This window comes from Bactrocera oleae, chromosome 3 (assembly GCF_042242935.1).
Source record: "Bactrocera oleae isolate idBacOlea1 chromosome 3, idBacOlea1, whole genome shotgun sequence".
Classification (NCBI taxonomy): Eukaryota; Metazoa; Arthropoda; class Insecta; order Diptera; family Tephritidae; genus Bactrocera; species Bactrocera oleae.
The window spans coordinates 74,484,495-74,628,673 of NC_091537.1; the positions used below are offsets into that span (position 1 = coordinate 74,484,495).

The following is a 144,179-nucleotide window of genomic DNA, read 5'->3' on the forward strand; positions in this document are numbered from 1 at the left end:
CTATCATGGTGTACGCCCTTCCTAATATGCCTAGCCAAAATTATTTAACCGGTAAACGATTGTACAGCATTAAGCTTTCTACGACTTTGAATATTAAAGCATCTACGTATTCTCTTCCGCCATAGTATTGAATCTAGTGTCAAGCCTAAGCACTATAAGTCATTTACTTTTTAAGTTGCCAGAGCTCGAAGCTTATTGCTAGTTTTAAAGCCTGCACCAGACCCAAAATAATAGACTCATATTTTCCGTTACCCATTAACAGATTGAAGCGCACATACGAGTATACACAACCAGACTCCATAGTTGAATTTTCCTAAAACATATCATGGTTTCATTTTCGTGTGGAATACTGCCTATATACGTCTGTTTATTGTTGCCTCTACAATTCTAGTCACCAGTTATTAATAAAAATAATAATATAGGCTGAGGAAAGTTATCTTGCTTGTTAGTGAATGAAGACTTCGGAATATTCGACAATAGTATTAGTTAAGTAATAACTCACTTTGTGTATTGAATCCTCGGATCTGAAACCTCCCAGGCCCAAAATTCGCCAAACTTCTGAAATACCCAGAGTTTGGAAGAAGAAGAGATCTACCGCATATGAAAACATTTCCTGCGCATTTTCTAGTGGACAGCTACACTACATATGGTGAGCATTAATGCTGCATCAACTAGGAGTTCCAAGCCATTTGAACCACTTAATGGACGCACTCTAGTCGCCAGATGTCGCAAAAGTGTGAAAAACCGTACATATGCATTCAAAATCGATAATGGGGAATTCTAGAGGATAGCCACGCTTCTGGTGGTGCTAAGCGGGTTATTAATAGTGCTAATGGAAGTACACAGCATTCGTCAGGTGATCCAAAGCGTTTTAATGCCCTATCTAGCATATCCCGTTAGCTGGGTAAAAGACATTTTGTCAGCCATGTTGGCATTTTTTATTGCATTTTTCGATTGCCACGCTCTTAATGGTGCTAAGCGGGTGATTGATGTTACTAATTAAAATGCATCTGCCCGCTTACATCAATCAAATAGTTTTCGTAAAATAAAAAGTAGGACACTCTGTTCGTACGCTAATGGCCGCCAAAGCGTGACACGTGTTGAACAGAAGTGCATTTTAGTAGATTGCCAAGCTCTTGGTGGTGCTTGCTGCTCCGAATACACCACATTACTTCCGAAGAAATGAAGTTGTGAATTACTTGCACCACTTATGGCAAGTAGTGTTTTTGGCTGCAAGCTAGTTACGTGAACGCATGTCGGAAACCAAATTTTTGATTTGTAACTAACATTACAATTAAAGGCTGAACTTGAAATTTTGAGCGTGACTTGAGTAACAAAATGTGCGATCACATCACCACTTTTCCGAAATTTGTAATATTCTCTATTGTAATATGTGCCTTAGTGATGATCAGTTATTCAAAAGATGCGGATATTGCATCAATAGTCGTGTTGTTACTTTTCTAGTCTTGATGTTGGGTTAAAGCAGTAGCAACTCATCTACACACTCTCTATCAAAGCTCTTGCAGCCTTCAAGTTGCCTGTTATAACATATATTTTTCACTCACACTCACAGCTATGTTTCGGTATCATATGCGGTATTCTTATACCGTCTGTCTAACTAAAATTAAAGCGAAACGACATATACTAAAAAATTATCAATAAATATTCAAATGAAGCCACAGCGCATATAATATCACTAGAAAGTGGAGAAATATAATATAAAATTATATACAACAACAAAGATATTCGAATCTTGACTTCATACAACTCAAAAGCCAATCAACAAGCCATTTTGGCATTTTCGCTTGCATAATTTTACAATATATATTTTCGTTAACCTTTTACGATTACTGTAACTTTATTATAGAAATATTCATATTTTAAGTGGCGTTTTCGACGAATACCGTTTTGTGATTTAACAATTTCTAAGCATTGAAATCAAATTTCTCGCTACAACTAGCTACATATGTATGTCATGTAGTCATTCGAGCGTTTATTTACACACCTTACTTTGAATTTTTGTCATCCGCAAGCAATTCAATTTCGTTTGTAGATGTGTATGTGTGTATATTTTAATGCCTCACTTCGAATTTTGACATTTGTTGAATTTGTGTCATGCGATAAAAATATATGTATGTATGCATACATATAATATAATATGTTGGTGTATAAGTAGAAAACGTTAATGGCTATAAAAAAAACTTGAAACTTAACCAATGTGTCCATAAAAATAAAATAAAACATTGAAACAACAAAAAGTCATAAAATTATCATGGCACATCACAAAAATTAATGTTTTGTTAATTGAGTGTCGTCGTGAGACTTTGGTATGTCAAATGCATAAAATAAACAAATAAATTTTGCATTTAACGATTTTCACGGCACAACGGCGTCGCAGTGAGGCTGAGCGGTGGTATACACGTAAATTCATATAAATAAATATTACGAATGCGCTAAGCGTATTTTGAATTTAATTAAGTGTTTATGGATAATATTTCAGTGTAGTCAAATCAGTGTTATTGATTTTAAAATAGCACTAAGCTTTTAATATTCCATGTTTATTTAATAGGGCAGCATTAATACATATGTATGTACATACATAATTAGCTAAATTCGCATTAGGTGCTGTGATTTTGAAAAAACTTATTGTGAACAGATTGGCAATCCTAATTCTACCTGAAAAAGTCTTCTTAATAAATAACTAAAATGTTGTCAGGGAGTTTAAAGAAATAATACCAAAGTTGATTAATACAAATTTGAATTATTAATTTTCAGTTTTAAAAATTAAACTTTGAAGTAATTTTTTGATAGGTGTCAACTCAGGTAAAAGTTTTTTATTTAATTTTTGCCACAAAACTTGTAATATTCTGCACGTTTTTTTTCGACATAATAATTTTTGGCCAAAGTTTACATATTATAAAGGACAACTCTTTCCTGAAACATGTCTACTTGAATGACGCTTTTAATACGCTCATCGCGTCGATAAGCTTTCGCCAGTCGTTTTTGGATCGTTCTTTTCTTCATCGGTACATGAAGCTGGAGTGTTTTCTTCCAGACGGGCAACATAGCCAAGCCAGCGCAGCTGCTGTACTTTTTTGCGCCGCACTATACCCATATCGTCGAATAGCTCAGACAGCTCCTCACTCCAACGAACTCGGTACTCCCCATCGCCCTTTTCACTTTAACACTCCTAAAGAATACTTGTCCCTGTTCGTCAATATCCATGCTTCCGCACCATACATACAGGTTGGTTGAAAAGTTTCTCACCAAGAAATAACACTACTAAGTCACCAATTTTCTTTACTCAAGTCCGTACATCTGTCGTGAGAACATATGCGAAGTTACAAGTCATTCTGTCAATTAAATATTTGTTTACAAGCCATTTGAAGTGGACGGGTCAGGGTACTTTTTTTAACATGGAAAAAATTTAATACTGCGCAGTGATTAGTTTCTCTGCTTTGAAAGGTTTAAAAACAAAGGACATTTAAGAACAATTGTTAGAAGTGTATAAGGAGTCCTCACCTTCAAAACGCACCGTTGAATTATTGGCTGGTGAATTTAAAAGTGGTTGTATTAGGCTTGAAGACGATCCACGCGAAGGACTACCAAAAACCGCCACCATACCAGAAATCATTGAGCAAGTTCATAATATTGTTAGTGAAGAAACAAGTTTGACTAAGCGTGAAATTGCTAATGCCATAAACATCTCAGACGAACGGGTACTTTATACTTTACATGGAGAATTACACATGAAAAAACTTTTTTGGAAAGTTAGTTCAACAAAAACTGGATCGAAAACAAATTTCTCAGCATAATTAGGGGTGTTTTAAGCAGAATAAAACCCATTTCTTGCGACGTTTTATAACTATGGAAGATACTTAGATCTAGTACCATGATCCTGAATTGAAACAAGAACGTTTAGTTTTTTGGGATGAAAAAGAATTTTCATATTTGATTATCTGCAGAAATGTAAAGCAATCAATACTGAATATTATTGCAGCCTTTTGGATTAGCTGGATGAAAAAGTTCGTGATAAAAGACCTGGTTTGCAGCACAAAACAATCATTTTTCATCAAGACAATGCGACTACTACCTTTTCAGAAACCTGAAACAAACGTAAACGGGTAGTTTGTAGAGCTACCGGAAAGTCATTATAGCGATGGCATACAATTATTGGAGGATCATTGGAATAAGTGTATTGAAGTTAGGGAGCTTATATTGAATAAAAAAATATATTTCATGCCAAAAACAGTATTTTTTCATTATGAGCGCAGAAACATTTCAACCAACCTGTACATAGGTCTTGAAATTATATACTTTTATAATCGTTGAGATCTATTTTTAGTAAGTGATAACAACATACGTTTTTTAATAGTTTCGATGCCTCAAAATTTTATTCCTGGAAAGAAAATATATGGTTTTTCACAGCTATATTGAGATGAGAGTGGAGAGAGCCATGGTCTGAAATTATTCTTCAAAATATGATTGCTGAAATTTTGGAATTTTCTACCGACAGACAATCGTTATAGTGAGTGACATTATGCGTGACTTAGTCATCGCTTATAGCCGTTTACTAATCTATTTCGTTTATTTCGATTTTCCAATTCTATAAATGTCATCACCGGCGATACACTGGTCTACTACTTTTTGATGACATATTTGTATGTACAATAGTTACAATTCGTTTCTGATTTCAAAAAGATATCGGTTTCTGCCATTACTCTTCACTGTGGCTAAGCTTTTTTCCAGGAGGCATTCTCTTTAGGTTTTGGAACATGAAAAAGTAGATTATTTGACTTTGCCGACAGATTGCTGCAGATTTTCTACGCGTGCAGCGTATTCGGATAACTCCAGGCAGTACAGAAATCAAAAAACGGCTTACGAATGTTTGTTTCTACTAGCGCAGAGACCTGTCAACACTCAGCATCCACCTTTTGCTATCAGCAGCATTTTTTAAAGTTTACGAAATTCACTTTTATTCAGGTATTTCAAAGTACCAAAGCTGGCGTCTTTCGAAGGGTGTAACACTTCGCTGACTTGTAACTTCAAGGCGTTTAATATAACACTTACTGACAACTACACAACCTTTTCGAATTATGAAAAGCATTACTTAAGTATAATAATTTATATTTTCATGGCTCAATCATATTTTATCGCTCTCGCAATAAAGCGTCCTTTCATATCCTGTCGACATAAATTTTGCCGAAAGTCAAAACGAAGAAAACTACAAAGTGAAATGTCTGCGAAACTAAAACGCATGTGCCTTAAGTCCATAAATTTCATTTCACGTTTACACCCTACCCTTTTGCATGCTCGTATCCTATATGTCGCTAGCGAAACTTAACTTACGCAAACACATCGCTCATTGTCGCTCTCTGGCTGCCGCTCTGCCTTAAAAATGGCGCATTCTTTTAATCATGTTCGCGTCAATTTTTCATATGCTGCTTCAACTTTACAAGCCACTTACACATACATATATATAGTTTATACGAGTCCTCTCACATACACATACACGCACACACAAGCTCAGCCTTGAAAACAGCTGTTTTATGTTTACCATCAACTGTATCAGTATGCGCTCGCAATGCATTTGGCATTACGTCGCATTTCCGTTCGGCATATTGTCGCTCGTGGCTTATACCACCACACAGCGAAATTGTGTTGTATACACGAAGGCTAACGAGCTGAGCAACAGGAGTGTATGTGAGAGAGCAAACGGGAAAGCCTATGCATACTCATGCAGTTATGGCTGACGTAGCGGAAGGCGTTGTGGCGTGTAAATAATTATGGCCGACAAAGTGAGTGCGTAGCGAAGCAAAATACATGCTCATACATATATATATATAAATACTCGCAGTGAGCAAGTTTAAAGTTATGCAGAGAATTCGAACGAATCTGAAACACATAAGGCGTGCGCCTTTTTGGCATTCATAGGTAAAAGCTTGGGAAGTGTAGCACTATAATTTCATAGTGTCAAAGTTTACGTCAAGTCTACACGCGTATACCGTAAGGTCATCTTTATAACTTGTTGGGAGAGAGAGCGCCTATGTGTAAGGGATATGAATTACGTTCGCAATTTAAAGAGTTGCCATATGTTTTTACATACTCATATAACTACATTATTGACCGCTGTACAGAAGTAAAAGCAACTTATATTAGAGGTGATCATTCAGACTTAACGCGTTTTATTTGGGAAAGTAAAGTAATTCTATTAATGTATGTATATATACCAGACATTCGTAGATTCGACGAATGTTAACTACGTCTAAAACAAGGGTAACATTCTGATATTGGAAAACACCATAGTCTGAATATATGTACATAGTTGGAGTAAAATGTAAACAAATCGAGAGAGATCGAGCATCGAGCGATATTTTGAGAAGGTAGAATCAGGTTCGGGCAAGACGATGAAATTACGCGTAAAAATATTTTCATAAAAAGAAAAGTGTACGGAAAAAATTAGAATCATATAAGTAGGATAGATCCAAAAATACCATTCCTTCTAGATAAAAAATACAGTTTACAAAAAGAATTTGATACCATATAAGATCTTTTTTAAAATTCCATTTCATTCCAACTAAGTTCAGCAAGTTCTTAGTTAAGTGACTAAAATGCTAACATTATTAGACCAACAGGATTTTATTTTTAGGAAAGTGGAAATTGAGTAATATGGAGAAGGTCATCACGGGAACTTACCTCTGAGGCAAGATATTTAAAAATTAATAAAGCGGAATCGCCTGAACTTATCATTTTTGAATGGTGCTTACTTAATTGGATCTCAGTTGGGATCAGATTCTACCATCTACCTTCCTTTCCAACTAAGCAAAATCAGCAAATGAAGTCGTACATTGTCCACCAGGCTTCAAAGTGTTAAGCAACGCCATTATCCACTAGGGGAAAATGCTCTATAGTGGAGTGAAGAATGAAATTTAGGCATATTCTTGTATTTTCGAACTCAATGAACCCAAAAATACTGCTGTTTAGCTCCACTGATGCGCTTAAATTTGAGTCAATTAAGAATATTTCTCCATAAGAGTAAGACAGTCCTCTGACAAACTAAATTAAGGGTCTGTCTGAAAGGCTTAGAATAAGAAATGTAGCCTGAAACAAGTGAGGAAGAGCTAAGTTCGTGTGTAGCCGAACATTTCATAATCTTACAACTTGCCAGGATTAAACTCAAGGAAATACCTTCAGTGGCTTAAGGTTTGTTAGAACAACAAAATTCATTATACGGTAGTTTGGGTAATTTTTGGACCAATTTCAAATATTTTCGGCATTAAACTATAGTTTATCCAATATTATACGTTCAGTCAATTTTGCTAAGGTAACTTACTTATTTGCCGATATATGCGATTTACTGTTAGCCGGTAGTTCGAAAATATTTTTAATAGGTTTATGGGGGCTAAAGGAATTATTGATCCGACACAACCCATTTTTGACACACAAACATATTATTGTGTTAAAAGGATTCTCTTCGATTTTATTGCACAGACAGACGGGCAGACAGACATTCGAACTTTAACTCGTCTCGTCATTCTGATCATTTATATATTTATACTTATATATATACATATATATCTCGATTACTTTTAGGTGATACGAACAACCGTTAGGTAATCAAACCTATTATACTTCGAAGAAAATACTATTTCGACCACTCTGCTACACTTTTCCATGCAGTCTGATAATTACACTTAATGCTACTACTATTCCGGCACAAATCTGATACATTTTTGGTACTCATAAATATTGGCGCTCACTGGTCTCCCACAGCGGCGCGACTTTTCTCAGTGCTGAGTGTGACACAAGGCAAATAAATCGCGCAATGCAATAACTTGTTTTCAAACTAATAGCAAGAGATAAATAAATACAGTACAATACAAGTGTGACGGCTTTTATTTACTTTATACAAAGAGAGCTTACTGCTGCGCATGTACGGCCATATGGGAGCGCCGCTGAGCTTTTAGGAAACCAACAAAGCTAAAACACTAAACACAATGAGTTGTGTTGAGTGGCAAAGAGTGCGCACGAAAGCGGCTGACGGCAATTAGTGATGATGAGCGCTTCCTGCTAGGTGAGAGCGTAGGTGAGCTGTTAAAGAGTTGTCGGCGCACTTGTTGAAAGCGACAACAAAAATAGCAACAATATGAAATATATGAATGCAGTTGGCGGCATAAAGTGGTCAAAGGCAAATGGCAACACTAATTTAGTAGCAGAGTTTTTGTTGTTCGCTTTTGTAGCTGTTATTTGCTTGTTATTGTATCATAAATGTTTTTTCTCAATTATTTTTTGTCGTTTGTTATACAAAACTCAACCACGCTGCCGAAGATGTTTTTGTCGTAGTCGTCGTCGTAGCCGTAGTCATCGTAATCGTTGCTGTTGGTGTATGCCATGCGACGATGACTATGGGAGAATCCGCTGCTGTCGCCGCAGCCGCTCGACACACTATCGCATGGGTAGTATACAATGCCGCCGCTGCCACCACTACCACTACTACTACTACCAACACAGCATTGTGGCGAATGTTTATAGATTTTCAGTCGAATTTTGTTATTTCACGTACAAAGTGGCGCGCGCGGGCCGCCGCTCTAGCAAATCATATCAAATCGTGACGTTATATAGAATAAATTGTGTCGAAAATTGTAACAACAACAACAAGAATAAAAGCAACAAAACATATTAACGCATATAATTCACTTGGTGAAAGGTGTACAATGCATGGTTGGGTGCAAGTGGCAAAAGTGGTAGGTAATGTGATTAGTTGCAGCACATATTAAAAGCGTTTGGAGTGGCGTTAGCGGCATATTTATGAAAAATGTGATTTTTTTTTTTATCAGTGAACTGGAATGCATTTGTTATAGCATTTAATCATAGTTTAATGGCTGATTTTCTTGGTATCAAACTTGTTTGTTGCATAAAATTATCTAACGGTTGAATGCCTGCAAAAAAGTCGTTGCAGGCGTAAGCGCTTTATAAATAAGCAACGGAAGTGATATATTAATTTAAAAGCATTGAATATTTATTGAAATTATGGCTTGTTAACTGCCGGATGTTGCCACCTAAGTAATAATTGTGTAAAGGAAAAAGCAGACGCAGAAAAAACTGACAGCACACAAAGTCATTTAAATACGGTGTAAATTGTTGCAAAGCAATTATTGGCGGCAATAAAATGTGCTAACTGACTGTGCATAGAAATGGTACATTATAAAGTGATTGCAATAAAAATGACAATTTAATATAAATGTGAAAAACACACGAGAGGAAGTATTAATGGCAGCAAAAGCAAGAAAAAAACATCAGTTTTCAAAATAGAGTACGATTTTATAACGTGGTAACACATATAAAAACGCTATTACTTGAAAACCGCAAAAATCCAACATTTCTACAGTTTCCATTACCTTGACAATTATAATAAAACCAGCCGTGGCAATGATAAACTTTCGAAAATTTAATTTCAAATTCGATTTTACGCGCTTAATCGCATACAGAGTTGTTAATGCCATGCTAAAATGCACCAATTACCAGATCATTACACGGCCGTAATCATATTTCACACATATATTGTGCAATAAATTGTGTTGATAGCGCTTATAACGAAGTACATGTGCGATAGTCTGTGTTTGGCTTAATTTAATACAAATTTAATTACGGTAAATTTACTGTTTCACAGAATGCCATAATACCGTGGTGGCAGCGAAAATGCGCTTTAATTGAAAAAATAACCAATTATTGACGCAAACTCTTTTTTTTTGTAAAAATCGCCAGTGAGGCGCATGAAATCGCGCGACAGCCTGTGTGAGTGTGAGTTTGTGCAACGCGCGACTGGTATTCAAAAACTACACCCACATACACAAGTGGCATTCAAAGCGCTTGCAGCACATACACTTATACTATATAAATATCCTCTATAAATATATACATATATATATATATATAAGTGCAGTAAACATTTATTGCTGACGAAGTCGGCCACAAAGACTTCCCACAAAAATACACTGTTACACACACACATATGCATACACACATGTCATATTATCGCATGTTTTCTTGCCACAAAACGTTTTGTCGTATCCGCTCTGCGGTTAACGGTTTGATTTGGTAATTTTTAGAATTTGCGCGCGCCCACTTCCTATAATAGCATACAGACACACATATGTAGATACACATATATATATATATGTATATATATAATATATATATATATATATATATATGTGTGTGTATATGTGTACTCGTATATGCGCCATCCACTTCAGCCATGGCTTTATGCTCAAATATTTTCGCGTGTGTTTGTGGGCGTTATTGTGCATATATGTATATGTGAGTGTGTGTATGTGTGCGCGACGACCCGCATCTCTTACCACATCCGCTATACGTGTTCATAATAAATTAAATGCCACATTTCATAATAAAATTAAAAACGCAAAATAAAAACAAAATGCCTAGCTAAGCACACACAGCCATACATACATACACACATACAAACATTCCTACATATATACACATATATATACATATGCATGCTATATTAAATGCGAGAGACTCATAAAAAGCATTATGAGTGTAACAAACAGAAATTATAATAAAAATAGTGTGGAAAATATTAAAATAATAAACAGCAGGCACTCAAGCCAGTGGCAGCAAATTATGATTTATGAGTTTGTAGCCAAAGCGCGGGCGCTCACACCAAACTACACATGTAAATCCGTGTGTGTGTCCATTAATATAAGTTTATAGTGTAGGGTAGCGTACGAGTAACGGTAATGCCCACGATTTATTTATACGACTAAGAGGACGTTCATATAGACGCTGCCAAAGCAAGCGTGTCCAAGCTATTAAGCAACAGCGCATTAGTTGGCTGGCTTAGGTGATATGCAAGATTAAAAATATTATGCAGACAGACTAAGAACTAGAAGGGACAGCAGAGGGTTAAAGTAGACAACTATACTGTTTCGGGTAAATTTGTAAAACACATGCTCCACACTTGTTTAGAAGTAAAGTAATTCATAGAATTTTAACTCTTTTACTGTACGCTTTAAGTAGTAAAGTAGTGAATCAACCAAATATATATGCATAGGCGTTTATCTATAACATAAACACTTAGGAGGTGAAAAAAATTGCGCTGGTGGTTCTCTCTTGAAAGTAATCGACCCATTTTTCGTCTTTAATGGTAGCAGCGCTATGATTATGCGCAGGCAGTAACTAATTGTCAAGAATTTTATGTAACCTCCAATTTAAATGCTTTGTAGAATATGTAACATGCCCGCAGAAATATTCTAAATAAGTAAGACCACAAACCATCGAGTAGAAATTTTGAATTGAGAGAGCGTATAAGCTCTCATTATATTACAGTGCTCTATGTGGTATGCTCTCACTAAATCCAGTTCAGAAAAATCTATGTTAGCGTAAGAGATTGGAGTATCACTTATTAACTCGCGCTGACTACTTGTATATCCACCTAATATATCATATCACATATTTTATCATATAAAGACTTTGTCTACCAAATTGTTGAAAATAACACCTTTAAGAGCGCAGATGCTATAGATATCTAACCACTTCCTAACTAACTTCTATTATATATAATATTATACATAACAAAACTAACGTCGCCGAGTGCAGAACATATAATTTATTTTCAAGCATGGTAATCGACTCTCTTCACTCCCAAAATAAATTGCTGTGGTAAATAAACTTGATTTTATAACAGAAGACTCTTACTGGTTGCCTCCCTAGCTAATAAGGCGCACTCCGTTCGAACAATGGACATCCAAGCCTGAATTTTTAATCAGCTGAAACTCACACACAGTGTTTTTAATAAATTAATATAGAACTCATGATATTCGGAGCGAATTTTTATAATACCAAAATAGTATATTCTGCACTGACTGTAGTTTATAAATAATACTCGACAAATTAAAACATTATACTTATGCATAGAGGCCTAAAAACAAGAAGTGCTGTAGAAACATTTTTTTGACTTTGTAGTGTAACGAGTGTCCTTCACAGTGCGATTTCAGTTATTATGTAGTATAGTATTCTGTTCTATTTTATTTCGATTTCGTTCAAATGAAGATTACAGATCAAGCCATTTCAGATTGAAATATTTATTTTAATTTTCAATTAAATATATTGACAATTCTTGCTTTTCTGTGAATTACAGATCCAAAGCTTCTGATAAGAAGCAATCTCACTGTATATTTTTAACTTAGAATCCGTTCACACGAAGACTCTTTTGTCGCTAATTATCGGTAAATTCTATTTTGGACAACGTGAGTCGGATTTTCTGCATTTCCTTGCATATTACATTCTCAAATTCTTATACGCTTCAAGTGCGCGGTGCACAAAAATATTTTTGATTAGCAGAATTTAATCCATTTCATTTCATATTCACTTTTTCTTAAATATTTTGATATTAATATTTCCGAAAATAATGAAAATATTCATTTGAAACTGAGCGCTATTGCAACCATGAAAAGTATTTCAAAATAAAAGGAAATGTCGTATTGCGTACTGTTGTGAAGAAGAAGCCAAAGCGTGCCAACCGAGCGTCGTTTCCTCGCCTATAAAAAACCGGTCTGGACGACAAAAGAGTTCACGTGTGAAGACAGATTTGACTTGACATAACTGTTGCTAAAACTTTTATAAGGAGAGGAAAGTTTATTCTAGATGAAATCTTGTAAAACTTAGTAATGAAATTTGGATAACTGTTTCAGCGACATAACTTTACCGTACTATTAATAATAAAAAATTGTTAATTACGGTAAATAAAAATGCAAGAATGGGTTAATATATTCGGAATTTTAAATAAAATTGTACGAATATATCTTTTATAACTTCATACCAAAAACCTATGTACAATTATTAATGTATACTGAAAACTTCTACCGCGAAAACCTAACCTAGATAATTTATAGGCTTCTCAGCGCTACCAACGGCACCCTGCGTATGAACACACTAACTACAACTACATATCGTGATTTAAATTCATTTAATATGCATAAACAACTGCATAACTGAAATTGCAACAAAAGTTTATACAACAAATTATAATTTATTGCTCAATTAGTGCAAATAATTGTCAGTCAGCCAATGCCGTCTGCTGCGTCGCGTCGTCACAGGGGCGATGAAATATAGCCAAACGTTGCAGCAATATATAAATGCAAACTGCAAATGCAACAATAGCAACAACAAACAACTCGAACACACTGATCGTGACGAAATTATTGTGCAACTTGTGTAAAATAAATGAAAGCTCATATAAATTAATAACGCGCACAACAAGCACCGCCACCCACTCCTCTCGCAGAAATGTGCTTGCAGTCATAAAGCCACACACAAACGTACATACATATATAATATACATATCTATATTAAAACCTATAAAATTTATTGTTATTTTTATGTTGCAGCAAAAAAGTGATGTTCTATGATAGCGGTAAAAAATTCGTAATTTGTATGCCATACTCAGTAAAACAAAACAAATGTAAATAATATTATATTAAATAAACACGCAATAAACTGCATTTGTAAATATAAAACGAAAAAAATTACGGTGCAGTCGTGCGTGAGAAAAACAACACAAACAATTAATTGTAAGAGCAACAGCAAAAAGGTGAAATAAACACATTGCAATTGCTAATTAAAACACATTTATCAAGTGTAGCAGAAGTAAAAATACCGTTATTGCAAATTTGCTGCAAACAGCGTGGCAGCTGGCAACAAAGCGCGTTGCATTTATCACACGCATGCGCATGCGCCATCAACACTCTAATAACAAGCGTGCAACAACTGTTGTCTTGTCGTTGAACGCTTACATTTCGAAAGCAAAGAGCAACAGCAGCAACAGTGGTGGCAGTAAAAATAGCATAGCAGCAGGCAACAACGCACGCACACACTCGTCTTTATCGTACGCGTGCGCATACTGCGGCTCTCGTGCTCATTTGCGCTGCTCATCGTGCTCTCCCGTCAGTATTGTGCATTTTTGCAGTTGTTTGTTATTCGCATAGAGTTGCCACTTATTTTTACGACACCGCTACAGTTTGAAATTCGTAGGTTCAAAATATTAAACGTTTCGTAAAGCGTCTACAACCAAAGCCTCAAAGTGGATTTAACAAATTACAATAAATTGCTGCAATCCAGCAATCAATATTTGCGGCCAGATTATCTGGCCGCACCGAATGCGGTAAGTACATGCGTGGCATATTAACTATAAAGTGCCGAACACATAGACGACGGCTAGCGATAGACAGCATTTGTCAAAAATTAATATACACACGTTCTTATGGCCACATTTATTTAGACAGCAGCACGACTTCACGGCAGCAGGCTTGCAGTTGTCGCTGTCGCTTAATTAAAACCCGTTCTAATTATGCCGGCGACCATGGGCAGCCCTAACAAATCTAATGTTATTTTACCAATAGAATTATAAAATAGCGCCGATATATTATTTGTAATTACAATTAAAAATTTAAAAAAATAATAGAACTTTTTACTTATTTTTTTGGACAAAAAATTTCACTTTGAACAAATTATTCAAATTCTATTGAAGTGAAAGATTTTAGTACGGCAACAATGAAATTGTGTATAACAGCTATTTGATATGTCGCTGCTATCTTCAAAATGTTCAAGAAGCTGGCTTCAAGACGACATTTGTCAACCACAAAATTTCGCTGCGTGCATTCGCGTCGTGCCGTCGTCTTTGTGTTCAGAGCATAATTTGGACGTCAAAGATCATTAGTTACATAGCACATGTTATATTTGTATGTATATTGAAAATTTTCTATTTTTTTTAAATTTTTTCATTCAAATATATCAATTACAGTATGTCAAAGAAGCATATTTTCGGCTTTAATTTATTTGTTAGGTTGAAAGAGCTCAATATACGAAGACAAATTAAAGCACTGAGTTGGCAATATCTAATTTAACAAGTAAGCAAGATAAGATCGGATACAACCGAACATTTTAAGTAACGCAATTTGCAAAGATCAAAGACAGGAAACGCTTACAGCTGTTGCAAAACTTTTTATTGAGAAATGTTCCGTAAAATTATATTTTTAGAGTTTTATTAGGATAACTCGCATATTGACAAATATACTCGTCTAAGGTATAAAGTTAACCCAATGTTTGAAAATTCTTAGATATGGGGGATAGGGAAAGTATTCTCCCGATTTTACCCCTTTTTGACGCAAGGGCATGATGTTATTATAAAATCATTATTTCCGAATTTCAATACAAGATCTCAGTGAGTGACCGATATTTTCGCTAAACAGTTATCTATACGATCTGTGGTACCTGGAATATCTGGGGGCTTGAAAAGTTACTGTCCGACTTCGACAAATTTTAGACAGGAGATGGAATACCTAGCTATATGCAGTCAAATAAAATAATCAGATGGATTTTAAAAATGTTGCGTATGAGTAGTAGGCGTGGCTGTGGAGATAATGTAATCCTCCAAATTTGGATTTCACCCAAAGGTGGGCGGCATTCTCTTCTCTTCATTCCCAGACTTATGGAGCTTCAAATATACATAGGAAATCCGGCATGCCTTCAAAAATTAAAAACGCTTCTTCGTAATTTCATAAGCTTCATAACGAAGCAACGCGCTGAAACGAAAGTATAAATATTGTATAATCAATGATATCGTATACGTCTTTTTGACGTCACTGGCAGCATTTTCAATTGTGGCATCTTTTTAAGTACTTTTTGAGCATGATTTAAACTGTTCCCATTTATAATATTGCTATGTGACTATCCATGTCGCTTAGAATATGGCATAAAGTCTTATGCTAAAAAGAGACATTCTGATCTTACGTGATCTACCGACTTGACTATATATGTCTCTTTTTATATGGGGCTATTTTATACTATACACCAACATCGACGATCTCAACACAAATATTCTTGCACAAAATTTCGCGCTTTTTTTTCCAAAGTTATTCAAAGTTGACATATCAACATATAAAATGGCGTCTCCTGTACGTTTATAAAACCCTAATCAATTTTCTTATATGAAATACTCATGCCTTAAGTCATATACAACTATATTTACAAACATTATTTGCTGTAATATGAAAACACGTCAATTAATAATTCAATCACAATTTGATTGATTGCGGGGTCAGTTTTAATCATTTGAATGACGCTTGATATTTACGTGACTCAAATCGTAATTAATTTATAAATATAATTCATTTCATTAGATAAGACTAGCGACGTCGATCATAAACATATTATACATTTTTACTAAGCTTGAACAAAATAAGAATTTTTACAACTTTTAGCAGGCGTTTGGTTAGAAAGTGCAGTGAGAATCACTTAAGATGAAATATTTTTGAATCCGGAAAACCTACTTTTATCAAGTGTTGCCTTGAAAATAAGCATTTGGTAGCTTATAAAGATCAATAAATATTCTTATACCGCATTTGCGCAGAAATTATTGTATTTACGGTTTTGTATAAATTTTTACTCAGTTTTGTATTTGAATTATCTTTGTCATTGGTCATAAAAATAGATATTTTGTTAAAATATATAACGCCTTGACACTCTACAGCAAAACTTGCAATATACTGTATGACTTTGACATTTCTGTATATTATAATTACAGATGTTAGAAACACATTGTAAACAAGAAATTGTGACTGTCTTCACAGTTGTCAGTGATTAGCAGCCAGTAGCCATGCATAATATAAATTTTGGTATACGCTTGCCTAGCTGCTACTATACTGCCGCTAATTTGGGTAAATAATTTTTTAGTGATTTCTTTTTAGTAAAAGTTTATCGCGTCATACATTTGAAAATATCAAACAACAACAAAAAATGGTGACTGTTTTCTCAGTTATCTGTGATTAGTAGCCGGTAGCCATGTATAATACGAATTTTTGTAAGCGGTTACTGTCGCTGTTTTGCGAAAATAACTTATTATTATAAATTTTTTATTTAACTAAACGTATTTGCTGTCATAAATTAAGAGATATTAATTACATAATAATTTATATAAAATAGTTTAAGAGGACAATACTTCAGAATCTGATAACCATAATATACAAATATGTTTATGTAAAATAATTTAATACTTTGAGAGTTTTATATAATATTTAGAGTTTTTCTCTTCTTCTCATTTGAATGTGTATATTTACAGAAATATTTCAGGTAAGTTCATAGTCTCAAAAGTCAAACTCAAAGGCAATAAATATTAATTTCGTTGAATAGTCTATAAAATAAGCTGAAAGCATTTCTATTAACAATTATTAGACGCTGGCGCCGTTATGCCGCTCTTTTTGTCCATTCAAATGCACCCAAACAAAAGTTAGACAATGCAATAAAGCTGCAGTAAAATCAACTTGAAAGCAATAATAAATGAACAACGTAAAATCGGACAATGAATGCATGCATGCACATACATACAGACAAAATAGCCATATAAACACTTCAAAATGAACAAAATATTGAAAGCTATTAAAAACCCTTTCAAAGCAGCTAAACATAATAAAAATGGGTAGCACATTGTGACTGTCAAACGAACAATCAAACTCATTTACAGACACAGCAACAATAGCAATAACTGTGTTTTAACTGTAGCTGAATGAAAAAAACTCAAACAATTTAACGATATTTTCACCATACAATATATCACAAATGAAAGACTTTTTTCAAACAAATGCACAAATATGTAGATAAATTGTGGTTTGTTTGCACACACGCGCTTATGTGTGTGTACGAGTTTGTCTGAGTATGTAAGAGTATGTCTGTGTGCAACTAATTGTTATGCGCTTGGACTTAGTTGACAATCAATCTCAATCACATCAATTACAAGCGATTTCATAGCAAGTTATATTGCTACAAACGTATGACAATAATAAAAATAGCGTTGTACAAACACTATTACATATGCACACATATGTACAAACATGCACAAATATACATAAGTACATGATCAACTTTGAAAGCCACTTGTACATATGTACATAACTAAAGCTCGCGACTCTTATCCGCCTACCTCTTCATTGCAGAACCGCCGCGCTATTGCTTTACATCGTGCCGTGACCTGGCCCCTCCCTTTTATCACCCTGCCTTTTTTACAGCTTTTAATTCAATTGCACGCAAAACGTTGTTCTTCAACTTGAGCTTCTTATGTTTCATAGCAATATAATTACAAACTTATTTTGCTTTTCAAAATTGTTGGCATTTATTTAATTTGCAGCGCATGCGCTTATTGTTTTGACATCTGTTGAATTAAAAGTTTTTGAAGGCTTTCAGTGAATATTTTCGTGATCATTTGTACATGTCTTACTACAGCCGCCCGCGAAAAAAACTGATTGAACCACCGTTGCCACAATTATATTTGATTTTATTTGGTCAGTTTGAATGGCAGCTATATGTTCCAGCAATCCAATATGAATAATTTCTTCGGAGATTACAAACGAACAGTAACTTCTACTAAGTTTCGTAAAGATATCTTGTCAAATAATAAAGATTTTCATACAAGAACTTGATTTTGATCGTTTAGTTTGAATGGCAGCTATATGCTTTAGTGCTTCGATCTGAAATTTTTTTTCGAAGATTATACCGTTGTTTTGGATAATTAAACATACCAAGTTTCCTGAACATATATTGTCAAATAAAAAACTTTTACACAACATAGAAGAACTTGACTTTGATCGATCAATTTGTATGGCAGCTATATCTTATACCGATATCTGCGGTTTCGACAAATAAGCAGCACATTGAAAAGAAAAATTTGAGAGCAAAATTTTGGATCGATATTTCAAAGACAGAGAGACTAGTTCGCGGATCGGAAATGGCCGAATCGACTTAAGCCTTCGCGCTCATGATTTATATACTTCAAATGGTTTCCAACATTTCCTTTTGGATGTTACAAACTTCGTGGGAAACTTAATATACCCTGCTCAATGTATAATAAGAATTATTAATTTTTTTTTATTATATGGTTCAGTGTTCTTCCTCTATGTATATCAGAGTGATCTTATGTATAACACTTCTGTAATCTATGAAGCTTTCAGCACTTATTCAGCATAAAAATATTATAGCTGAGTATAGCGCTGAATGCCTGAAAATCTTGATGAAAATGGTCTATTCCAAAAATAATAGAAAGAAATATGACGACAATTTCTTAGTGTTAAATATTTTGGTGTGCATTTGACATACAAACAATTGCTTCGTGACATCATGAACAAAAGGAGAACAATAAGCATTTGACATTCGGGTGGCATACCATCGAATCGAATAGAGTCTATGATGAAATACAAATCAAAGCCAGCATATTTATTTGCACTTTTAAGTTTATATCCCTTTCCCTAGGTTAAATATCTACTTTGGAGAATATACCATAATTGGTTTTGATCAGAAGAAATACACCATTGACAGATCGACAATGTAAACGAAATCCGCTGAAGCAACTGAATAATATCCTTGTGGCCCAGAACTATATTAAAGACTTTAATTAGTCTTCATCCCAAATGTGCATAGTTTTAAGACTATGATAGAGATAGGTATTGGAATATATATTGGTATCACTTATATACACGACTTTGAAAGAAAAACGGTAAACGTATTTATGCAAGTTTTCATTTACGTTTTCAAGTACCATACTTGTATATCAAAATACGGATTTTAGCAGCAAAAATATAAGTTAAACGTCTACCTAGGTAAATTGTTATATAATGCTTAGCATATATAAGCACTTTTCTTGGAAGAACGTCTGCATTAAAATTCATTATGCATATGACAACCTGGTATAAGCCTATGGAACCCCCACCAATCACAAATAAGCCTCCAAACCGATTCATCATTTTTAATACTCTCAATCTGGCCATGTATAACTGTGCATAGGTGTATACATATTCATATACTATACTCATATGATTTATCAAATGCATAGCGCGACGCTTAAATACCTTTGAGCTGTCACATTATTGTTGTGACACACCTCAAAGGCACCGAGATGGCGTTATGAACGAGCTGACAACGGGTGTATTGACATAAATCAGTAAATGAAATGTACGTGGATTATGGTTGATAAATTTTATCTAAGTACATATGACAATGGAATAACATATTGAAGCGTAAGCTATGGAAAAGGAGTGACAGCAGCGCAATAAATACATATAATAAATAAATATGAGCCTGCAGTTATTTTAGTTGTAGATGGAGTTGGTTTACTATATAAAATGTATACTACATGTACAATAAAATATATTTACATATGAACATCTGTGCATTTATGCATACAAGTTGACAAGAGCGCATGTCAGCTGTGGCGCTGCCAATAGCTGAATAAAGTTCGAAGTTACAAAACAGTTAAAAACCATAAAAATAGAAAAATCAACTGGGGAAAACCCCAAATATTTAGATAAACTGAGTTACGAATACATGGAAAGCGCTTGCATGTAAGCAGAAGTCAGATTGAGTGGTTGCGGCGAAGTAGTGCGGCGCAAGATGAAAAGGCGCATATCAGTCTGACAGCTGTCAAAGTCAGTAAATTACTTGCCGTATGCGTATACTTGCGACTACCAATAGCAGTATTCATTACCGTGTATATCGAGTAGCGGCGTGGTACACATACATACCTATATATATATGCAATGTAACGTTTGTGCTGTCATGTCACAGTCGCTGATGTTAAAGTGTTTTGCTGTTTCTGCTGTTGTTTCTTTTTTCGTCAACATCATCGTCAGCATTTAGTGAACATCTATAGCAACAACAACAAACGCCATAACGATAAACACTAAACAACAGCAATAATGTAACAACAGTGCCAAGCATCATCGTCATCATCATCATTGTCGTTGTCGTTGTTGTCATTGTCATCGTCTTTCATGTCACTGTTTGCTGTCAACAGGCAACGCTTATGTTGCTGTTGCTGTCACCATTTGTTGCTATTGCTATTTATAATGTTTTCTCTATTCATTGGCATGGTGTGTGCTTTTATTGTTGTTGTTGTGTTGCTAGTCAACTAAAATTTAGCGACGACGACTTTACGTGACACCACCACCACTACTATTACAACAACATAGTCGCAGGCATCGTCAAGTCTACAATAACGACTCGCACTACAGTCAATGATGTATTGACAGCAGTCACTTCTGTTATAAAGCACCGACACGAGCACATATCCTTACACACATATGCACGAACATACACGCATTTAAAAGTTTAAAAAGCTGTCGCATATTGTAGATATGCGCGTGTCTTGTTGCTGTGCCATTATCAGCAACATTACGACGTGTACGACAAAATGCAACTTTCCAAATAAGTTTTTTCTTGCAAGAAATGCGTACATACATATTTGTTGTTGTTTGTTTGTCTGTGCGAACATAGGCACTCCGATGTGCTTGTAAGTGTCAAAAATGACATTTCACTGTAAATGGCTGCGAGTACTCGTGTTTCTGGCGCATTTTTTAAGCCTCCTTATATGCATATAGGTGTCTTTAGTGTAGATATTTACAAAAACTCTAATTCGTCCACTAATTACTAATTTGCAACTCCATTTATTGCAGATTGCAATAGAATGTGACATATGGAAAATGTACATAAACAGGGGTTTACTGGAGGTGAACTTCGTTTCCATACTTTCGCGCTTAAATTTGGGTCTATTTTTAACGACGAACTGCAAAAAAAATTACATATGATATTTGAAGAAAAATCTTTCATTTCATTAATTATTTTATTTATTAACTTAAATTTATAAACAAAACTACTTTTTTTCAAAACTCTTCGTTTGACCCGCCTTCCAAGTTACATTCCCTTTGTGACGTAGTCGACTTCTTGGCAATAAACTTAAGCTTCAGAACGTGAAAACCCAAAAATTGTTTTAACATAATGTTTAATTTTTAATTGATGTTTATAACCGCAGTTATGTCGGTACACAAACTTTTTGGAATATTTGCAAATCTGACAAATTAGCAGGGTTTTAAATAAGTGCATTTTTGACTATGACCACCAAGCTAAAAAAAACTGTAAAAAATCAAAATTGTTTTCCAAGAAAGCTCGTGTTTAAGCAAAGCGATATGTTCTATAGTTTTGTCAGAAACTTGTCAAAAACTCACTACTTTTGGGAAAACGCGTCAAAAGCCGATTGAGTCACGTGAACATAGAGTGCGATCTGCTATTAAAATGGTTATGATACCACGCTTGACTAAGTGACGTGAATAGTGAGTTCAAGGCTCAATATCTCATAAACCAATGTGCTTTCGAGCAAATTTTTCATTAGGCATGTTTCGGAAAAATCGATTTTTTTTTTAACGCGAAAGTATACGACTTCCTTAAGTTGGAAGGATGTCAAAAAATAAATCATAAATATTTTTAATCAGACTATGGTACTTAAAATTAGTTTTAAAAATGTATGTATGTACAATACAGTGTCTATAAAATAGTTAACTTAAGAAATATTGGACTTTTTCAGCCACTAAAGCTCATGGAGCAGCATATTCCCTAATATAGTGAGGTACTTTAGTTCAAAATTTTTAAAGGTCAAAGAAAATTTCTTTGTCTAAAATAAATAAAAATAAAAATGGTATCTTAAATTATATAAAATTTGTTAGCTTAATTCGTACGGTTAAGCTTTACATCAACAAGAGGACACCAATAACACATAATACATAAATATGTTTTGTACAATAGTTAGACTTAACCTTCAAAAGACGAAATATTCTCATGATAGCGGACGTTCTAGAAATATATAAACGCACTTGTTTGATATATTATTTATAACTATTTGGATGCAGAAAAGTTCTGTACCAAATGGATATCGGGAGAGCCTAATATCCAATCCACCGATTTTATCTGTCACAAATCAATAAAAATTACAACAACAATTGTTTGAGTTGAGGTGTAATTTGCTTACGTATCGCTTGCGTTCAGCCTCATCATTTCACAGGCAACATTAATAAAAACTTAGTTGATATACAAAGAGACCGATCACTAGCAACAAATAATCTAAGCAATCGGAAATCACGCATCAGAGTCCGCGCAAACCCCACATATGTATGTTGTAACGAAACGAAATGTGTAAATTAGGCATTATATGTTATGTGTAGATTCAAAGTAGACGAAACCAAAAAAACCACGCTGAACAACAAAGAAGGCGAAAAGGTGTTCATGACACATTCATTGTGTGGTATTAATTAATAGTTGGTGATAGATATTCAATGTTTTCGTGAGACCTCTCACAGCTGTCAGCTTACCTACATATATTTCTTATCGTTTTGTGTGCTTTCTTATGATATAATAATTACTATCGCAGAGAATGGTGCACTTTCGAAAGCTATTATTTATGATTATTTTTACGTATGTACTTGAGTGACGTAGCATCGATTTTGGAAAGAGCTGGAATAGCGGATGATAATATATGTTATTGTGTTATTATAAAAGTATATTGTGACATAAAAGACGATAGATGTTTTTATAACGTTTATGTATTTTTAATGAGTTTATTTACTCTATGATTTACTATGATCATGACATAAAATCACGAATAAAAAGAATTAGCAGGATTTAACTTTTTAGTCGTGCTGTTTGGACTATTCATTGGCGAAAGAAAGTAAGTCAAAGTTTGCTGAAAGTTGAGACCCTGAAAGATTGACTAACGGGCTTAATTCAATCTCTGAACACAGCCCTCCCGCTCTGTCATTGTTATTGCTTTGTACTTCTCAGAGGTGACATTATTATTGCACTACAATTTAACAAAGTAAGTTGAACTTTTTGTCCATCATTGGCATAGCGTTTAATGATGTCATCAATGAAGTTATGTTAAGTCAGAAAAAAATTAGGAGCATGCAGGATCGCCAAAATCATGTGCATGTGAACGGAGGGAAAACACGTAAGGTTTCTACTCACATGGTATCGAAAAGTCTGCGGGACGATGGTTGACCTAGTCACAGATCACAACTTAGTGGCATCACATGTGATCCGTATGGGCATGATGATATGGTACAAGAGCGCTTTATAGGTGCCAGTGTCAAAATTGTACGATGGACATGGCACCCCCACCTTAAAATGATATCACATATCTCAGGACTTACTCGACCGATTTCAAACAATCTCGGTAGGTAATATTATCCTGACATTCCTACATTACAGTGCGAAATCAGACAAAAACAGGTCAACTTGTCAGGTATAATGCAGCTCGAAAAAAATTTTCCTCAACTTTGATCTTTGATCTAAACGATCAAGAGTATGAAATGTTCGGTTACAGCCATTTCTTATTTTTTTCCTTTGAAAATAAAAAGTATTTATATAAATAAATTTCGAATTCCATTTCTTTTAATTTTTCACTCATTTACATGATTTTTGAGCAAGTTTATTTAGAAGGGTTTAACCTAAAACCTTCAATTTATTATTTTACAACAAATAGGCGTAGCTAATCCATTAAAAAGTTGGTGTTTCCTTTTTATTGCCTCGCAGTTCAAAATTGCATGCAATTCAAAAAAAATTTGCTCTGATATTAAACTGACAGTTTTAATTATATTAATGATTCCTGCAGTCAGCTGACATTTGCACTTTGCATGCTCACATGAGTCCGTATTGTTGTAGCTTTTACTGTCATGGCGTGCGTAATTGTTGTGTGTTTGTCTTTTATTGACTCGCTGGCCCAGCTATTTAAGCTGTCTGTCAATTAGCATTATTTTCGTTCTTCATTACTTACTGCTTTTTCAACGCTTTCAAATGAATTTTTAAAAATTGAAATTAATTTCTGCGTCGCGCTTATTCTTTTTGTACCATTCTATAACAATTTATTTGTGTTATGTCTTTTACATGTTTTTTCTTTGACGACTTAAAAATTATAATAAATACGAATACTTTGTGGCCAGCTGGTACTCGTCCGTCCAATTTTTCATACGCTTTTTGACAGCAAATTATCAACAAGCTGTAATTTAACGGCGCGTTGATGATGATTTCTGCCGACCATTGCTTTTGTTGTAGGCACTCGGCTGTCATGTACTATACATTAGCAGTTTAATAATACCGTTGTTGTTGTTGTTTTATATAGCGTAACTTGTGTTATATGGTACCAGGTCCGTTCGCTCGTTCGTACGCTCACTCGTCTTTATCTGCTTTGCCCGCGATTTTCGGTGTGCGCGTTTTAGCATTGCAATGCGCAAACAAATGATGACACTGACAGCTGTCAAGTCTAGTTTATTTGATTTTTATTAAAATTAATTATTCACAGACATCATAAATCATTTAAAACACGCCAGCTCACCATGTAGGTAGGATATTTTTTTTAACTTTTAGTATTTATTATTAATACGTTTTTTATTTGCGTTTTGTTTCACCGAGTAGCGACAAAAAGTTTTGCATATTAAAAAATTAAGGTTAATTGCATATTTTTTTCGCTTTGATATGATTTAGCATTCATTTTATTTCGCCGTTTCTCATGACGGCAGCAATGTGTTGAGGCCACTTTTTATGATATTCGTACAATGACTTTGAGTGAAAGATTTGTAATAGCTGTAGTGACAACTTAATGCCATTCATATTTAAATCATGATTAATTTATATATTTATATTTGAAATATACTAATATTTTATTTTTCTTAATAGAAACAGCTGTCTAAGCTTATGGAGGCACGAAAATTACAATTTAAGTCTCTTAAGAATCTTTTGAATGTTGATAGAACATTATGAGTAAAGCTGCTGACTGCGCTTTGTTATTTAAATATTTTTAGCACGATCATAATCTTATAATAATATACTAATAATAATCGATACAAATAAATTCATCACATATGGGGAACAGTAAATTTATCTTGAATATAATAAATATATTGTGTAATCTTTTCGTAAAAAGTATATTAAGTGTATCAAAACTATTAACCAATCCTAATAGCTACCATTGTTAATCTCAAGAACTTAATTATTTAATCAATTATGACATCAGTATAATGTGTTCAAAATAATGATCACCGCTGGCTTCAAAACATTTAGTTAAAATTATTTGATATGATTTATAGGGCTAACGAACGTTAGACAAACTCTGGAATTTTTTTTTTGTTAACGGTGTGGAATATTTCTGGGCCTTTCGAAAGTTGATTAGCGCATCTCAGGCCGTGAAAACTAGTTCACCAGCTTTTGGTTTTGTTCATAATTATTTGAGAGTAGATTATCAGAGTCAGTGTGCACTTTCCTTCCTGTCGAAAATATTAGAGAAAATCTTCGATGGGCATATCAGGAACGCAGCGCCTCCTGGAAGCTTGTCCAAAGCGCAATATGCATATACTAAAGGCTGCTTCGTAGAGACTGCACTCCATACACTAGTATTCAAAATCGAAAAAGTTGTGGAATATAAGGAATACGCTCTGGGAGTATCTCTGGATATTTCTGGAGCATTTAATACATTTGTCCCACATTGACAAGGCTACGCGTTAAGCATTTGGGGGACCATGGTATGAGACACTGGAAGATGTATCGATAGTGGGGCCACAGTGTCTATTAAAATTCGCGTCAAGCGCAGGCATCCTAAAGAATGACTACTCCTCATGATCCTCATAACTGAAGTTAATCTGGAATCGCAAAGAACCAAAACTGATCTTTTCGTCACACAGTAGCCTACCAGACTCACCTAACCTAACCTATCAGTTTTTAACAAATAAAATATTTGCCTAAACAATTTTAATTGACTTCAAGGTATTCTTTCTAAATATGGGATACGATTTTACTAGTGGTGGATCAGATTTAGCATATGACAAATAAAGTTTAGTGCCCTGTACAGGGTATAAAAACAAATAAATAAATACAATATGTAGATGACTATTCACCTCTAGTAAGCGAAGTAAAAAATTTTAATTTTCTAAAATTTTTTTTTCTTTGAAAGCCACGCGCCTAATTTAATCGCATTTCCGTTTCATCTGGTATTCTTAAATACATACATATATATGGTGTATAATCATATACATTTATATAGAGTATATATATAGTCCAAATTGTTTGAAAAACTTTTATTGAAAATATTAAAACCAATAATTGATGAGAAAAATCTTATTCCAAATCATCAATTTGGTTTTCGGAATCAACACTCTATGATTGATCAGGTTCATCGAATAACTGATACAACTGAAAAAACATTAGAAGAAAAAAAAGTGTGCTCAGCAATATTCCTTGATGTAGCACAAGCTTTCGATAAAGTTTGGCATGCAGGATTAAACTATAATCATAAAATGTTTCTTCCAACACAATTCGCGAAAATTCTGAAATCATATATATCAGAACGCTATTTCAGAATCAAACAAGAGGACGCTTTTTCTGCTCTAAAAAAAATCCAAGCGGGAGTTCCGCAAGGTAGTGTATTGGAACCAGTTTTTTATCTCTTATATACTAGTGACCTATAAACATTTAACGAAAATATTGTTGCTACGTTTGCTGATGATACTGCAATTTTACCCGTTGGCGACAATAATATTGAGTCAACAGAAAAATTACAAAAAGCTATTGCAGAAGCACAACGCTGGACAACTACTTGGCGCATTAAGCTGAATGAAACCAAATCAGTGCATATCGATTTCACCAATAAACGTATACAGCACAAACCAATATTTATGAACCAAAAAATAGTTGAGTATGAGAATACAGCAAAATATCTTGGTATGACCCTTGATACTAAACTTAGGTGGAAAACACATGTAAAAAAAAAACAAGAAGAATTAAAACTTAAGTACAGAAAAAGGTACTGGCTATTAGGCAGATATGCCTTGTCAATATACAACAAGCTACTCTTGTATCAACAAGTCCTTAAACCGATCTGGACTTATGGTGTTCAACTCTGGGGCTGTACCAGTCAAAGGAACAGATTAATTATCCAAAGATTTCAAAACAAAGTACTTCGTGGTATTGTTAATGCACCCTGGTACATTCGTAATGACAACTTGCATATGAATCTTAATGTAGAAACTGTTGACACCGTCATCAAAAAGTAGCTCTAAGTCATGAACAACGACTTCAACAACATATCAACATTGAGGCTCTCCAGCTTCTTAATAATGATGGCCTTACCAGAAGATTAAAGCGAGTAAAACCTTTCGAACTTGTGTAAAAAAAAAAAAAAATTTAACTATTAAATAAAACAATCATTTTTCAGGTCTCGCTAAAATAGTGACATATAGGTATATATATAAGTTTATACATCTGAAATGAATATCATAGGATAAGCATTTTGTAATTTTAAAACCGTATACATTTAAGTCAGAAACAAATATTTTATTAGTATTAATTTACTAGATTGCTATAAAATAAAATCCCCAAAGGAGGGTTTTAAAAAAGAAAAGAAAAAAAATATGGTATAGACCGGTCTTTATAGATTTGCGGCTAAGCTCATAATTTATGCATGACCTGCATATCTCGATGTACCTAAATGCATACGTATGTATTTTTCCTCTTTTACTTTTTCCGTTTATGCCATTTTCTTTGCTTTTTGCAAAAATTTTAAATGTGTATGAATGTGCGCCAGCATATAAACAATGGAATTGCTTTTCGCTCGTTGTTCACGGCGTTGCTGTTATTACTTTATGATTTACAACATTCAGCATCGTAAATAACGCATTTGTTTGTTGTTTAGCCGCTGTCTGTCTGTGTGTGTGTGTGTGTGCAAGTGCTACTCGGTTAGCTGGCGCTGCCACGTTTTTATGTTTCTTTAATTTTTTTTTTTTTGGCGAATTGCGAGTTATTGTTAGTTTAAGTGTGCAGTAGCTACTCGTACTTCTCCTCTTTTCCACATATTAATATTAATATTCTTTTCGGTTACGTTTCGCTGGCAGCGGCAGAAGATTCTAAATTTTAATATTTCACTTTAACAATGGCAACAAAGAGTTATAGCCCTGAACTTCTGCATGTGTGTGGGTGCTTACCACTACCCACCGACGAAGCGCTTGAGAATTGAGTACAGGTAATACTAGTCAGTATGTTTTTTGAAGCTTACAACTTCGCTGGTTGTTGTTTGTAAGCACGCCGGAGCAGATTTAAATAATTTCAGGGAATAAACAACAAAATATTCTTAGATATGAGGAAGGTAATATTGCTTCTGGAATTTGTTTAATGATATGTCAAATAAGCAATTAGACAATAAAGACTCTCGCTTGAAAGATTAACCGTTCGTTTCGCCACTGCTCTACTAGATTTAAACTGAGCGTTGTTCTATTGCCAAAAAATTAGTGAACTTCTGGCCAAAAACAATACTGTAACGATGTCCCAGCCGTCATATTCGCCAGACATGACTCCGTGTGACTTTTTCCTATTTCTAAAAGTAAAGAGATCCTCGTCGTTTTACAAGTTAGATGGAAATCGCTGAAAGAGACTATCCCAAAAATCAAGCTTAAGAAGTATTTCGACGATTAGAAGAAGCGCTTGCATAAGTGCAGTATATGGAATGGGAACTATTTTAAAGGCGACAACATTTATGTAGGCAAAAGAATAAATATATTTTTCAAAAAACGAAACTTAACTAAACCAGCATATAATCCGATACAAACACAAGCAACTTTATTTATTGTCTGCGTTGTTGCTGGCGGCGTGATGGGCTAGAAAACAGCTGCTTTGATTTCGTTAGATATGTGAACAGTTTTGTCGCGCATATTTTAGTACTTTACGCTTTTAAGAACCGGCTATAAAATGACGTAAGATGAGATTTAGGTGATTTTGTGTGCGGGGTATTATAAAAAAGCTCGTAATCTAACTTTGCTTGTTCCAAGTTATTTATGTGAAAATATGTATGGATTATGTGAAATTTCATGTTGACAGCAAAAACAAAAGCAACTTTTTAGGATTAAGTAAGATATTAAAGAAGTACGACAAAATATTTAAAAAAAATTTCCTCGGTTCAACTGTTTCTTTGAGATTTACTAGTAGCCGGGAAGTTGGCAAAAGCTTTCAAACGATAAATGTTTATTATTGTATATTTTGGAATTTTTTCGAAAAATAAACGATTACGCTTTATTTTATGATGAAAAAATATTACAAACATATCTATAGTACATGTATCTTATCTTAGTACAACAGTTATTTGCCAAACCCTATTTGTATTCTAAGTAAAAACTCAAATTTATTAACCACTCTTTGATTTCTTACCAAACCATAAATCTAAACTATAATAATAATTACAGTTAAACAATTTTGCTAAAATATTCACCACACTTTCTCGCATTCATCACAGGGTTGAAACTATTAGGTTTTCCATGCCCATATACATACTATACATACAATTAGTGGCAGCGATAGCGCTAAAACAAATAGACTAGACATCCGAACATTAGTCAAATCACAACAAATTTTACAAGCAACACGCAACCATTTAAAGACAATAACACTTAACGACAAAAATAGTTGCACATAAATAACATGAAACAGTACAACTGACAACACGAAGACCACTCACAGAAACATAACGACTGCAAAAGCCATGACAAACAGAGCCATAAATTAATGTCGTGTCGGGTAATTTTTCAAATATTCGAAATGAATGTATTTCGAGGAAAGGAAATGAAGGAAAGTTAAAAAAATGCAAAATTGCTGAAAAATATTATAGATTTATTAAAAAAATTTATAAATAATTATCATTTGTTGCATATGTATTACAGGATTAACGGTAAAATATTTATAATAAATTTTTTATGTAAAATAATTATGTACAATAAATAAGTCTTTTCTTTAAATTATTCCTGAGTTTCGGCGATTTCTTTCAAGCGACTTCTCTTCTCATGTCTGTGGACAGGAAACGATCGTTAATGAGCTCGCGTGGCACTTATTTTTCCCAAACCTTTCGCCTGTCTCATTATTCATGAACATTATGTCCAAAACGTTCCTTTCATGATTCCACAGTGTCAGCTAGCTCGCTTACCTTCAGAAATCTAAAATCATGTCTTAGATTTTTTGATATTTCCGTCGTTGGTTAACGGTATAATGAACATTTTATCAACAAACATATAGTTTCATTAAAACGTGATTTTTATTTTAATCAGGCTTTTCAAAATACTCAAATTTTCGATATTCAATATCTTATGAGCTACTAATTGTCAGTCCCTTATGAGAGTGAGGTCCTATTAATACATGCATTAAATCTTTGTGGCCCCTCTCATAGATGTGGTACACTGCTTTTTATTTGACTAGCACACCTCACCTCTGAAGTCTTATATAAAGGTATAAACATTTAGTAAGGGCAAAGTATAAAAATTATAGCTGAATCAACGAAATAGTGAGCCTTTCAGATCATTGTGCTTTACCGCAGCTTTTCCTGCTTGTTTCTGATATGAATTGAGATCGTACATTTTATTCCCCAATCCCTCGTATTTTTATTTACATCCATACTCATATATTTCGTAGAAATACTGTATTGAGTCATAACTCTCACCTTTTAATACAAGTAGTAAATTAATGACATACTCATAAATCAAGTGCAAAATAACATACGAATTTAGTAATATTCTGAAATCTCAAGTGTCTGATAAAGCAGAATTGACTTCGTTCACACAGATAGTTTATGACATACCAATAATTCAGCAGTAACTAGGTCTCATGGCAACTTTCAACTAACACAGTTTTTCGTAGTGATCGATTCTCGACAAGAAATATCATGCAAAGATTTTCATATGATTCGCTAACCGCTTGGTGATCATTTAAAGCTTGAAGAGCGCTATAATATTCTCTGTTATAAATTCTAGTACAACGTAAGTTCATAATCAGTTAAAAAAAATTAAGTAAACAAGTCAAAGAGTCTCACGGCAACTTTCAACTAACACAGTTTTTCGTAGTGATCGATTCTCGACAAGAAATATCATGCAAAGATTTTCATATGATTCGCTAACCGCTTGGTGATCATTTAAAGCTTGAAGAGCGCTATAATATTCTCTGTTATAAATTCTAGTACAATATAAGTTAATAATAAGTTAAAAAAAAATTAATTAAACAAGTCAAAGAGTTTAAAGCTATCGCAATCAGAGTTGAGCCTTCTTCGTCTAGTGCTGCTCGGATATAAGGCCAGTCGCCGATTTCACAGCAGCGTAGCTATTTAGCACGGTAGGGGTCATAAATACTCGAACAGCAGGTGACGAGTTAAATAAATGGTCATTGCGCTGAACGACCTAACAAAAAGCAAATAAAATTAAAGAAATATAAGTTGAAAAGAAGTATAAGCGGACAGAAATTAATTTTTGAAGCGACATAGATATACAAATAAAAAATAAAAAAGTAAGTGGAAGGAATTACTTGACGAATGAAGAAGGCTGGAAAATTTATCCAGCCTTCTTATTTCTACTATATCGTAAATCGATGAAAAGGTCACGTGACTTGCTTTACTAGCATGCCTGACTATTTCAGTGTATGCTTGATAGATCTACATATTCTTGAGTAAATTAACTTTGGTATTTTCTGAAAGAAAAAAAAAACATAGAAATTTCGTTTGTTAAAAAAACAAAAACACCACCTAAGTCTTGTGTTATTTTAAGTTGCATCTGTTCTCTTATATTTGATTCTGCTTCTCCTGAAACTGCTCTTAAGCAGGGTTTCCAAAGATTTAGTAAATCGTTTCCTGTGCAAATTCAACAAATAACTGCAGTCACTCATCAAATTAACAAGAAAATGTATGAAAAACTTAATGGCGCATCCCAGTCATAGTTTGATGGAGATGCTTTGGGGCAGTTTTGCTTATTCGAGTCGTTTGGGAATTAAGGTGAAAAGCATTTTGCACAGATGCGTGAAATGAATACTATTTGTGATATTAGAATGCCGTTTGTGATTCAAAATAAAGCATATATTTATTGCCAGTAAATTTTTTATACAATTGTTAATTTCTTTAGGTTAATATTCTGTTGTTTGTACTTGACATTATTGTCGTCTAAGCAGAATGGAACGAAGTCAAGAACGAAAACGGAAAATTAGGGTTCTCAATCGAATCATTCAAAAAAGTATGAGTTGAAAAGTTGCTCCAGAAAAATATCATAAATAAACAAAATGCTAACAAGAGAAACGCATAGTTTTACTCATATATCCATTTTTAATTATAAAAACTGGTGAAACTGATTCCTGACTAAAATCCAATAATTCACATACCATAGGACATCAACAACTACAAACTACAAGTTTCTTATATTAAACCAAGGCAGTTGACTAATTAGTTTGACCTGTGATTAATACTAGTTGTAAAGTAGTTTGCAACTTGTTCATTTGAAGGCTGGGTATTTATTCAAATGTAAATATATAAGTGCAATATGTTGGCGCATGTTTGCACTCACTTTTATGTGTGTAATCCAATTATTTCGCCTTTCTATTGCAAGTCTAATTTATTATTCCGTTTGTGCGCCATTTCAACAGTTTATTAATTTTTCATTTTTATCACATTTACCCCACAAAACAGTTGTAAAAAAATTTAAACTACAACATTAATTTCTTTTTGTTGTTGCTTTGAACACTGACAACGAGGTTAAATTTTATATTTTATTACACCTTACAACAACTAACACAACAACAGACATCTAGTAGCTATAGTAGGTTTACATACAGTGCTTTGCAAAAAATATGAAACTAAAGTTAAATAGATTTATAAAAATAAGCAGCTGACTGCTCTTTATGACTTTAATCAAAAAGAAATAATGGAGTAACAAAGCAATTCATTATTTACTTGGAAATTTAATTTGTTTTTTAAATTTTCCGTGTCATTATGGTGCCGATTTCGTCAAATCTTAAATTAATTCAAGCAATAAGCAAATTTAGTGAGTTGAATTCGATGCGAAAGAATATGCAGATAAATAATAACTTTCAAAATTATGTTATTCAACAAAAAAGTTATTGCTTATAGATTTAATAACTTATAACTTGAATTAATATATAATTTTCCATAAAAGATTGCCATGCCACTGCTCCAAGTCAATAAAATAATAATACTTGTAATAACATGTGATTTTTGGCGGAAAGTAAAGTTTCTACACCAAGGCGAGAATCGCAGCATAATTGCGCATTCGTTAGATAACATGAGAGTTCAGAGTTGCACGGTAAGTGCTGCCAATCTGATCGATCAGCTGGTATGGTTTGTTCCAATTTCTACTCACTGACACTTGGTGAATCGAAGACAACTTCTGTAACTTTTTTGTTAGGATGGGTCAAGTTTATGAGACAGGTTCCTTGCGATACCAAAAACTCATACGAATGATTCAAGATACTCTCATGCAATAACAAAGTGCTTTGAACCTAACACAAACCTGCTGTAGCGGATATTTTGAACGTGGAAACCAACCAATTCGACCTATAACAGAAGAGTGCAGTGCAATGTCCAACTTGTATTCAAATTTTTACGTACATCTTGATTTAATCTAGAAATAACGCATGTGATACCATATTTACTCCTTCGTGCTGTATAAAAAGTAGTTCGGTAAACGCGAATGTGGAAGCAAAACTGGCGTAGTCGGGATATCGAAACTAAGTATTTATCTAAATGCTATACTTTTCAATGATACTTTCCAATTTTAACCGTTTGCCATACGGAATTAAAGCATATACTTAACCCTAAAAAGATAACGCTATTTTATACCACTGGAAAGATAACGATTTGTCGAAATAATGTATATTCTTTTAAAAGATTTAAAAATGTCAGTGATTTTGAAACTAACACTTTTTGTGGCGCACTGTAAAATTGTGATTCGCTTGATCGTATATTACGGCTAATATATTCCCGTTGTATTCATAAATTTGTTTTGATTTTGATTGCATGGTATTTTTGCCATTTTTCAAAAAATTTCAACGACTCACATACGCACACACGCTTACGAAAAGACAGCAAGCGAACTAAGCTAGACGCGTGTACATATATACAAGTAGTTATATGTGTGTATACGAGCACATGCATAAAAACGCGCACAACGCTTATTACCCGCATATAATTTATGGGCTAATTTGTTATCGATTATTGTTGAGGAGTGTTCGTTTTGATATCGGAATTTCGCGTTACAACTATATAAACGATATGTATGTTGGTAACTGTGTATGATTTCTGAGTTGTGTTGATTTTTCAACACAAGCAGCTGGGTGCTGCGCCGCTTTCGATTTACTGCCACTTGCCGCATCGCCACCTTTCATCAAAGGCAGCGCCAGTGTTCGCAACTTTTCGTGGGTTGCATGAGAATTGTTGTTGGTGTGGTCACCAATACGTGATTTCCATATGCGATCGATATATATTATACTACTTGTATATATACATATATATGGTGTGTTTGTAGGCTCCCCACGCCTGATTTAGCGAGCTGCTGCACAAACTCTCACACATACGAGTACATACATATATGTTGTTGGTACTTTGCATTTCGTGCGTGCCTTTTAGCGTCGCATTTATCCAATACTTTGACATATTTGTCGGTTTGTCAGCGAACGCCAGTTGGGCAATTGGTTGCTGACTCTTGTTTGTTGTTGTTATTGTTTAGGCGGTGCCCATAACCACTAGCCGCGCGTTATTGTTGTCGTTGTTGTACAAATTGTTATGATTATTGTGCTGTTATGCCGCACGTGCATGCAAAATGAATTCATTGAATTTCACCCATTAATTTTTCGCCACAATTAAATTTTTTTTTTTTTGTATCTTTATTTGATATTTTTATTATTATTGCTAAGTGTTTTTATTTTTTCAATTTCGCTTTTTTTTATATATGCAAAAATTATTAATATAAATGCTTTCCAAATGAAATGAATTTGCCCTCACTGGCGAAGGAATACATTACAGCGCGCGCATACACACACACACACACATACGCTCCACCGATCGCTTGCTGGCTCGAACGCTTGATCGCCTTTGCCATTTTTTCGCGCCCAACTTAGCATTGACGATCGCGCTGACTTGTACACGTTATTATTATTTTGTTTTGAATTCATTTAATACATTTTGTTGTTTTTTCTGCCGCTTCATGCCCGTTGGTGCGTTTTTAATTTATTGCCCGCTTATTAATGAAATTGATCGTTAAATTTATGGCTGCTTTAAAGCATTTTATAGCACACTTAAGTATACATTTTTATTATGAAATATGGCTGACGGGTCAGGAGAGCTGCGCGCAGCGCGCACAAAATTATTCATATAAATACGCCTGTATGTGTGTGTGTGAAGCGTACTTTCATTTTTGATTAGCCGTGGTTATAATATATTTGTATACATATGTATATGTATTTATGCGCATACTTGTGACAGTTTAATATATGGTATTTGCAATATTATTTTGCCATTTGGTCTGTATTTTATATTTATCATTTTTGTGGTTTTGGTGGTTTTTGTAAAAGCTAATTTTGTCGCAATAAATTTTGCGCTACCAACGCTTGGCGTCTATGAATCGTTATTATGTGTGTGCCTGTTTATTTTTGGTAAAATCTGTCAAAAGGTTAGTTTTTAATATAGACACAATCTTTAAATTAGCATTGATACAAAGAAACAAGTATTAATAATGAATTTGTGTGGGCATGATTTATGGCACATGCCAGCAGCTATGAAGTGCGGGGGGAATTTCCAATTTATGAGCAGTTAAAATATTATGAAAATAAATACAGAGATTAAGCGATGAGTTATCAACTCTATTCAAAACTGGCAGTTGTGTTTTTGAAGATTTATTACTCGTAATCATTCGTTAAACTATGGAGCAAAATAGTCGTCTAACGTTGTGGTGCCTGTTCTGATATTATTCCACAAATGGTGCATTCGTGTGTGTTTGAGATGAGATGGATTTAAGATAAGGTTGAGAAAGTATTTTTCATTGCATGCTTAATAACGACTGTCGTTTCTATAAGTTTGGCTTGTATCACAAATTTCACCGAATAAACAAAACTTTGCATAATTAATATCTCGAATCGAAATTTTGTTTCGAAACATTAGTATATAGTGCTCTTTGACACTTTTTACACCATTAGATACCATTTCTATAATGCACAATTTGTTCCGAACACAATCATTATGGTAATCGAAAACCGTACGGTTCTAATAACTAACTGAACTAGCAACACAAACGAAAAATTCCCGAAATGTTTAAGACGAACCGAAAAAAAAAAAAATTTAAAAAAAAAGCACACGCCTTCCCAAATTTTCTTTAACTGTTGCAATGTTAGTTTCATTACCTATTACCGGTTTACATCATTTGCTTATAGTTTCTACGTCATCATCGAAAAATAACTTGACTTGAAGCCCTGTTCTTTTGTCAAATATTTGATTCTATTGCCTAATGTTAAAGCACAGATTGGTAAAGATGTATAAACGGAAGAGTTGTGAATATCAAATGTCGATTAAGGCCTTGAATTATTTGTTAAGAACTTAACTGCTCTCTTTGTGACTTCTGAGAGGGCAACTAAGGTGGTTAGAGTAATTTTATGTTAGTGTTATTGTGTATTTGGCAAAACCGTTTATTTCTATAAGAAAAAACCAAGCACTACTTTCTGAGTGCACTTTCTTGTTTACTCTCGAATTTCAATGATTTCAAAAAGGCTTAGAAAAATGCAACCAATCACTTTAAGAATTAGAAAGTACGAAAATAAATATTGAACTTGAAGAGTGGTCAATCAGTTTTTTGAAGATACATATATTTATTTTGATAATTATGATGGCCTTAATATAAGAAACTAGTATGTGTTATGTTTGCTTTAATAGAAATGCTTTAATAGAAATTTAACTACGTTTTCCTCTTCTTTTCAGGTGAGTTTTGCAATACAACCAAGAAATGGTCAAATAACTGTACCGGTAAGCTATGTACGTCCCTAGATTCGAACTAAAAGTAATTGAAATAAAAACGGAGATTATTGCGCGTCGACTAGGCAGTGAAAATTAGAATAAAGTTATTTTTTATTCAGCTAAAAATGGTTAAATTAAGCTGACGGTCAATCAGTTTCCTGAAGTACAACGTTAAATAAAAACACAGTTAAATGCCAGCGGTAAAAAATTTATGTATATATCTATGCCACTCTTACGTTTCAGGGAAACAAATCGATGTAATTAATTATTATAGCAGCTATCTATGACGATACTCCGATTATAGCGATTCTTCAATTTTCGTTATAATTATTATAGTACGATTCGTCTCCTGCTTCAATATAGACCTCGGTTTCGGCAATCTCTTCACAGCAACCTTCTCTTGGACGCGGAAGCAATGCATAGTACAAAATATATATTATGCCAACGTTTTATTCATAACAGTAAATTGTGGTATTTGATTTTGGAAAGAACTTTAAATGTCCAAGTACTCCTGTTATTTTTTGAGTGTCAGCTCTCTCGATCAACTTCATTTTACGATTATCCAAAATAATTTTGTGAATTGTTTGTTGTTTTCGTCAGTAATAAGGTCATATGGCTTGTACGAATTTACCCAAAGCATCTACGAATTTTTTTCTTAAATTACATAAGAAAATTTGCGTCACTATCTCTCGAACCAATCGTACCGAACTTAAATTTAAATAAAATAAATATCAAGGTTTTTATCACATTTCGATAGGTTATACCTTTAAAATTAATTTACTAATCAATCAATTGATATCTCGAATAGTTTTTGAGCAACAGCTCTGGAAAGTGTAGTCGCTCAGTTCAATTAGCTCCACCAGCTTATTTTTAAAAGCGTTTATCTCTAAACTACATTTTTCAAACTTTCTTGATTGATTACTCGAAGACAAATGAGCCGATCACTATCAAGTCTGATCTGCATATTCGGCATTAAGTTCTTCAGTTTTTGGGTCTGATCAAAAATCGAAGCAGGCCAAGACCATTCAAAAATTTTGTTAATAGCATGTAACTTTTTTTAAACACCGTCATTTTGTCAATTTCTGATGTATTTTCAACCGTAGGTCATTGTACGTCAAATACTGCAGCATTAGAACTTTTTTTAGCGCAAAAAATTTTCTGTGTATTCCTAAAATTTTAAATTTAATTTTAATTTAAATTACGTGTCTTCTGAGAGTCGTTATACTTAACTTATTATTTGGACTTAGCTGTGTTGAAGTTACCTTCTAAAAATGATGTGAGCTTTTCAGCTTGCCTAGAATTTTTTTAAGAATAGAGATTACACTCGAAAAGAGTAGTTTGAAGCTTTTGACTATACTATACTATAATTATTTAAAAATGGACATTTGCAGCATAATATCTTCTTTCTGTAAAACGTATGTTTGCTAAAAAAAAGTTAGAAATTTTTACTAAATAAATATTGTAATAAAAAAGTTTATTATTCGACATATTTCGTTATAAACTCATGAAATAAGAAATAAGTAAAAATTTGGCTTCCCCTACTATGCAATTCCATAAGAAAATTTACTTAAATATATTTATCTCAATTTATTTATATACATTAATGCGCACCTTTACACAATTTCCTCTGATTTTCACAACTGTCATAAGGTTCATATCAAAAGTGTGAAATGACTTACTATGTCAAATTTAACTTGACGCTGATTGTCATTTTAGAACGAACGCAATTCCAATTTCAAACGCACAAACGGACGAGTACACTAACACAATAACAACAATGGCGAAAATATAAATCACTGCAAATGTGCTGGTGCCCTATGCTCATTCCCATGACATTTAACTGTAAGCGTGCGATATGACATGAGTACGCTGTCATATAAGGCTGACACTTTCAACGGGTCATGGGTGTGCGTCGTATGAGCGCAGTCACTTTGCCATTTTGCGGGTTGAGTGGTGGCAAGTTGGCAGTGCCTTGGGTGTTGAAGAGACGCTAGGTCGTTGGCATGGACGTCAGGTAGAACAGGTGAATGGTATAATGTGTATTGAAGTGGCTTTTGCCATATATGTATACATACATACATATATCCCCGATGGTACGCCTCAGTTGTGTAGACATTTTGCAAAATGACAGCTGAAAATATTACACTTACGTAAGTCGCACTTACTTCTACACTTTTTTCTACAACACAAAGGTACGTAGTATCGTATCTTTGTTAAATTTTTTTTTATGTTTACCTATTTACTTGTCTGTCTGTCACTTAGGTATTCCGTCGGCTAGTCACTCACTCAAGCAGTAGTGCTGCATTTGGCTGTCATGTCAAATGTTAAGCAATAAACGACTGACATAACATTTGACGCATAGCAAAAATAACGGTACTCTAAAGAAAGAGAGGCGCGTTGAGTAACAAAAAAATGTTGGTGTGGAAGACTGACAAATTTCAGGAATGCCGCAACATTGTAAATACTAGATCAACAACAACAACACCAATGACAGAAAAATATCAACGTCAACAAGGACAATCAGAGCAAATGTCAGAAAACTGAAATGGTCATGCAAGCTAGGACTGACAACAACATGGCCGAGTGGTTAAAACTGAGCTGAAATGAGGCATGAATTGAGTTGAGATAAAATGTGGTGAGTGGCACAAAAGTGAGTTGAAGGCTGTAGTAAGCTAAACGAGATTCAAGACGACTTTTGCAGCATTGATAACGCGTAGCGTTGCCAACTAAACTCTATAACAAAGCAAAAACAAATTTACTCATATAGAAGGCGTAACAATAAAGGCTCAAGCCAAAAAAGGAACTAAAAATAAATGCTCATCAGTTTGAATAAATAAAATATGTCTCTTACAAATAGCGCCAACAACAACAGCACTAAATACCTAGTACCAACATACTTACACATAGCGCATTGTTTGAACTGTGGCAACACCATGATAAATATGTAAATAAGAAATAAAGAACAGCAACTGCACTCACGCTCTTGGCGCGTTGAATAAAAAACATGCTGTCGACAAAACACTATGAAAAATAGTGCAAGACCCTGACAATCAGAGTTTTAAATGCGCATTGCAAAATACTTTTGCTGTCGCCTGTCATGTCCATGTCCGTGTCGTTCACGCTAAACCGAGCGGCGTCCTGCTCGCTTGGCGCATACACACACACAAACAAACACATGCATACATACATACATACAGTTAGCCATCATAAGCCCCATCAGCTCGGCCGCCCCCGCTTGCCGTACGCTTCAGCAATGCCAGCATTTGTACGATTTTACAATTGCAACTCTGTGACGGCAAGCTGTCACTGTCATGCCACCGCTATTGTCGCGCGTTGCTGCGCTTTTTGTTGCCAAAGACAATTCTTTTGTTGCTATTATTGCTGCTGTTGGCTTGCCTTTGTTACCGTTCGCCGCAATATCGTCGGTGTCGGAAGTCACATTTTTGCACTTGTCGCTGCAGTCTTTTTGCACAGACAGTCGCCGCGTCACTCACAACAATAATATGTACAGCTGCGCGACATCAGCCAACGCTGCTGCGGCCGACAACGACAGTGGCAAAGCGTGAAATGTCGGGCGCGCGCTTGTGGCACACTATACAAAACGAAAAAAATACTTTGCGGTTGGGGAAAATAAAAAATGTGTATATCGCAAAATAGTTTCGTGAAAAACCCATTTGTTTCTCTGTAATACTCTGTTGAACAACAAGCAACAGATTCGTGCTGCCTAAATATTTTTTTTTGGGTTTTAGTTTGTTATCGCTTGGGGTTTTCCGCTTCTCTTATACTAAGTAATTTAAATAAGTATTTCAGAAATTAATATCTTATATAAATAATTAATGAAAATATGTTTATGTTTTTAATGAATGACAACACCAGGCTAAATTGTTGTAAAATATTAATTTGGGATTTTGTCTAAATTCTATCTGACAAGTAAAGGATTTCCTATACACTTTTATCACCAAAGAATGGGTATAAGATTTTTACAAACACATTTGAGGTCTTGAAATTACCTTCCCTGGATACTCGTATATAAAAAAAAATTGTCGTTGATTTGTCGGCATTTAAATTGACGACATCAATAATATTTGCACCGTTCTTATCATGACAGACATCATCTTAGTACCTCAGTTATCTTGATATTGTTTGTCACTACACTGTACCTCAACGGCCATGGTATTAAACCAAAACAACTTTTTCAAAAGATTGAATCATAAGGTGAAAGTTATTTCTTTTTTTTCGAAGTTACTCTCAAAATTCGAAAGATTTAACTTCGAATTTCGAAATTAAGCATATTGCAATTATCATTATTAGATATAGTTTGTTAGTTACTAAAAATAAAAAATTTGGGCATCATCCAAGTTTTATCAACTGATTCGATAGTGCATAACATATTTTAATTAATCCTAAATGACAGATGCTACAAGTTTTCAAATTCCGGCATGTGTTTTCGAAATATAAAATTTTTATATTTTTCGAACTTCCAATTTGGATATGCTGTTTCCATATCTGTATTTCTCTCTATGGAATTTTATAAAGTTTACTTCTTGTTTACCTCTACAAAGCACTTAATTAGCTTTTTTGAATTTTGAATTATAGAAATCGTAAACGGTATAAAATTTGTCCTCGAACTCTTCTCAGGTGCATTTTGTATAGCATAAGAAAAGATAACAATATATTTTTCTTGATTTTGATGACGATATCTTTCACACATATATAGATAAACATGGCTACATATATATTCTTATAGGGTTTCCGCCGTTTTCTTTTGCTTATCGATGAACAAAATTTAAAAAACTTGACATGACTGATGTGAGGTAAAACACGAGTAATAAAAATTATTACTAGAACTAAAACTGTCAAATTTTTTTTCCTGCGTTCTGAAAATATTTAGTACTACTAGTACTATACTATACACTGGACTACAATATTGGAGCCTATAATATTTTATACCGCTTCAGTAGTAGCGTAGGCTAGCATGCTTATGCTATGGTTTTTATTATAAATTTTTTTATTTGTTCAAAACACTGTAGAATCCCTCCTTAATCCTCCTCATTTACACGTTGTTTTCTTATTTCATTTTATTTTATTTTATTTTTTGCTTAATTACACTCGGAACCGCCAACAAGTTGCCACCATGACAGCTTGCCATATTTTAATGTCATGTCGGCGGCTGGTAGTGCATGTGTCACTCGACCTGTCCGCTGCAGTGTTGCCTGCCGCCGTGCTCGGCGCTAGCAGACCTACATAGCCACACTCACGAATACCAATGCAACGTAGCGTAGCAAACAGCTGCCTGAAAATTGTCGCATTGTTGAACTTTTGCTACTACTCACGATTGTTGTTGATAGCACTATTATTATTATTATTTTACTTTCATTGTACTTTTGTATTGCTCTATGCACACGTCCGTGTGAATCGCGCAAGATTTTAATGCCTCAACTGACAGCAACCAGCCACGGAATTGCTGTTTGCATTGTCACGCGATTTATAAACTCTGCTCGTTCACACATACACACACACACAGCCATAAAAACAGTTGTTTGCACATACTTACCTACTTTTGAACCCATTATAATATATACTCATTCATATATGACAACTTATGTGCGAAGCTTTAACTGTTTGTTGCTTTAACTGCACTCGCGTTGTGTTGATGTTGATTGCACACTGTCAGGCATTAGCGCTCATTTGTTTTATTGCAGCACCATTATGGCTGGCGCTCACTCAGATGGGTTAAGACACTATTGTGAGAGTGTTTCGTTTTTTTTTTTTTATTGGCTGGTGGAGCAAGGGTCGCAAACAATGACCGATGCGAAGAAAAAATGCAGGAGGGTTAAAAAGTTGGTAAAATGTGCTACAGACATAAATGTTAATCTAGTAAAGAGCTTATACTTGTAGCTAATGAGTTAACGTGTTTAGTAATAAAGTGTATAAATATTTGTTCCAAATGTCTACTGCTTAAATTTATAAAGTTTAATATTTTGTTCCGTCACTTCCCAACATAATCTGTCATGACAAGGCTTGTCGCCAAAGCAACTAGCTACTCGATTTAAGAGTAAAAACGATGAGAAAAACTAGATCAAATATCGAACAATGAATTTGTAATATTGTACTTTTCAAACTGGTATTCGCATTCTGACCTATGTGTATGTTGCAGATATTACTTAGTTCCATAATACATAAAAGTGATAAAAATTGTAAACTTTACTGTACGATTTTCACTTAGAATTTGCAGCAATCTTGTAGTTAGGGTTTAACAAAAGAGACTACACAAATTTAAGAACTCAACTGATTATTGCTGACTTTTTTAAAAAGCAAATGCTTAGGTTTATTGAAACTGAAGCACAGCTCTTTGTCATCCTGCAAAATCAAATAGCAGACCCGACTACTATGGTGCCCATTAGTTCACCAAACTGTGACTAATTTATTGTGTCCAAATTATTTTACATTCTGATCCCACCAATTAGAATTTATGATGGTTTGTCGTTAGTATACTATATAGGTTGAAAAGTCTTTGGTTTTACCGAGAGATTGCGCAAACGTACTACCTCTACTATTCTTGTTTTAGAGTACTAACCTTAACTGTATCATAACATTTTATTCTATTGTTCTCACATCAGCGGCATTTTTTTGAAGACCTCGAAGCTGGTTTTTATGTTTTTGTGGAACTTTGTTTGTTGATAAGAAAGAAAAAGACTTATTTCGATTGCACGAAAGCTTTATATACCCTTTATAAATGAAAAAAGGTTCTATACAATAACTTGATTTTGAGCGGTCACTTTGAATGGCAGCTATATGCTATATTGATCTGATAGCTGCGGTTCCGACAAATGAGCAGCTTCTCGGTGAGAAAAATACGTGGATCGCATAAACCATATACAGAGAGACGGACATGGCTAAATCGACTCAGCTCATCACGCTGATCATTTGTACTATATATGCTTTATAAGATCACCGACGTTTCCTTCTGTGTGTTACAAACTTCATGGCAAACTTAATATACGATGATATACACTGTTCTGGGTATAAAAACACTACTGTTGCTAAGCAATGACTCTGGTATAACATTCAATGGAAAAAGTACTGGTGTTCCGGATTACTGAATTTCTTATTTAATGATGCCTTTCGTTTTGAAGGGAGACCCCCGGAAAATATCGCGAAATTTCTTGAAATTGTGTTTGCGTTTTTAAAAAATAATTTCCCGTCTTTTTAAACATCGTCGTTCTCTCAGTACGGTTAAATTGAATAAATTACGAAGCGAACTAGTTCTGACTCATCGTATTCGCCATATTTCGACCCCCCCAGCTACTCTCACACCACTTATAAATAGCATAAACAGCTTCTCGGAAAAGAAAGCCTTCACTTCAATACAAGGATTTATGGAGGGGTTCAGGGTTTGACGTAACTTGCTGCCTCTGACAACAATAATCATTTTATAGCAAGGTTAATCTAATTAAATTATTTTATTATTATTCTGGTATTATATTATTGTTCTTTAGTCAGGGTAGGGTTTTTTCCTTAGATACCATGAAAATATCGTCTGGTCTCGTATAATTTCAAAAGCGCCATTATTAATGCATATGCTTCAACATAATACTGATTGCGATATTAATAATGATATTACTCATTCCTCATTTCTTCATGGCGTATGAGTTTTATGACATAATGAGTGGCATAGTTGCCTCAACTTATCTTTAATAAAAAACTTCCTCTAATTACCAGCTTTTATGGCTCATTTTGACACGCCACACTCATTTGCAAATTTGAGTGCAGATAAAAGTGTATAACTGTAAATATGAGCACTTGCAATGTATATATTCAACATAACTGTATGTGCTTATGTACTATTATATACCCATTTACAGCCAAATAATCGCAAATTTTTGTGCCCTTTGATGTTGCCGGAATAAATGTGTTGCTTTTAACGCCCCACTTCCGCTATTTATGCGTTGAAAACCACATTTGAAGTCACTGCAAACCGACTTCAACTTCAACTTCAATGCCACAGAGTAGAAATTATCGCAGAGCAACTCTGACACCCACACAACAGCGCACACACATGCGGCTGCCAACTGTAAGCGCAACAACAACAACAGGCGGTGGGCAAAAATAAAGCAAATGCACAAATGAAGACCAAAAAAAAAAACAACGAATGAAATACAAAACAAATAATGTAAAAGCAAAAGCAGCAAATTGCATTGCAACTTCCTTTTCATTTGCAACACACTTCAAACTGTATAACAATGACGGCAACAATGGCGTTGGTGGCAACAGCAAGCAAGCGCCAACAATAACAACAATGTAATATGGCAACAACGTTGCAATACGGTTGTAGCATTAACAAAAGTGCAATTTGTAAGCGCTGCAACAATAGCTGGAACGGGAAGGTGGGAAGCTGAAGAGAGACGCGGCAGGACAAGCACAGAGAATTGAATGAGGGGGTTTACGTGTGGAGTGGGGGCTTTTGCGACCTCGGCACTACTTGCGCGCAAACGACAACGTCAACTACCAACAGCAGACAACGAGCCACAGCAACAACACAATCGAATAGAACACAACAAGCGCGGCGAAGCGAGTGTTGAGGAGCCATTGAAGCGATTTTTCCATACACATTCATAACAACGCTGCGCACTTCCTACGATAGCACTACTGCAGCAGTGTTGCCACTTGTTTTCCCAATCGTATAAGCTATGCCACTTTGTTGCCAGGGGGAAGTTAATAGTAAATGTATGTGTGTAAGTATGCTTTTATAACATACACGTGTTTAAGGCTTTTCTTTGTATGCATACAATTCGCATTTGCAATTTAAATTTCATATTTGCCGTTGCAACCGACGCTTTCCTTCCGTGCTCAACCTCTGCTTTATTTCCTTTTTGGTTGCAGATTTCTTTTTTCACTTTGCTTTCTGCATTTCTTTTACTCTCGTTTTTATCTCACTTGTGCTTGCACTTTTCCTTTTGAATGCTATTCATTTCCATGTCGGGCTTATCTAAGGCGTATAATCAATGGACAGCAACACCTTGCAAGGTGTTGGCCCGACTGCCGTTCTCCGGTGTACAGCACCTGGACATGCTTACATACATTTCACCCTTGCCTCATCATCGCTGGCGCTACCTTGCACCAAATACTGAACTTGTAATTTCAAATCGCACTCCTCACGTTGCCACAGCAGCTACACCACTATCTGCTCACCCATTTCGCCTTGAGTAATACATTTCTAGCTTTTGCTCACCCATTTCGCCTTGAGTAATACATTTCTCGCTTTAGCTCACCTATCGGCGTGAAGAATCTTTTGGCAATTTTGCTGCTTCTCGAAAGCTATTGTGTTTTCTAATGCAATACAGTCACTGACAGACATGTAAATGCAAGTAAGTATGTATGAGCATTAATAAACCCATGCGAAAACTCGCTAAATCCTAGATCTGCTAAAATGAGTGGCAATACTAGTTTGAGTTAGGTCTTAGCTTTGATTCGCTGACTGTGCACTCAATACTAGTGAAAGGGTGTTTAGACTCCTTATCTTTAGCATCGAGATATTTGCCCACAACGGTATTGCACGAAACTATAAGGCTGATGAGCTTGCTAGGGCGGGTACTTTAGTCTCAATAACTGAGGAATGGGTGCGGGTAGGAGCTCCGTTGGCTTCTTGTGGTTCACTACTGGACTGTTGGGAAGGAAAGGTCTCAGATCAGCTTAGTAAGCGTCGGTCAACTACCAGCAGTCACAAGTTCCTTCTGGCTCAGGATAAAACGTAATACAAGTATGGTTGTATGAGTTCTAACTGGACATTGTCCAATCGGGATTCATGCAGCAAGATTGTACGGATTTACAGAATGCCAGCTGCATGAGACAGAATCATTTCGACACTTCATCCTTGAATGTCCCGCTTTTGCCAGATCAAGGCAAAACACCTCAGACCTCATACTTTTACACATTTAGGTGAAATAACGGAAATAGAAATAAAACACTTAAGTAGATTTGTAATAAGTTCAGGGCATTTTTGCCGTTAGCTGCTATTCAACTAAAGGAGTTTTTTGTCTGGCTTTCTCGCAGTTCTGAGGGTTCAGCCATCTCACCTAACCTAACCTAACAAGTTTGGGTTTCATCCCGATATTCTATTGTATTTAAGTATCATGCGGGTATAGGTATGCGTGTATAAATTGCCAAACCAGAAATAATCCTATGAAAATATTCCCAGCTACTAAAAAGTTTCATGTCGAATATTACTCTTTCAAATGTTTTTCTTTAATCCCAAGTTTGACATTATTGTTCTTTCCGACTTTTTCATCGTTAACTGTCAAACACCTTTTGAACCCTCTGACAGGCCACTGTCGATAGACAATTTAAATTAGTTCGAACGTACGACTGACAAAAATATTGAAAAAATTAGGAAAATATTCCTAATAGATTTGGCGCTTTGAAAACCCAGCTATTCCCAAACTTTATTAATAAAGAGCCTTGAATTGGCTGGGACGAATAAAGGGGCCTTACAAACACTACCGTAAGAAAAATGTTCTCAAAATTGAAAATCTATAATTTTTACTACTGGGCTGCCGTTTACTTATGTTATCTATATACATAGTATACTATACCTAAGCACAAGGTAAATTGCAATTTTTTAGTAGGGTATAAAGCTGGAACGAAGAAATCTAGTGTAATTCAAAAGCGAGTATGCAACATAGATAAATAGACAGACAGACAGATAGACAGCTCTGAGTAGATGGGCCTGATAAGTATTTAAAAGATGTCTGTATTCGCTAAGCGCCACCTTTTGGGGGGCACCTTAAGCGGCACCTCTTGTGGTGCAGTACAATTTGCAGTTAAACCAACAAATTTGACACTTGAAAAGGAAATTACTGTTGGTAGTTAGGGCAGCAAGCAAGTTGAAATGTAGTTGAAAGACATGCCAAAGAAAGTAAAGTAAACCTCTATTGAAATATTCTATATAATGCTGGAATTTCTGTTAGGAAATAGATATGTAAAAACTTTACTTAAAGCCAGATTAAGTGAATGTGAATCATAGTTTACTCTTAGTTGCACTAACTAAAGTGAATGCTGGTAATGTTATTCCACGTGGCTTGTTATAACCGATATCTGTATTTCAGAAAAATTTAAGTACTTATATACTAATAATAAAAGACATGATCCAGTTATCGAACCAACTGAACAGAATTCTTTATTATAAAGCAAGCTATACTACTAAGAAAATAAGAGTATGCACGATATTGACACTATACTCATGATTTTAACTAATATGCTTAACATACAATAAAAAGGAAAAACAGAACTTCTATTACTAAGTCCAAAATCGTAGAATTATTACTACTTTCGCATATTTTAAAATTGTTTTTCGGAAGACTTATGAAATAGTTTAAATATTTTTTATTATTTTAAGTAAATTTTTCCCGTGTTTTAATAGTTATTCTATTATTTTGAGCGGCGAAGAATTCAATAAATCGGCGATCATCAAAAGCAATTCAGTCGTCCTTAAGTTATTACTAACCCGACTTTGTTTTATTTATCTAGATTTGAAATAAAATTAAAAAAATTGAAAAAAGCATTAAACTCGGTCGTGCCGAAGTTATAATACCCCTCTTAAATGAAATAATTGCCATACAATAACGAATTTGATTCGTCAATTTGTATGGCAGCTTTATGCTTTAGTGGTCCGATACCGACCGTTATGACAAATGAGCAGCTTCTTAAAGAGAAAAGGACGTGTGCAAAATTTCATCGATATGTAAAAAACTGACAAGTTACATATATACAGACAGACAGGAAGACGAATATGACTAAATCGACTCAGTTTGTCGCTCTGATCATTTATTCCTATATACATTTTTGAGGGTTTCGTTATTATCTTCTTAATAAACTTATTGAGATACGTCTGATCATATCAGATCATACTTTAAAGATTAGATTCAGATTATACTTTAAAGTTAACATAATAAAGTTTTAAACCGATATCTTAAATAGTTTTTTATTTACAGTTGTTTAAAGTGTAGCTGCTCAATTCGGTCAGTATACTTTGACAAGGGAAGAAATTGTTGCCTAATTGTCAAGCTAAAAGGAAACGAAGTATCCATAAAATAAGCACGTAGGAAATAATGAGTTATGCAATATATAATAATATATACGTTTCAGGAAAGACAATTGAAAAAAGTTACGTTACGCCTGTACCAAATGTTAATTAATTTGACAGCTGTCAAAGCATACTCCTTCAACAACAAGTCAGCCCTGTGTGACCCATAAATTCGCAAGCAAAAAGTGTGCAATTACACTCATGTACAATTTTTATGCACATATACAACAGCAACAATGCATGCATGGTGGTCACTAACCAGCATTTAACTCTTTAAGTGGCATGAGAGCGGCCCGCGACACGACAACTGAAATATGAAAATGACATTAATATGTCACTCAACGCATACGACTGCAATAAAAATAACAATAATGGCACTGAATATAAGCAGCTGTCAAAAAAATAACAAATAAGTGACACAATGATAGAGGTACACGTGAATTCGAGCGCTTGCATTGGTACGTTGACTGGGGACTGGTGGGCGTTTGAAATGTGCTAGTCGAATAAAATTGCACTGTAATTATACAGAGAATGATTAAGTGGTGGCAGGGAAGTTATGTGGCAAAAATAGAGGCATTTGCGGCATAGCAAAAGAGGGATTACATATACGTGTGCATAAATATGTGTAGTTGGCCTGTTAATGAAGGGTATAACTGCAGCATTGACCCAGCCGCTATTACTCACAAGTTCATTGTTATTGTTGACGCTTTAGTTGCATGCATTGTTTTTGTTTTTTCTTTGGGAGCATTTGCTAACCATGTAACAACACGCTCACAATCATGCTCTGAATTGCTTGCAACGATGTGTTGAGGTAAATTTGCACTTAAGCATGGTAATAATGGAATATTCAATGAAACATAATTAAACAAGAGAAAATGTAAACTTCGGCTGCACCGAAGCTATAAAACCCTTCACAGGTGCATTTTTTATAGCATAAAATCGTATAAAAAGATCTTTATTTTGAATTTTATTGGTCAGTTTCTGTGGCTGCTATGTGCTAGAGTAGTCCGATATGAACATATTCTTGGGGGATTGTGTAGGTACTGCCAATATACCGAAAACAAGATTCTTAGAGCAAAACTTTCCTATCTCTGGTTCACCCTTTTATATCAATACAGAAACAGGAGCATACCAGTTAACCTAATAAACTACAAAAGGTCCATTTAAGCTTCTATTTTTTCGATTTTATCTCATATTGCACAAAGTCACCCTGTATTAAGCTGTCACTGCACCTTCAAATGCATGCTTGCATACATATGTCAACCTCACATACATAATTACGGTTATAAATGTCAATTTGACATTCAAATGAATGCAACCGCAAATTCATCACTCCAGAACTCATTTAACCTCGCACCTATTCAACAGCATAGTGCAAAGGTCTAACAACACACATATGTTCGTATGTACGCAATGTACACCCACGGTCATCGAAATAAATCCGTGTGGATATTAAACGTATGTTCTTTTGTCAGTTGTTGAAAGCGCTTAAGTTTCCACTTTAATCATGACGAATATTAAACTCGCTAATAAAGAATAAAGAAGTTCCAAGGTCAAAGCTCCATATATTATATTACGTCTGTGAGCCAGTTTTTTCATATATTAAATATTTTTGTTCAATAACTCAAACATTTTAAAGACATGGGGGTGCTCTCTGATAAGAAATTAGCAACCTTTAGGTATTTTCCACATTCTCTTACACCTATTATCCCCTTATTGACGGTTATCCTATCGTTGGTGCTAATGTTCACTGTACATTCAACAACTCAGGCAATACATAAGATAACATATGATTTAATTTATTTTATTATAGACTTTGACACTTGCTTGTAGGGAACATTGTCTTGTACTTTTGCTATTAGTTGTCTTCGATTAACTAAGGGTTAGAGAGTAGTAAATCGTACAAACTATACCAGTTTTTTTAAGTATTTGTACCCCGGGCAGGACTTAATATACAAGTGTGTCACGAAGTTTGTAAAAGGAATCATCGGAGACCTCAAGAAACTGCTCATTTGTCGGAGCTATTGATATCAAACCATTATATGGTATAGCCGCCGTACAAACTGACCAATCCGTTCCTACGGGTCGTCGTAACCGGAACGGACCCGGACTTTATCCGGTCAAGGACTGTCAACTCGGCAGAATTCTGCTGCTACAACAACAACAACAACCAATTAAAATCTTCCTCTTGTATGGAAGTCTTTTTTATTTGAGATGATACCTTCAGTATGTTTGGTATAGATTATTATTCGAGACAAGTGTAAAATCTCCGGAGAAATTTTTCAGATCGGACCACTAAATGTTGTTCTTGCATGAAAATTAAGTTTGAAAAGATATCTGCACGAAATATGGCATGGATTATTGCACCAATAAAATTTCTGCATATATTGTTCAGTTGGGACCACTTTAGCGCATAGCTGCCATTCAAAATCTAAAGAAAGATTTCTTTTATGCTATAATAAATGTTACTCTGAAAGGTGTTATAGCTTGAATGAGGCTAACTTTGTTGTTTCTTTCACATGTCAAACTTTTGTACAAGGCAAACTCGTTCAAAGATTGCAAGCAGAGACCATTGGACCTTACCGTAAAACCAATTTTTGGCTTATTAAATTTCTGAAAACTCGTGACTATTTCATTGGACATATGTACTTTAGATTTGTATATATGCATCTGTATATTTATGTATATATGTATATGTAATACATCTACTATTGTATATATGTAAGTGCATATGAAAACGTTAAATCTCATTGTATTTAACCAGTCACGCATTCCCTCGTGCATTTCATATTTCACTTCAGTCATTCAACCATTTTGTTTGCTCTCAACACATATACACATATGCCTATACATACTGACATATTCCGGCATTCATCATTTTCTGTGCCGCTTTTGTCATTCTTATTTGCTGGTGCCTGTATGTATGCATGTGTAGGTACATAATTGTCTTTTTCGGTGTGACAGCAAAATGATGCTGTCACTTGTCAATGTGGCAAGTGCCATTTAAAATTGAGTTGACAGTTAATGGGTGGCAATGGCAGAGTGTATTTGCTCGCCGGCCTGTTTGTTTATTTAGTGTGTTTGCTTCTTTTTTCTTAACTAATATGGCTTGCATTGTACATTCAAACTTGTTGTCACTGAAAATATGCCAATGTGATGGCGAAAAAACCATAAAACATATTTGTCAGAGATATGTACATATGCGTTTGTGCGCATACAGATAAATACACACTATACAAATAAACTAACGAAATATATAGTGCTTACTAACTATGTGTGTATGGAAGTATGTCGCGCTGGCAAGTGTAAACATTTGGTGAATTTTCGCTCAGTGGAATCTGCAGTTAAAAAATATACTATGCACATACATATGTGCGTATGAATGTTTTCCGGGTTGTTACCACACATCACTCATTCATTCATTCATCATGAAGGCATAACTTTTGTGTACGCATTAACGTAAAATTTTTATGTTGACATACTTGATGAATGTTAGGAAAATATTTTTCACCTCTTACTGCATCGCTCGTGCCGCAAACTATATTTGCATATGACAAATTTGTGATAGAAAAAAAATTGTGATTTGTGCTAAAGAAATGTATGTATAACCGTAGATAGTTTGTAGCGGAATGTAGCATAAATTACTTGTATGTTAAATTGTATACTTATATACATATATTTAAATGTGGTGGCAGCTCTATGGTAACTTATAAAACAGGACTAGCAGCGTTGAATTTTTGAATGTAGAAGACTTTTAGGAATACTTCTCTCTTATAGAAAGTGGGCAAAATCAAAACTGAGATCATTGAAATTTGCTTATCTTGTATGAGCATATTTACAAGAGTGCTAAGTTATAAACAAAATCCCGAATTACTCTACTTATCACCCAGAGGTTAAAAATTATTTGCCGTGCTTTTTTCGCCAGACCTTGGAGAGTGGCAAATCGAACAAACAACTCCTAACAACTGCAACTTAAGTAGAGCAAAGCTAACTTGATTGCTTTATTCAGTTATCCACAAACCACAATGATAACAATAACCATCTTTCTCCTTTCGTATACACAATTTTTGATCAGAGAGTAGAGTTCAAACGTGGCGGACAGAGAACGGCAAATCATGAGGATTTCTTACACGATTCTCCGAAGTGTGAGGTGGAGTGAAAACCATGTTTCAATTAAAAAATATTTTTGCAAGCGAAATATCTGCTATGAATAGCATGTGCGCTGCAACACACATAATAACCACACATAACTGTGAAATAGTTATTTTCACTAGACAATCACAGTTACTAAGAATTGAATTTGCGCTCGAGTTGTTTTGTTCATTTTATGAGCATTATACTATGTTAGCAAACAACTTAGCGTAATATAAGATTCTTGGAATATCTCACATGCAATAATTTTTCTCAATATTTTAATAATATTTAACTGTCTTATTACTTAAAAGTAAATACCGTTTGAATCAAAAATTCATACAAAACATCGTAACAGAATCTGGCGAATGAAGTTCCTTTGCATCTCGTTTGTGGGTTCCACTTTTTTGCAAGAAAATACGCTAAGTTCTTTATACCCAAAATACCAATAAATTTATGTGAATTCTGCCCAGAAGAGCGCATTATGATATCTCTTTAACGCTAACACGGCGATTTTCATAACTTTTTCAGTGTTACCGGTAGTATTGCAACATCTCGCTCAAGTTTCACACGATTGTTATATTTCATAATGCATTCGCTTATTGCATACTGTTACAAATAACAGTTAGATCCATAAAACGGTAACACTCAGTGCAAAATACTTAGCTTTAACAATGTTTAATGAAGCTCAAGCTCATAGCTATTCAAAGCTCTTACGTAGGTGTCACAACTTTTGAAATCATTTATGGCATAAAACCACTGATCATTTTTTTAAAAGGCTAAACTTGTCAACTCAATCAAATGCAAAAGATGTAAAAAGGTGTTAAGCTACCTTTTTTACGTTTACACATTCATTAACGCCCACTTGAGGTGCACAAAGCAAAACGGTGGAATCATGGCAGCAGGTAGTGCCTGTCATACACGAAATTCATTAGTTAACCGTGTGGAGCATGGAGTGGCGTTTGATTAGTTTTTTACGAGCGCGCGCTCAAAATGCGGTCAACGCTTGTTGTGTGTGGCTGAAATACTTACGGCATTCATCGCCAAGCAAATCTCTATACGTACAGTCGTGCTCATAAAACTAGTACTGAGCTCATTAAGAATAGCGAAAGAAAAATAATTTTACTTAAAGCATTACCATTCAATATTAACCGAACTTGTAGTCGGATTGTACGATAGATATCAACATATGCGCATTGAAAATATAACAAATATTTGTATGTTATTTCAATCAAGTTCTACAGATTTCAATTGTTAACTGAAATACCGCAATAATTGAACAAAAAACCATTGCACAAATATTAGGTGTAGTAAAAATAAATCCATTATTTTTCCAATAGATCGGGTTATTTATCTGTATCTCGCGTTGTATAACTCCAATCGGGCTCGGCTACATGGCGTTAGAAAGATGACGTTTTGTACTAAAAAAAACTTTCTGGCAGTTATGTGATTGGTTCATTCAGTTTTGTTTGAGCGCGCGTCAAAGATGGACACTAGCAAAGGGAAAATACGCTATATTTGACAGTTTTTCTTTAATAAAGGCGAAAATGCATTCCAACTGAAGATGTGAATATAATTTATAGTCCTGATACTGTAACAGCCAATTATACACAAATCTCCAAACAAATTGTTCAGATCATAGTGGTCCGCTGCCATACAAACTGACCGATCAAAATCAAGTTCTTGTGAGGAAACGTTTGTATTTGTGAAGGATATTACATCTTTGATGCTACCGAAGTTTATATTTGTGTTTTGTTTTTTTAATAATTCTTATTTAGTTGTTTTAATAATAATATTTAGATTTACGTCCTAATTACAACTTCATTTTCACTGTCTTGCTTTAAAACATACCCCAATTCGCAATGCTATTAGTATGCACACGACTGTGCATATACACATATGTTTTTACATTCCCGTTTGGCACTCAAATGCGCTCAAAAGCTGCCGCTCACTGCGCCGCCCACAGTTCCGGTGCAACAGTAGTGCGGTGTTGCGGCGGCTCGTCAGTTGCATTAATTTGCAGTTAGTTGGCGCGAAACGTGTCAAACGGCAGTCAAGCGGACCAACGACCGCACCCTACAGCTTGCTTATGAGTGTGCTGATGTTTTTTCATTAAACTTTTATTTTCAAGCTTGTGTTTTTTTTTTTAGCTGCGTCACAGAGCCGTGAGTACCCACGCCCGCCATCCAAAAGACAACACATTCTTATACACATATGTGCATATTTTCTGAGTACAGTCGCTGGCCGGCAATTATTTCGCACATTTTATTGCTGGCATTTAGTTGTTTTATTTAATTTTTTGTGTGTGCTCACTTTATAATATACGAGTACGAGCAATTTTATTGAATTTTATTTCGCCCCTTTACATATCTCAAACATACAAACACACATACATAAACACGCACAGCTATACATATGCATTTAAATGCAGTCATTTCACTTGCGCGCGTTTGTGCGCTTAATGCATTTAAGCTGACAGCTGGCTAAATTAATTTGACAATAATTAGCATTTCAACTGTCAACGCTAATGAATATTCTGTACACGCCACTGCCACTGTCGCTTAACTTGTTGTTGTTGCTGCAGCTGCCTTAGATGCTGTCACTTGCTATACTGCTGGCTGCCTTTCGCTTATTCACCCATCCACGCCACTCATTTAAATTGACGGCTGACTCGCCTGCCTGCTGCATTGAATGCGAATGCGAGTGTTCGAGTTTGTGTGTATGTGTATGCTTCGTTTTGTTGCATGCGCATTGCATGACATTTGTACATCTTCCACGTTGACAAGGTTGCTGCGACTTTTTCTTATGTTAATGCAATTTCACGAAAATATGTAAATGCGTGCGCTTGGCGGCTATGGGAAATGACACTTGCAACGTGCGAAAAAATGCTGTTAATTACCAGCACCAACATGTCTATCGGATAGGAACACATTCCGCAAGAGTTGTCGTTGCAGTGGTTCCCAATTGTTTTTCGATAAACTTTTTTACCAAGTATTAGTAATTGAAGTGGATAATTTGGTAAGCTTACTTATGAAACTGATATATTCATCAAAGATCATCATTACTGACTTACTTATTTTAAGAAAAATAAGTTTTAAAAGTTTCCTAACTATTCTAAGCGTTTGAAATTTAGCTTCGTGGTTCCACGAGACCTATTTTGTACTGGTTGAAATATTACATTTCGAAAATCATATTGGTAATTGAAAACTCTTACAGAAATAGGTTTGAATTGTTCAGTGCTTTTTTTTGGTATTTTCTGAGAAAACTTACCATCGTAATATAATAATTTTTTATACCAAAGCAGAGCCTTCAACGAAGAAAAAACCTACCGTCTTTTTTGAAAAAGCAGATATTTTTACGTCAGAATTTTCGCCTGAAAATTAAGATCCTATTTTGTTAAGTTAAATTAAGGTCGAAAAATAGATTTATGGTAAAAAAAGTGTAGTATTGTTGGGAAAAAGTTTTTTCGTAAAAGATAAAAATAAAAGCCGAAAACTTGGTTCTTTGAATTTTTCACATACATTTTGAGATTATGTGAAAAAGTTGCTAATACAGAAGTTGTAGACCTGTTTGTTATCTAAAACTTTGCCATTTAACTTTTTTCCATTGGACTCGTAGTCTGGCCGGAAATCGAGATAAGCCGTGTTTAACCCTTAAAAGTTCAACTACCTTTCCTCCCGATCTCAGATCCCCTGTAAAGTATTTTTGTTTTTGTTTTCATTCTTTTATTTTAAGCTTCCTTTTCCGAAATCCATTTAATGATTTATTTTTTGCTTTTAAAAATTATCGACCCTGGTCTATTAAAGAAAATTCCTAAAATATCAGCAGCAATCGGTTTTTGAACATTTTACTTTTTTCAGTGTTAATAACCCACTTGCGAAGTTAATAAATCTAGTATATTTTAATATAACAAAAACCCTTACATTTTAAATTAAAACTTTTCAAATAAACGTTATACCGAAGCTTTTTGGCTATCAGTAATTATTGTTTTGGCACAATTGTCATCGGATTTGACAATTTTCCCTTAGTATGGATCAGTTAGATCTTGTGTCTTCATAATGGTTTCAGAATAGGCCTGTAAAGCACTTTATTTTTAAAATTTAGCTGCAATTGGTATCTCAGAAGCCGTTTATTTCCTGCAGCTTCAAGCTGAGCTACTCTCTTTTGGCGTTAAGCTGTGTTGACCGAGTTGGTTGATTAGATTGATTAGAGTTAACTCAAGATATTCAACTTTTTTTAAGGGCAGCTAGATGCAATTTACATTAACTACCTGTCTGGTTTTCTTCTTTTACATTAAATGCGATGTGTATGAACTCGACTTGGTTAATTAAAATTTACCACCTTTGTATCAAATGTTAAATGATCAAACAACGTTTAACTTCACCAATCATATATCAATTCATCAAAAAGCATTAAAGTTAAAACACAAAGCATTACCATTTATAATCAAAAGGAAAAAAACGATAGGTTCAATATATCGTTATACATGTGAATCTATATTACCACCCTAACAAATGCTTCAAATACGTAGTCCGACATTGATACCAAAACAAGGGAAATCGTTAACTTCGGCAGCGGCTGCGCCCTTCACAGCTTTACACTTCACCTTCACAGATGTTTTTTTTATAGCACACAATTTTATAAAAAGATCTTTATCTTGATTTGGATCGGTCAGTTTATAAGGCAGCTATATGCTATAGTGTTTTGATCTTGACCACATATTCGGAGATTGTGGCGCAACTTGCGTAATAATCTATGCCAAATTTAGTGAAGATATCTTGTCAAATAAAAAGGTTTCCCATACAGGAGCTTGAGTTCGATTTGTCTATTTGTATGGCAGTTATATGCTATAGTTGGCCGATATCGGCTCCAAGAAGTAAGATGCTTGTAAAATTTCAGGTTGATTTCTCAAAAGCTGAGTGACTGGTCAACATATATACAGACCAATAGACAGACGGATATGGCTAAATCGACTCAGCGTGTCACGCTGTTCATTTCTACATATACTTTAAAAATTCTACCACGCATTCTTTTAGGTGCTACATATATCGTGGTACGGAGAGTATATGTCCAGGGTATAAATACCATGATTGAAAAAAATGGAATTACATTTTCTAAAATTGAACCTTATAAAAAACCAGGTGATCAAAATAATACCTTTAAATTTGCTAAAACAAAAGGAACCCCTTCGATTATCGAAAAAATAGATGCAAATATTTATTGAAAGATATGTAAACTAATTTCGTTGATTTGTGTGGCTCTCGCATGGAATAAAAGTTTTATTTTTTCTCACTTAAAAAAATTACTGAATGGTTTTTATTAAAATAAAAATAGTAACTTAAAAAATAAATTTTATTTTAAATATGGCATGCGAGAACAGAGTTTTATTTTGCATTTAAAACCTATCTTGATATAAATGTTCGATTTCCGAATAACATAATAAGAAAAATCATGAAGTTTTGTATCACTTTGGGGGGTCAATTCCAAATAATCAAAGATCAATTATGAAAATCGTTTTTATTTGGAAAAATTAAAATATGTCTCAGATCAAATGAAAATTAAAGTTTACATTAAGTGAAAACAAGCAAGGACGGACTAAGTTCGGGTGTAACCGAACATTTTATACTCTCGCAAATCGCAAAGATCAAAGCCGGGGAAAATTCTTTTCGAATTTCAATAATATTTCTGAAGTATTGACCGATATTTTCGATAAAAAGTTCACAATTGGCACTAGAGTCCACATTTTCGGTATCTAGGGGCTTGAATAGTTTAGTCTCAACTTGGACAATTTTTGGTCATAAGGTGACACACCTCAAAGGCACTATTGCAAAGTTTTATACGGATACATTGATTGGTTCTTGATTTGTCTATTGGAGAGTTGAAAATAAGATGAAATTTACAATTTTGTTTGATATGGGAAGTAGGCATAGTTTTCGTCTGATTTCACCCATTTTTATACTGTAATGTAGGAATATCTGAAAATCGGTCGAGTAGGTGCCAAGATATGGGCTTAAGTTTGTAGTCCTCTGCTGATGAAATCCTTAACAAATCATATATACATATGTATGTTTTAACGTGTAATTTTACACTTCTTTACGTAAATAAATATAAATTCTCCCGTTTGTATTTGCATACTCACATCCCAGCCAAAGTGACAGTCGATGTGTTGTAAATATTTTCACAATATGTGTGTGTGTCTTTACTTAAGTCATGACAAATCCGCGCATATTCACTGTCAGCCAACGCACTCAACGTGCACAGATCAGCAATGCATAATTTGCAATTGCCACTTGTCAACACGGCTGCAACATTTTCTGCCGCTGTCGCTGTCGCTACCGCTTGTATAAATATGCCACACATATGTTACACACACATACTTGTACATCCATGTGTACATTTGGCTGCCTACGACAGTTGCGGTTGCTCCCATTTCGGGGTGCCAGGCGTTAATTACATTTTATTTATAATTAAGCACAACACATGCGTTGACAACTGATGTCAGCAACAACATACAAGAACAACAACTACAACGACAACAACGCTAAATGAAAGGAACAGTCACGGCAGCAGCTAGCTACGATGATGGGTGGGATGGCGTGGTGTGGTAAATGTCAAAAATCTTTCGCCAAAATGAAAAGTTAATGCAAATGTGCAATTGCAGCAATAAAATTACACTCGCTTACGCATTCATTTGTCGCCTCGAGTTGTAGTTGAGTGTAACAACAACAAATAAAAAAAAACAACACCAAAGGCCAGTTGAAAAAAATCGTATAATCATGTCAACAAGCTCAGCGTGAAATGCAACAATTTATTTACTTCACAACGCGTTTGCCATTTGCATTATTTCGCCCAAGACAAAGTGGCAACTTCCGTTGTTGCATAGCAGGACGTGTAGCAAAGCTGTGTCAAGTTGTCGCGGAAGGAATGGTGGGAATTTTGCTCGCCATAGCGTTGCATTCCAATGGGTGAGAGAAAGTTGTCGGCTGAAATTTATCGTGTCGCCTTCAATTTATTATGCATGCATGTGTGTTTGTATTGTAGTTTGACAGCTTCAACCGTCAAAAGCGACGAACACTTGCAATTATTTTGATATGTGTACAGGTTGTGTTGACATTTTGCGGAAATGTATTGTAGTAAAATAAATTTAATAGCGTAATAAAAAATGTCCAGTATAGCTCTATGCAGCTAAACCCCAGCTAAAATATGCGACTGAGACGATTTTGACGTTCAAATACTTAAAATATTTTTCATGTTTCTAGATGTTTCCAATACGAGTTGACATTTTTACAAAAATCAAGGAAAAATCTTAACTTCGGCTGCACCGAAGCTATAATACCCTTCACCCGTGCATTTATTATCGCATAGAAGGGTATATATAGATATTTATTTTGAATTTGATTGGCCAGTTTGTATGACAGCCATATGCTATAACGGTCCGATCTGTGCAATTTGTTTGCAGATTATAACGCTGCCTTGGGGAATAAGCCTATGTTTTTAAATAAGAAAGTTTTCCATACAAGTACTTGATTCTGATCGTTCAGTTTGTATGGCAGCTATGTGCTATAGTGGTTCAATAGTGCAGGTTCTAGCAAATAAAAACAGCTTCTTAGAGAAAAAAAAGACTTGTGCAAAATTCCAGACTAATATCGCAAAAACGGAGCGACAAATTCGCTTAACATATATGCAGACAGACAGACCGTCGGACATGGCTAAATCGACTCGGTATCAGGCGTTTTGATCCCCGGACAAAATATCCCCGAAAAAATATCCCAGACAAAATATCCCCGGACAAAATATCCCCTTGACAAAATGTCCCACACACACAGTGCGAAAAGAAGTTTGACGCGATTGAATTAGAGCACCCCGGTGTTGGACCGACCGGGGTTACACATTAATTATTCATATTATTTCAATCGTTCTTATAGTAATACTAATTATTAAAAAATTTAACTTTTGTTGATAATTTTTTGAAAAAACATTTATTAAAGATTAATTTCTCTTACTTGATAATACATTTACGTATTTATTTATGTTTTTGTTGTACAATGCTTAATCTGTGAATTATGTTTTTATGTGTTAATTAATTTTGTATTCGTTACTCTGATAAATTAACATTTTTATTCTTGAATTGCGCCAAATGGCTACACATAATTATATTGATAACTATTGTAATAAAATTTTATTAATAAATTCAATCTTACATTTGTAAGTAATTGTTAATTCATTATTATAACTGATAGTTTGTTATCAAAAATTTTTATTGTAGTATTAATTGTCGGGGATATTGTGTCAAGGGGATATTTTGTCGGGGATATTTTGTCCGGGGATCAAGAATCATGGAACCGTGTACTGTATAATGCCTAAGACGTTTCCTTCTAAATGTTGTTTTTGTGCTCTTCTATTTATTGTATATAAATATTCTTAATTTTATCAGAAAGTGCCGTTAGTTCCTTTTAAATGTTAACCACGATGCATTGATAGAAATGCAATCATTACAATGAATTTCCATATCCTTATGTCAAAGAATCATATTAATATAGATCTAGTTTGTAGGACAGTTTTTATCTAGATAAATCTTTTCTTAAGTTTATTTTTATCTCTGCATTTCATTCATTAATTTTTAGTTAGTTATAGAGAAACATCTCAGTCTTTAGAGCACTACCAATAAAAAGCGTAGCATATAACTATTTTGGAGAAGTGTGGATGGCGAACAGGCCGTTTAGGAAAGAGAGAACAGAATAACGTAGTAGTGCTCAGCACTGACCTGAGCTCTCAACTTCAGGTACTATTAGACGTAGAATTGACCAAATGCAGATCACGAACTGATTATGATGAAATGTTAAAGCATTACCTTCATGAATGTTCCAAATTGAGACGATTGAGATGGAATATCATTCACTGTTCCCAATGTTTCACTCTAAAAATAATTTGGCTGCTAGGGTTGAAAAAAACCAAAATAAAAATCGTTTGTGAAATGTGGAAAACATTGAGTATTTAAGGAAACTGTAAAAGAAGTAAATAAAGCCAAGTAAAAAATTAAAAGCATACACGTATTTGTAAAAAAATATATTAGTGAGGTTATAATATCTAACAAGCTCTTATAAATAAGGCAAAGAAAATTATTCAGTTGCTATGCATGACAAATCATCGTGTCAAAACACGTAATTCATTTTTATTAGATTAATCTTGATGGATTGTTAAAAGTTCGGTAGGTCGAGAGGAAGTCGGCCCGCAAGCGATCGCCCTTAGGCTATCATTAGGCGCATTGTGCAATCTACTACAACGTTAAAACTGAAAATCTAAAAACTTCATTTATAACTACGAAAAATATGCGTGGCAGCTCCTCGAACCAGCCTACAAAAAAGTTGTAATTTACTAACGCTTCATGTATTTAACACCCATGTATCGAATATCATTAAAGCTGCAATAACCACTTAACCATAATGGACACCATTAGAGCCACATCGCGTCCGATTTAAATGATTTAACAGCACCGCGCCAAGCGAATTGATTTTAAGCGCAAAAACGCTTAAATGCCGCTCAATGCCTTCAAGCTTTTACGCCTTAACACCATTTGAGCAGTTGATTGTCGCCTCAATTTGCATGCGTTGTGCATATTATAATTGTATACATAAATTAATATAGCCACATAGCAGAACCGTTTAACACATGCAGATTTAAGCTAACAGAAACACTCACCGAACACATACACCTGTTTATATGCAAACTAGTTGATTGGCCACCACAAATTAACTATCTGCCTGCCAATTGTTGCGGAGTATAAAAAATTCTTTTATTAATTTGTTTACCGTGTCGCCAACGGTGCGATCTGGTGAATTCAGCTGACGTGCTCACTATATATTATATTATATACATGTGTATATGTATACTAATATAATGCATTTGTGTGCATGTTGTGATTTGAAAATCAATTTGAAAATTAAATTAAAATTAGCATGCAAAATTGGTTTGTTGGTTGGGGAATACACATTAGAGTCGCTATACAAAAATAATTGCAATTTATTACGTTGTTGTTGTACACATCAATAGTCTGACACTTTATTAGTGGAAATGTTCGCATTTATTAAATCGCGTTGTGACAGCTTTAATAATCACAACAAAAGAAAAATTACCTTTAACGACATTGAGTTGATCGGGTAATTTTTGTTAGATTGCATGTGTTGCAGTGAGATTGATATCTGCATAACATATATTTTGACTGAATTCCGAAAGGAAGCATAATAAGTTAGCTTAACTTCGTAGGTAGCAGTAATCGAATTAAAAAGTTGTTATATATTTTCTTTTCGAATCGTCTAACCTTTAGAGAATAGTGATGGGAACACATTTACCTGCTGTTCAAATAGTTTGGAAGCAATGAAAAAAAACTTGATATATTATATTTAGTCGCACTGAATCAATTGCTTGTAAACACTGAGCACTTTGGCAGTTCAGAAAAAAAGGAAACAATATTGAATCAAAACTAGAATAGGCAGTTTCAAAATAAATTCTTTAATATTAATCTGAATAAGAAACAAGTAAGGAAGGGCTAAGTTCGGATGTAACCGAACATTTTATACTCTTGCAAAGTCAAATGGTATACTCGTTTGAGATTTCTTTGTGGATTGACTGATATTTTCGGTAGAAGGTCAACTATAGGTACTGGGGTCCACATATTCAGTACCTAGGGGCTTGAACAGTTTTGGTTCGATTTAGAAAATTTTTGGTCACAAGGTGGCACACTTTAAACGTATTATTCACGCAAAGTTTTACGCCGATATAATCATTGTTGCTTGATTTGCATAGTGGAAAGTGAAAGAACCGGCGGGACCACGCCCACTTTTAAGAAAAAAATTTTAACTGCAGATGCCCCTCCCTAACGTGATCCTGTGTACCAAATAACAGTCTTGTATCTTATTGCGGAGCTTAGTTATGGCAAGTTATTTGTTTTTGATTAATGGCGTTTTGTGGGCGTGGTAGTGGTCCGATTACGCCCATCTGCAATACCAACCGTCTCACGGTACCAAGAAACATGTCTACCAAGTTTCATAAAGATATCTCAATTTTTACTCAAGTTAGAGCTTGCACGGACGGACGGACAGACGGACGGACGGACAGACAGTCACCCGGATTTCAACTCGTCTCTTCATCCTGATCATTTATATATATATAACCCTATATCTAACTCGATTAATTTTAGGTGATACAAACAACCGTTAGGTGAACAAAACTATTATACTCTGTAGCAACAGGTTGCGAGAGTATAAAAAGTGTCGGTAATTTTGGCAGTAATATGACATTTGAGTCATTCACAGTAAGAAAACTTGCCTAAAATCTATAAAACTAAACTTGATATTTGTATAATACAATACTTTAATGAGGTAATCATATCAACTTCAATTTGCTAGCTCTATACATATGCATGTTGGTATATATACATTTTTTAACAAGAGAGCTGTGTCTGAAAATAGTTTTTAGTTTTTTTGAAACATATGAGTTTTTCATATAAATTCGCAAGACTCACAAGTTTGTCGAAAAAATCGATGGTCATTTGAATTACAATAGCAAAACGTTATTCTGCCAATAATTAATTGTCTATATGTATCTGCACTGAAGCTACTACTTTTAAACGTAAATTTAGTAAGTATATTATGGTGTAACTCTATATGCATCTTCATAGATGAAACAAATAACTTCAAAATAAAAAAGTATCCGTACAAGAATTTGGAAAAGGTTCTGAACGGGCTGTCTGTATGGCCGCTATATACTATAGTAGTCCGCTATTAACGGTTCCGACCGTACTTAGAAACCATTGGAATCACATATTCCCATACAAGGTGTTCCATCTTTGATGTCGGTATGTCGTCGTTGTAGTCGAATTTTTTTAAGCACTTGAGAGTGAAAGATCTATTATTTTTAAGGATTATTTGAACTTATTTCCACAGAACCGTATTTAGAAAATAAATTAGAACATTGTATACAAGTTAAGATGGGCATAATCAAAGGAAAATTATCTTAAGGGGGGTTAATTCGTATGAAAAAGCCCCTTTTTTATGATGAAACAGTTAAAATATATTTTTATAAACCAATGGTACATTATATTATGACATTTGAAGAATATTTTGTAAAATTTTCATGGAGAATTATTAAAAAATACGGCAGTGGCCGCAATTACTCTGCAGGGTCTCGGAATAAATTGATTTGGGGTGCCCTCATAACTGTGCTGGAACATCTGAAATTAAAAAATCAAAAGTATATCGTTAGATCGTTTTGCCCAGGTAACGTTGGGGAGTTTTTCAAAATTTTAATTTTTCACTTTTGGCAATACTTTGAAGAGAAAACGGTTAATTTGTTATTGTAAAATAAAAAATATTGCCAATTTTGAAAAAAACTCTCCAGAGTTACCTCGTAAATTATGTTCAAAATTTAAAAACGGTTGGTTGCAATAGTTTTGAAGTTAAGAGGTGCACCGACTTTGAAACGCTTTACAGTTTTGAAATTTATGGGATAACGTTCATAAGACTCAAATACTCATAACTTCGTAAATTTTGCTCCAATCAACTTGAAATTTGGATACAACATGCTTTATATTGTATTATATATTATGCATAAGTTCAACAATATTTACCGGCTCACCTTGCACATATATGGTTTCTGACGCGGCAAACTTATTTGTATACAAAGTATTTGAAAATTAATTATTAATTGTGATAATTATTTGCAATAACTTAACATGCACTAAGAGTAGGAGAAGTAATCACACTTCATATTACAAATCAATAAACTTTAAGTTAGCGCTTCAAAAAAATTCAGTATTATATTCTTCAATCATAATCGGTCTTGTTTGTCACTTGTTCGCAGATAATCCGATTTACTGTTGCGCCTAATCCGTAACTCATATGTAAATAGCGAGTATTTATGTCAAGCAAATAAATATGTGCGAGTTTATTCGTTAGGCGACCACAAAACGCTTAAACTGCTCGCCGCAATTGTTGCGCGAACAGCTAATTAAAAAGTCAATATGCACAAATATTTAATGTCTCCATTTGAGTGACAATTTCAATAGGCCACGTAAATACGCAAATAAGCGACACTGCAGCTAAAATGTTGCGTCGCGCATTGCCAATTTCACAAGTGAGGTGCGGCGATTTAACACAAATTTATGATGGCAATAACGGCATTTGTATGAAATTAGCAACTAAATGGTTGTCCACTTCGATGTAAATATTATATGTTAATATGTATTTTGTATAGGCTCACATATGTTATTGTATATTTAATTACTTCATTAACATTTATTTTTACTTTGCTATTGAATTTTTATTTTAATATTTATTTGTTTGATAAGTGTGAATTAATTTGTCACAAGTTTTTCTAGAATAAATTGGAAGACGCATGTGACTAAGTTATTGTAATAGTTTAATGTATTCACATTGAATGCTCTTTGTAAGAGCGTTTTCGTATACACGAACTGGTTGTTGTCAAAACCGATCGGAGAGAAGGCGTAAAGTCACAAAATGTTTTCGGGCTGTTGAAATGTTTTATGCCTCGATAACATAAGTATGTATCTTTAATATATTATAATAGTCTTCATGAATATCTCATATTAAAAGTATAGTGTAGTAAGAATTCTCTTTTCGGATTTTTCAACAGAAATAATTATTACATTCACTGTGAGTTGTTTGGTTCTTTCAAATTTTTATTTTTCTTCCCAATTTTTATTAATTGTTGTATCGTGGCCAAACTGAACTACAGTATTTTTGCTATAAGTCAAAAGGAATCAACCGAGCTATTGTCAAAATATCAAAATATTCCTAGTTTTAGTTGTTTTAGAAACCGATTTAGTCGGTGCATTTCTCCTCAGAGAGAACTACACTAACTTAAGTTATTGAATTGGTATCATACAAAAAAAGCAGCTCGAAAAAATGGTCTTCATTCTTAGAACAGGTTCGATTATTTTTGAAACTAAAAAAATTATAATAGGCTGAAACTGTTTGGGAGAGGACGAGAATCAAACAAAAATTATAGGAACACACACAAAAACACAAAAGATTCCATACAAGAGCTAGAGTTTTATCGGTCAGTTTGGTTGATAGCTATTCGCTATAGTCGTCCGGAGGTACAACTACTTTCAACAATAATCCATGGTGAATTTCGTGAAGATGTCTCGTCAAAATGTTTTCCATACAAAAACTTGATTTTGATCGTTCAGTTCGCAGCAGCTATATGCTATAGCAGTCTGATATCAGCGATTCCGACCAATGAGTAGCATCTTAGGGATCTATGTTTTCATCTTTTCAGATATATGTCTTAAAATCTGAGGAACAACAAAATGAAATAAAATTGTTAAAAATTATTAGTAAGAATTATTTAGAGTAGGTTTTATAAAATATTTCTATGATTTGTGGTAATTTAAGTAACTTACATGAACTACGGTAAATCCTTCTAGTTACATCGTAAAATATTTTTCTACCTCTCAAAACACTAAAGTCTGAACTAATATGAATTTCATGATATATTACATATAGTATTGTATATATCAGCACACATAAAATTAATTTAAAATTTTTTTCTCTTTCCAGGTAAGTCTTGTTTAAATACAACTTAAATGTTGGTATGTATGTAAGATATGTTTCAAATTTGTATATGTTAGGTACATATTTCATTATTTAAACTCGCAGTTTTTAAACGAACATATCCAAATTAATATAAATATTTCAGAAGATTAAGTTTTCCTTAGAAATAGTAACATGTAATCTTGATTTGATAATTCGTTTTTTTTTTTTGACACTACCAAGTCATATTTTCCCCAAAATACCGCACGGTACATTGGCTAAGGCAATTTTAATGATAGTAATTTACAGCAAAACTACCTGTCAGTCAGCACTGACAATATAGCATTTTTCCACAAATTATATATGTTTGTACCTAGACAACATTTGTAATCATTTGCAGCAACATTTGTCATCGCATAAATTATGACTACTATAAATCAGTAATAACAGCATACACTAACCAGTCAACTTCTTGTTAAATAACTACCACATAAGGCAGTGGACATGCGACACGCTTTACAAGGAGAAAAGCCCACGTGAAATTGAAGTTAAAATGAAAATGACCCAGTTGGAAGTAAGTCAGGTTTTAGTGATGGGAACCATGTCAACTGCGGTATATGTTTGTACTACTTGTATATATGTATATACAATAAATCTTAATGCATATTGTAAACTTTCTTTAAATAAATTTTTGAAAAAGAAAAAATTATGAAATGTTAAAATACATCAGAAACAGTAAAACGGCTTAAGTCAATACTAAACAGCAGTACTCAGCAATTTTCGTTATATACACGAATAATATTTGAACACGAGTATAAAAATTTCCTAAAAGGTCATTTTGTACCACCCAACATACTAGTATTTGTAGTAATTTTACATAATTTTGTTGACATTTTGCTACTGCCGCATGCAAAGTTGCAGCTGTCAAAATTTTGAGGTTGATTAATGTGCCACGTTTTGCCTGGGTGACAACAGACAGCAGTAAGATATAATGGACAGCAACAACCACAGTGGTAAATTAAGGCAAAAATTCGTATGTATACTCGTATGTATATGTACTATGTACATTCATATGTATGGATATAGCTATTGGAAGGTATACACGAAGTATCTATTAGTCTCTTAGATTTTATAAATGTGCACGGTTCGTTTAACTCGTTTGATAAGTTGGACAGTAGTTCGTTGGAAATATTGTCAATTATCCATAATCGGCTAAAGTCAAGACTAAAATGTAATAATTAAAGTATTAATTATGCAAATGTAAATGTAAGTTTACATATTGAGAAATCATAGATAAGAGACTAAATTTATTTATAATTATGGTTATATACAATATATATATATACCTATATATTAGGGTGGAGCGAAAAAATAATTTTTTTTTTGCTTAGCCTTAGGGTAAAATTTGCAGATTATAAAAAAATGTGGGGGTAATGTACTTAAACCTTTAATATTAATATTTTTTTTTATTTCCACTATGTGGTCTTGCAATTTTTCGACTCATTCACTTTTATAAAAGTTTTTAAGTGAAATAGGATTCAAAATTTTAGCTAACATAAATATGTATGTATTTAATTGCAAATTTTTTTATGAATACTTTTTAGATATATGTACATTAGGGTGGAGCGAAAAAAATGTTTTTTTGCTTAGCCTGGGGGTAAAATCTGTAGATTATGAAAAGGAAAAATTTTAGACAAAAGTTTTAAAGTAAATTTCGAGTTAAAATTTTTTTTGGACAAAAAAAATTATTTTGGTTTAAACTCTTCACGTTTATATAAAATATACCGAATTTGACGGTTTTTGACTCAAAATTTATTTTAACGCTTAAGGAAAGCATGTGGTCATTTAAGACTTTTTTTTAAAACTCCAATAATGACCACAAAAAATTTGTTTAAGTGATAAATTTTAATTGGCCAGAAAGAGGGCTCTCCACAGCTTCTAGAACACTTATCAAATTGTTTACGAAATAAAAATTTTAACTCGAAAATTTACATTAAAACTGAGTGCGCCGCCTCTAGGTATTAAAAAAAAGTTTTTCTTTTGGCCAAAAATTTTCCTCTTTCAAAATCTACAGATTTTACCCCCAGGCTGAGCCAAAAAAAAATTTTTTTCGCTCCACCCTAATGTACATATACATAATCAACAATAGTAATTAGCACAAAATTTTTTTTGCAGTACCTTGAACCGGCTGCTAATCGAATATTTTATATGGTGAAACTGACAGATGTACAAGTGGTTAAGAGCCATTTAAACTAGTTTATTTCTACCGTCATCACTGCCATATAATTATTTCCTCAAAATTTATATATTGTACATATGTGCAATTAAAAATGACGTGCCACTTCATGTAAAGAAGACATATTAAAAGTAATAGTGTAAATGAAATATACTCTCACATTAACATAGAAGAGCTCTGTGTTTAATTGGCACGCTTACATTTAGTTACAGTTGCTTAGACAAAACGACCTTTTTTGCATAAACTTAATGCACTTAATAATTTGCCAGGTTGTATGCTAGCTAAAATATAATTTACATACATACCGTACCGTATAAAACGGTGAACTAAAATATGCGACAGCAATTCTCAATCGTCTAATCAAGAAAACGCCATGACATTTTTATGCGGCTTGTGCAATTTTGACAGACGCGCCAGACCGCTCGCATGTCATGTCAATTTGTCCCTCAAACACATAGCTGCGTAGGTTTTTGCATACACATACATATGTACATTATGCATACATGTGTTGGTACCTACGCTTATAAAAGACCGAGCATGCGAACTAACGAGTAATTACGTCAAAACGAGTGTTTTTGACAGCTTTGAGTAATGACAAAAATTCTGAACAAAAAAAAAAGTTAACGAATTAACAACTTATGTGTATATGTAACTATGTACGCTGAAAACATATGTACAAATAAATGTTTTGTTTTTATTTACAAAAAGCAACAAGCAAAAAAACAAAAAATATTGTGAAATGTGTATAATTTGACAACTTTTGCGGTGGCGTAACAACCCAGCGCGTCAATATCAATCAAAAGCAATTATGCATGTTCCATACTGTCTGCAATCAATTAAATAATTTTAAAAAAAGAAGCAAAGATTTCTTTGTTAGACAGAAAAATTAAGAAGTATATAAAATATTAAATGATCACCCACAACAAATTGTTTCTCATTCAACCGCTGCCAGAGCAGAAATTGCCTTATTTTTCAATTTAAAAATACAACCAATACAATTTACTACACAATTGCTGCTGTGTATTGCTACAAATTTCAAACATTTATTTCCTTGTATTTCTGTTTTCCTCACCTTGTCAAGGTGCGCTCACCTTACCTGTATATTGGCACAACTTCAAAGCATACGATTTCCACGCGCTGTCAAAATGGCGCCAACACCATTAAATTGCTGTTCCTTTAGCGCACATGAAATCTAATGCAAACAGAAGCATGCAAAACACTTGCAAACAAATAAAAACATACATACATAAATATATTTATGTATGTATATATGTACATATGTACCTAAATATACGTTATATATTTATATACATGCATATATAGCTTTGTATTTCTTCTAACTGTAACTTAGAAGCGCAGCCACCCGCTATGTTAGACAAATCGCAACACACACACTACAACCCAGCAAATACATCACAAAGCGGCACAAAGAACAAAAGCAATATACAAGTTGTCAGCGAATTCTTTTGAATTGTCAATCAACGTAAATGAATTGACAAGGAGACAATGTGTTTGCAACTCGCTTGATTTGAAGTCTAGCACCTACAAGCAAATAGTAGGTACATTTACATAGGAACATAACATCAAAGTTAACAATGTATTGTTAGCTAACTGCAAAAGTGGCACAAGTCGAAAATGTTGAAAAAGCGAAGAAAACAGTTTATGTAATTATAATAGCAATATTTTCGCTTAATTGAGCGCCACGAGGAGAAAACATCTTCGGCCGAAGCAAAGAATGAGAATAAACAATAGTTTGTCAATATCTAGTACGAGTGGTCTTTTGCTGCAAAATAGCCGGTTGTATAAGCACCTTCTTTTCAGCAATTATTCTCTTGAATCATTTAAACTCATTTTAGAATCATTTACAAATATTTTATATATTTTTTGGATGTTTTCAGCCTTGCATGTCCACTGTGTGCATCGTATTACTTGCCCGTAAGACTTTTACGGAATTTTCAGTCAATAAGTCACTTTTTGAAATCAACAGCATTATTTAAAAAAAAAAAACCTCATGTTAGAACTTTTTAGATTGCCGTGTAGAGGATTTTTTTATTTATTTAAAATTTCCAAAGAAATTCTTCAAATTGGGTTAATTAATACAAACAATCAATTTCTTGCTTTAAAGCTTTTTATTTGTGAAGGGTATTATAGATTTGGAGCCACCGCTGTATATATGTACGGTATATGAATGTACAAGTACGAGTATATAATTATAAGTCCTAAAGTAAATAAAATGGCATAATACGAAGTGATTTCAGTCTAACTGGTTTACTAATATATTCTTCTTCTGATACTGAGAGAAAAATATATATATCGAAAGGCTTGCCTTTTTACTAAACGCTTCTTAAATTTTTTTTAAAATTATGCGTAAATCTTAGCCAATCAACTTTTTTAACTTCCCGCTAAGAAAATGGAAAATTTTCTAAAAATCGGGAAGATATTGGTTTCACCCCATTTTGCAAAAATCGAGTTCTCAACAGATCTCGACGTTCTGAGGGTTGAGGAAGCTTCCCCGAACATTTCTACGATGATGTCCGTATGTCTGTATGTATGTGTGGATGTATGTGTGCGTGTGTGGATGTATGTGACCCTCTTATAACTATTAAACTGCTCAACCGATTTGAATAAACTAAACGGCATTCCAAAGGGTTTCATTGCACTTGAATTTCGTGTAAGTTTGGACCCAATCGGACAAGTAGATTTCGAGAAATCTCAAAAATAAAAATTTTGAAAAATCGTTTTTTTCGAATTTTTTCCAAACGACTTGACCGATCGACACCAAAAACTAATCAGTTCTAAACCTTGAAGAAACACATCGTTTGCCGCAAACCGGGTCGAAATCGGTTGATTTACTTGCTAGATATCGAAAACGAAAAATTTCGAAGAGCTCAAAAGCAGTGAAAAAAGCGAAATTTGAACGTTAGCGTATGAAATTAGAGGGAAGTTGCAGGGATAGCCCTTGAGGCCAACCGTTTTCTACATTTTTTTTAACTAAAAATCAGTTGAATTATGTGATTTTCAGAGAATTTAGTTTTATTTTTCGGATAAAGTTTGAGCTTCAAAAATATTTGCAGAAAGTACAAGTTATACTACGTAGATTGAATCCTCTTGGTTTGGCAATGTAATTACGAAAGTGATATATTAAAGTTATGCAAATATCTCTCAATCAGGCCTTAAAAGCTAGATAATCTTGAGTAACTCACAATCTGTTGCTAATAGTTAAAGACAAAGAAGAACTTATAAAAAAATAAATATTAAATAATACTTTAATAAACTATTCTATATAATTATTTCTTTTATATTATATTTATTTTTTAAAGCAGGTATTACAAATATTTGAAAATGGTACAAGGTATGAAACATCGTCATAAAATATATGAAATATTTCTGTCTCTACAATTTTTGGTAATTTACCTATTTTTTCTTTTATAGTACATGTTTTTGTGTTCAAAACATAATTTCGGAGCATCTTTTAAGCCAAAATATTTGTAAAACAAGAAAACACGTTAACTTCGGCTTCACCGAAGCTATATTACCCTTCACAGGTGCATTTTTTATAGCATAAATAAAAAGATATTTGTTCTGATTTTGAAAACTCAACTCGGATTAAGCTATAGTGGTCCGACCTGAACAATATGTTCGAAAATGGTAGCAATGCTTTGGATAATAATCCGTGGCAAATTACGCGAAGATACCTTGACAAATAAAAGAGTTTTCAAGGACTTGATTGCGATCGTTCGGCTTTTATGGCAGATATACCTATGCTATAGAAATGCGATCTGAACAATTTCTTCGGATATTAGCGTTACCTTGGATAATACTTTTTTCAAATGAAAAAGTTTTCCACACAAACACCTGATTCCGATCATTCAGTTTGTATAGCAGATATATGCTATAGTAGTCCGATTCAAAAATTATCTTCATATATTGTAGCGTTGGCTTAGAAAATAATTTGCACTAAATTTCGTAAAAATATCTCGTCAAATACAAAAGATTTCCATACGAGAACTTGATTCCGATTGTTCATTTTGTATGGCAACTATATGCTTTAGGTGACCGATATCAGCGGTTCCGACAAATAAGCAGCCTCTTTTTAAGAAAAGGACTTGTGCAAAATTTCAGACCAATATCTCAAAAACTGAGAGACTAGTTCACGCGATCATTTATATATATACTTTATAGAGTAAACTTAATATAACCTGTTCAGGGTATAAAAAGTATTTACAATAAATGTACATACATTCAATGTATATATTTTGATTTATTTTAACACTGCAAAGCATACTTTTAGGAGCAAATATCTTCCCATCATTCATTGGAGCTTATTATAAATTCATACAAATACCGATTTCGCAAAAAAGTAGCAATGCATCAATCATTTAATTGTTACGCAAACACCATTGTGTTTTCTATTATTTATTTTTTAGCTGTCATCAAAAGGAATTGTGTCTGTAACAAAACATCATTTGACTAATCTATGCATGATTGAAAGCAAAATGAGCAGCGATTATTCATTTACACCTGCTTTGTTTTAGTTTTGCTGCAAAAAAGCTAAATATACATATGTATATTATTTCTATATAGGCACTAATATACAATATGAAATACATAAATATAATTTTTTTTCTGTAAGGACAACCATCAACTTATGAAAGCCACAATTTTTTATTAGCGGCAAAACGCAATTTACCACTCAGCGGTTTGAAGGTCAGTCAGTTTGACAGCCGTCAACCTTGCTGTGTTGACATGTGTCATATGCAAAAGCAAATAAACTATTTAATTGGACATGTTTCTATTTGCTCTTTTCACTTGGCAAATTAATAAAATCCAAAAGCAAATACAACTACTTTTGACCGATGAACACATAATGAGCGCAGAGAAAATGAAGGATAGATTTCAACTCATGTTGACAATAATCAACGGTATTGTCATTTAACGATATGTAGTGTAATGACTATGATATGGCCTTATATCAATAAAGCATATGTATTTATATTTAAGGACTTCTTGTTGGTTAGGAATTTAAAAGTATTTTTAGTTTATTTATTAGTTTTTGGTATATCGTTCTGAAATTTTGCACACGTTCTTTCCTCCTCAAGAAGCTGCATACTTGCCGCAACTGCCTATACCGGACCACTATAGCATAACGCTGATCGATCAAAATCAGGTTCTTATAAGGAAAACGATTTTATGTGACAAGATATCTTCACGAAATTTAGTATGGATTATTGGCCAAAGCAACGCTTCAATTTGCGAACATATTGTTCACATCGCACCATTGTAGCATATAGCTGCCATACAAACTCTCTGATTAAAATCAAGATAAAGATCTTTTTATACCCCTTCATGCTATAATAAATGTATCTGTGAAGGGTATTATAGCTTCGGTGCAAGCAAAGTTAACATTTTTTCTTCTTTGTTTCTTTAATATTCAGTTTTTGACTTTGAAAAAGTGTTTACAAAAGTCAAATTAGTTTAAACCCTACATCTACCTTCAATGTCTTCCATAGACACATTTTGCTCATACTCTGGTCCAATTTAATTCGAATTAGCTATTTTAAGCAGATCTTACTAACTTAGTGGTTCAAATATCACTTTTAAGCGATCCCAAACGTCTACAAATTCTTATCAGAAAAATGTTCGACAAAAAGTTGCTCATACGCCCTGTTGTACAGACAATTTTTTACGTCCTACATTATTTATTATATCGATAACACATTGGAATGTACAGAAAATAAGTTTTAGATCATCTTAAAATAAACAGATTTTTCGAATCCAGGTCTTCTTTAACAAGACACAAAAAAAAAATTTAAATAAATAAAATAAGATCTGTAGCAGTATACTTATATGTACGAGTACATACATAATATACTCGCATATAATATTATAATATAAATATGTATATTATGCTACGCTCCGACAGCGGAAATGTTAAATTCTTGCCACCGCTTTGCTCTCATTTACCTGTACTTTTCTTTGTACATTCTGCAATTCACACCTTTCAACTATTTTTTCCAATTTGTTTCTTCAGACGTCAACTAGTTGTCTGTTAACTCTGTGACATTTCCGCTTCTTCCTACACTATTCTGTTGTTTGTTATTTCGCGTCTGCTCCGCTCTCCTTTTGCGGCTATTGAAACTTCGCAGCACGTTGACTTGTACAACCTTCATGCAGCTGGCCATTTACCTTGTTGCAGTAACACCACTACAAACCGACTTGCCGCTCATCTCTGTCTCTGCAGTGACCTTTCAATCACTCACTTGTATGTCAGCTGCCGCTGCTTTTTGGCTATTATTAATGCTGGTTTTTTTCGCCGTTTGTCAGTTGGACGTTTTGTATTTTCTTTTCAATATTTTCATGACGCCATTTATCAATGTACGAATTTTTTCGCGGCAGTAATTCATTTTTTCAAAAGCAATATTTTTTCACAAATGCACACATACATAAATACCCGTGACTACAACAACCATTGCACGCGTCGGTATAATAAGGCGAAGAAATATGTTTAGTAATTTCCACGCGCATGAAATACGAGCCGTGGCAGAGAAGGCACAAAAAAAAAAATAAATAAAATAAATAAAGCAATTGCAATATTTTGTTGCTAAAATTTACATCAACACTGTTGGTATTTGTATGGGCTGGTGTGAATACTTTTGCTACCCTCTCATCGATTTATTTCAGCGCTTTTGCCGTCATTTCATTTTCATTTTTATTTTTATTTCCATTTTCATTTGTTGGCTGATTGATGTGATGTTTTTGCACTTTTCACTTGTCAGTTTGAGGTATGTCAGCGGCTGTGACTGTGTGCCTTTGTTATTTTTGCATTTTACTCAGCATAGCTGCTAGATTTTGTTTGCCTGGCAATCGTTGTTACCGCACACAGCGAGACATACACGCATACGTCATCGGTTATACGAAATTGATGTACTATGCATATACAATCGTGTATCCATAAGTGTAGATTTATGTATTTACTTACTGTTTTTGTTGTTATCGTTTTATGATTGTGTGTTTGGGTTTGGTTGGCTTTGCGTTGATTTGTTGCTTTTAGCCTAGTGTTTTTGACATATTTCATTGATATTTGTTTTTCTATGTTCGAATGTCATTTAGTTTGATATGTGGGCTCTCTTTTTTCAACAATAAGTAATAAAAGAAAAATATTGGTTTTAGTCTTGTGATAGGTTTGATTAATGGTTGTACATCAGTAAGAGTGGAAAGTAAAAATATGCCTGATAACTTGGACTATATCACATAACTAGAAGATTTCAATGCGGTTGTCATATATACGAGTATTTATAGCATACGTCCATATATACATAAATATATACATATATATATATACATACTTATAACAATATTTATGTAAACAATATTTTAGTGTATGCAAATAATACTCGAAACTAAAATTAAACTTATATCGAACATACATTTTTCATACATATATAATATTAAATATAATATATTATAAAATTAATTTAATTTAATTTAATATCGTATCTTTCTCGCTTGAGTAGGCGTCATAGGTAGGCATGCTCCACTCAGTGAACGTCGCTAAACTTTCTAATTAATTTGTCTTATCTTTATTAAATCTCATCTTAGAACAAAACTTAAAAGTATTAATAAATACAAGTATTCAATTCTTACAAAAATTTAAAAAAAAAATTTGGAAATTTTTTACGCGTTTTCAAATCAGGAAATGTTAAAGAAAATAAATTGCTTTGCAATTAAATCAATTAAAGCTTAAACCTCCGTTTTGAAATCAGCATTACTTATACCATGCTCACATTAACTTAACTTAGAACACGGTGAATAAACTGACATACTGTCAGTAAACCAATATTGCTATTGCTCAAAAAATAAATCAGGAACCAGCAGTATCGGCTCTAAGTTTCATCGATAATAATTGAAAAATTGTTCCGAGCATTAGCAACAACTATCTGTCAACTGCACAAACGAACAGTCAAAATTTGAACATTTAAAATTTATGTTATTTATTGTTTATTTATTTTGTTTGTGTATGAATAACTATAATTGAGTCCTAAGTTTTTAAGATGCTCTAATTTGTCTGAGCCATTCACAACAGTAAAACTGATCTAAAATATGCAAAATAAAACTTTAATATAGCGGTTATAGCACTTTAATGAAATATCCTTATACTCTCTTGTACAAATTCAACTCGATAACTTTGTTGTGGCTTTTACATGTAATTTTTTGAATGCAGAAAATGGCAAATTGAAGACAGCTAATATTTCCGAGCGAGGTATAAAAATTGGCTTAACCACTGTGGGAATTTTAATGTCATACGCCAATACTTGGAGAGTGGCGAAACAAATATGCGACTGGTATGGATCAAATATATTGGTATAATAAGTTCGATAGAGGACAGCAAGTGGTTACAACTCTTCAATGAAGTATCCACATACTCCCTTATATTAGATTCTACTGAATAACTTCTTTGTTGCTTTAGTGTGCAAAGGTGTAAGAGTGTAAATTCAACATTCAATCGTAAAAAATAATATTTAAAATTGTTTACATTATGTTTCAAAATAAAAAGTAATACCTCAATATTAATATTAAGAGCTCAAACTTGACCAGGATTCTTATGTCATTATTTCGTACGATATTTTTACGGTATCTAAGAAGAAATTTAAAATTTTTTTGGCCCGCCCTAATGCACATTATACTTTGCTTCGGCAACTATTTTTAATTTCTAGACATTAAGTGATACAGATGTCATTCTGCGCGAGAGATGAATATCAAATGAATGCACCTTAAGATATTGACAATTCTTATTAGGTAATCATATAAGCACTTGCTTTTCAATGTCACGCGCTTTCCACAAAAATTATAATCAATTTTGTTTATTTTATTTCCCAAAGCTTACTTTTCTACAATATATCTACAGACATTAATTTCTTAAGCCAATAAAACAAATATTTTGAACAAGACTACTTTGAACAAACAAACTCTTTTTTAAAATTTGCTAACACGCTAATTGTTAGCGTGAACTCCGTGATATATTTAACAGGATTATTAAATGCTGATAACTCAAGTAAGTCATTTACGAAACCTCTTATTAGTAACACGCTAATAGGTGCTAATATATATGTAAATTCTAACTAAACAGTAACAAATTTCGAAATAAATAGAAAACACATTGTCATTCAAGGGAAATGACAATGCAATCACATTAGCAAATATTGGCGTTAACATGAAAATCATACCAAATGTGGGTTGCTAATGATTTTGCCGCCACCAATCTATTGATTATATGTGAAAGTACTCGTACACACAAGTACATAGTTAGTTTGACGCTTGTGCCCCGCCAACATAAAGTCAGCCAATGAAGCGAAGTGAAGTGAAGTCGTGTAACTGTCACAGCGGCATATGCCATGTCATGCTGTCACTGTCAAAATATGTCATTGTCAGCATATTTGATGGATGCTAGCGACTACCAAGATGAAGCGCAAAAAACAACAACATGCAGAAAAAATGTTGCAACAACAAGAGGGGAAATATGGTGTGGCGCACCTAAATGCCAAAATAAGCTGACAGCGTGTTGTTTACCGCTGCTGTATTTAGTGTTGTTGCTATTTAAGGTATTGTTGGGCGGAGGCATCACAGCACCTTTATGAGTTACGACATGCATATTCACATATACAAACGCACGTATAGTACATACACATATGCATGCAGTACACATTGGCTGTGTCATTGTTTGCGCAAGCAGTTATTGCCGGCGTTTTAATTTGTACAGCAAACACATAAATGTAAATGCACACACATATTCATATTGTTTATGCATAACGCTTATTTAGCTCTTATGTTAAGTCGCACTTGCCACTACTCATGTGCGTCGGTTTATTGTTGGCACTTAGACGTTAACTATTTGCGCAACGTGTGTTCTACGACTTGGTTTATTTGCTGCTTTTATTAGTTTGCCTTATTTTATTATTGTTGCGCACATTTGTTGTTATTACACTTTATTGTATTATTTACATGCATTAATTTGTATTTATTTTCGGTCTTTTCGAGGAATGAAAGGGGAGATCGTTTTAAAACGTGACGAATTTTCGTGACTATGGCATGTATACTCGTATCCATATATGTATGTATTTATTCATATATAAATATATATCTAGTGAAAAGACGTTTGGGTTTTATAGGGTGATTGAATAGTAGTTTAATAAGAACCGAAGCGTATGCGTATTTCTTCAAAATTTATATACATATACATATGTATGTAATAATAATATTATGTATACGTACATATACCATATGTATTCATTCTATACCATACATATGTACATATAACGTCTACTCAAAAGAAATATATTATTCCACACAAAATTGAAGGTTTTACTTAGCTAACTCGATAGCATTCTGAAGGTAATTCCATAATGCAACTCTCATGGAAACTGTGGTCGCTATTGGAAAAAGACTAAAACAGTCGATTTTCATAAGCTTCTCTAAAGCCGGATTTTTCACCAGCAAAATCATTCATCAAAGATAGGAATATATAGTTATCATATAATACCAGACCCAAACCATAAGGTGGATGACTAAGAACATCCCAACCAAGCTCCTGTACTTACCGGCGAGTCAGTAGCGATGAGCGTGACTTGGCTTTGTCGTGTTGGAACAGAATTTCTCGCCTATTGGCTAAAGCTGCCAACTTTTGGGCGGTTGCTTAACTCAGACGGTCATAGGAGAGCAGCTTATAGTAAATAATTTCCTGCCAATCCGACCAAATACACAGTGAATCCTTCTTGATAGTCAATCCTAGATTGTCCACCGTTTGCAATTCAACCACGACCGTTTTCGCTAGACGTTGCCGCAGTTGACCCACTTTTCATCACCAGTAACCTTCCGCTTCAGAAATAGATAGATTTTGTTGGAATTCAGCAGTGATTCGCAGATCCAAATTCGGTCCATGTTTTTTTCGTTATTTTAATGGTACCTAACGTTTTTTTCCGCCATAGATACAGTGCTTACGTGATGATCGAACATGACCATTTCCATTACTTTTTCGAAATCGTAGTGTATCTTTGACATCAGTATTGACGCTAGGAAATCAACGAAACCGAAATTGCGCATAATTGACTGCTACAATATCAGGGGTATAAGATATGGTATATATTCTCTTTGCTGGTTTCCATCTTTGATACGTGTTCAAACAATACTGTGTCAAGCAATCACAAAACTATCTGGATTTTAGTACAAATTTTACCTTTCTAACTCCGTATTGCGTAATTCAGTAGCACTTATACAATGGGTGATACAGAATACAAAAGCGCTATAGACCTAATACGAGTATATCTAAGCAAGTCTATATCTACGATAAAGCCACCGAAGGCTCTTCAGTACAGCCATATTAATAGCAAGAGAACGTCTTGTAAAGTTTAGGTATTTAATTTGAAAGAGTTGCCACCTTTATGAAGAGAAAATTATAAAATAGTTAAAAAAAATTGATATTAATTGGAAGATATTTGAAAATTGTTTTTAAAGCCGCCGAAATAAAAAAAAACAATACTTTAGTTAAAGTTGCCTCCAACGTAAAAGGGAAATCAACCGTTAAAAAGAATAAGAAGAAATATAACATAATTGAGAAAATGTTAAGCCAAAAATGTTTTATGACAGAGTTTCTATCTACTACAGTAGGCTAAAATATAATAAGACAGGGTTGCCATCTCCATGCGGAGCCTTTCACGTTAGCTCTTACGAGATTTCTTGGAAATTTAAAACCGTCCGAAATCTACAAATTATTACCCAAAATCATGATTATGGCATAATTTGCGTCATATCTGAAGAATATGTTAAGGATGACAATATATCCCCGTTTGAAAATTAATATAACAGCTAATAGTCTAATTATTACAATAAAATATGATCGCATTTATTTTAAACCTCACTCTTAAAACATTCATATTTATCAATGCAGTTTCTTATTTAAGGATATAAATTAAGATTAAATCTCTTAAAATGGTAAAATCATTGATTTTGCTAGCATAACGAAAGGCTTAGATCACGGGTATACGTGTTATAGTCTCACATTATGATAGAACTTCAAATGGTTCAACTAATACAAATTTCTCTTTTTTTGAATGAATTCTAACAATATGAATGTTATGCTAGATTAGTTTAAAGTTCAGTAATGCGATGCGTACTGTTTTGGACAATCCACAAAAGTTATTTAAATCGGTTTTGACTTTACTACGCCATTAAAGCTGATATTTACACACAATTTCATTGTTTTAGTTTGCCTCTACTTCAGTGCTTTAATAATTGTTATTTTAAAAACTCTTAGATAATTACATACTTGTACATATGTCTATCGAAAACTAGAGTTGCCGCTGCCTTTAATTTTTCGTCTATACTGTGGTAAGGAGCTCAGAAAAAACCGAGTGTGCTACTTCAGGCATTAATTGAATGATCACAACTTCACACATTCAGCTTAAGCACAAACCACTATTGTGATGTAATATCTTTTAAAGCATTATATACCGGATTATATACTCGTATACAATGTGTATTTAAGAACTTATCAGCAGTGGCACCAATACCATTTCACTCCATTAAGTCACTCAGGTACGCAGTCCGCTGTTTGCTCAAGCTCCATTTAAATTGTGTTGTTTTCTTAAGCGACGCTCACGTCTTTCTTCTTCACTTACTCACCCACTTTCATACATACTGTTTAGTTAGTTATTTGCATGCTTTTTAGATATGGCCTCCTCAACACGGCTGCTTTTCTTCTTAGTCAACTTATGACAATTAGTTTGTTTTGCTATTTGCACAGTTTGTATTTACTTCATGTTCAAGCGCTTGAATTGCGAGGAAAATAAAAAATAAAATAAAAATCATAAAATAAATAAAATTATATACACAATTCTACACTTATGTACGCTTAACCGTGTTTATATTTACTTTTGACATTATTACGGTCGAGTGAAAATAATTTTTTACACATTTTATGGCACTTATTTAGTTGTCAACTATACACGGGTCTTTACTGTTATTTATAATTGTAATTAAAGTGCTTTATTTAATTAAATGATCGCCTAATAGCTGGTGTTTACCAATTATATTAACTTGTTGATTAGCAGCATTAAAAATCGGCTATTGCGAGCGCTTTTTCGAAAAATGGGTAAATAACACATTTTGTATATTTTAAAGCAACTTTACTGATTACTTAAGCCTTGATAATATTAATTCGGAAATTATTTTAAATTAATTGTGAACACAAGTGTTTATGAATACAAAAGCGTACTCGACCACAACAAAACCGAGTTTATTTTGAAACGCAAACAAATTATGTCAATAGTTTTATATTGTTTGCCCTGAAAATAAAAATAAATGTTATGCCTTATCTCCGGAATTACAGCTGTCTAAATTTAAGTTAAGACGCAAATATTAGCTATTATGGCGTGTTGAATTGTTTTGCTTATTTAAACAATGTATTTAGTTAATTTAAATATAAACATATTCTATATTACTCATTAAATAAAGTATGTTAAGGCATACAACCTCCAATCCGAGGGCCAGTTAGCTAAGTTTAGTGCTTCAGCACAGCATGCGTTTGAGGAAATATTAGTTTATTCTAACAGGTAGTATTGTATAGTTTGTTCGATTCGTTACTTTTTACCTCTAAGTGGATCAAAGACGGGTATTATATTCCACAATTTTCGAACTTTGGCAATGGCGGTTTTAATTTATGTTAAATATTAATAATTCATTAATGTTAAAGCTTGATGGTAATCGATTAAATAAAATGATTTTAATGAAAACAATAATTTAATAATATAATAGCTGTCTACAATGCGCCAAGCGTTAGAGAGTGGCCAATCGAACAACATACATATACCAAATGCTCAAAGAGTTCTTCTTTCCGCGTCAAAAAAGGTTTTAGTAGCCCCTTAGTTTTCTTTACTGTAAACAATTACAAAACCATTTGAGCCGTTCCCAGTTTTAAATCGGGTCTAAAATATACAAAACTATACTTGGCAGCATTGAATATAGCATTTAGCGAGGTATCTGCTCACTCTCTTGCACGAATTCAACTCGGTAACTTTGTTGTGGCTTTAACATGAAATTTGTTTGATAAAAAAGCAGCGCTAAAAGTTAGAGCAGAGAAATGACGAATCGAAAATAGCTGATAACAATATACAATGATTCGGTTTAAATTTCAGCATTAAATAATTGTAAATAACCCAAACCTGCACAATTACTTTAGATACATAAAATTTAGTGAATATAAAGAAATTTACCCACCTTGACCTTGAATGTACAAATAAAAGCTTAACGCCAATTATGCCAGACAAACAGCTGCTCAAATATCAGATCATTGTTAGCTTATACTATATATATAATTTAGATAACGAAAATGGAAAACTGTTATACTGTACTAAAAAAACTGTTTATTTTACCGCTCATACAAAAAGAGCTTTTTAATTCAAAGTAAAGCACGCAAACAAATTATGGATCAAACAAAAAACCAATCAATTAAGAGTGCGAAATGCCGCATTCATGTGCTCACTCGAACGCCCAACGCTCCATTGGCTTGCATTTGATATGCACTTATCCTATTGAGCTGAGTCATTCTCGTTTCCAACAGCGAATGTTACTGCAATGAGCTGTCAGTTAGTTATAAAACGAAGATTGTTGGTCAATTGGAGAGCGAGCAACTTTAAACAAGTTGTTTGTCATTACAAATGTTTTCGGTTTATTTTTTTTTTTTAATTTCGACCGCCAACGAATGATTTCTCAAGTGGATATCTTCGCACGTCAAATCTACAGAATAACTGACAGTTTCTAAGGCTGACGTTTTGATGTTGGCGGCCTCTGTGATGGTAGATACCAACAAAAATAATGGAAATTATGAGAATATCAACAACATACCAATACATCATAATGCAAATGCTGCCCAAATTTATGTACATATGTATAATATTTATTCATTAGAATCAGTAGTAGAAAGCAACAAATATAACCCACTTAAAAAATTGCACTTTGTTTATGTTTTACGCTTTATGGTCAGTAAACGCCATTTTCTGCCTGCTGTCAATATGAGTGATTAAGTGACACATCGAAAAGAAACGCGACGTCAAAACAACAAAATGTTAAAACAGCGCTGTGACTCAACAAAAAGCGCTGCGTTGCTTTTACGACCCTGCACTTTGACACTTTTGACGTGTGGAAATGTTATGCAAATACTTATGGCAAATTGAATGACAACTGAAGTGGTTAATTGGATTGAATTTCATTAGAAACGTTGAAGTAAAATCAAATCTACCGCAAGCAGTAAAAATACATGTATATAAACCATGGCGAAAAAATAGTTGATTTTAAAGCTGAAATAGTGCTGTCAGTTTGACAGCTCGGCTCAATGCGTGTGGTTAGCAAGAAACTGGTCTACATATGGTATATGAAAATAGATGGAGATATACTATATGGCGATTTCTGGAAAATGCTTTTACAGAGAATGGCCAGACTTATTTTGCTTTAAAAAGATTGTAGTATTACCTTTTAAAGATTATAAAGAATTAAATTAATGTTAAGGGTTTTTAAGAGGAGGTTTAAATGAACTAAATCAGGAGTGAAGTGCAAACAACTTTCACATTTTTTATTTGTTATATGTTCTAAGACATAGGTCTTAAAGCAGTTTCTTTCCTTAGAATTTAAAATATTATTTCTAATTCCAGTTCATTTTTGACGCTGCACAGTTGGGTTTCAATATTGCATACTATTAACCCAGTTTCCAAAACCTTGATAACGCATCCAGTTCCAACACTGAAATTATATTTTCCAAAGGTGTGATAGTTTTGTATAAAACAACATATACCATTGAAAATTTTTGTTTTAAAGACTGGTTCAGCATCCCTACAAATAAGCATTTAGGGAGGGGCTAAGTTCGGTTGTAACCGAACATTTTATACTCTTGTAACTTGCAAGGATCACCGGCGGCTAAAAACTTTCAGGTGTTAACAATGTTTAAAAATGTAGCGAAAGGGTTTAATTTCATTCTTCGACGAAATGTGGTATCTTACTGACTTACTTTGAAGGCCGTAGTCTTTGGCGTTCTTCGTTTTATTACTATATCTTACTTCTCGTCTTAATTTCATTAAAATAGCTAGCACATTAGGCGATATGTGGTTTAAAGTCAACTGGAAGTGTTTTATATTAAGTTTCTGATGTCCAAAAAGTATTGACCCGATTCAATTCATTTTTGACATAAGGTTATTTATCAAAGAAAAATTTTCCCCAATTTCAATAAATATATCTCACAGATTGCATACCTCCAAAGCATTATTTGAGCAAAGTTTTATCTAAACATATTCATAGGTGCTTGATTTGTGTACTGGACAGGGAAGGAACCATATGAAATTTAAAATTATGCTATATGGGCGTGGTTTTAGTCCGATTGCCCCCTTTTTCACAATTTAACATAGTACCATCATTGAAATTGATAGAGTAGGTCCGGAGATATGTGATTTCACTTAAATGTGAGCGGTGCCACAACCCATCGTCCACTTTTGAACTTGGCTGCTATAAAGCGCTCTAGTACCATCCCGGATGTAAACTGTATGTCTCTGACGCATTCAGTAATTGATTTAACGCACTTTTAGCAGTCAATATTAAAACCGTTATATGGGGAGAGAGCGGTGTTATACTCCAATTTCATCCACTTTCACATTGTCGGGTGGGGCTCCTAAAGGATTTGTCCTAAACGAGTTTAAGTAATATAGCTTGAATGGCTTGAGAGATTTGTACATTAAACCTATTATAGTCGGGGCCACGCCAATTTTTTGTAAGCGTGGCAATGGTCCCATTACGCCCATCTACGAACTCGTCCTTCCTTTTTTTGACACAAAACCCGTGTACAAGTTTTCAATAAGATTTTTAATTTTTTACGAATGGACGGACAGATACTCATCCGGCTTTCAACTCGTCCCTGATCATTTATATATATAACCATATGCCGAGTTAGATACTCGACTATTTTTAGTTGATACAAACAATGGTTAGGTGAACTAAACTATTATACTTTGTAGCAACATGTTGCAAGATTGCAAAAAAAAAATATGGAGACATTACACCTGAGTCCAATTGGCAGACTGCCATTAAAGTCGTTAAAATCGGCCGAAAATTCAATGACTTGTGGGTAATGTTTTAGGTGATAATTTACGAAGTTTAAAATCGACTTTTTAATTGATCATCATGTTCCTGTAAAATTTTAAAATCCCATAACCAGTAATAACATTGCTATAAAAAATATTAAAAAAGCTCTATGTGAAAGCATAAAAAATTTTCCAAGACAGTAACTTACGCCTTTAAAGAAATAATAAACAATATGACATGCCATGACATTGTGTGTGTTCTTCTTTATCAGTTTTTCTTTTGTTATATTTCTAATAAAACTTTTTTGTTTTGAGTTTTAGCATTTATGTTTTTACCTTTTCCTGTAAAATTTATAAAACGTAACTTAGGGCTTCTTTGATTTTATGTGACGATATGTATTGTTAAATTTATTAGCAGGAAGTATACCACTTCATTCACAAAAAAAATATCTGTTAAAAATGTCGAAATAATATTCCTTAATTTTACCTTCGTTCACTGTCGCTGCCTGTTTCATATAAAACTCCAACAGCTAATAAAACTAATCATAAAATTTTAAGATTCAAATAGTATAAATATACAAATAAACAACAACATTTAATCTGCACTGTTATACAAATTTTTTAAATTTCGAAGTGCTATGCAAAACACTGCTGCCGAAAAAGACTTTCTTACGACTAGTTGCTGCGAACGGATAAAGTGAAGATTAAGAAATGCAAAAAAAAATCCTGATGCTGTCAAGGCAGTGTGGGTGGTTGCGGGTTCGTGTGGGTTACATTATCGCGAAAAATGACTGCTATAAATATGAATTACAGGATAAGCATAAAAACGGAAATTGTGTCTTTAAATATCTGCAACGATATAAACAAGTCGCACACACACACACACATACGGTGGGGCTTGAACGAGCAGCAGCATTATTGCGCACTTTTTTACATATACTTTTCCGCATACACACAAACATTTGTATGTGTGGAACACCCTTGAAGACACGCCAAAGTTAACTCACACATGCCCTTGTCACCGCTATTTCAAGCGACCTCAAGGAGGCGCGTACATAAACTCCCTTTTTAAGCTCAGACGATAGCGCTTTTTATGCATTCGGTTTTATTTCCAACGTTTCGCTTCCGCAAAAAAACTGAATTGGAATTATAGAATAACCGATAAAATCGCATTAAAAGAGTGAAATTGCAACGAACGTTGGCGGCTGTGTCAGGACTGCGCCGAGTGGAAAAGCGAAAAACAATTTCACTCATAAAAAAATAGAAATAAAATTGTAAATACACGCACATAAATACATATGTATGTATGCATGTTTGTGAATATGTCGTAAAAAATGTTTTCATATTTTAACCGTCGCTTAACCCGGCTCTGCGCATTACTAGTTGGGCGTTCTTTTCACGGCACTGTGTGCGCGCTCACCATCTCGTTTTTGCCTTGACGCTCGCAGACAAAATCGTTTATGGAAATTTAATGGCATTTATGATTTTGATTATGCCAAATATTTTTGCATAAATGCGCATGTTAGCTTGTATTTCTTCATTTTTATTATTATTGTATTTTCCAGCATTATTTTTTTATGGCGCATCTCTTTTTTATGCAAATGCATATGAAATTAAATTTGTTGCAAACACATACGAAAATTTTCATTTTATTGTATTTGTGAGAGTGTAACAAATTGGAATGGATAACCGTGGCGGCTGGATGTAGCGAGAGGAGTGTGAAGGCTGTAGCGCAGTCTAATTTCAGTATTAGTATTACTCAATAAAATGTAGTTTTTTCATAAACTGAGATCCTACATTTCGGCGAACTTTAACAAAATCTTTTTTAAAAATATATAATTAGATTTGCATTATTATTTCAAATTTGAAAGTTTTTTTATACAAGTAAAATTTATTTAAACTTTATCGTAATCAATGCGTCGAAACTTGGAGAGTGGCGAATCAAACAAACTACAGGTATAAACTAAATGGTTTGCCATATCAACTATAGTCAGTGTAAAGAGCGCTGTTACCACTTTAAAGAGCATCTGCAGTATCTCTCGTAATGCATTCAACTCGATAACTTTTTCCATAAACATTTTTTAGTAAATAAAGACAAACTGAGCTTGCAAATTATTGCAGATTCGAACAAAGCAATTTTTATACCCTTCAAAAAGTCGATTTATCTTTTCTTCAGTACTCTTTTCCATGAACTTTAATGACGTTTTTGTTGGTGCATATGCCAGGCAGGATGAAAAGTGCGTATCGTTTTCAAGAAACGCATAGGTTTTTTAGCAATATTAAGTTCGCCAGTAGTTTGTTTGTTTATAACACCCAAACTGGAAACGCCAGAGACCCTAAAAATTATATATGTATCTAAATGATCAGCGTGACAATCTGAGTCGATTTAGCAATGTCCGCCTGTTTGTCTGTATATACGCGAACGAGTTCTTGAGTTTTTGAGATATCGATCTGACATTTTGAATTTTTTGATATTTTTACCGACAATTGTTTCTTGTAGAGAAAGTGAATGACGATCCTCTTCGGTAAATATAGCTTTTACGGTGTTTAGAAAGCAAAAATGACTCAGAGCCCGATTGTAATATTCTGATCATGAGATACTGGGATTTTATTGTAAAGTTTAAGATTTGTTGTACCCTCCATCTTAAGTCTTAGTAGCAATAAGTCTATGTATTCGAAAAATGGTTACATTGAAAGTATTTCATAAAGCTTCTCCACTCCACTTCAACCTAGTTGCTCCACCTATTTAACGAATCAAATGGAAAATCACATGTGGCACACTCTGTATTTTCCAAAAGTACTCACGCACCCACGAAATGTTTATTTCTTTAAAAATGTTTGTTTCTACGAAATAAAATGTTTAATTCCTTCAAAAAATATTCCATTTTAATAGCAGGCATTACTCTAGCAAAGAAATAAATGTATGCCTATTATTCACATATCATGACTAATTTTCAGTCAAAAGTGAAGTGTATGAAAATTATATATATGCATAAATGCAAACTGTCAGCAGTGATATTTATAACTAAATTACTTTATTAGACAATTTAGCTAGAAAATTATGAGTATACACATACTCGTACGTGATGTATTTCGCAAGCTTGTTTACGGCCACGATTTCAAATTTTTTATTACGGTCACTATTCTTTTTTATGGCGGCTGTCGCTGCAATATACTACCATATCACACCATTTAATTTATAAGTCCATTATGTACCGCAGAATATATACACACATACACACTTATATACGCCAGTTGTATGACTTATGGCAACCCTCACGAATCGGCTGAGTGGTCGCTTGACAGTGACTATTAGTTGCTGCGGCTGTTAAATTGGTCCTGTGGTCGCAAGGGAGGCACGGTAGATGTACTAATGTTGCCATACGTTTTACAAAAGATGTATGAGATCTAGTAAATATATGAGTGGTACTCATATGTGTCATATATCACACTTCACATAATTATAACATGTAGGTACTTGAAAAATTTCGCCGCGTTAACTGTGTTATACCCTGATAAGTTTTATATAACCGGGCGTTCGCTTTAACCGCTTCTTCGTTTAGCGTCTACAACTACGTGCTGGGTCTTTCGGCGGTTTTTAAAATGCTACCGATGAGTTATGCATGTATTTGGCATATAGCATCGTATAATTTATCGCATGCGGCGAAATCGGTTTTATTGCAGCAGCTGGTTTTATGGCAACAATTTAAATAGAAAATGAAAATGAAGCTGAAAACAAATTGTGAACATACATGTTCATATAAGTTTCGCTTCGCTAGACAGATAGTGAGACTACATATGTAACGAATTATTCACTCATATGTACAGAAAATGAGTATATGTTTAAAATGAGTCCATGGCTTCCTTACTTCCTACCTCTGGGTACCGTTCAGTGAATAAACAATGTTATACAAATTTTTCGAAAAGTTGGTTCAGAGAGAGGATTTGAACATAACCAAATTATTATCAAGAATATACCTTTAATAGAACTAGACAGTTAGATATCTGCTTTGAACTAGAATTGAAACTAGTACTTTCCAGATAAATATTGACAATATGGCAAAATATACTACGATAACGATAACTTTGTCGATGCCATTGTTGATTTAACATGTAAATTTTTGGACAAGAGTGCAAATATATCGAGCAGAGAAATAGCAAATCGACGACAGCTAGTAATAATTTAACATACAGATAATTGCCGTCTTCGATTCGTCATTTTAGTATGCACTATGTGGTATGAATATTTACTATTTGCTCGATACGTCATTTTTAAAGTTTTGATCAATCATTTTACATTCAAGATATGAAAAGATTGGTTTAATCGGATGGTGAGATATCATTTCCTTCTAATCTTCTTAAAATAATTTTATTAATGAGCAATAACATATATGGTATACACAACATTATTAACTGGAGGCACGGAAATAATTGGAATCATTATTTTAGAAGTAGGGGAAGATATAGATCCATTTGTGTTTACATATGGTATGAAGTTCTTACGAGCATTATAAGATTAATATATATACCATATAATATTTATATTTCGTTTAGATGTGACAATTCTTTTTGAAGTATGAAGTCAATCGGTCCATATGTGTCTACTTCCGCAAAATGTTGCGGATATATTATATTAGGTATAATTTGTATAAAGTTGTTTACCAGAACTTAACTGACAGATGGTTGCTTACCAGATACTGAGAAAACGGCCCTTAGAAAAAAATGATACATGTTTATTTTTTTACTATAGTCAATTACTATCGTATTCATATAATATATAAAACATATATGTATGTATGTTCTGTATATCTGCCCGTTTAACGCAATTCTGCTCACTTCGTACCAATATCGGTTCCACATTTATGACCTAAATTGCCTGCAATTTTGTAATTAAATTTATGATTGAATTTTACTATTGCTTTTTATGAGTCTAATCGTTATGACGAGTTATTTATGAGTAATTACATACATACAAACAAACACTCACATGTATACAGGTACATATACATATATCAGATGTTGTATATTGTGTACATATTGTGCGACTAATTGGTTTGCTGAGGTCTTCTGTGTACTTTCAGTGCTTCGCAAAATCGAAAACGCTTATAAAAATTAGCCGAGCAATAACCTCATAAAATATTTTATTGGCGCTCGCATCAAATATAGATATTTATGACGTCTTGCAAAATCAGTGTCGGCAAGTTGCATTATATTACTTTGAAGTTGATACAGCAGTGGCGTCTATTTTTAGCTACTTATAAATTTTATATACCTAATTAGTAAATGGTTTTATTTCGAGATTTAAGATATAGACTGTAATAATTATCGCATAAATATATATTTGGAAGTAAACAGAAAGCTTTATAAAAATTTTTTCTCTGAGAAAAAAAAATTTGGTTTTCACTTGGCTGGTTTTAACAACTAATTACCAAATTAATTAAATTCACCTTTTCTATGGTATATTCAATTCAATTAAATATATAATTTGTATTTATTTTAATTCCAAATTGAAATTTCGCTCAAGAATTTCCTAAAAGGGTGGTTTTTCACAACGCTCCTGGAATTATACTACTATTCATTCAATGGCTTTAAACAAAAAAAAAAAAAAAACGATTTATACCCTGAATAGAGTACGTTAAGTTTGCCACGACTTAACGTACTCTATTGAGATTGTAATTTTTAGAAAGAATCATTGGAGACTCTATATAAATTATATTTTAAACAGGGTTGCCAAATTTTCAATTCAAAAATTTTGGATTACAAATTAAATTTAAATTTTTTAATCCCGAATTAGCGTTTAATTTTTAATACAAGGTCGTTAGAATTAAAAATCAAAAATTTTTGTTTTTAATTTTTCAACCCGGTATGTGGAATTAAAACACATTGTTTTTATTCCGGATTGGGGATTACAAAATAAAAAAAATTTAATTCAAATATTAATTAAATTATTTTTTAAATGCATTATTTGCAACCCTGTATATTAATGATCAGCGTGACGAGCTGAATCAATTTAGCTATGGCCGTCTGTTTATATGTGAACTAGTCCTTCAGTTTGTGGGAAATCGATTTGAAATCTTGCAAACGTCATACGCCAAGAAGCTGCACATTTGTCGGAACCACCGCAATGAGACCACTACAGCATAAGGCTGTCTCACAACGATAAAAATCAAATGCTTGTCTGGAAAACATTTATATTTCACAAATTATTTTGAGGAAATTTGTCACAGATAACTCCGAACATATTGTTCAGATCGGTTCGCTATAGCATATAGCTACTATACAAATTAACCGATTAAAATCAATTTAACGACATTTTTATACCTTTATGTTATAAAAAATGAACCTGTGAAGTGTATTATAGCTTCGGTGCAGCTGAATTATTATATGACTTATTATTTCAAATTGATTTTTATTTAACTTGACCCCTTATTATTGATTATTCTTTAAATATATCAATAAAACCCCTATGATCACAACAAAATGGGCTATTTTTATCGCGGCTTACATTACAGTTTCAAGCATCAGTCAATAATCCGCAGATTTGTGATTCTATAAAATTTATTGTATATCAGGAAATAATATTAATTACTAATATAATGGTTTTGGAACACTAGCAACACACGGCATACCACAAAAGTAATTTAGGGTAGTGTTAATGGTGGACAGATCAAGTACTTTTAAGTGATTCAACATTCTAGGCATCATCTCAGGTCATCTGGCTCTAAGGTCCCAACTTCAGGAGTTTTTCAAAGTAGTAGATCATGTACGATCGGAATACCTTCCACGACTCTCAATGCTCTAAATTTAAAGATACAAGACCACTAGGGTGGAAAAAATTAGATGTTGGAAAAAAAATTAGGTGTAGTCCACTGAGTTTCTAAAGTGAGCTTAATTAGTTACCATTTGAGAGAACAATTGGCGTAATAATGACTTAAGTGCAACCGACTGCGGTCAGGCGATTTTCATTAACAAGCTTTGAACGTATCGATATCTACTTTAGGAAGTTAAGAAAAACACAAACATAGTCCACCCTATATTTTTAGAAAAGTAGAGTATGGAGTAACAATACAAATACATTCGGTAAACAACAAAGTAAGCTATGCTTATACAGAATTTTTCTCTCTCGCTCTTGTGCAACATATTGCTAGAGCATAAAATTTTGTTTACGGAAACTGTAAAAAACTTGTAAATGCAAACTTTTCTAAAAAGTAATGATGTCTCCAACAACCCAAAGGTACATTTTTTTTTTTCTAAGAAAAGTGAAAGTGCAATACTTGGAGAGTACTTGATTTGCACACTCTAATGAGTCGAAATGGGGCATTAAAAAGCAGGCCAAATAAGCGCGCAATCTTAAACAAGCAAACATTTGTAAATTTTTATGAATATCCACAACATTCAACACTCTGCAAGAATAATAGCGCCATAAATTAGCCAAAATAATATTGCGCGCCACCCAATGTGGCAAAGAACCGGCAGCGGCACAACCGCTAATGTGGCAGACGCGCGATTCTACGCCTCTAGCAATTGTTGGCAATAAAAATGCAAAAGCAAAAACAAAACAAAATTTGCAACACCAAAGACATTAAAGAAGAATTATATGCAGCAAATGAGATTTGCCAACGCGAAAGCTTATGAAACGCAATGAACACTCGTAAATATCTTATCTTTGTGGCTGCTGGCTTGCTGCAGATTGCATGCCACATCCCTAAGTATGCACAAATGTGCAAACAAATGTGGTACATTAAAAATGCGCAAGCAAAAAACGCGAACCATAAATAAATAAAGCATATAAATAAAAACCAAATGTGAACAAAGCAAGAAATTCAAAATCGCCAAAGCGAAAAGGAGCGAAAAAGGAAACTAAAAAGACATTAACAAAATCATAAATTCTTATCGCATCTCACAGGCGTAACAGAAACAACAAAGACAACCAGCTTTCGGAGATGACAATGAATATTGCGTAAACCGCATGACGATGACGGTAAGCAATTATATAAGAGCAATGAGCAGCACATTGCGGTAATTGCAAGGAGTAGCAGCGACAGCTTCTCATTACACTCTGTCGATACATACCATACGCTGCGCTTCAACAGGATAGGTGCAACAATAGAGTAGTTACAGAAAAAAAACGAATATAAGGGTGTATTCTATTGCTCTCGCTATTGTGAACATAAAAATATATTAATTGTGATTTAATTAGTAACTAGTATTTCGGACAGCCGTAATGAGCGAACATTCCTATATCGAGGGCATTAAAAAACGTTTGTGCGGAGGTTACTCACCCTTTCACTCTTTTTGATACCTGAACATGGTATGTTAAGTGCCACGAAGTTTTTAACCTCCAGAAAGTAACTTCAGGGACCCTCTAAAATTTACCATGTATGATCAACCTGACGAGCTCAGTCGATTTAACCAAGTCCGTCTGTCTGTCTGTATATAGGCGAATTTAATTTAACATACAAACTGATCGATCGAAATACAATTCTTCTTTGAAAAATTCGTTTTGGACAATGGTCTGCTATTTTTCGAATATTGCCTTAAGGGGATATTCTAGGGGTTTAGAAATTTAAACAAATCGATTTTTTTTTGCATAGTTTTGTAGTATAACCCTTTGAGAATATGTCCCTAAAAGATTTTTTGAAATTTCAATTATTTTTGGAGTTACAGCTCATTGTATACTGCGCCGACAAAATCAACTCGCTGATCGACGCGAGCTTTAAATTCGTTTTTCTCTGAACTATAATACTTTCTGAAATTCTAATCCATCGATTTACTTGAAATTTTATAGCTATGAGCTTTTCTATATATTACTCATTTTTTTTAATATTTAAATCTTCCGAACGGAAAAAAACAGGGAAATAACGAAACATATTTTTAAAAAGCCGCCATTTTGCGAAAAAAAAGTTTCTCCAAAATCCTCTCGTAGTGCTATAACTACATTTTCCTCTTTAAGGATCACTCAACAATTTACATTTCAAGTTACTGGGAGTTCTGATTTTCTGCACACCAGAACGCGCCACTTTTTCTTCAGTCCCCACTCTGCCGGCCTGGAACTTTTTTTTTTAATATTATAAATGATTTAGACTCTTTAAATATCAATAAAACACATAAAAAATTTATAGCAAACATATTTTTTTTTAACGGGTTCGAAAAAGAGCCTAAAATTCGGGCTTCTAAACCAGAAAACCCACTTAAGAACCACAAATTTATAAGGAATTCCATTCATTTGTCTTGACAAAAAGTGAAGCTTACATAAGTTCCAATAAATGGTAAATTTTGTGACTTTTGGAAAATCTAAAGCATGCCGCTTCCACAATTACTAAATCTAATTCCGAAACCGACGTCATAAAAGAATAACGACAGATTCTTGTAAATCCAAATAGAACACTATTGGCACCGCTTACTTGATAAAAACTGAAATTTTAAACAAATTTGAGAAAAACGGTAAAATGTTAAGCCACAATGTAAAAAATACCGTTATGTCTTCTAATGTATTGAATAAAAACCAATAAAAATTCAAACATTGAGTCAAAAATCATCTTGTGAAGTTTATAAAATATTTGAGCCCATTCTTTTAAGCGCTAGTGTTTAGTTTGTATATTAGTGTGTAGTTACGGACATAAAAAGCATTCGCCGAAAACGTTAAAGTCATAAACATTATGTTGACTTATTACTTACTGAGTTCACTTACTCTGTTCACTTTTACCTCACACTCGTACGGATTCTTATATTAAGCGGGCTCTTTACTTTTTGTAGTCATCTTGTGTATTTTTCATTGCGCAACGATTTGTTGTATTGCAATACTCATTTAGCTAAATGACTTGAATTGAAGGTACGTACGTCCTGTCATTCAGTTCTCCTATTTAACTTCACTAGCACGCATATTCCTTTGTTTATATTTTATATTTGCCACGTTTTCAGGATACAAATATGTCGATTAGCAAAGTCACGTTCTGTCACTTAAGATGCTGACTGGTTAAATAGAATCTACTCACTTTAAATACCATATATGATACCCATCTCGGTGCAAAAAGGAACTATTGTTACTACTTACATATACAATATAAGAAAATAAAATGTCTGGAGAATATTTTAATGATATAATTGTACAACACATTCCTACCGAATCACACAATAAGCTACTGCATACATTGCTTTAAGGGATTACATGGGTTTCGCGGCTTAAAAAAAAAAACATTTTTTATTGTCTTATAAATGCTTTAATATCTCTAAAATATTTGTCTAAATTATCAAGTTGATCCGAGTAATAATTTTGGAGTTACAGCCTAGAAAAGTTGTGTGCTCGGAGTCAGCTATGTTATATAGTCACTTCAAACTTTAAACGCGTTTTTCTTGAAACTGTGTTTTTAAAGTCGGTACCAAAGCTATAATACCCTTATCAGGTGCGTTTCTTAAAACAACTCGATGTATAACTAAATGTGAAAACATAATTGGCCAACTGACTGCATCCGATGGAAAATCTTTTGTTAGTTCTTTCTAGCTACTTTGATAAAAACAGCGACTAAGTGAATCAAGTTTATTTACTAAGAAAAATTCGTTTATGAAGTTGTTGGCTTGATTCCGATCGTTCAGTTTGAGTAACAACTATATGTTATACTGGTTCGATCTGAACAGTTTCAAGAGATTATAACGCTGCCTTGAACACTTGCCAAATAAAAAAGTTTTCCATACAAGAACTTGATATACACTCTTCAAGGTATAATAAGTAACAAGTATTTATATTAATATACATATTTATAATTACCATAAAAGTAAAGACAATATAATTTTGTGTTTTTATTCGAAACGAAAAAATATGTTTTTAGGTATAGTTAGCTGAAGTTACCTCTAAAACTGTATGGGCACATCTACTTGTATGTTAGAACTGAATAGTTGGTGAAACATTGAAATCACTTACTTATAGTTTGGTCAACATTGTCTATTTATAAAAACACGAATTCCTGCAGATATTGCAAAACTTAACTCAGGGCGAGCAGATAATTGCTTTTGTCAGCGCTATCGGCCATCTTGTTGGTGACTTTTTTTCTGAAGAGTGTGTTGATCAGTAAAGGGTCACTTGGTTGGTTTTAATTTCACCTAATTCAAAGTGGAAGAAAACAGTAAAATTTTTCCACCGGTGGTAAATAATTTATATTGAAAAAGGTTCTATAGGTTTCCTCTACACCAGATATACTTTAAGCGAAGATCGTGCCAACATTTTCGTTAATAGTGAACGCTACTGACAAATTTTTCGAAACATTTGAGCTCCCCACGGCAATATGAATATTCTAGCACTCGTGAAAGCGCGAATAATATCAGTAAAGGCGCCTGTTGAATCATGTGGTTCCACTCTGTTAGACTGCTTATGGCGATAGTATGTGAATTTAATAATTCTGCTGATAAGTCAGTTATGACAGTTCAGTTCGCCTGTACAGAAAAAATGGATCCCAGTGAGCCATATGATCGTAATACGATGCAACATTGGGGTCAAAATATTGATCATCTCGAAAAATTTGTTTTGTTCCTCCAAGTACCACCCTTTACAACAAAAGCAAATGAAAGGAAGTTGAGCACTTACTCGAGAGTTTGAAGTTGTCTTAGCCGATTTTATTGTTCTACTCTTATTTGGAATTAACTAGTAATGTAATTTTGAAATCACTCAATTCAAATCGCTCACCCTGTATATGTACTCGCATGTTTATTTTATGGCATTTTTGTTGCCGTCTTTAAACAAACCACAATGTGCAATTTTTATGTGGTTTTTATATGCTGTTAGTACAATCATGCTCACACATACATACCTACATAACAACAAGTGAGTTTCCGACATTTACTTTCCGGCTTTATTGCTTCTTTGCTTATCTGATGCGAAAACGCATGCATTACGCATTAAAATGTTCCCCCTTTTGATCGTTTTTACAGTCTGGCGCGGTAACGATGTCTTACCCATAAATATTTCAGTGGATATGCTTGTGTATGTGTAAGTGTGTTGACGTCTTACAGCACTCGATTTACTTCCGTTTTTATATAGTTTATCTTTAGAATTTATGTCGTTAATTTTTACGTCACTTGCAACTTGCTTATGGCGAAATCTTAACTTAACTTTTCCCACCCTGGGCCAATTATTGCTAAAACTCGTTTGGGGATTTCAAATATTTTTGTGCTTTGAAAACATTTTGAAACATTGAAAATATTTGTCAAATAACATGCATCTGGGCTGCATGGATCTTGGTTACGCCATAAAGACCTGTAATATTCTACATAATTTCGAATATTTCTGGCCACACTGTAGCATATATTTTTCCTCGCAGATCCGGTGATTAATAAGACACTTAGTTGTATCGCACAAATGCCAGTCGGGTCTACTTAACCGAAGTTGGACTTAAAAGCAATTATGGTATCCCAGCATTTCCAAAAAAATATTTGAGAAATATTTTAAGCTGTTCCTTCAACAATACACAACTATATGCTAATTCTTTTTAAAGCTTTGGTTTGAATTAATTTGTTAAGCTAGCATAATAGTTACCTGATTCTATAAAAAATCGATTGGAGTCATTTTGGCCTCTTCCAGTACACCCACAGATCTTATATTAGTCAAACACAAAATATGAATCCAAAAAAAATATAATTACATTTATTAATTTGTGATTATTTTCTCTCTCTCTTCCTCTTTCTATACAGCTGGACGCCAAAAGCAGTCCGCTAGCTTTGCTGGCGCAGACGTGCAGCGCAATCGGTGCGGATACAACCAATCCAAAACTGCTTGCTGCCAACATTGAGAAATCTACCAAATCGACATTGAAGTCAAGCGGTGCTGATGGACGCGATAAGTCCTCACCAGTGAGCAGTCAATCATCGTCCGTATCAACCGGCTCCGTCGAACACATCAAGTCCAGCTTTAAGCCGTATGAGTCGAATAATAATTTAATCAACAACAATCACATGCGAGAGAGACTTGAAGCCGAAACGGAGCGCGCCACAAACTTAAGCACCAGTGCGTCGACAAACAGTTTAAATCTCATCGGCAATGGCGGCCGAGTGCGTACACCAAAGAGTAATGGCAGCGGTGGCATAATGTTATTGAATGGCCAGCAGCATGCTGCACAACTGCAACAACAACGTTGTGACTCAAACCAAAGTGCCACCTCACAACGAGACTCGCCAGCGATCAATGGTTTGCGGAAGAGCTCACCAATAGGTACCGCTAGCGCAGTTATGGATCTGCAGCAACGCATCAGTAATAGTAGTAGTCCACAGCAACGCGCATCTTCTAAAGAATCGGCAGCGTTAAGTCATGGTATTAGCAGCGCACAAATGAGTCCTAGCGCTGCGGCTGCGGCAGCTGCTGCCAGCCAATCACGTCTGCAGTCTGCTACGGATTCAGCTATAGCTGCAGCCAAAGAGGCGAACTATGTGAAGGCGTTGCATGCTGCAGCCGCGGCTGCAGGTGTCCCTACAACGAGCGCGGGTTCGCTACCAGGCAATACCGCTTACTATGCTGGCTATCCGAGTGGCAATCCGTCGAGTGGCTTGTCATATCCGATGGACGTAATGACGGCTAGTGCGCTTATGTCACAACATCATCCAATGTTTAAGGCGGCTGCAATGCATCCCTACTTGAATTATGCTCGCCTGAAGGGCATCGATCCGGCCGTTTTGATGACACCGAATATCTGTCGCGATCCCTACTGTACCGGCTGTCCATCCTCGCCACATTTTCTCAACAAAGCCGCCGGCCAACCATGTCCGGCTGGTTGTCCACAATGTGAAAGCAACTCCGTCAAAGCGGCGTCGTTGGGCGGTGGCGGTTCTTCGGCTGCAGCTGCAGTCGCCGCAGCGGCAGCTTCATCATATCATGCACAACTGGCTGCGCTGGCCGCCGCCTCACAAATGCCGTACGTCTGCTCCTGGATCAGCGCGGACGCGGCGTACTGTGGCAAGCGTTTCGGCACCTCCGATGAACTGTTCCAACATTTGCGTACACATACCGCATCGCTGCCAGATTCAGTGCTGAGCGCTGCTGCAGCAGGCGGTATACCACCAACGCATCCATTATTTCAGCGCACCTACCCTACGCCACCATTGAGTCCCCTGTCTGCCGCACGCTATCATCCCTACGGTAAACCCTCCATGCTGCCGCCACCGCTGTCATCTGCGGCCGGCGCTTTGGGTGGTCTCTCAATGCCACCACATCCAGCGCTAGCACAATACTTTGCGCCCTATTCTCTCTACGGACCGTCGCGAATGGGTTCCTCCCATCCATAGTAGGAGGCTGTTAGTGGTAGAGCGCGCGATGTCTACAGAACGCATTTGAAATAAGTGGCCAGGGTTTGCTGAATGAATACTACATATATTCTTAATATCTTCAGTCAATTTCGACATTGAATGTCCTCATATTGATAATTCCTCACTTCCGGGGAAATTTTTTGTAAATGTAAGAGACGCAAGTCATAAGACGCGTAAAGTGCTAGTGATGTAAATTAATCTACGTGTGTTATGTACATAAATATGTATGCATATGAGGTGTACATATGTATAAAATAAAGCATGCTAATATTTGTACTGCATGAAATTATAATAAAATAATTAAAGTAATTATCGTAATGGTAAAGAGCGTTTGCAATAAACAAAAGAAGAATTATTTATTTTATTAACTAAACTAATTAAAAATTTTATCAAAGTGAATAATAAATAAAGAATAAATTGTATGTATGTATAATCCAAATATCAAATTGTAAGCAAAAGCAGCGTTGTTGTATATTTTAAAGTGTAAACCACAAATGTAATAAAATTACAAATAAACTTTAAGATTCAATTAAGTCATCATCAAAGAAACAATAAAACCACGTCAAATATTAAAATATTAAAAAAAAAACTGCACATACTTCATTATTTAAAGAGATTAAGGTTAGTATGAATTTAATTTTAAGCTCTGCTATTTTGTTAATAAATTTACAGGTGGAAGCAATAACAAAGTCATACAGTTGAATTCAATACAAGAGAGGTCTAACCACTTCCTCTCTTGTATTTTGATGATGTCAGTGTTTGTGAAATTTTCTGCTTCATTTCATTACTCTTTTAACTACAAATTATTTTTAGGGCATGTAACTCGTCTTTAATAACCGTTTCGTCACCGTAAAGCTAGTTTTAAGAATCGCATTGGGTTATAATGACAGAATATTTTTCAACCAGTTTTCTGTCTTCTACAGCGCTACGTGTTTGGGACTTAAATGTAATAACAACAAAGTTAACTTAGTGTCCATGTTTATATATAGAGATTAATTTTTTTGGATAATTCACATCTATTAGATAGATTAAATTTGCGCTCTCCTTTTAGATGAACACATCAACTCATACCATACAAAAGCATTAAGGAGACCAAAGCTAATAGCTGATACATATTTCCGATAACTTGGAACCTTCTCCTTGTACAGCAATCAAGCTCCGGTGTTTCCGCTGTGAAGTCGCAGAACTGACATTACTTCATCGACCAGATTTGCATCTCGCGAACGGCACACGGAATTGGCGATTGTAGGCGCCATTACACAACGCTATAAGCTGTTTGTCTCTATGAAGGCTAAATACCTGTCTGAACACTTTCAGATTGTATCTCCCCCGAAAAAACTTGCTTGGCATGAAGGCCAGTAACGTTTCTTTTTCATCTTTTCTTCTTTTCGAACTTCTTTTTTTAGTAGTGTGTGGATCCACTGTGAAAACGGGCTTCAGGGTTGGTGGTTGCCGTTCTCTTCCAGATGATCAGCGATCTTGTTGTACTAAATATCGTTGTGCGCAGGGATCCATGTTTACGTGCTTCTCGTAGCTACCCTATAAAGCTTTTCTAAGCTTTATGACCAATGGATGTATGAAATCGATGTAGATCTCAGTCTAAATCACATATTTCTAAGTTAATGATTTTCGAACCTCTAACTGACTTTTTCCTCATAAACTTTATATTTATAATTTAGCCTGTTTGCTTGAGTTTTTATCACGTATGTAATATACCTTATTTGAATTGATAATTAAGTTGATTTTAATAAAAAAGATAGCAAATACGATTTTAATCCATTAACTTTTTGTCAGTATTTCCCCGCCTTTGATCTTTACAAATAACGAGAGTGTAAAATGTTCTGTTACAACCGAACTCAACTCTTCCCTACTTGTTTTCTTGCAGGTTTTATATTTTTCTACCATCAGAGGTCATAAATTGCTGAAGTTTTGTTTTATTGCAATCGCTTGGCACACAACCGTTGTTTTGTGGATGCATTGGAAACACCAACCAATGAAGTTTTTGCCCACCTGCCCGTTAATTCGTGCTTCGATTTCAAAAGTGTAGCTTGCCACTTGAATATTCTTATACACATACATATGTACACATGTGTTCGTATACACGAGTATATTATATATACCTACATATATACATATCATAATACAAGCGCCATATACTTCCAATCTATAGCGCAATGCATCAGTTTACACCTCAGTTGACGAAGAAAAATGTTTGTACCATGCGTTCATTCACCAAATCATAAATGTTTTCCACAAAATTTATTGTCATTTTTTTTTACAGAAGCGAATTCTTATCTAATTTATGATGTTGTGTGTTGTAGCGTTGCAAGTGCTAGAAAAAGAAGGTAGGCAACAAATGTCTATATTGCTCCAATATTTTTTACGATAGTGTAATGTTTTGTTCACCTAACGGTTGCTTACAATATCTTAATTGGCAGTATCGAATATGAGTGCTGCTGTGAGAGTATTGCAAAATTATGGTTTTACGTTACAAAGGATTAGAAGTGGGCTTTTCATGAATAATTCGAATCCGTTTTAAGTAGCTGATATGCTGTTTTAATACTTTTATTGACTACTGTATATTCGTTTGAGGTTTCAGAGCAGAGATTATATCGTTGGAGGATTGAATTGAAATTGCATGGAAAGGGTATTTATTGGAAGAATTTGATACACTTGAAATAGTCAGTTGTATTGATAACAGTCATGCCTGTTCATTACTACAGTATGGCAGTGGCAATTGAGTACAGTTGCAAGTTTCAATCCGTATTTTATTTCCTTATAAAATCCTTTAGCGAAATCTTGATTATTTCAAATATAATTGAGTAGAACTGTCTTCTTTTCAATATGTTTGTATTTGTCCCTAAGAAATAGCATAAATATACAATATATGCAAAATTTATAAAGGTAAAGGTTTTATAATCAATCAAATTTCACATTAGGCCATCAGATTGGTATAGGTAAAGTCATTAATGCTCTTACTTGGTCAGCTAGAAACACCGTCACATATCGACATAGCGCCTTGAACATGTCACAAATTTGTTATGGCGTCTAATATCAACTCCAGCCAATTTGCCTGGTTCGTAGAAGGTATGACTATCGAGTTGCTTTAACCTTATTTAGTAAAATTTTAACAGTGGAAGGGATGTTTATACCTCACCTTCCTTCATACAGCTCATACAATTTGCGGCCTCCAAAATCTTTCGGCCTACCCTGTAAGTATCTATAGGACAGTATCCTGTTAGTAATCCTATCATTGCGATGATATAAACCTTGCTCAGAGCAAATACCATAATTCTTAGGACTTTTTAGGTTTTTCTTCTACCAGTAAATTTTCGCTGTCGAACAGGTGCTGGTTGTTAACCAACGCTTACTGAGCTCACACCAGATCCCACACAGTCTGATTAGATTGTGGTAAAGATGCCCTTTGTTGTGCGTTCGTCAGCTTTGCAGTTTTCAGCGATTCCGCTATGACCAGGCACCGAAACCAATCTGATATGGAAGTAACTTGATCTTGTTGCTAGTGAGATCAAACACAAATCAATGAAAAGGATGACAAAAATGTAGAAACCGGACATCTAATTGCTACGCAAGCACTGTGTTCTCCGGATGCGGTCTTTAGTGCCTTATTGTTGTTGTTCTCATACTTCAAAAAAATGCTCTTTTTGAAAGTAAAACACCGACAATGAAAAGGCAATTACCATGATTGAGACCGCTTTTCAACTATATAGATAGTATCTAAAAGTTGTAAGATCGCTATGATCGGTGTATTACGCTCGAAGATAATTTTGTTGAATAATAAAATAATACAATTTCATATTTGATTTTCAGCCTAGTATATGTAATTAGAATAACAAATATGGTTTGTATTAAATATTAGCCGATTGCGAACAACAACAAACATGTGTAGATTTCGTAGCAATAACTATGGTATGGTATGGTATGGATACGCACTCCAAGCATAGGCCAGCAATAATAGCGATAGTCATCAACAACTTGCAATGCTCAGCAACGTTCCAAAGTGGCAATGCGCGAATGCATGGCGACCAACCACATCAGCAACACCATCAGCAACATATGCGGGGCGTGACAATCGCGCCATCGCAAATCACATTAATGCAACCGTGCAGCAAATGCATGCAATACGCTTGACTAATTACGAAAATGTCATGTGGCAGCCACGATGTTGACGGTGAAGCGGCAGCAAGTGCTAGAAATTCTGTTAACATACATACATATAAGCATAGAAATGCAATGGAAGGAAATGGGGGAGGAGAAACGCGGTTCTTGGCGGTGCTATACCAAGTTGAAATCGCAATTAGTGACAAGCGATTTGTGAGGTCTCCACGCAAAATAACTAATACGCACATAAGTTGCGCTTTCAAAGTGTCTCCAATTATTACAGTAGGATGAGCATGTAGAATAAGCTTTTAAGTTTCTTTAATTAAATCGAGATGTTGTACAAGTTTTTCTACCCTTAATAATGTTGTAAATTTTTAAACGCGTACTCTTCATCTAAAAATTAAGGTGATTGTATTATAATATAATAGAAAAAATTTTAAATTTAAATTTTTACAAAATTTTTTAAAATGCCTAACGATTTAGAATTATTGTGTTGTGCAAGTTTATGATTATCAAAACACCGATTATTTCTTGTTTGATTTAAAGTTTGGAGTACTACTTTAAAGTTTGGAGTACTAAAAATATTATTCAATTGGTAGAAAGTGACATATTCTAATACGTTGTAGTGTCAAAGCTTTCAGGTCAGTCAGCTAAACCTTGTAAAACGGACTAGGTATTCTAAGAAATTTCAATTTTAGCTACACAGTAACATTATATAGGCAATTATATACATTTGTTGTTGTTGTTTTTGCAAGTTTTTTATAAACAATTTACTGCTCATTTTAGTTTAAAAAAAAATAATTATTTGTTTACAAGTGCGCCATTTCGCGTATAATTTTTCTGAAGTTAAAAAACGTCTGTACTTGAATAGCCCGTCTTATGTGGATTAAGATTCACGTTTTTATTTTGTATCAGCTGTCACAAGTTACTAAAATCAGAATCGTCCGTTGAGAACCTCTTGAACAAGGTGATCGCGAAGATTGACCCAAAGCCGTCATTTTGTATGAAAATGTCGATATAAAATATTTTAATACACACAAATAAATTATATGCTTCTATTTTCCTTAATCCCAGAATAATTTAGGTCTTTTGTGAGTGCTCTAGACTGGAATAACCCCTTTACCACGGATAATACAGTGCAACACTTAATTTCGATGCTATACGAAACCACTTTACACGACAATATTAAATTTTCATAGTAAAAGCTGGAACTCGCGTCTTGAGAAACCATTTTTGAAAATTTTGTGGGAATACCTTGCCGGAACATCTTAGTTACTCAAAAGAAATCTGTGCGATATATTTAGATATTAATTATTTATTTATTGCATAATGTGGTTTAAAAATCAAGAATGGATATTTATCAAAATAAAGTTAGGTCACTATTCCATAGAATCATTATGATTATTATAAATTTTTCAAATAAAACCGTTTCCACTAATTTTTAATCACATCACTTGCTTTATGTTTGTCTCTAGTTAGAATAACCAATAATTATATTCTGATCAGCATGTCAACATTAGAAAGATCTCTGCACTAAAAAATGTCTGGAAAACGTTTCAGCACATCAAAAAGGGAAATCGAAAAAATAGACTGACAATATGTTTACAAGTGTACATTTAAGCTTCTAGTACAGAAAAGATAATAAGCAGCCAAAATTTGAAACTCTCAGACACAATCAAGCTGGCTGAAACGCCGATAATTATATGATCAATTCGACCACTAATAACGAATTGCTTTTCGAAGATGAGATATACCTATAAATATTTTATGAACATCTGTATCTTCATTCCGATCGGCCAGTTTGAATGGCAGCTTTATACTACATTGTTCCTAATATCGGAATAATAACATTGGACAATGCTCTATATCAAATTTCGTAAAAATATGTACCATTTCTTGTCAAATAAAAAAGTTTTCCATACAAAAACTTGATTTTGATCGGTCAGTTCCACGACAGCTATATAAAATTTATTTTATACGGTACAACTTTGAGGCCCGCATGAGGTCCTAAGATAATGTGAAGCAACATATATTTTACTTTCAGAAAATTTGGAATTGAATCCTAAAAGATAAAGTTTTCTTGTTTTATAATATTTTGTATAGGAAATTTTGATACACTCAATTGAGGAGCGTTTTGAAAGCAAAACGTCGCACAGTGCAGCAGGTTTTTTAAGATAGTGACGCGTTGTTTTTATGTGGCATGTAACGGAAAATAATTTTTTCACATTTTTCATGCTTTGCGTTCATTTATTTTATTTTTTAACCATTTCTGTTTGCGTACTCTAACAACAACAAGCACACACGATTTAATAAATTGCCGCCTGTCGCAATGGCTGTTTATGACATTTTAATAAGCAAGAGTTGTTGCGTTCGTTACGCGTTTTACAGCGTCAGTTGCACGTTTGTGTCAATCAAAAAGTTCATTGAGCGTGAATACATAAACTCGATGTTTTTACATACGCAATTTTTTAAAAAGCTTGCAAAACGTTGCAATGCTAATGCATTTTGCCAGACTGGAACGTGCTTGTGATAATACACATGTTTCGAGCGACTTGTGGCAAGGTAATGCACGGGTAGTTTCTCAAACAATGCAACCCTGCTGATTGTTGTGCTTCTTGCATTAGTTCGTTATCGCCTACGCACAGTGTCAACAATTTACGCACCTTTGTTTTTGCAAAGTTCAGACACTGGGTGGCTTTGCCGGCGACACTGTTTTGGTTACAAGAATTAGCCAAGCGACATCGAGTGATGTATACTTTTGTCGCCTGTCAGCGCTTCCTGCTAAATTAAGCTTCTTAATGCTTGTATCACGATAAATAATGACCTAATGCTACTAACCCGAACGTGAGTGTTTACCAGTCAGTTTGACACTGTCTGTTGAAAGTTGACAGCGCGCGTCTGGCGGTGAATGTGTCAAGTCGTTGGCTACAAAGCGAAGCAATGGATCAAACCATGTAATTGTAATAAAGTGATATGAAGTATACAAAGTCCGAACTACTATCTATTGCCACATTTTCTGACAGGAAAATATAGAGGGTCGTCGTTTTTATAGATTTGGAGGAGATTATCAAAACTTTGCGATTTTATATATAAATACATATGTACCAGTATATATAATATATGAGTGCTTTTCCATACGCTTTTTTGAAAAATGTTGAGCATCATATAATAAAAGATCTCTGCTTAAGATTCAGATGTGCTGAAATTTATATAAGTATACCATATGTACAACTATAACTGAATTATATATACTAAGGTCGTTTGTAAATATTGCATTGCAATTAGTAATCCAGAATAATTGATCAAAACCTTTTTAAGCTCAGGAGCTTAGCTCGGACTCAAACTACTTCAATTATACCAAAACCAAGGCTTCACTTGTCTATTATTGACCGATAGGTGAATAACCTTCTATCCATTTTATTTAACCAGTTATCGGTTTCGGCGGCAACATATTGGAGCAAAAGATATGCAATCGCGTGAAATCTCTTTACGCATTTTCGATATACGCTGTTCTGGACAGCAGCTGAGAAAACTCTTGAGTTTGCTTGTATTATAGCTACTCCAGCTCTTCTACCAGCTACTTATAGCGCGCCAACTTTTTACAGCAATACAATTTTGAGAGCAGAGAGGTGAGTATTTCCTCGACAACAAAATAGCAATATTGGTCTTGAGCTCGCTTATTATGCGCTAAAGACTGGTCAAGCTGTGCTTAGCTTCATTATTAATTGCATCGACATATTTCGTGATAAGACTCGTATCGGTGCCTGCTCATGGTGAAATCGAAGGGCTTATGAACTTGTAAGTAAGATCAATTTCGTCCCATGATTATCTGACTGGGTATGCGTCGAATTTTATTATTTTCATACAACATAATACCAGACAGCTGGACCTCGCGTAAGCTCAGTAAGCGCTGGTCAACCACCAGCATATGACCCGTTGCAAGATCCTTCTGACACAGAGTAGGCCTGAAAATATACAAGTATGTATATTCAGTTTTACTCTAATTCTAGTGGTTAATTGCCCAATGGGCAACTATGCACTGATGCCGGCCGCCATTTGTCTCAGATTTCAGAAAGAAGCTGCGATAGAATAATATCGGTACTTCTTTCTTCAATTCCAACTGGCGCAATCCGAACAATAAAGCCCTTAAATTTCATGCCTTGAAATAAGTCGAAGAAATATTATTGTACAATAATACGATCGAGGTCTATGTCTATATATGTATAAGGGCTTAACTTATTTTTAGGAATTTTTAGAACGACAAAGGGGCTTTCTCCAACTGTTAAAATGCTAACCTACCTGAGCATAGTACACTATAATAAAAACTCATATGGTTTTAAGAAAAATACTTTTTTTGACTAAATTTGGATTCATTAATATACTAAGGTGTTGTTAATTATACTTAGGATGATAAAACTGTTGTTCCAACTTTCCACAACCATTTTTACAGTAGGACTGTGCCTTTGTATCAGAAGAAGCCTCAGTCTCGATTTTTTTCGGCGGTCATTGTCTTGAGGTCTGATAACTAACAGGAAAAATGGGCGGAGGGTGAATTCGAAGGATCAAGTTAATGCAAAAATATTCGAAATCCAATTCGTGTTTTTCTTTTTTCAACATATTTACTGATTTATGAGACGGTAAATAGGTTGATTATGAGTTTTTCCGTGTTTCCTCAACTTTTCTAAACTCAAAAACTCAAACTTTTCAGTCTGTCTGATATTTCCAACTATCATAGTGGAGGATCAGCACTCTGCACTAGGTTGCGCTCCGGATCTGTAGATCTACTGCTATCTCAATGGCAGTCACTTCCGCCTAGAAGACCTAAAATAATATTTAACATACGATTATATTGAATATGCATTGAAAAGAATAACGCCATCGAACTGCTGCCCTTAATTTGCTACCTGAAATCGACTAAGATAAAAAGTACTCATTAAAAGCATACTCTACTAAAAATAATAACTTGCGAATATTCATTTATGTTATAAACAATGCCATATAATGCCATGGTTTGTAACCTGATACACACCGAACTGAAGATCGCATCAGAAACACGTCCACATTAAATTCAGTTGAAAAGTGTAAAATAACACGAAAGAAATATTGACATGCATAAAAATATTAATATGAATGCTAACAAGGACCATTATTTAAGTCACACCTTAATTTCAACACATAACCATTTTACATTCATATTAGTAGTGCAATTAATATGCTGACCGTCACTATGCCTCAAGTTGTGGCATAAATCGTATGATGTAGTTACCTGGCTGCCTGTCTATGGCTATGTATGTTACGCGCATACTCGTATGCATGCATGGGAAGTAATGGTGTGTTTGCGTTTGTCGAGATGGTTTCAACTGATAGTGTTAACTGGTTGCCGCCACGAATTCGCGACCGTTGACCACAGTGTCCAGTACGTTTGAGTGCCATACAGCAAATGCCACACAGATTAGCATCAACTACATCTGTCTTTCAGGTGGAAAATATCAACAACAACAAAGCGGGCAAAAGTGAACTGCAAGGATCGTACAAGGGCGGTCTGATAAATATACCGTATAGGAAAGAAAAAAGAATATTTTAGAAAAATTTTATTTATATTCCAACATAGTGCCCCTTTGAGCTCGATACACTTGACTCGGTGATGCTCCAACTTCTTTGAAGCCTCTGTAACCCATGTATGGAGAAAAGAAGAAGTCGCACGGAGTTTGATCTGAAGTATGGACTGTATGAAACAAAGTTCGTAGCCTAATTCGATCAACTTAGACGCAAAAGTGTGAGCGTTGTCATGGTAGAAGAGCATTTCCGCTCGATAGGGCAGTCTACGCCGGAGCACGTTTACTGGTAGAATTTTACTGAATAAACTTTTCCAGCTACCCTTTCTCAGCACGAGCGACAACATTAAAACTCGTTAAACTAATTTTTAATGGCCGCCTTCGAAGGATAACAGTCGCCGTATATAGCATCCAACCCTTTAGCCTAACAAAAACAAAGGTCAGGCTTCACCTACTACCAAGACCGCCACTTCCACGTGCGGGCAAAACATAACTGCGAGTCCGAATCGGACATATTGGTTCTTTTGCGATAGTGTAGTCAACAGTTGGTGATGTTAAGTATTCATCGGGTCACCCTATTTAGTATAGAAACACATGGCTTACTCAGATATATGACTGTAGGTGGTTATATGTATATATATGTGTGATATATAATACATATATAAATATGTACATTGTATGGAAACGTGGCTGGAAGCACGCAAAATCGTGGCATTTATTAATTCGCAACACGAAATGTGGCGGTGGCAACCGAACAACCAAACATCTAGTCAACTAAACAACCCAACCACCGAACAGTGACCAACGAGGCCAACTCTTTCTACTACCTGCCTGTTTGCCTGGCAGGCAGTTTTGCTGTGCATTGTTGACAACATGCAAAATGTCAAATTCAAAATAGAAAACAAAGACGTTTTTCTACCCTACCGTGCATAAAGCAATTATAAAAAAGTCTAGCAACAATAGCAACATCAATAAATAATGCAATACATGAAACATTGCGCAGAATTAATAAGAAAAGCGTGAAAAAGTGAATTCACGCTTACTCGAGTGTGGTTGACAAAATTTTTTTTCTGCCTTCAAGCGGCGGCAAAAACACTTCAACATCACCGCACAATGCAATTTTGCCACATGCCACAAAGTTGGCAGTAGCGCTGCGGGTTGTGTTAGGTATGATGGTACAGTGCAAAGATGAGTAGCGGCATTCAGTAGTAACAGTAACTGAGATAGTCGTAACGTATACCTCCTGGCGAAAGATTGATAACTAACGGGAAAACAATTTAAGTTTGCTAAAATTATACCTTTTATGCTTAGTTTTCCAAATTAAATTTTACACTCACTTTTTATATACTTATATCTCCAAGAATAAAACTATATAGTGGATTGAGGATCGGTGTAGCAAGGAACTCGAACAAAATCATATATTTGTCGTCAGAATAAAAAGGCTAAAACTTTCAGAAAAATATTTTGTAAAAAGATTTCTTTAACCCACCCATCCAGATGGACTTTTTTTTTAAATGAGAAAAATTCTTTCAATTCAATTGGGGGTAACGTTGTTTATTCCATGAAAATATTGTTCGGATAATTTACAAAAGGATCATCGGAGGTAAGTTGCGTCTAACATATGGAACACTAAAATTAATATTAAGAGTAATTGGAAAATGTTGAATCTTAGAGATCTCAATTTTGAAACATGTAGTATAAAGCCAGATTTTAATTTATAGTTTTTTTAAAGCGCTATAATTTTATTTCACATAAAATACAGAGAAATTAAAAAGGCACTATTAAATTTTATTTCATTGATGATCTCAATATAACTACCGCAACTGTGTCTTAGGAAGATCTTCCTTTTTTGCCGCTATTGCCCAACTTTTAACAGCATATCCAGCCTTCAGTATTGCCAGAATGTTTTACCAGAGACCACCAATGCCGACTCTAAAACCGCTAGCGCTCTCTCCAACCTGAGGTAATTTCTTATAATAATATAAAATAAGAGGAAATTAAAGTTTTAATCCTGAAACTATTAGAAATGAAGATTTATTTTTAATTGTCATATCAAAATCATAAATAAAATAGTATTTTTTATTTATTATATATTTTATTAATGTTTAAAAGTCATTTTCTTCGCCCGAAGGTTTGCCGACAGCAATTTGCTTGAGATCGGTAAGCATCTTTGATTCGAATTTTCCGAACAACTTTAGCTGGTATCTCATTTCCAGGTAAAGATAAGCCATCTCCCACTATTCGAAGTGATTCGGATTATCTTGTTATGCTTCTTACTATTTGTTATGTTCATGTTACTAAAAAGTATCTCGATGTCAGCATTGGTGAATAAAGATTTGGCATAAAAAACGAAACTAATTTCGACTTAAAATATAATATAATATACAATAAGGAAATATACTACTTCTCTTCTTAAAATCGTTTAAAGCCGCAATAAAATTAAATATATGTTTTGTTTATTTGATTTGACCTAGCAATGCTGCCTTAAAAAATATCAGAAGGAATTATCTATGCTTGAGAATGGCAGCTCTCTGAAACTTGTATTGAACATTTTCTAACTCTTAGGCAGTTAAAGAGACGTACGTATGTAAGTATGGCACATTTTTAATCATAAATTATTAATTTCATATCACTCATATGGGTACGTGAGTCATGGATGGTATAATATAATAAATAATAAAATATAAGTAATATTTATTCCATGAGGTCTTATATTATTTACCGTTGCTTATTATTGCCACTATTGTGCTTTTTAACGCCACGCCTGCCTGTTTAGCACGACTACTCGACGCCACTTATCCTTTGCATATAGACACGGAATAATCGCGAACCGTCAACCATGACCACCTTGGCGTTTCGTGTCGCCTGGTTTTGTCTCAATATAAATGCAAAACTGCAGCGAAAGCACAACTCATAGCAATTGTGAAACGTGTTGAGAAGAACGCAAATTTATTTATAACCTCTTTCTCTCATGCATATTTAATGGCCATGCGCTGCGTTGCCAAACAATTATTATAGCCCTCGCCACAATATCACAAGCTTCGTATAAAGCCTGCAGTTTCTGGGGTCACCAGTAGCAGCTCCAACTTTTCACACCAAAGATATTACACACAATTATTTTGCGTCTTTCACTTTGAGACAAGTCACCTTCGAAAACGTCCTTATTGTTGTGCCATGTCGGTATTGATGCCAACCAACTTTTTTATGTTACGGAAGCTCACAAATATAATTTGAACATTTAAGTTGTAATAAAAAAATAATTATTTTTTCATGAAATTGAAGGCTTGAATTACCATAGTTAGAATGATCCGCTTTATGTCAAAGATGTGTGTAGCTTTACGTTGTCCTGATGGACCACAATTTCTATCCTATTGGCCAAATCTGGCCACTTCTAGGCGATTGCTTCCTTCAGACGGTCCAATTTTTCACAGTACAGTTCCGAGTTAAGAGTTTTGCCATATGCGAGCAGCTCATAGTAGAAAATTCTCTGCCAATCCCACTAAACACACCGCAAAACCTTCCTGGCCATCAACCCTGGCTTGACCACCGTTTCCGCCGGCTCATCGCGTTTCGACCACGACCGTTTTCGTATGTGATCCACTTTTCATCGCCAGTCACCAACTGCTTCAGAAATGGGTCGATTTTGTTCCAATTCTGCAGCGATTCGCAGATGAAAATTCGGTCCGTGAGGTTTTTCTGCGTTAACTCGTGTGGCACCCATACATCGAACTTATTTTCGTATCCAGCCTTATTCAAATGGTTCCAAGCGGTTTTTTATGCAATCTTTAGCTCCTGGGCAATCGAAACAGTGCATACATGATGGTCGGACTGAACAATGTCCATGCTTTTATCGACATTTTCGACCTTTTTTTGGCCTTCCAGTGCGTAGTGCATCCTTGACATCGAAATTACTGGAACGGAATCGACGAAACCAAAATTGCGCATGATTAGCTGTTACAGTATCAGGACCATAAACGCACATTCACATTTTCAGTCGGCTGACTAGCGTTTTCGCCCTTATCGAAGAAAAACTGTAAAATATAGCGTATTTTCTCTTAGCTAGTATCCATCTTTGACGCGCGCTCAAACCAAACTGAATTAACCAATCCCAAAACTGTCAGAAAAACTTTTTTAGTACGAAATGTCATCTTTCTACCGCCATTTAGCGGAACCCTATCGGACTTATACAACGCGAGATACCGATAAATAATCCCCTCTATTGGGAAAATAATGGATTTATTTTTACTACACCTAATACCGACTGGGCAATTTCTCGAAATTAACGAGTTGTGAAAATCTGCACGCATTGTGTTCTTGTTTAAACGTAAAGCATGAGGCGGCGCACCGTCTTGTTGGAAATTATTCGCGTCGATTTCATCAAATTTTAGGAAAAAAGCGGCCAACATCTTCTTGTTATAAGTCTCGCTATTGATGGTTTGAGTATTTCCTGTTACGGGCCGACGATGCCAAACTGTAAATTTTTGGGTATGCATTGCGCAATACGCGAGCATTTGACTCACCACAATAGCGACAATTTTATTTGTTGACGAAGGCGTTAAGCCAAAAATGGGCAACATCTTAGAAGATGATTTTTCGGTGAACATGAAGTTGCGTAGTAATCTTTGACAATTTCCAAGAGTTCAAGTCTAAACATTTATTAATGATGATATGTTTTTATTTATTTACCAGACAAGTCTCACCAATCGGAGTAGTTGAAGTAGTTTTTCTGCGATTTGTATCCTAGTTATTTGTGCTGCTCTCCAAACTAATGTGGGGTATTTCACATATTTTCACAGGCCATTTTCTTTAATTCTGACCACAAACTGGACTCCAATCTGGACTTCCAAACAGCCAATCCTCTGCAGCTATCAAACCAAGAATATTTCTTTTAAGGGGTACATCCACTTGCAAGACCGAAAAAATGCGTACTTTTGTGAATTTTTTTTTGAAGCGGCATTTTATTTTACGACTTTAACAAAAATTAATACGAAAAGAATTTACTGTACTTTTAGAATCAGGGATTAATTTTTAAAAATATTGGATCCCCTTGTTCCTATAGCCGATCTCCAGAAGGAACTCCGGAATAAGGTGTCTGGCGGTGAGGAAGATATTTCGGCGTCAAACTATCTGAAACCAGAAACCAATGAAATTTAGTATTATGATAGATGAATACAGGTAATGATCGAAAGAATTGTGAAAATTTTAATTTAAAAAAAAGGCGGCTTCCCAAATAAAAAAAATTAATTTTTTGGGAGAAAAATTACAATTCAAAGTGGTTTAAAATCGAAATAGTTGGCAAAAATCTTATTCCTTCGATTATTACATGACAAATATATTTAAGAATGTCGTGTGAAAATTTCAAGCCGATCGGTTCAGAGAAATTATCCTCACTGACTCTGAAAACAGCCTTTCGAGAAAAACGCGTTTAAAGTTTTGTTGGCCCATCACTCTGAGTAAAAAATTTCTTACAAATACGTTCATAAATTTTTTGGATCAACTTAAAACTTTTCGGAGAATATTCTCAAATACATGTAAAATCGTTTTTTTTTTGCGAAAATTGCAAGTGGATATAACCCCTTAAGCCACTGCTGGGTGATGTTTGCCTTGTGTTTTGGAACAGAATCTTGCTGAAAGATCCAATGCTCTCCATTGAATATTTATATATATATATATAATATCTATATATATATATTTATATATATATATGTATATAGATATGAGTACACACTGCATACAAAGTTCTTCTCTTTTCTAGTCGAATTTGTCTTCATCGTTTCTTGCCTTGTAAACTTTGTAATAGAACTTATGGCAAGACTAAGTTTGTTTGTCCATATTTCCCACTGTTTCTGTATACTTCGGAACGGTGTGGAAAAATGTCCTACTTATCAACTATCATTAAGGAGCTTGGTCTCTTGATCACTTTCTTAATTACGTCTGGATTTCATTACATCAAATTTTATGTCAGCCATAGTCAAACTAGTGAGACCTTTTTGAGCCAGATTGGCAATGTATTGCAACTCAGCGCCTGTCAATCAACGTGGTGCAAAGTGTTAAAACAATTACTACTGAAAATGTTTTGCTATTCGAATCCTTTCAATGGACGCAGTGTTAATACATCAATATTATACTATTGTCTGTTAGCGTCAATAAATTTGACTTTATTAAAACCATGAGAACTCATTAAATTTATAAATATAATAAATTTAAAAAAATATATATTTACTTATGCACACTTCACTTAGATCTATACCACTCGATAACAAAATATAAAGAAGCAAAGAAGAGCTAAGTTTGGATGTAACCGAGCATTTAATACTCTTGCAACTTATTGGAATTTCAATAATCACAGATTGACCGATATTTTCGACAAAAAGTACGCAATTGGAACTGGGATCCACATATTCTAATGAAAGAATCAGATGGAATTTAAAATTGTGTTATATGGAAAGTAGGCGCCGTAGTAGTCCGATTTCGCCCATTTTTGTAGCGTAAAATAAGAATGTCAGAATAATATTATGAGCGAAATTTGGTTGAAATTGGGAGAACAAGTCTCGAGATATGAGTTTGCATCAAAATATGGGCAGTGCCACGTACATTGTCCAATTTTGATATTGGCTCCTGTTATGTTTTTTGTACCATCCCAGTTGCAAAATTTAGTGTCTCTGACGCTTTCATTTATTGAGTTATTGCACTTTTAGTAGTTTTTAACATAACCGTTATATAAGGAGTGGGCGGGGTTATAGCCCGATATAAACCATTTTTGCACTCTCAAAGACGATGTTAAACAGCAATTGTCCGATTCCGCCCGTCTGCAATATCAAGCCTCCTTGGGTACCGCGCAACATATGTACGAAGTCTCATCAAGATATATCAATTCTTACTCAAGTTATAGCCTGCACGGATGAACAGTCACTCGGAATTCAACTCGTCTTATCATTTGTACATACAAGTTAATGTATGTATAACTCAATATCTATCTCGAGTAGTTTTAAATGATACAAACAACGGTTAGGTGACCAAAAAATGTTGAAAGAGAGTATAAAAATAATTGAAGCAATATGTAAATAAATATAATATATATGCAACCCAATATCTAACCAATACTTAATTATTATTATTGTAATTAATTTTCAATTCTTATTGAAAGTTGCCCACAATCCCATAAAATGCAAGCAAATGTGCCATAAGTGTAAATATACAAAGTATTAAATTCTCAATTAAACATTTTAATTCGTGCCACACACCTACTCGCGCACAATTAATTGAGTGTCATGACATTAGTTGTATGACAATTGCTGTACATGCTATGCGCATAGCATTGCATGCACATATTTTTTGCAAACCACTCAGCGCCAGAAATTATGGTAGCAATTGTAGTGTCAATTGCAATTTATTGCAATACGAGCATTTTCCCAGAACAAAACCAATGTAAACTGGTGGACATATATTTAAGGACAGTTTTGAAAAACTTTTGTTAAATATTCCCTTTTTTGACTACGGTATATTTTAATGATGAATTATAATGGTATTCAAGTGGATCAAGTATCACTGCAGCTTATAACTGCTAAGACTATGGTTTTTGAAAGATAAATATATATATTTTACGAAAGCAGTCCGACGAGTACATACATAATTCTGATAATTAATTTAGTCACTTCAACTGCAAAGCTTCTAGAAATCTACGCCGACAGACATCTAGACATGTTCGTACAGAAGCAGAAGAAGTGTTCCAACGTCTTTTTCATGCCTACTTCCGTACCTTTTCTACATGTGTCGTCGTTAATGTGTTCCGAGTATGTTATGATCTGTGTCTAGGTCAACAACCGTCCTACGAGAGCGTGAGTGATTTTCTTCCGGTTTTTTACACATGACCTTGACAATCCTACATGCCCTTAAGGCATTCCATCTTACAGTGATCCGTCTGGCTGCCAGAAATTTCATTGTGTATCGTTTTTAGCGACTTGCCTATTTCCTGTACTATTTCGTTAGCTAAGCGGATGGCACTTTTGGCAATCTCATCGGCTATTTTGTTTCCCAGAATACTATTGTGCCCCGGAAATCGGTATATATAATATATAGCCGCTTTCCGACAGCCACTACATCTACTGCCTACTTGCTTCTGAGGTCATTGTCTGACACAATGCGATGTGCTTTAATGGCCACTTGGCTATCGACTTATATTTATTAATAGATCTTGTCGATTCTAGAGAGTAAATCTTTGTTTGGTTGGCGGTTTCAAAAACTGTTTTGGGCTCGGTCCAAAAACCGTCAAACACCGTTATTAAGTGGTGGCACGTTTGTATAACAAATACCTGTCAGTTTTTTCATTGAAAATATTACAGTCTTTTCTCTCAAGTCAAATTGCTTGGATGAAATACCTAAAAATATGTTTCATCCCTTACAATATATGGTACCGACCGACTGCTAAGATAGTTCGCAGACCGTAAATTACCTTGAAATGACCCGTTTGAAGGCCCCATTTCGTCGTTGAGGATCGTAAAACAGATTTTGAAACTAGTGTCCCCAATTATATGACACTGTGTATCTCCACCATAGGCAACGAACCAAAGGCACTAGACCGCACCAATATTTATATGCATAAATAAATAAATGAAATTACGACAACTATAATACATGGAATGCATTTGTACAACAAAAAGTATTTGTTTTTCTTTAGCAACATGCTCGTATTTATTGAGTATTTATTATGAACAATTCTCGTTGCAATATTTGCATGTAATTAGAGACCGATAGCGCGGCGTACTGTGAAATTGTGAAACTCATATTGTATAGTTGTTTATTATTGTTATTGCATAATGCAATAATTAATTAACTCATTCGCTCTAATGCGTACGACCAGTGCGGCTTACATACCTACATAACTTGTGTATACACATATAAATATGTTCGAGCGATTTCATTAAATTGCAGCCACATTTTAAACAAATGGCAAATTCATGCTAATTTTAAATGTAAAATATGATTATTCTATTAGCCAATACAATACAATATTTACCACACATAACTACACACACACGCAGGTTTGAAATCACGTAGAAATTGAAGTTTAACAGCACATTAGAGGTGCAACAGTGCTACATAAAAGTAGGTATACATGCTATTTGCAAATATGCTAACAAGAATTATATATGCAATGGGTTCATTAAATTTGATTTTGTTTAATGTATGGCGTAGTTAAATCACTATTATTTGATTTGTATTACACAAAATGGCAAAAACTTAACGATTAGAATGAGAGTCACGGCGGTGTTTGGTGTTAACTCGTTCAACCTATTTATATTTGAATAAAACATTTAAAATGGTAATAAATTTTCAATAAATGTGTTGAACACATAACGAAAAAGTCAACATATTGTATATAAAAGATTTAGATTTCCATTTCGTTTTGCTGACTGTTCTAACATTGAGAGTGAACCGTTGTTATTTGAAATATGAATAGACATTTCGTAAAGATTTTATCACTTAATTATCACAAAAACAAACACGGTGGAATTGTTAAAATTTGCTCTAAGCTAAATAAATATCATTAGTATAATAGCTTTGTTTCCTTAATATTTGGTCGTAAAATCTGAAACTAATCCAAAAACGAGTATATGTAGCGTCCATTTATTCGCACAAATCACAATTTAGAGTAAACTGAGATAACTGTAAGAAATTCTGGCGATGTTGATATTGCAAATGGGCGAAAATAGATTATTGCCACGCCCATAGAATGTTAGGCATTACCAAGTGTTATAAATATACTAAGAAGGTTGCAAAAACTAAGGGCTACACAGTGAGTGAGTAGTTACACAGTAGGGTCGTCAGCTAAAATGACGTAGCATCACTTTTCAGCAGTTTACAGAAAAAGCAATAGAAAATATAAACTAACCATATTGAAACAAAATTTAAATTTTAACTATAAGTTGGTTATATCTGGGAGTATACATATACATGCATACATAATATTATGCTGTGGTGAATGTCAATGAATAAAAAACAAAATTTAAACTGTTTGGGTCATACGCTGTTTCCCATTTTAGGTGATGCTATGTTGGTGGAAACATTTTTGTTTTTTGTACCGTTTTTTTTTTTTATTTGAAACATTGAATTTATTGATTTGTCTTGTAGGCTTGTGTGTAGATTAGATCAAAAACCAGACAATGGGCGTGACAACTTCCACTTAAATATTATATCATGTAGAGTTCTAGATCGATTCAAAACAAATTTCGATATTATTTTCAAATTCTCTTAACAAAGTTTGAAAATATTCTCAATCACATTACAATTCTCATTTCTAATATGATCTTTGTATGCCAACAGCTTAATTTGCTTTACAATAGAAAATCCAAATTAACCACACAGTTCACCTAATATAATATATACCCAATTTAATACGAATATGAGAAAAGCTGTCTATATGTCCTCTAGCCCATCCGATTGACTTTATACCATATGCAGCCCAGTTAGTATGTATGTAAGATAGCTCACGGTTGACTGTATGAAATGCATACATATATATTTTTCAATTCCAAATCTTTATTATTTTTCCTACTTTGACAGAGTCACATATGTAACTTAGAAAAAATTACGCGTTTATTTCGGAGGGACTCGCTTTGTTTGTCGTTGGCATCAAAATTGAAATTCTTACAATTTGGGGACATCAAGCTGACTTTCAATAGATTTGGTGAAATTTGCGACAGTTTCTAGCTTCTAGAGTAGTAGGCGCGCTAACTTCATCATCGTCATTCCTGTCAAAAAGTATAGCTTCGTCAACAAACAACGCTATTGGGGTGAGTCAAGTTCTCGTGTAGTTCAGGATTTGAACATCCCTTAAAAATTTGCAAGAAACATAAAAAATACCAGCTTTTAGGTTTTCATTACTTAAATCGGGAAACGTTCTTCAAATATTTGCAAAACACTGACTACTGTTCTCTAAGACCTTAACAAATTGCTTCATAAGTCCCAGTATCATGTATACCTACCATATATATGTATACAGATAGCCAAGCGGCTTTGGAATCACTAAAGCCTTATTGGATCTCATCACAGATAGTGAAATAATGCCTTGATCTATTAGTGGATAGATGTTAGATCCACGATAAACCTGCAATGGTTTCCAGGGCATAGGGATATCTCTGACAATTGTGTAGCAGATGAACTACACAGAACAGGCACCAACCTACAATTGGACTCCGAAAAAGAGGAAATATATGTGTCTCCGGCCACTTGTTGATATTTAATCGATAAACATGTTTTAAATTCAGCTGAATCTCGATGAAGTCCACCACAGACTTATTCATCAAGCAGGCAAATGTTACATGAATGAAACATGAGCCACACATGCCGACTTTTAAAATTCAAACGGAATGGCATAAGAACTCTAGTAGCAGTGCTAATAGATCACTGTCTAATTGGCAGACATGCCAGCAGACTGGGTGCACCATACAATGACTCTTGTAGAAGCTGTCAGGAGGTAGATGAAGAGGAGACTACGAACGCAAAGCTCTTTACAGGAAAAGAATCACAACTATCAGTCGAGGACTTCTTGACGACGTTTCAGAGGTTGAACAAGTAAAACTTTTTGTACTGATGAACATTATCAGAAGCACAGGTTGGTTCAGAGGTGAGACAATAGAGTAAGGTGATATTAGTCCCGGTGATATCACAATGGGCCTCCTAAAAGCCGAGGTGCGTCATCAGACAGCCACTTCACCTACCTACCTATATTATTTTGTTTGGCATCCGTCATGTTATTGCTCAAAAGTAAACTTTTATTGATTCAGTGGTCTGTTTTTGTTCTGCTGTCCCAGTGTACTCACAAAGTTGCTCTAATCACAAATTGACTATTTTTATACCTACAGAATAGTATATGGTCAATTTGTACTCCCAGTACTTAGTTTTTTTTTTTAAACAAAATCCACATTTGATGCTCTTTAAATTTCCTTCAATAGGCAATCGGCAATATTTGATTAAATACATGTTAAATTTCGCTTACAGTTATTCATAAAACCTCAATTCTTTAACTTTGTACCTTCAGAGCCGCAGTTTTATTAGAAGGCTACCAACGTTAATAGTAAACTAAAAAAAGAAAATGTTCTGAGCTGAAAAATTTAAGAAATTCTGTTTACAGACCGCATTTCTCTCATCGACAACAACAAATAAATAAATATTAAGGGGGGTCATAAGGATAATGCTTTTCTCCGCTTGGTACTCTGAAAAATAGGGTGATAAACACCTCTTGGAAAGGCTCTTCAAGTATGAGCTCTTAATTGTAACGGGAAGGTCTTCCAAATAACGGGTTTCTTTTTTTTTCTTATCATCAGATCGAAAAATTCATATATCGCTTCCACATACTTGCAAACATAGCCCGTTTTCTGGATATTGTAGAAAAATGGTATCCTACAGTTTTTTCGTAAACCTGACTATGAACTATTTTAAAGCAAATTTGTATTTTTTGAATTTTATAATTCAATGAAAAAACATCATTTTAAATTGCATCTGAACAGGGTATCAAAAACTGGCTTGATTCATTCTAGGCCGCCAAGCCGGTGCAGTTATTTTCGGATGAAGTTCCAAATTTCTATAAATATTGGAAAATTTTGCAGCTTCAGATGGTTAGTTATTGATCCAATAATAAAACCAAATAATGAGCAATTTTTTTAATAAATATTACAACTTAATATGGACCAAGTTCTACTCCCTTCATTTTAACGAAGTCGAATCGCTCCTTGGTTGTCGAAGAAATCGAGATGGTAAATTTCGATTGGTCCAATATTTACAACTAAAGTTTACATTTTCTCAAAAGATACTCTCCAATATAAATATTTATGATGATAGCCAAGAGAAGATTATAGGGGAAGATGTAACTTCAGTAATGAGCCCAATAATGTCTCAACTATGTAATGAGATACATATTAAACTACAACGATATAAAGCGAAAATTGGAGCTCGTCTCTGCTATGAAAACGCGTGAATCAAACTAACCATCGGTTCTTCAATCTTAGAATATATTATCTATAATTCGTTAACTCTCAAATTTGCTTCTCTTCGTATTTAGCAACCACAATTATCATAGAACTTTCCAAACTAGTTTAAAATATGTATTTCCTATTATATTGTTTTGAATAGTATATTTCCAGGAACATACGACATCAGACACACAAAGCGTTGTTCTTCTCAAGTAAAGTCTCTCCCTGTAGTAGCCGACAAGTCATAAGGTCGCTCTTTCTGAAGAAAGCAGACACTTAATGTTTATCACTTAACGCCATCGCGCCACAGCGACTCCGTCAACATGTTTTACAGTCAGCGCGTGACCACTTAAGATGAAAGATGCTGTAAAAACGCCGTGATGACAATCAAATAAAATAAAACAGCAAAAGACGTAAACATGACGCGCCATGAAGGAAAAGGTAATCGTTACCAAGTAATGCTATAAAATATGAACATAAGAGCAAATCAGGCAAATAAGATATGAAATATTTCCACAGTGCAATTAAAAGCTGATGTGATGCGCAGCAGCAAGCGACAAAGCTAATATAAAATATGAAAATCGGTAATTCAACAAAATACCGAAAACCCACAAAATTCTTAAAAATGTGCGAGCAATAAAAGTATTTAGTTATGTATGTAAGTTGTCGCAGTTAAACGTAACGTTACTTAAGGTTAGCTGGTAAATAAGTAGCCATTGTGCGATGATCACTGGAATTACAGGTAGCCATGAAATACAATAAAAGCGACAACATTTAAACGACAAAGTTGGATCTTATCTTGACTTTACTGTCAACCGAATAGCAGGCGCACATAAATTATACACGTTCCGGCAAAAGACCACAATAAGCAAAAGGCATGAGAGATGCTGTCGCATTGCGCTTCAATGCCACGGCGAGCCGCCACTACGGCACAAGCGGCATATTGTAGCCGCAATTGTCTCAACGGCTTTGTCTTGGCACTCGCGCTGGTGGCATAAGTGGCACGAAAAAAGGATTTTTATCACCGACAACAATGCGACATACATACATGTACATACATACATACATTCATTCACATATGGCATGCCTGCCAGCATACAAGCAATTTCAGCCGTCCGTCCAACATTTAGTCTTAAATATTGTTGCTTAAGAGACTCGTTAACATGTTGTCGGCTGCAATTGTTGGTGCTTTGCTTACTAAATACGGGTACCCACGTACTAACGCACAGACTTACCATATATCCATACGCACATACATACTCACATATGAGCTTCATAAGCCAACCGTAAGCAGTAAAGACTGTGACTAAGAACTTTAGCAAAAATCTGAAAAATTTACAACATTACTCGAACTTTTGTTGGGAAATCGTGCGCGCATCCCTGTTCCAACGTCAAGCCCATTCGATATCGGGTACCGATTTTATAGTACGCGCATGTGTTTGCTGTTTTAGGCAGATCTCTGCTGCTGCACTACCTTCACGATGTTGTGGTTTGTATTCAGTATGTGCAGCCTTTGTGTTAAATACTCTGACCATGATTTAACATCTTCCAGGAATTTTGTACATAAGCTTTCAGATTTGCTCTGTTTAACATTGCCACTTCAGCAGCCTTACCAGGTGATCATTCAATGCTTTTGTCTGTATATGTATGTAGGGAATTGTAGTGGCTGAAAGCACTTATTATAGCTAAATTGTTCATTGTTTCATAGGCAAGCGCTACAGTGAGCTGGTACGTCCTACTCCTTTTGGAGATGCGAATTTTCAGAAATTAACTTCAAACATAAAGATAATGCTATTTTATTTTAATAGCTACATCTATGAATTCCTCAATATTCAAAATCCTTCTCTCCTTATGGACCACAGGGGAGAGATCCTGCTGGAAAGTACTGAGTAGCCGAATTCGCAAACAAGAACACTACTAAATGCTGATGTCCTTAGGTTTTATCAGCGAACCCATTAGGCTATGGCTTCTATTGGGTAGTTTTTCGGATCATACCGATGGAAGGCAGAGCAGATAATTCGCTGTTTCCTGTGGTGTTGAAGGAGAAGTCTCAATTGAAAATGAAAGTCGATTCCACCCAATCGGACGAGTGAACATTCAATCTTGACACACTCTTTAAAAGGGCTGAACTGAAGACGTTAAGGCGAAACTTGCGTTTCTGGAAGGAAGGGAAGCTAACACATGAAGATCCCTCAGATTAACAAATGTGGGGTTTGTCAATCTTTTCTCCTGGGAAGAGACAAAGTGCACGATTTTCTGATCCAGAGTTAGAAGATAAGCAGTATTGACATTTATGATGCGATAAGTAGTTATACGATAAACATATATGATATATATGAGGGCTCTGAAACGTATAAACCGATTCGATATATGGGACTAGAAAATATATCGAATGATTTTTAATATTTGCAGAAGATAATTGCCATATGAAAAAGGCACAATTTTTGCTTTTATTTCGAAACATTCATTATGGTATATAGTATAGAACAATAGTCTGCGAAGTTTAGTACGGTGTTCCCAATCTCATTTTAATTTGTGGTAATGGGTCATCATACATTTATTTGAGTACTTTTATCCAACATTATTCCTTGAACAATTAGTTGAATGATTTCCACCAAGTTTGTTTGAAATAGCTGGAGCAGTTTGCGAGATATGTACAATAACCTTATTACGTACAATAACCTATACACGTACGGTTTCCAAAAAACTTTAGTTTGGTTTAAATTTGGTTTAAAAATTTTTGAAAACTGTACGTGTCAGAATTTAACTTTTCATATACATATATGCACGCAATACGTTGCATATCTTTGTAGCTATATGTAATAATTGTTGCCGCTTGTAGGGTTCTCATCTTTCATGCATAGCAGGGCATGTGATAACCTACATAAGTAGACATAGTCAATATATGGCGTTACTATGTATGCATGTGTATTTTATCGACAATATCATGATCAATGCTTGACTTTGTGTGAATTTACCAGTCACGACTAGTAATTACTTATTTAATTTTATTGTTTTCCGTGTGGTGATACACTTCTCTTTTCAGGGCTCACTACCACTATTCATTTCACATATAAACTTTGCTGCTGACTAAGTATACGAGTATGAATGAATATATATGTACATACATACATATGTACGTAACTGTGAAATGGGCAACCTCACCCTAATGTAAATATAAATTGCTTAAGAAATTGATGTTAAATTGTATCATTTCAGCCAGCAAGCATATCCTCCATCTGGCTCTTTATTCTCAGAATAAAAGAATTTTGGCGAGGTCAAGGGATGTGCGCTATTTGTTTTGTTCTATAAGTAAGCACGGACTAAGTTGAAACAGCAAATGTACCATAGATAAATCTATACTTGACTCTAAGCGCTAAATCTAAACGAAAGCGCTTTCGCCTCCATCTTAAAGCATCATTGCAGTTACTACAAACAATTGCATAATCGTGACGTTACCTCTCTAGTTAGATTGATCTGTACAGGAACGTTTATTCTATGATCCATGGCTGTAGGTTCTTTGTTAGCGTTCTAATCCTTACATAACTACAAGGTATGTCTCATCAACATGTTGCTGCAGAATATAATAGTTTTGTTCACCTAACAGTTGTTGGTTACACCTAAAAATAATTAAGTTAGATATAGGGCTATACATGTGTAAATGTTCAGGATGACGCGGCAAATTGAAATCCGGGTGTCTGTCCGTCTTTCCGTCCGTTGGTCTGTCCGTGCAGGATCTAACACGTATTCCTTGGCAAAAAAAAAGTAAGGACGAGTTCGTAGATAGGCGTAATAACTGGGGACTTCCTCCACCAATTTCAATCAAATTTAGCAATTACACTAGTTTGATATTCCTATGTCACCGTGCGTAAATAAGCGTAATCAGACAAAAACCACGCCTATTTCCCATATAACACAATTTTAAATTCCATCTGATTCTTTTACTTTTCGGTACACAAATCAAGAATCAGTCAACTTTGCCCAAATAGTGCCTTCAAGATACTTCATTTTACGCTCAAAAATTTTCAAAATCGGACCATAACTATTGAAGCCCCCACATACCGAATTCGTGGACCTCAGTGCGTATTGCTGACTTTTTGCCAAACATATCGGTCAATCTGTAAGATATATTATTGGGATTCCGGGAAAATGTTCCTTTGATCATAGTAAACCCTTTTGTCAAAAATGGCTTGAATCGAATCAATATTTCTATTAGCCGCCATATACCTAACGTAAAGATTTTCGAACATCCAGTTGACTTTATATATTTTAAAGAAATTGAGAGAGTGTACTTTTTAACCGTGTTTCTTTATGACTAAAATGGACAAAATCGTCCATTTATATTTATATATTTATAAAATTGCTTGAAAATAAGTTCTGAAGTATGCCTGAGCAATGTTAACAGTTAATGCAATCAGCCCTTTCATTTATCCCTAATATATCCTATATAATTATTTCCGACTTCCCACCGTTTAGGCTGGTCAAAATGTGTGATATTTTAATGATATTAAGTAAACTCGTTTCCTTAAAGGTATTAAATTTTATTAATGGTTTGGTGCTCTATATAAATGGATTGGTCTTGGTCTAAACCTTACATCCTTAATACAATGAATTTTGATCCTTAGTTTGACCTTTTCCATATTAACCCAATTTATTAAATTAAGCCTCTTCGGTTGAGTTTATATCACATATATCTCATTTAATGATGATTTTGGTATAATTTTCGCTGACGGAAAGTAAAATAATATATTCGCAATTTCGTCGAACAATGAAGTTGAACCCGTTTGCAACATTTTTTAATATTGCCAAGAGCTGAATTTATTTAGCCGGCTTTGATCTTCACAAGTTGTAAGAGTATAAAATGCTCGATTACATCCGAACTTAGTCTTTCTGTACATGTTTACTATATAATACGTATTATATTGTCTTAGAAATTTATAATTTATTTATGAATAGCATATAGCAGGCATAAATTTTTTATGTCATTTAATGCAATATTCATCAGCACAATGGCTGGGACATAAAATACTTCTTTTAAATCGGTTTTAAGTTTTGGAAACACATAGTGATAGATAGAGGTAATGAAGGAAATCCCTTTTTTTATCAAAAACTTGTTCACATATTTGGTATTAATTTAAAAAATTTGGAACAAAACGAGCACAAACCTATCTTTTAAATCGTCAGTAAAGCTTCTCTTACTAGTATTTTGACTAGTATTTAACCTCAGCCAACAATATCATCCAATTATTTCACAAATTTTTCCACCATTTCAGCACGATTCTGGACGACCTGGTCTTTCGTCGTCATTTAATACAATATTTTCATCAGTTCCTATATCTCATCGAATTACTTTTCAATGTGATCACAAATTTTCAAAACGTCCAGTCACCTCTGTTAAATGGAAATTACATCGAAAAAGTTAAAGAAACAGTGCTGGAAAATTTTTATTTTGGTTAATGTTTTGGGTATGAATCTTTTGCCAAAACTACGTGAAGTATAGGTCGATAAATGTTTGACAACGTAGCTGATGCCCCTATATTAATGAAAGGCATCATTACGTGGATTTATGAATAAGATGTCGAAACTCTCCAACACTTTGGCAAATGGCGCTCCAAAAATGAGCCGAAACTGAAAACAACCAAAATTTTAGAAAGGCACTAGTGGTCATTCCAGCCGGCCTTTTCAATCAGTTGCAAAAAGAAGAAGGCATTGTATTTTTTTTATTTGTCAAAGCAAATTCGTTTTTAGTACTATCACATTCGAGTTAAATTTCTAAAATGGCTGGCTGTGTGTAAAGTCGAACTCCTACGTAAGTATTATACCCTGAACAGGGTATGTCAAGTTTGCCACGCAGTTTGTAACAGCCAGAAGGAAACAATGAAAACCCTTTTAAGTATATGTACATATATTAAGGGAGTCGATTAAGCTTGTCGAACTTGTCCCTCAGTTTTTGAAATATCGATTTTAAATTTTTCACACGATTTTTTCTCCCCAAAAACTGCCCTTTTCAAAAAATTAATTCCGATTTCTTGCCGGAACCACCGATATAGAATCGCTATAGGATATAACTACCATAAAAACTTACCGATCAAAATTAAGTGATTGTAAGGAAGACTTTGCTAAATTATCTTCACGAAATTCAAGATAGATTATTGTCGAAAGCAACGCTGCAATCTTTAAAAAATATTCTTCAGATCAAACGACTATAGCATATAGCTTCCATATAAACTGCACGGTCAAAATAAAGTTCAAAGTCAACTTTTTTATTTGCCAAAAAATCATTCCGATATTTGTCATGGATTATTACCCAAGGCAACGGTAGAATCACCGAAGAAATTGTTTATATCGGTTCACTATAGTATATAGCTACCATATAGAGTGGCTAATCAAAACCAAGATACAAATCTTTTTATATCTTTTTATGCACATTACAGCTTCGGCATAGGCGAAATTAATATTTTTTCTTCTTTTGGAATCAGATTAGCTGCTCAAACTCATAAAGAATTCTAACTTAACTACACTTTTCTAGCATATCCTGACAAAAAGTGCCTCAAATTTGTATTTCCCTAAACGGAAATTACTTTGGTATGTTTACTTTGAGCTGCTGTACTTATTATGTTTCCTATTATTAATATTTTTATTTTATTTTTAACTCAACTGCACTCCAAAATTTAACCTCTAACCGACATTAGTAGTACGTACTCCTATTGTTAGCAAAAATTTCATAAAATTCAAAAATTCTTAATAAATATCATAAATATAAAAGTTCATATCTTTCTTTGCAAAGCATAAAAGAAAAAATAAATCTCACTAAATTATTGCTGAATTCAATATCAAAACACACATACGCGCGCAATTTATTGATTTGTGTGCACTTAAGTGCATAAATGCATATATGCATACGAAAGTAAATACGAATAAATGCGAGTAGCCGAAGCGAGAGGAGGTGCTACAAAATTTTATGCACTCATATTTACGCATATAAAACACTTGTTCCCAAAGGATTTGCTAAGCTTCGATTTTCCAAGCTGATATAGCCACCATTGAGAACCCCATGCCACTCAAGCATTCAATAGCTGGCTGTTGGTTCACATTTATTAATTTAAATTTTTAATAAACAAATATATGCACTGTACACGCCATAGCCGAGCATAGCACCCCACGAACACACACTTGCGCACACACACACATGGCCGCGTATAGGCACTTTAGAGCGCTCTGAATATATGATTGAATGCGTATGTAGATTTGGTAGTATGCCATGGCGGCGGTATGAGTGTGGTGCGACCACCAACTGTGGCAGTTCCCAGTGTTCGCTATGGCAACAGCAATGGCAGCGCAACAACAACAATAGCAACGGGTAGCAGTGAATTGTGCTCGTAGCTCGAAAAGCCCATAAATTCTATGGGAATATACGCGTGTCGGGCTAACGCATCTTTCATAGTTGTGTTGTTGTTATAGAAGCATTTGCTGTTTGTTTGTTTGTTTCTGCTCTGGCATATTTGCCTACATTTATCTAGCCGCCTTCAACCCACAATAAATATGTTTATTCGACACACATATTACGAACGTACATATATAGCAGCTCCGATGAAATATGCAGCCATGCATAAATGTAGTCGGCAAATTTTGTAGCTGCCACTGCCACTGCCACAGCAACAGCCAACGTTACGCCAATTATTGTTGTTGGCATAGCTATTGCTGTTATTATTACATGTGTTGGTTTTGCTGCTGGTGTGTGCATATTTCCCAATTTATATGCACTGTTTTTGATTTATTATCAAAATGCAAACAAACTGCATGCAATTTCAATGAGTCCGCATACTCAGCTACTGCTGCCTACACCACGTTGTCGGCCTATGGCGCTCACACCCATACTGCTGCAACATGGCCGCCCATTTATAGCACAGGAAGTGCATGCTCTTTCTGCTTCACCAGAAGCATCTGCTCCATCTAACATGTTAGCTCCCACTCATACCGACTAGTTATCACTATATACTAGCCATTGATATATATTTAAACCCACACATGCAAGCCAAATGCCCGCAACACATACACGATGCTAGCTAAAACAAAATCGGTGCGTAAGTTTGCCTCTCGGATGATGGATAGCTGCTGGGGGTTAACTGTGTATGGGTATGGTAGTGCTGCTAGGTCTGTTGAAAATGAGATTAAGGAAACAGGCATGTGTCAGTTTGCAAATATTTTAAGATATTGTAGGGCTCAGTTGGAGAATAATATGTTCACCACTCTAAATCACACCAGCCTAAGAAAAACCTAAATTATTTTTAATTTTGAACCTAAGAGGAAATGTTGCTGTCTATTGGCATATAAATATATGCATATCTATAAACAAAAGTACTCTTTTACATATACGAACAATTCAATATGCTGAATAGTTACATTTTTGTCGATGGTTCGCACCCTCTTTATGTCAGACATCTAAGTTAGATGATCATCATTTAGATCACTGCAGACAACACAATTCAAAATCATTGTTTCAAAAAAGAAAACTCAACCACGTTTTAAACTTTAAATATTTTTCTTTAATATGGCATCCCATAATTGGTTTGGACTCTTTTTTAATTGTAGTATCAATTACGTGATCGCGCTTTTTCTATTTCTTTTTCCAGTAGCTCGAGCGATATAATAATCATCTCAGCACGAATGTTGCTTTAAGCTCTTCAAAACTCCGAGATGATTAGTTGCAGAAATCGAAAAGTTTGGTTGGCAATATGATATGTTAAAAGAAAAAATATTCGATAAATTCTGGTTACTAATACGATTATTACATTCTTATGCAACATGTTGCGAGAGTTAAACATTTTAAATAAAATATGTGATTGGTTCATGCGACATTTTTATACTCTTGCAACATGTTGCTAGAGAGTACATGTCATGTATTGTAACATATCTCCCAAACCACTTAAGCTAAATAACCAAATTTGCACAAATATTCGGATGATAACTCCGCCTACTGCCCATATAACGATTCTGTTAAAAACTACTAAAGGTGCGATAAAAAAACAAATAAATGCGACATAGGCATTAAATTTTATAGCCGAGGGGTACGAGGGGGCTTTATAAGAACCGAGGTCAAAATAAGACAATAAGCGTGTCATTTTTGAACTTTCGGTTTACTTTTTACCGCAATATCTAAACTATCTTAGTGGAAACTACCTAAAATGGATAAAATCGGGTTAAAACTTGCCCTAGCCCCCATAAAACCAATACCGCAATTTTCGAACATCCAGCTGACTTTACTCCATATATATTTGTGATGGTGAGTACCTCAATTAAACTCAGGGAGCATACGATATTATTAGTATGTGGAATGTTAATAGTATAATCAATACAAACCTTAGATCCCATATACCAAATATACAATTTTCAAACTTCCGGTTGGCCTTATAACATATATGTGAATTACTTCCACTCCCATATACAACATATAATGACTTTCGTTTTTCTAACAAGCGTTATAATGAATATGTTGCTCAATGTGTGAGTTATATATTTATAAAATTGCTTGAAAATATGTTCTCAAGTATATTAATGCATTCAGTCCGTCTCTCTCTCGTTTCTCTGCCACCAATATAGCATACATATATGTATAATGATTTCGGACTTTCCACCTGTATTTAAACTGTACAGGTTGGTCAAAATTTTTGATATTTTAATGAAATTAGACGAACAAGTTTTCTTGAAAATTAAGTGGTTTGCCACTGAATTGAATGGAATCGATATAGACCTCATATCTTTAATATAAAGATTTTCGATTCTCTGGTTGACGTTTTCCGCATCAACTCAATATATTAAATTTATCATCTTCGGTTGAGTTTATGTCATATATTTCGCATTTAAGGATTATTTTAATATAATTTCCGTTGACGCGATTAATACATGGTAATAAAACTAAATGAAAATATGACCTTCATTAGAAATTAATAAGATACCAAATTTGATTGTTATCGATTTCCATATCCAACATTTGTGTATATATAAAGTTTTGCCAACGCCTATAAATATTTCGCCGGCTGTGTTGCTTGCAAGTTGCAAGTATATAAAATGTTCGGTTATACCCGAAGTTCGTCCTTTCTTAATTGTTAAAATAAAGTTGTGGGAACATCTGAAAGTATTTCCACAGTTTTTTTTTTTATTTTATTTTTTGAAACATTATCCGGCTGGAACTAAACGACGGCTGGTTTTTGTTCTTTGATTTTTCTTATTTTATTTTATTTTATTAATTTTGGTCGAATTGATGTTGTCTTTAGACAGCATGCGTCGTCTTCTCGCGAATTACTTATTGGTTTTTCAATTTTTTTACTTTTTCTCACTAATAAAATCACCGATTTGAAACGACCGCCAGTCAGAAGAGAACATTTTCTATGCATAATGGTTCATCATTGCAACAACTAAACTGGCCGACTTCTCTTCTTCTTTTTAGATTGATACTATTTGATAATTTTGTATACATTTGTATGCACCACCCTTTATATGCATATACGTTTAATTAAGTTGCATAAACCACCCTTTGTGTTTTATTCCCAAAAAAATGCTGAACGCATTTAGCACACACTCTAAACACACCAAGAAACATCGTTTCTGTTTGTGTGAGTTAAAGCACTCCTTGATGCACTCTCCAGCCTATATGGCATGGCTCCACATCCTTATGAATACCTAAGTAAGTGATTGCATACAAATTGTATATACTCCAAAATGCATCAAAACGACAAACATGTAGACATACCCATAAACACAACAGCAATAATTTACAATGCAATGCTATGCAATTATAATTTATAAGCAACACATTTTTGCTAAGTGCATATATTCGGACGGGCCTAGAAATGCATTCTGCCCACCTAACACAGAACAAGCTTGCTCCTGACTTCTGCGATTGTTGACTGATTTCGATTGGTCGGCAGCTTAGCTGCCACATTCAGAGGATGATGGTATGGCATAAATTTGGTTACCGCCGTATAATATGCCTAGTGGCAGCACTGACAGATGTAGCAGTCACTCATTCACTCAGTTTGCCGGGCTCATATTACATTTACCAACTGATGGAGGTCCAAGTAGTTGGGTGGCAGGAAAGGCCAAAACCAGACTGTTGCAAGAGTAACAACTTGGATATTCTATATACATATGTAGCTATATAAACTAGTTAGAATGAATGCTGGCGAACACGTGGTGGTATTCAATATGTGAAATGAAATGCAGCGGAGAATTATTAGTCAAAACAGTTACGTGGGAGAGGAGCGCAGAGGGAGCCAGCTGTCGTATCAGTAAGTGCAAGCAGTAAGTCAAAATTTTGCATTTAGCAGCAGCCGGAGAGCGGAGCTTGTTGAAATGGTGTGCTTTTCTTTTGAATTTGTTGCTGTAACTATGAAGACTTAAGTAAGAGCAATAGTCTGTAAATAAAGCGTTGTGTGTAGTGAAAGTCCAAGCCATAACTAAGAGGCGGATGTCTGTATGCATGTTTCTTTCTCATTTAAGATTTATTACTTGTATTGTTCCTTGTATACGTATATTCATAATTTGTGCGTAGTTTTGCAAATATAAACGTATACTCAATTTTAATTGTATTTTGTTGCAATATACAATAGGCGAACCACACTCAATTTAGGCACAAGTTCGTACGAGAAGTTTAGAGTAATAAAAGTTTTGCTGTGGTAATTAGGAGTATATTACTTTCGAATTCCTAAATACACAAAAAAATCAATTATTAAAAAAAAATTTTGTTAAATTTGTATTTAAATATTCTTGCATGCATTCTCATTTCAATTTCACCATTTACGAGATAAAGCACAAAGGAGACTATTTTCTCATTGAAGTATGTCACTTAACAATGTATTATTTCTAATTAGCCAATACAAATTTAAGTTTTTGTTAAGTTTAGTTTAATCTGCAGTCCCCGCCCAATGCAGAAAACCGATTACCAATATTAATGTTTTAGTGTACACAAACTATCGAATATCCAAATACAATACATAGCTCAAGTTACCGCCAGGGCGTATGAGTTATTAAAAGTAAGGAGCAAAGAGTATTGCTTAACCGAAGCCTTCTGCTCGTACACTTTTGTTCCAGTTTTAACCCTTTTTCACAGAAGTGAAGAGGTGTAACACCTTTACAGTAGACTCCTTAAAAAACCCTTAGAATAACGATTTTTGCGTCTTTGAAAGTTTTTACGTAGATTTTGTTGTTTTGCTTATTAAAAACTTCTTGTACAGTGAAACTTTTTTCATCTATATAAAGGATATTTTCATGGCTGCTGACTGTAATTTGCTTCAATCGCGTTGTCAGAAGATGAACAGTTGACCAAAGGTAGGTTTTCACGTGAAGATCATCTCGAATAAATTTTGACATTGACCTGGTCGATATATCCACTTCCTTTAAAACAATTTTATGTTTCCTAAAAGGATTTCTGCAGATGTTCGTGAAAACAGTTTTTATGGCTGAATTGGTTCGAACCGCCCGAAGACGAGCACTTCTCTTTCTGTCATCAACTGCAGACGTTTGGGAAAAACCTTCAAAAGTGCGTTGATCACATTCTAGAAAATTTAACTGTTGAAGCTCAAAAATTTCACTTTCGGTTTTTTCACACTTATTTATGCAACCACCGCAGTACGGTTTTCTTTAGCTCATTGTTAATAAGCGAAACCACACATCGTACTCTTTATTATATAAGAGTAGACACTGTATACTAATTTTTAACAACAAACAAGTAAAGAAGGGCTTATTTCGAGTGTAACCGAACATTTCAAGCTCTTGAAACTTGCCAGGATCAAAGCCAGGAAAGATCTTCAGGTGCATACGTTTTGTTAAAACAAAGAAAATCAATATATGTAGTATATGGTAGTTTGGGTAATTTGTGAACCAATTTCACGTATTTTCGACATTAAACTATAATATATCCAATCCTAGAAATGATTTGCCATTGAATCTCAATAAATGTAAGACGATGTGCTTTTCCCGTAGATCTGTGCACCCCTCTTCTTATGTAATAAAACACCATATTCTAGAGCAAGTTTTAAACTATGTTGATTTGGGAGTTAATATGGACCCTAAGCTTAATTTGAGTCTTCATATTGATACCATGGTCTTGAAAGTAAAAGCTTTCCTCAGTTTTGTTAAACGTTAGTCGAAAGAATTTAGAGATCCGTATATTACTAAAACACTTTATACAACTTTGGTTAGACCTATATTGGAATATGTCTCTGTGGTATAGAACCCTAGCTACCAAACCCATTCTGACAAGTTAGAGTCGGTTCAAAAACAATTTTTACTTTTCGCCTTAGTCGTTTAAAACTTATTAATCTACCTACACTTTCTAGTCGTAGGGAAATGCTTGGCATAATATTCTTAGTGAAACTTTTGAATGGAACAGCTTGCAGTTCTTTTCTCCTGTCTGAAATTAAATTTAATATAACGGTTCGCCTTTCGAGGCAGTTTAGACCTTTACTGCTAAAATCCTGTAGATCAAATTTTGAACTAAACGAGCCATTCCGCCGTATATGTCATGATTTTAATTCTCATTCCAGCAAATTTGGCTTATCTGACTCACTTTTCAAAATTAAAAAGACTTTATTGTTTTCTCTTAATAAATGAAAATGTAACAATTTATTATATTGTAACTTTAGATCTTAGCTGTTGAAATTTTTGTTTCTGTAGCTGAGCAGTTTTAGATCTCAACACTTAAAAAACTCTCTTGCCTTTTCTGACTCGGCTAATTCCGCACGTATGCGGATTGCGCCCCTCGCGTCGGTTGGGCGGGAGGAGGGTAATCGTTGGGTTTATTATTATTAATATTATACGTTCAGTCAATTTGGCTAAGATATCTTACATATTGGCCGATTTATGCGATATAAATTCAGCCGGTAGTTCGAAAATTTTTCTATTAAGTATATGGGGTCTAAAGGAATTATTGACCGGATACAACCCTTTTGTGACATACCTACATTAATATTATTATCAGAAAATGATTTTCTTCAAATTTATATAATATACCTCACAGATTGACCGATATTTTCGATAAAATGTTTGCGGTATTATCTGGGATCCACATATTCGGGGTCTGGGGCTTAAATAGTTTTAGTCCGATTTGGACAATTTTTGGTCACAATCATGGCACATTTCAAAGGCAAGAGTAATTCCTGAGATATGGATTTTCACCGAAATGTGAGTGGTGCCACGCCTATCGTTAAAGTTAGACACCGACTCCTACAAAGTCCTCTTTGATCATCCTAGTTGTAAAATTTAATGTCTCTGGCGTATTTTGAATAAAACCGTTACAGCTTGCACGGACGGACGGACAGACAGACAGTCACCCGTCTCGTCAAACTAATATCCAGATCCGGATATTTGTATATACATATATAACCCTATATCTAACTCGATTTTTTTTGCTGATACAAACAACCGTTAGGTGAACAAAACTACTCTACTCGGCAGCAGCATGTGGCAACAGTACAATAACGTCACTTGTACTCGCTGTACATCTTTTAAAGACGGTTTAAACCAACTAATTAATTCCAAATTTCATAGGTTACCTATTGCTACGATATTTTACCGAGTATTATTTAGGTTATGCGCCAGACAAAGAAACCTTTTATTTGTGGTTTACTTATTAGTGTTAGTTACCCTTTTTTTGCGTGGTTCCATTTTTTCAACCCAGCGTCCAATGAACAATCGACTGGACGCGAAATTAGACCATAAGGTCGACTAATTTTCTTCCACTGTATTAAAAAGAAAAACTCTTTAACAACGACTATTGTCATATATGGAAAGTTTTATTAAAAAAACGTAGCCGAAATTGCATCAATTGTGAGCGAATTGCTGTTGCATTCACCTTGCTCTCCGAAATAGTTGGATTGAAAGAAATTCAGCGACACAACAGAGAAATCTCCGCAACTTAGACACATTTTAGTAACGAATCGGTGTTCCCTTGTTTTCTTGCGTTTTGACACTGCATCTTTCGTCAGAACCACACCCAGCTGCGAGATACTTATGGTCAAGAGTGGAAGGCAAGACTTGTATTGAATTACTTGCTCTTAGCAAGTTTCATCACGACGCAGTTGAAGACGTTCCGAAGTTGGCCCCGTAGAGATCAAGGTTACCACGTTTAGCCTCTTTAGCTAATCTAACCCAAAATAGGCCTCTTTTAAAACGAAAGTTGCCTTTGTTTTACTACAAAAAACGTACAGAAATTTGAGAGATCACTGTAATTGGTGTAGAGACTAATAACATTTTTCAAAAAAAATTAGAGGCTTAATTTTAAATAATCCGAAGATTTTAACTGGTTTGCCAGTTGTACACAATTTTTCACTTAAGAGAACATATTTATGTAGGAAGGGAACATAGGGGTGGACATAAATACTAATTAAAATAACAACCCTGACAGATTGACCGAACTTGACGAGACACCTGAAACGGACACTAACACGTACGACAAGAGAACAACAAAAGAAAAAGAAGTTCAGTTCAAATCGCGAGCTAATCGCACAAATCTAGTCTTAAATAAAAATGTTCAAAATTTAAACTAAAACTATTTGTTCTACACTTAATTGTTTTAAATAAAAGAATAAAATGTGTTAAATAATAAAAATGTAAATGTCAATTAATAAATAAATATTGAAATGTGTTAATAAAAGGAAATCAATTTAAAAAATAAAACTGTTTTCTATATGCATATCATGTAAGGATTTTAATATAATATTATATTTCTAATAAAATAAAATGAATTATAAATTTCTACCATAAAGATTATAGTACAAATAATTATAAAACAAACAAAAACAATTTCCATACTAGCAGTAAACCTCCAGCCTCCAACACTATTGAACATGCAAGGTCTTTTTTCTTCCAGAAACTCTTCTTGTATTAATGGATGAGCTGTTCCCAGCCTTCTTGTGTGAGTTAGTAGTATAGTCATTCTCGTTTTACACTCATATTTTGATTTTTTATACTCTCGCAACATGTTGCTACAGAGTACAATAGTTTGGTCCTAAGGGTTGTTTGTATCAGCTAAAACTAATCGAAATAGATACAGAGTTATATACATACACGTGATCAGGATGACGAGACGAGTTCAAATCCGGGTGACTGTCTGTCCGACTGTCTGTGCAAGCAATAACTTATATTGATGCAACTTGCTACATATGTTCCTTGGCATCCAAGAGAGGTCGGCATTGCCGATGGGAGTATCTGGATCACTGTCACGCCCACAAAACGCGATTAAACGAAAACCTGTAAATTGTCATAACTAAGCACTTAATTAAGATACATTACTCTAATTTGGTAAAGGGAAAAGGGACTGACAAGAAGTCAGTAAAATCAGTCGGGTAAAATCAGACAACAACAACGCTCACTTCTCAAATAACGCTTATTTTGAAAACTACTAAAAGTGCGACAACTCAATGTATAAATACGCCACAAACATTACATTTCAGATCCAAGATGGTGAGGAAGAGCTTTATAAGAGCACGTCTAACACTTGGACAATGGGCGTAGCACCGCCCACATTTAAATTAAATCATATATCCCCGGAAGAACTAGACCAATTACAACCAAATTTTGTATGTAAGGTTATCCAACCATTTCTGTGAAAAGGGGCGAAATTGGACAACAACCACGCCTACTTCCCATCTAACACAACTTTAAATTCGACTTCCACTACAAAGCGGGCACCAATGAATATAACAAATTAAAACTTTGCACAAGTAACGCCCTCAAGATATTTAATCTTCTGCCCAAAATTTGTTGGAATCGGGCTATAACCTTTCAAGAACCTAGACACCAAATATGTAAACGCAAGTGCATTTGGATGATTTTTTACCGAACATATCGGTCAATTTGTGGGGTCTAGTATTGAAGTTCGGGGAAAATATTTTTATGAGGACAACATGCCCTGACCAAAAAAGGATAAAATCGGGTCAATATTTCCCTTAGCCCCCATATACCTAATATATATATTTTCGAACTTCCGCTTGACTTTATGCCGCATCTATCGGTCAACATGTAAGAAATGTTAAAAAAATTCTTTAAAAATATATTTTTAACAATAGTGTATCTTCTTGCCTGAAAATTTTTCGAGTAACCCATATATCACTTTACCTTGCGAGAGTAAGAAATGTTAGTTAACACCCGGACTTACCCATTCCTTACTAGTTTTATATTCTGTTGAGTTGCGAAACAAAATAAAATTTAGTTATGAAATCGTTTTGGATTTCTAAAGCAAATAAACAATATCAGATTACAGCATAAGAGTTTACGTTCATGTGCATAAGAACATATGTACGTAAATACATGAAGTACGCAATATTTGTTTACCAAAGCACATTCTAAAATTTATTTTGTCAAAATAATATTTCCATAAAAAGCAACTTCATTTTTTGGCAAAACTTTATAGCAATCTAAGGAAAGTGTCACCGCGATTTTATTCCATTAAGGATAGAGGATACACAGTTATTAGAAAAAGATTCTTTTCGAATTATCAATTTTTCACATCAGATATAATGCCCTTCTCTACCATCCTGGTTGTGAAATTTAATGCTCAGTGAGTTATAGTACTTTTAGTAGTTTTCAAAATAACCGTTGTATGGGGAGTGGGCGTGGTTTTTATCCGATTTTATCCATTTTCACAGAGTTTGAAGAAGTGATAATACCACTTCTTCTCAGCAAATAAAGTTGATATATCTTAAGCGGTTTGGAAGATGTGTATATTAATCTAAAAAGGGGCGGAGCCACGCCTACTTTAAAAAAATTAACCCACAGGCTACTGCGATCTCCTGTCACAAATTAAAATTTTACATCTTAATTTTTGACTAAATTGTGGCATTTTATATGTCTTCGTTTAATTTTTTTTTGTGGGCGTAGCAATGGTCCGATTTCGTCCATTTACAATACCATCCTCCCTTAGCTGCCAAGGAATATGGGTATCAAGTTTCATCAAGACCTATTGTGCTCTGTAGCAACATGTTGCAAGAGTATAAAAATTATGAACAAATGCATGGAAAAATATTGTAAATTTTGTAAAAAGGCCAACATAGGTTTCACTGTAGTGAGAATATTTCTAGACCGCCTAAAATTAGTCCATGAATGAATAAACTTTTTTTTTTAATGAAAACATAGTTTTATACTTCGACATATCTGGAATAATGCATTGATTGTAGCGGTCTCTTAACATTTTGATACCAGTTCGAAAGTGTGAAGCTTCGAAGCCTTCAAAATAGGCGTTTATTTCCATCTTGATTTTTTTATTTTAGTGAAATCTTTTTTCAATCAACTACTTTTCTACGTAATCTGTCAATACGGCGGGTAAGAGATTAGTTTCTAGCGTAATTCCTACGATTCATCATTCATATCACAAGTGGAATAAGTTGGAGAATTGGCTTAGTGAAAGACGAAGTTCAGCAAAATATGATTCTTGAATATCCGGAAGATTTTCCAGTATATTTATCAAGTCATTCCTTAGCAGCAACGGTTTTTATTTTACTATCAGCAAACAATGTTTAATCACCTCAGTAAATTCAGTTTTTCCATTGTAAACACAAATATCAGAGGTACTGGATGATATATGCATATCACGATGTCTACCTTAAATTAAACGATTATTTTAATTATAGAAAAATTGCGATTATATGAGTGCTTCAAAAATAGATGTTATTGAATTTTTAAATTAGTAAAAAAAAAAACATAAAACTAGTTCTTTTCTTTTTCATATTTGACATCGAATCCAAATTTTCGAACTGTCTTATCCCGTGCATTGCGTTAAATATATTGTATATACATGTCTATGTATATACCTGATGTAAAAGTATACAATTAGATAGTGTTAGTCTTTTAACTAAGAGGAACCGTTAACTATTAATAGCAAATTACATTTACCTTATTATTATCAGTGAAGCAATATAAATATGTAATTAACGATTTGAAATGAATGCTTTTATATATTGTATATCTATTTATCTTTATATAAATATTTATTTCTTTATTGCTAACAAAATGCAATCGAAAAATCAATAATAAATCCAACACAATTGTAAATAACAACAATATGCACAATTCTTTTATTTTATTATTGCCAATAAATACATATGTGCCGCATTCGCAAATCAATGAGCGCACGTAATCTCTGTGTCAGTTAACAGTACACATGTTGTTAGATGGATATAAGGTGTCCTATTGGAAAAGATTAGTGTATCAATTGGATTGATAATTGTCACTGATAATACAATAAATAACATGCATCTCGTATTATCATCAACTTAAATGATAGAGACGTAGCAGGTTCACAATTTTCTATCAGAACAACTTTTTCGGAACTCTCATAACTAAAAATGGTGGAAATCGGGCAGTAAATTTTCAATTCCTCAGATAACGAACATAATGCCATCAATGACTTTGGCTGACTTTATATGAAACATATCGGTCAATTTTAAGATA

The 144,179-nt window shown here is 34.3% G+C and overlaps 1 protein-coding gene across 6 annotated transcripts; it reads left to right on the top strand.

Annotated features, from left to right (window-relative positions):
- The first annotated feature begins 8,156 nt into the window (after positions 1–8,156).
- elB (elbow B) lies at positions 8,157–102,671 on the top strand. 6 transcript variants are annotated; one of them, XR_004979377.2, is made up of 3 exons: positions 8,157–8,744; positions 13,413–14,185; positions 45,553–46,389. XR_004979377.2 is itself a non-coding variant. In XM_036376592.2 (3 exons), the coding sequence occupies exon 3, from the start codon at positions 100,745–100,747 to the stop codon at positions 102,065–102,067; it is 1,323 nt and encodes a 440-aa protein (XP_036232485.2). In that variant the 5' UTR covers positions 8,187–8,748; positions 13,413–14,185; positions 100,484–100,744; the 3' UTR covers positions 102,068–102,671. The 6 variants fall into 6 exon arrangements, 4 of the variants coding, with proteins under 4 accessions (XP_036232483.2, XP_036232485.2, XP_036232484.2 ...); XR_004979376.2 differs by lacking the exon at positions 45,553–46,389 and adding an exon at positions 37,652–37,696; XM_036376592.2 differs by lacking the exon at positions 45,553–46,389 and adding an exon at positions 100,484–102,671 and having other exon boundaries at positions 8,187–8,748.
- Positions 102,672–144,179: the final 41,508 nt, after the last annotated feature.

Excerpts from the sequence above, each read along its gene's own strand:
- elB (XM_036376590.2), top strand. The coding sequence starts at position 8,715 with ATGCATGGTTGGGTGCAAGTGGCAAAAGTG. Across the intron at positions 8,745-100,483 it reads GGGTGCAAGTGGCAAAAGTG|CTGGACGCCAAAAGCAGTCC; the intron begins GTAGGTAATGTG and ends CTTTCTATACAG.